Source organism: Castanea sativa, chromosome 5 (genome assembly GCF_040712315.1).
Source record: "Castanea sativa cultivar Marrone di Chiusa Pesio chromosome 5, ASM4071231v1".
In the NCBI taxonomy this organism is placed as follows: domain Eukaryota; kingdom Viridiplantae; phylum Streptophyta; class Magnoliopsida; order Fagales; family Fagaceae; genus Castanea; species Castanea sativa.
Window position 1 is genome coordinate 8,947,788 of NC_134017.1, and position 121,896 is coordinate 9,069,683.

General features: G+C 35.8%; 4 protein-coding genes and 3 pseudogenes across 4 annotated transcripts; 6 read left to right on the forward strand and 1 right to left on the reverse strand.

Annotated features, from left to right (window-relative positions):
• The first annotated feature begins 4,602 nt into the window (after positions 1-4,602).
• On the forward strand, positions 4,603-5,317 carry LOC142634679 (secreted RxLR effector protein 161-like). The gene is made up of 2 exons (XM_075808965.1): positions 4,603-4,688; positions 4,756-5,317. Exons 1-2 carry the CDS (start codon positions 4,603-4,605, stop codon positions 5,315-5,317), a joined length of 648 nt encoding a protein of 215 aa, XP_075665080.1.
• Positions 5,318-30,764: 25,447 nt separating this feature from the next.
• On the forward strand, positions 30,765-33,666 carry LOC142634680 (uncharacterized; annotated as a pseudogene).
• Positions 33,667-45,637: 11,971 nt separating this feature from the next.
• Positions 45,638-47,011, forward strand: LOC142634682 (uncharacterized). Its single transcript, XM_075808966.1, has 3 exons — positions 45,638-45,838; positions 45,977-46,069; positions 46,148-47,011. Exons 1-3 carry the CDS (start codon positions 45,638-45,640, stop codon positions 47,009-47,011), a joined length of 1,158 nt encoding a protein of 385 aa, XP_075665081.1.
• Positions 47,012-58,149: 11,138 nt separating this feature from the next.
• Positions 58,150-59,478, reverse strand: LOC142634683 (uncharacterized). The gene is made up of 2 exons (XM_075808967.1): positions 59,077-59,478; positions 58,150-58,257 (listed from the first exon to the last, which is right to left on the reverse strand). Exons 1-2 carry the CDS (start codon positions 59,476-59,478, stop codon positions 58,150-58,152), a joined length of 510 nt encoding a protein of 169 aa, XP_075665082.1.
• Positions 59,479-76,673: 17,195 nt separating this feature from the next.
• Positions 76,674-92,126, forward strand: LOC142634684 (uncharacterized; annotated as a pseudogene).
• A 21,566-nt stretch (positions 92,127-113,692) lies between these two features.
• On the forward strand, positions 113,693-114,262 carry LOC142634685 (uncharacterized). The gene has a single exon (XM_075808969.1). It carries the CDS (start codon positions 113,693-113,695, stop codon positions 114,260-114,262), a length of 570 nt encoding a protein of 189 aa, XP_075665084.1.
• Positions 114,263-115,450: 1,188 nt separating this feature from the next.
• Positions 115,451-121,555, forward strand: LOC142634686 (uncharacterized; annotated as a pseudogene).
• Positions 121,556-121,896: the final 341 nt, after the last annotated feature.

The following is a 121,896-nucleotide window of genomic DNA, read 5'->3' on the forward strand; positions in this document are numbered from 1 at the left end:
TTATTGGTCGAGGGAGATCTTTGATTGGTAGAAACAGTTAAAAATTTCAAAACTTTAAAATCTAGAAATTTTATGCAAAAAAACAACTTGAAACCAATTTTTATGACTTAATGCAGATGAACATGATCCAGAAAAGTTTTAAAAAAATGATGCCTCTTAAATGGAAATATCAAAACCAATCAAGAAGTTAAAATCACATAATTTAAACTTCTAAACAATTTTAAAAAAAAAATTCCCAACCAAAACAAAAATTTGCATTTACACATCAGTTCATATGCAATTAAAGATGATCAAATTAGTCGACACACAATCATATGTATAGAATTTAATAGAGATTTGCTTGTGGTGTATGCAACTAGTAAGTGTATGAGATACTCACAAGGTGATATGTAAACAGAAAATAAGCACACTTTCTACATTGTCCATCACATAAGTTTGAAAGTGATTATCACATAAATAATTATATCATATAACTCCCACATCTCCAAGAAAACACGCTTGCAACCATGCAAAAATTTTGTTTATTTATTTTATTTGAAGCATTTTTTTTCTTTGTTTTTCATTTTGCTTTTTTACTTCTTTTAACTAATGTACAATAACACCTTAAGTATTTTTCTGTGCAAGTGCTACACCTTATCGAGCACGGCTTTTATGATTTGCACACAGGTATTCATGATTAGCGAATAACAGTGGTGAGATGGTTATTTATGCCTTTCTCCTAGGATTTTTTAATCCTTACAATCAAAAGAATGTGACTTCAAAATCAAGAGCATGTGTTTAAATACCATAAAAAACTCACACAATACAAGCACTACATAGCACAAACTAGCAAAGTGCAGAAAAATAAACCTCATCAAAGCTAATCAAGGTACACAGTCATGAATTGTAAATTTCATAGGCCAACCTCAATTACACATCTTGAAGTTGTATAATACAAAAAAATATTTTTGTATTTTCAAAAACTTTTTTTGACCAAAAACAAAAGGCACACATTATGCTAAATGAATAATAAATAAAAAAAAGCAACAACAATGCATGATAGTGCTCAACTAAGATATAGAGGGTACACAAACAAGAAATATTAATTTCTTAACTAACCCATGTGTACATGTACAAAATAGTACATACTTATACAAAATAGTATTTATTTCAAAATAGTCATGCACTTAGTTATGCAATACACACTTTCTATGTTTCTCCACAATATCAAGCATGTTTTAAATTAAGAGAGAGATATCATAATTCATGTAATCCTCAAGAAAAATAAAACAAAGCACAAAATAAAATATTTTTGTCTTGTTGAAAATTTTCAATGTTTTTGGATTTTTTAAATTTTTTTAACCAAAACAACCTAAAACAAAAATAAAAACATGTCCACAAATAATTGAAAGAATTATATCAAGGACATATAAACAACACTTACCTTAGCAAGTCTTTACTCACCCATATGGTAGACGTCTTTGGCTTTGTAGGTGAAAAATCATGAGAACCAGAGTGTATTTGAGGGACTACACACTTCTTCTGAGAGAAACTGAAATCCTGTAATTTTATTTCACAAGCCATCAAGCTTAAATCTTTCAAAAGCATATAAAACAATTTATTAGGACTCGTGGTAGGAGATAAATCATCACATATCCTAGACTGAAACAAAGAATGCTTAATTTTCAATTTATGACAGTTAGGACGAATGTGACTGGAGATGTTAGGACATATGTGAATCATGTTAGGAACATATGTCAATATTTTATGTAATTGACTAATCATTTGACAAAACACACTTTACTTGTATTTGAGTAGATCTAGGGTGTGTTTAATGCTTCAAGAAATAAGGTTTCAAGTTCAAGTGTTAAAGTCATGCAAGTCTGTTCAAGAATCAAGTGAAGAAGTATTGTTCATTAAAATTCGACAGCTAATATCTATCGAGGTTTAAGAATATGTTTTAGCCCGAGGCTTGACAGTTGCACAATAGATAGGGTATTTGTCAAGATTTATGAAAAGCAGATTTCAAGTTTTGATTTTCATCCAATCCGTGAATGTATGTTTGGGCTTTCTTATCTCACAACCTTAAACATATATAAGGATTGTTTTAAGGGCCATCACAGGTAGCACGAGAGCACAATTGCACGAGAGTGAAGCAAAGTGTTGTTCATGCAAATTGTGACTGGAAATCTAGTTTGCCCTGGTTCATCTTGAAGAAGCTGTTATGTTTATACACTGTAAGGTTTTGTGACTAAACAACTTCATGATCCTCATCGTGTGATGAACTGAAAAATTTTGCAGCCAACATCCTTCTCAAGTTGGTGATAAAGTCGCGTACTGGGATCCACGTATCTATTGGTTAATCATGTATTGGGAGTCATGCATAAAAAGGAGAGATTTTCAGTACAGAATAAGTTCAATTGGGTACTAGGATAAGGGTTCAACTGTAGATTGGTATAAAGTACTGGGATTCTTTTACTTGTAACCACTTGTTGTGATAATAGTAAATTCTCGAGAGTGGTGACCTTAAAATCACCCGGTGGATTTTTTGCCTTGTAGGTTTTTCCCATTCAAAAATAAATCACCTTGTCAAATATATTTTCTGCTGCATTTTACTTTAGTTGGTGATTTGTTTGTGCTGCCACGTATATTGCATGTTAATTCGATTAATTAATAAACTTGGCTAATTAATCAATTGATTAATCACAAGGGATCAATACATTCTTGGCCTATCAAGTGGTATCAGAGCAGACAAACTCTGATTAGGGATTAATCTTTGCTGTGTGATCCATTGACCCCTGTTGTTAAGGCTGCCATTGGCATGAAAGTATCTCTTATTTCAAATACATCTTGTTTTTTCTAATCTCTATTTTATTGAGTGTCTCAGAAATTTCAAGGCTAAAAATTCCTTGAAAGCTAGTTACAAACATCTCTCAATTGTATCTAAGCATGAATTAGTGGTGGGGAAATAGACAAAAGCTAAACATCTAGGTACTCAAACATCCGCTACATCTAGACCATTGGAGCTACTACATGAGGATCTCATGGGTCCAACTCAACTTAAGTCTCTTGGTGGGAAAAGATACATCATGGTTGTGGTAGATGACTTCACTAGATACTCTTAAATCATTCTTTTAAGATCCAAGTTAGATGCTCCTGAGCACATCAAAGCCTTGTGCACAAGATTGCAAAATGAGAAGAGTTTATAGATTGATCGAATTCGAAGTGATCATGGTAAAGAATTCAAAAACTCATACATGGAGTCCTTTTGCTGAGGACTCATACATGAAGTCCTTGGAAAAGTGTTGTAGTAGAGAGAGAGAACAAGGTTATTTAGGAGATGGCTAGAGCCATGTTGCACAACAAGGATGTGGCTAGAAACTTGTGGGGAGAAGCCGTCAACACTATGTGTCATACGGTCAACAGGGTGTATTTTAGACTTGGTACTAAAAAGACTCCTTATGAGCTATGGAAAGGAAGGAAGCCAAATGCTAAGTATTGCAAAATCTTTGGAAGTACTTGTTTCATTCTCAAGGATAGAAAGAATGTGGGAAAATTTGACTCCTGAAGCGATGAAGGAATATTTTTGGGATACTCCTCTATAAGCAAGGCTTATCAAGTATACAACAAGAGAACCAATAAGGTGATGGAAATTGTAAATGTTGTTATTGATGAAGCTTCAGAGTCCGGTTCTGAGAATATCAATGAGGAAATCCCCAAAGAAATTCTTCCTCCCGAGCCCAAGGATATTCAAGAACCTGTTAATCAAGAGCCTGCCACTCTTAGTACTCCTAGTACTCCAACAGTAGCAGAAGGTTCAACAGACATGTCTCCTTCACTTGATTCTAAATCTCATAAAGGGAAAGGACCTTCCTCCATAATTTAGTTGAATCATCCTCCTGAAATTATTATGGGAAATATGAATGAACTTACATTGAGGAAACACACAGTTGATAAATGTGTTGCTAACTTTGTGTCTTATTCTTGCCATTTATCGCAAGTTGAACCTACCAAGGTTGAGGAAGCTCTTCAAGATGAAAGCTAGGTGGAGGCGATGCACGGTGAACTGCTTTAGTTTCAAAGGAATGATATCTGGACTCTAGTACCTAAACCGGAGGGTGAGCACATCATTGGCACAAAGTGGATTTTCTTCAATAAGACTAATGAGGAGGGCAATGTGATCCACAACAAGGCTCATGTTGTGGCTCAAGGATTCTCACAAATGGGAGGAGTGGACTATGATGAGACATTTGCTCTAGTAGCCCGCATGGAGTCCATTAGGATTCTTCTAGCCTTAGCATGCCATTTGAAGTTCAAGCTTTACCAAATGGATTTCAAGACTGCTTTCTTAAATGGGCTTCTTAAAGAAGATGTCAATGATGCTTAACCAAAAGGATTAATTGATCCCCATTTTCTAGATCATGTGTTGTACCTCAAGAAGACACTTTATGGTTTAAAGCAAGCCTAAAGCTTGGTAGCTCACACAATACTTAGTGTCACATGGGTTCACAAGAGGAAAGGCTGATCAAACTTTCTTCATCAAAAGGGAGGACAGCGAGTTGATAGTTCCTCAAGTCTATGTTGATGATATCATCTTTAGGTCAACAAAGGATGAAATTTCTCATGGTTTCTCCAAACTCAGTTCGAGATGAGCATGATTGGAAAGTTGAATCACTTCCTTGGATTGTAGATTCGTCAGCAAGAGTCAGGTATATTCATATCTCAATCTAAATATGCTAGAAATCTTGTTAAAAAGTTTTGTTTGGAATTTGCTAGTTCTATTAGAACCCCCATGAGTCCAAATGTTAAACTCACTGTTGATGTGTTAAGAAAAAGTGTTGATCCGTCTCTCTATAGAAGCATGATAGGTAGTCTTCTTTACTTCACTGCTTCCAGACCTGACATTAGTTACAATGTGGGAGTGTGTGCTAGATGTCAGGCTAATTCCAAAGAGTCACATATGACTGCTTTGAAAAGAATCATAAAGTATGTCAAAACCACTACCGACTTTGGTGTGTGGTACAGCGAGGACACTAATGATGTCTTAGCCAGGTATTCAGATGCGGATTGGACTGGGAATGCTGATGATAGGAAGAGTTCTTCCGGGGACTGTTTTTATGTGGGTAATAATCTTGTCTCTTGGATGAGCGAAAAGCAGAACTCCGTCTCATTATCCACTACAGAGGCTGAATACATCGTTGCTGGTATCTGTTGCACCCAACTTCTACGGATGCAAAAACTCCTCCATGACTATGGTATTCATCAAGAGCACCTCACTATCTATTGTGACAATACCAGTGCCATCAACATCTCTAAGAATCCGGTTCAACATTCTTGAACCAAACACATAGAGATTCGACATCACTTCATTTGTGAGCTTGTTGAAGATGGTACCCTTACTCTAGAGTTCATTTACACTGATGATCAGAAGGCTGATTTGTTCACCAAACCTCTTAATAGCAAACGATTTGAATTCCTTCGTCAAAAAATCGGTGTTATCTCCATGGAATGATCCTCTCTTCTGCTCCTCATTCCTCATGCATTTACATCTAATTTTTATGCATTGCTTTGTTTAATATGTTTCTGTTTGAGTGTTTTTAGTTTTGCTTTATTTTTTTTTCAAAAAAAAAATTGAAAAATCAAAAAAATACAAAAACAATGTGTGTTTGTGTACATTGGTACTCGTGTACCTTTAATGGCCAATGAAACAAATTTTTCTAAACTTTGTATCTCTTGTAGCATAGATGAGGATCTCCATGCACAATTAAGCAAGTGAGCTTTGTGGCTCGTGTTTGTGATGAGTAAGATTAAGTAATCTCTTATACTTAACACTCGTATCACTCTTTTTGATGAGAAAGACTAAAAAATCCTAAGAGAAATGCATAAATAACCATCTCACCATTATTGCTCGCCAATTATGAAATGACATCTGTATGCTTCGGCATAACAAAAGTGCAATATTAAAAAGCTTAACATCATTGGGTATTTATTTTCTCTCTTTTATGTGCCAATGCATGATATGCTTACTAAAAGAAAAACATGCAAATAAAAATTAAAGCAAAAGAAACAAAAATGCTTTATATATGATTGTAATCATGTATTCTAGGAGATGTGAGAGTTATAGAATGTACCTTGAAGATCCTCATCAAGTAGTTATGATCGTGTGTGAGTTAAATTGATTTACTTATATCTCAAATTGTCATAACATGTAGACACTCATAATCTTGAGATGTTTTTCACACAACACATAATATTCTTTTCTACTTTTGATACATGTGCAGGTACAATGTGATTTGGCCATCACAAGGTTTACATGTATTAATGTATGTTCACTAAACTGTCTTAACTTGTTTTTGAAATATAAAATCGGTTAGACTTGTTTAATGTGTGTGTGTGTGTTTTTGGATCTATGTGCTTAACATTTTTCTTGATTGAGATATGTTTTGAGAGATTAAAACGTTTTTTTGGATCCTTGGTTGAGTAGCATGTTTGATTACATTCATGTCTGTGTTTTTATCTTCTTTGAAAAACTTTTTTTAAGCAATCTCAAGAGCTCCTCGATACCCCTTGACAGCTAGGTTATCTATCGAGCTCTTCAGCTTCTTTTTATCACAATTTCGATAGCTTCTTGATAGCTTCTCGATCCATCAAGAAAGTTTATGTCTCCATGATAGATGCTCGATAGCTTCTTGATCCATCGAACCTCTTTACTATGGAAACCTCTGGATAGCTCCTCGATAGCTATTTTTCACCATTTTAATTCTCGACAGCTCTCAATCCATCGAGAATTATGAGATTCCTATATATAGGGTCAATGCAATTTCTGCTCATTTCTCCCCGATCTTTCTCGACAGAATCTGTCTCCTTACCTACCCAAACTCATTTCTCTCTTTCTAAACCTCTCACCCAAAAGTTCTTCAGCCTTAAGATCATCTTCTTTCATCTAGTATGATCTTTTTCACTCATTCTATCATGCATTTCATGTTTACTGACCTAACTTTTTGTATTTTTGAAACATTTTGGGGTTTTTCAAAATTTATGAAGTTTTTGTGAAATTTTTGGGATGGGTCTTGTTTAAGTGTTGTTAAATCATCATGTATTGCATCACATTTGCATTATAACAATGTTTCATCATTTTAGATGTATGTTTACATTGTTGCAAACTTGTGTGTTGATAGGTTTGGATTGGGCTGAGCCCATGATGCTTTTACTATTGCATGTCACATAATCATGCATTTTCATGCATACATACTTTTTTTTCTCTATATTCTTATATTGATCTGTGTTGGTGCTTTTCTACGTGTCTTTATCTCTCTTTCCTTCTTTCGGTCAGTTGCTCTATGGAACCTAAATGAAAATCTACTCCATCTCGGAACCCTCTTTGTTTCGGGGCATCTTCTTTTGATTCTACCCCCTCCACATACGGTTTCGTGATGACAAAGCCCACAAGGACTTTTTGGAGAACTTTTCTAGACGAGGCATTCATTCGGAACGCCAAGTCATTTTATCGGACTTCTTTAATATTGACCTACCTACTGTCATTCATAGTAGGGGTTGAGAGTTACTGTGTGGCGTCTTGGTCACTTGTCCATCCGTGATCATACAGGAGTTCTACTCCAACATGCACAGATTCGATTATTCAGTACCTCTTTTTGTTACTCACGTTTGAGGTACGCGCATTGTGGTCACATCGGATATTGTATCCGAGGTGCTCCACGTCTCGAGGGTAGTGCATCCTGACTACGCCGGCTGTGATCGTCTTAAAACTATGTCTAAAGACGAGTTGATGTCTTCTTTTTGTAAGTGACCTTCAGATTGGAGTGATCGTCAATACACCCCTTGCTTGGCCTTTGCTAAAGGTCTAAGGTTTCTTAATATGGTGATAACTTTTGTTTTGCATCCTCTGTCTCACTATAACTCCATCACAGAGGTCCGTGCTCGATTTTTGCTATCCCTTTTAGAGGACATTTCTGTTGACTTCCCCTTTCATTTCATTCTATTCCTTATAGATGTCTATAGGGATACGACGACTCATGATAAGCTCATTTTTTTTTCGGCTATCACGAGGATCATTTGCCATTTTTCTATCTCCTATCCTGAGTCGGACCACTTCTTAGTTATGTGTACCATAGATGCTGCTACCATTAAATGGAGTGAGGCACAACTTCGATCGAGGTGGATCGGGACGGCAATTCCTCTAGCTTCTACAGCTCCATCCACCTCTGCTCCTTCTTCTTCTGCGGGTGGGATGACTCTTGAGGACATCATGGCACAACTTGTGCGCATGGATGCTCACCTTGACACTCTCAGTGATGAGTTGTGTCAAGTGAACACCTGTGTTGGTCGTATGCATGACAACAGGCTACTATGGGTGGTTTTGCTACTTACTCTTCTCTGTCTCCACTGGCTTCAGAGGATGAGAGTGATGATGGCTCTGGTAGTGATGGTGCTGATGAGGACAATGGTGCTAGCTCGCCCAGTGATGACGAGATGTCTACTTGATGTACTATCCCTTTGTCAGTCATGACAAAAAGGGAGAGTAATTTTGGATATGAGAGTAGTCATATACATAGGACGAGAGTTAGTACTTAGGAGATTTTTGTTAGGGGGAGTGTCTATACATTGAGGGATGTAGTGAGGACTTTCATATCTTTTTCTTTTCTTTCTATTTTAGATACAATGTTCATGTATCTTTGGTCTTGTGATCACTTTGTGATAGCAAACCTTGTACTTATTGATGATATATATACATTGAGGTTGTTATAACAATTCTTTCACCTATCTTTACATGTGTTGTTTCTTTTCTCTCTTTATACACATGCTTCTTATATATTGTATGTAATCTTTTATTTCTGTTTCAAACTAAGATGCTTTGATGAGTTTTTTTAAAGTATTTTAGAAATACAAGTTCAAAGTCTTCCTTACCATAAACTCTCTTCTTGCAAAATTTTTCAAGAATTTGTATTAGGATAGATTTTATTGTGTTCAACAAGTGAGTACGAGTTGAGTGATTTATGACTTCTCTCATATGTTCATTTGTTTGTTGTGGTTTTGTCATGGATTGCCAAAGGGAGAGATTGTTAGGACATATGTGAATCATGTTAGGAACATACGTCAATATTTTATGTAATTGGCTAATCATTTGACAAAACGCACATTACTTGTATTTAGGTAGATCTAGAACATGTTTAATGCTTCAAGAAACAAGGTTTCAAGTTCAAGTGTTAAAGCCATGCAAGTCTATCCAAGAATCAAGTGAAAAAGTGTTGTTCATTAAAACTCGACAGCTAGTATCTATCGAGGCTTAAAAAGCTGTTTCAACCCAAGGCTCAAAAAGTTGTTTCAACCCGAGGCTCGACAACTACTTGACAGATAGGGTATCTATCGAGATTTATAAAAAACAGATTTTAAGTTATGATTTTCATCCAATCCGTGAATGTATGTTTAGGCTTTCTTTTCTCACAACCCTAAGCATATATAAGGATTGTTTTAAGGGTCGTCACAGGTAGCATGAGAGCAATGTTGCACAAGAGTGAAGCAAAGTGTTGTTCATGCAAATTGTGACCGAAAACCTAGTTTGCCTTAGTTCATCTTGAAGAAGATGCTGTGTTTGTATACCGTAGGGTTTTGTGACCAAGCAACTTCATGATCTTCATCGTGTGATGAATTAAAGAAATTTGCAGCCAACATCCTTTTCAAGTTGGTGATAAAGTCGCGTACTGGGATCCGCGCATCTATTGGTTAGTCACGTACTGGGAGCCATGCATAAAAATGAGAGATTTTCAGTACAGAACAAGTCCAATTGGGTATTGGGGTAAGGGTTTAATTGTAGGTTGGTATAAGGTACTAGGATTCCTTTACTTGTAACTGCTTGTTGTGATAGTAGTGAATTCTCGGGAGTGGTGACCTTAAAATCATCCGGTGGGGTTTTTGCCTTGAAGGTTTCCCCATTCAAAAACAAATCACCTTGTCAAATTTATTATCCGTTGCATTTTACTTTAGTTGGTGATTTGTTTGAGCTACCACGTACATTGCATGTTAATTCGATTAATTAATAAATTTGATTAATTAATCAATTAATTAATTATAAGGGGTCAATACATTCTTGGCCTATCAAGAGACACTAGAAAAGTGACAAACATGAACAAATTTAGGAACATCAGTATTCCTAATAGCAAATCTAGTCTCAGATTTTGGTTTTTGTCTTAACAAAGAACAGTTTGGTCTAATATGACCAACAACACCACAAAAGTGACAGGTTAGCACAAAGACAAATTTCTTTTGTACTCTAGCAGTAGGTTTAGACACAGGTTTAAAAACTTCAGCGTCTACATCAGAACTTTTACCTTTGTCTAACCTAGAAAAATAAGTTTTTTCTTTATAATTCCTCTTAAAAGGAGGGATATAAAGTTTTTCAGCTTTAGGCATAAGAGAAACAAAAACACATCTGTCATCAACAACAGCAAGTTTGGTACAAGACAATTTTTTCAATTCAGATTTAGACTTAGCTAACTCATGTTCCAAACTTTTCATCTTTTCATCTTGAGAGAAAAATTGATTTCTTAAAAATTCATTCTTTTTATTACAATCATCTAATCTCACAATCAATTTCTCTTTTTCAAGATTAACCAATTTTAACTCTTCCTTCAATTTCTTAGCAATTTTCATAGATTTAGTTAATTCCCTGATAATAGTTTAATTTTGCATATTTATATTGTTATTAGAAAGAATTATCATACTTATTTTGAATTAGTTTATGCATTTTATAGTTGGTTTTGAAATAATGCTAAATAATCAATTTTGTGCTTAACTGAATTTTAATGGGTGAATTTGTTATTTTGTAGGATGATGAAATTAAATAAATAGATTTGTGCAAAGAAGAAATCTAATAGACTTTAATTTTACAAGGGAAATGATAAATTCAAAGAAGGTCAACCCAATTAAATTCAAGTCCAATTAGAGTAAGGAATCAAAGGAAATTTGCACCAAATCCAAGTCCAATTTGGATTAGGATTCTAGCTTGCTTACTAGTTAGTATTTGGAGCATAAATTTTGGCTTAGATATCCAACTGAGATGATTCAAGTTGGGCTGGAAAGCTACCTTAAAAGGCTACAACTTTGTAGTTTACCAAAAGTCCTAAGTTTGAAGTTAAAGTGGGCCAAAAACATCGATTAAGTGAAGCCTAAAAACTTGAGATTTTCTCCAAATGGGAATTCAGCTTGTAATAGGATTCATTGACCTATTTAAAGGCTCTTTAGGGGCAAAATTTAGAGGAGAGCTGCCGTAGAACATAATTTAGGATTTATTAAAGTTTCTTTACTGTTTTTAGAGTTTTATTTGTGTTATGGTTGGCTAGAAGCCTTGCTAAGGCAAGGGGTGAAACCCAACTATTTATTGGTATATTCTTAACAATTATTTATTGGTTTTAATGCTTATGCTTTTATGTTTTTTTATTATTGTTTTACTCATCTAGAAAAGTGTTTAGTTTTGTATAATCCTTTGATTTATCATAGACTCCGGGCACGTTAAATGCTTAGTATTCCCTGTGAACTAATTCACTATTTTTAATTTACCTAAAATCAATCAATTTCATGAAACTACCTGAGACAATTAATTCCTGAGTTTTTATTTTTAAATCACCCAACTAAGATCATCCTTCGTATAAATTTTAGTTGAGTTATAAAATAAATACTGTTAAGGTTATCAATAGATGTGTTGTGTGTGGATCCCTAAACCTTACCGCCTTAATATATTATTATTTTCTCTCAATTTAAATTAACTTTACTAAACCATCAAAAATCTCTTCAGTTAAACTTTATTATTTTAGTTTTATTCTTTTGTGGTTTGCTAATCAATTCTTTTTTCACTATGGATTCGATCTCGAACTTATCAAGTTATTACTTCATGGCAATCCTGCACTTGGGAGCATTATTTATATCGCAACATTCTCTACAGAAAGTTTCACAGGCATCAACAAGATCAACAAAAACAATAGTGTTCTTTTTATTCAAATCATCACAAATATGAGCAGACAAACACTTAAAATTATCCATGATAGCAGGGATCAATGATCAACTCTAGGTATAAAAACCTAAAAACAAGAGCTAACCCGCTCTGATACCAATTGTTTGTTCATTTAGACTCCTTAAACAGATTGTTTAATCTAATATATTAACCAAGTGATTACTTAGATTAGTTTTTAGATCTAGGTTAAATAAAAAAAAATCATATCATGCAAAGATGCAGAAAAGTAAATAACGCCACGATATGATAACCTAGGAAAACCGATGAAACGAACCGTTTCAAGGTAAAAATCTGGGAAAGATTTTATCTAACTATCCTCAAGGTAAAGTAAATCCACAATAAGAGAATTGAAGTTTTTACAATTAGATTTAACCCTAAATCCATTACTACCTCATGTAGTAACTTACTGACATGATCATGTGCAAGCTCCGAATCCACGGACTCCTTCTCTTCTTGGATTTGCAGCAACACAAGCCACCTTGCTTGTGACTTTGAGATCCCACTCAAAGGTTAAGCAATACAAACTCTCTAGTTTGTGACTCTAAGACCACCCTTGAAGGTTTAAATCATTAACTATTGTTGATCTTGTTGCAGCAATTTTAGATCTACCGGATCTAATGATATGAGAATGATTTCCGGTAGTGACTTTGAAAGAGGAAGGCACAATATCTTTTAGATCTTACAAGAACACCTCCAGAGTCTCTCAAAAAACTCTGAAAATGTAGTTAGAGTTTTCCTTTATATACTAGAAGTGTTTCACTTGAAACCGAAAACGTTTAAGTAGAGTTTAGGATGAAATAGAATTCTATAGAAATTTCATGTCTGTGATTTTTGATCGGTTGGATCTAATTTTCAATCGGTCAAATTTCACTGAATTTGAATTCTTTGATTCTGCAACTTGCATGTTCTTATATTTTGACTTGTAATACTCTGAGCATTGTCTAATAAACTCTATAGACTCTAAGATCTATACCTAGACATGTTTGTTTGTGCTCACGATTTGCCAATTGTTTCAAACTTTTAGAACCAAACGAAATCAAAAGTTCACTTGATCACCACATTATGTAATAGTAGTATGTAATTCGTGCTTATACATTGGAATGATAAATTTTAATGGTATTATTGATGTTAGTTTGGGTTATAAAACATATAGAATATTACTTAGATCAGGACATTTGGAGGTATTTGATAGGCCAAGAATGTATTGACCCATTCTAATGAATTAATTGATTAATTAGCTAAGTTTATTAATTAATCAAATTGTAATGCAAACACGTAGTAGCACAAAAAAATCACTAATTAACTAAAGTATGTAGTGGAAAATAAATTGACATGGTGATTTATTTACGAATAAGGAAAACCTCCAAGGCAAAAACCCCAATGGGTGATTTTAAGGTCACCACTCCCAAGAATTCACTATTATTACAACAAGTGGTCACAAGTAAAAGAATTCCAGTACCTTATACCAACCTACAGTTGAACCCTTACCCCAATATTCAATTGGACTTGTTCTGTAGTGACAATCTCTCCTTTTAATGCATGACTCCCAGTACGTGACTAACCAATTGCGCTGGTCCCAGTACGCGACTTCAATCACCAACTAGAGAAGATTGTTGGTTACAAAGTTCTTCAGTTCATCACACGATGAAAATGACAAAGTTGCTTGCTCACAAAACCCTATGGTGTACAAACACAGCAGCTTTTTCAAGAACTAGGCCAAACTAAGTTTCTGGTCACACTTGAGGAATTATGCTCTTGAGCAATTGTGCTCTTGGTTGTGCAACTTGATACGGCCCTTAAAATAATCCTTTTATATGTCTAGGGTTGTGAGGAAAGAAAGCCTAAACATACAAACACGGATTGGATGAAAAATAAAACTGAAAATCTGAATTTCATAACCCTCAATAGATACCCTATCTGTCGAGCTGCTGTCAAGCCACGGGCTGGAACAGCTCTTCAAGTCTCGATAGATGCGAGCTATCGAAACTTTAATGAACAACACTTTTCACACTTGAATCTTGGACAGACTTGCATGGCTTTAACACTTGAACTTAAACTCTTGTTCATTGAAGTATTAAACACATCCTAAATCTACCAAATTACAAGTAAAGTGTGTTTTGTCAAAGACTTAGCCAATTATATAAAATAGTGACATATGTTCCTAACATTGAATCACATATATCCTAACAGTACTAAAATAGTTTTTTCTTACAATTTTCATGATATTTGCTGCACCAAATTTCTCATTATAGTGTTATTATGTATATAACTTTGAAAATCATTATTTGATACTATATAAATAATATTAATTCACAATCACTATTCATGAAATTTTACTAAATACAACACAAAAATAAAAAAAATAAATTCATTTAATAGTATCTCTTAAATTGAATGGGAATAGATGTATGGGATCGTTCAACTCAATTATAATTTGTTCTGTTCAAGATCCTGGCGTACAAAATATCTAAATAGAAATGGTATAAAAAAATATGCTTATTAGTTAAGAGAAAAAATAACAGTAAAAGCATTAATTTAATTTGTATGGAAAGTTAATAAAAACAAAATTCAATTTTGAATCTAATTAAAGTTTCTCTAAGTTTTTTATATGTGTATTTATATATATATATATATATATGTATATATATTAGTTTATTTATATCGAACTCCTCGTTTTCTATACTAAATTAATTTAATTGGTAAAAAAATTAAAAAAAAAAAAAAAACTTACACTAGATGAGATATGTAGCGCAAAATAAACTCTACACACACACACACATATATATATATATATTATACCAAAATGTATCCTTTGAGACACTTCTCCCGAATTTGACCAAGTTTACCCGCAAAGTTTATCTGGGATCTAATAAAAAAATCCAATTCTTCGATTGGAAAAAATTCATGCTTATAATGAAAACATTGAAATTCCCTTTTAGATGAAAGCTTAGGGCTCATATAAGAGTTAAGATGAGCCAGATATCGAGATTCAAAGGACCGCGGTTGGGTATAAATGAAAAGTCATTGGATCTCATGACAAATGTCAATTTGAAAAGCCGGGATTACAAAGATTCCATTAAAAAAAAAAAATTTAAGAAAATACGAAATTGAAAATTCTGGGACATAAATTTGAGTTCGGTACTAATTTCCGTAGCTACATTTCATCATGCCATGCACGAACTCCCAGGCTTTTTGCACCTTTGCATTCTAACTCAGGATCGCCCCAGCAGAATTCATACACAGTTGAAGTGATCACTCATTTCTGGAAGAGATTAACTTTTGTTGGAATAATCCCCAGACATGCCCCCAAAAAAAAAAAAAAAATTTGACTTTCATTTGGAGACTTCAGAGATCAGAATACGTTCCAAAAAGCATGGGAAAAGTGAGTTGAATAAGATAAGCATTGAACTGTTTTCTTTTTTATCCTGTTGCAGACTGTAGTGATTCATAAATTATAAGCACTCCTCATGGTGAAAGTGCCTTTCTTTGTACAGGTCCAGATAACTACAAAAGGGTTTCCTCCATGTACAGGTCCAGATAACTACAAAAGGGTTTCCTCCATCTTACGATCACTAAGAGGAATAGAGTTAATTATATCTGCAACTAACGGCCAAAACACAGCATCAGTTAAATCTAAGCACCATCTTCTCAAAAAACAAAAAGCAACAACAACAACAACAACAACAGCAATAATAATAATAATAATAAATCCAAGCACCACATAAGGTCCTTCGAGTAAGCAACGCTACACCAAGCATAAGAGAGGAAAATACCCTTCTGCACTCATGAGTAGTGGTTTCAGGAAATTTTTTTTTTAGAGTGGATACTAGGAAAATTAAATTATACAAAATCTAATAAAAAGAAAACTTTATATATAGACAAAAAAAAAAAAAAAACAAATACATAAAGTCTTACAATTTCCTTTTACAAATTTTCTTAATTTAAAATTATTATATGATAGTCTCATTAATAAAATGTCATAAACTACATATCATTCAAAATTTTAGTTAAATAAATTTTTCTTCGACTTTTTCTTTTTGTATGTAAGGACCTAATATATTACTGAAAAGAATAAAAATTAAAGACAAAATTTGGTTACAACTCTCAATAAACAAATTAACATGACTACATATTTTGAAAATTTATCTGTTTAATTTATCTGGAATCTAATAAAAAAATCCAACTATTCGATTGGGAAAAATTTATGCTTATTGATGGGACTGACGCCTTCAGCTCACATGGACGATGTCATCGTTACCAACGAAGTCATCGCCTAGGACAAGCCAACCAAACGTCTACAACAAGTGACAAAGATATCCGACCATTCAATACAAGCAATAATATCTCGGGTAGTTACAAATAAAGCTGTACAGACCGTTGGACACCTATTAAAGTCTGTATTATAGGACACAAGGTGGTACCCCAACAAAGGCATTATAGCTACAATAACTGCTACAACGGCTAGATGCTGTGGAAAACATATAAAAGACCCTCACAAGCACCAGCATGAGGTATGAACATCATCCCAAATAATACTTGTCATAATCCTAGAATACTATTTCACTTTGAAGGTTTCCTTATACTGACTTTGGCATCAGAGACGTTGTGGTAGGCACCACACCAGTGACCACTCTAAGGGAGCAGTCTCATCCTCTTCATAACCACAGCAACGAGAATTTGGCTTCATCTGAATGCACTCACCGTGACTAACAAATTTCCACTTCATCAGTTTGGCGCCGTTTGTGGGAACGACATTTTCGTACCCATATTCGAAAACGTAGTTTCTACGAGGTTCAAATTTTCAGATGGAGTCCAACCTGGATTCAGCGGCCTCAGCTCAGCAAGTCCAAGCTCTTGCAACCACTGTTGAAGAGCTCACCAGACAGAATCAGGAGATGTGGTTACGGCTTCAACAAGAGGAGAGTCGGTCTAAAGTCGGCCAGGAGGATGAAGGAAATAGCCATGGAAGAAGTGACCACCGAAGGCCCACTACGGACGAATAAAACCCTAATCTCCTTTGAGAAATGAGGAAGGAGATGGACAAGCTGAGAAATGCCATTAACTAGAAGACGGATCAGAGCCTGGATAGAATGGTCAGGGCAACAGACTCTCCTTTCATTGCAGCGGTCTTAGAACGCCCAGTGCCGTCGAAATTTTGGTTGCCTCAACTTAAACCGTTCGACTAGCTTAAGGATCCCCAAGATAACCTAAACACCTTCAAGACGACATTAGGCCTTCAATAGCCTCCTAATGAAATAGTGTGTCATTCCTTCCCTACCACTCTTAAAGCAGATGCAAGGGAAGGGTTCACAAAGTTGTCAACTTCGTCGATCGACAACATCCTAAAAGGCCAGTGGACCATCTGCTCACTATTAGATAAGGGGAGAAAGAAACCTTGCGGTTGTATATGAAGCGTTTTACCCGAGAAACCCTAGAGATAGATAACGCTGACAACAAAGTACAGTTGATGACCTTTAAGGTAGGGCTGAAGTCTAGAGAATTTGTGGTTTCACTTGCAAAGAATCCACCTAAGACGATGGCAGAAATGCTCCTGAAGGCACAAAAGTATATGAATACTGAAGATGCGTTAACAACCATAGTGGACAAGGAAAAGTCAGGAAGAGAGGGAAGGAAAAAGGACGATCGTAAGGACAAAAAAGAGAATGTCTAGGTTGATGAAACAGTGACGGAGATAAACGGAAGGATGGAAAGGCTCCTCGAACGGTAAAATTCACCCCTCTAATTATGCCTGTTGACAAAATCTTGACGCATATTAACGATGAACACTATCTTAAGTTGCTAAGACCATTACATTCATCCCCTAATGTCCGAGACAAGAAAAAGTACTACCGATTTCACAAGGATTATGGTCACTACATAGAGGATTGCCAAGATCTAAATAGAGGAGTTGATATGGAAGGGAAAACTGCAAAAGTATGTGAAGAAAGGGGAATCTAGCATATTCAGGGACAGTAACAAAAATAGGCGCGAGTCCTCGCCCAGAGATGAAGATAATACACCCCAACCTCCACAGAATATGATTTGAGAAATAAAGATGATCACAGGAGGACCATTTATAGGAGGGTCATTCAGATCTCTCAAAAAAGTATGTCAGAGGCAGGTGAACAGCGTCCACATGAAATCCCCATTCAAGCAGAGACGGACGTACCAAGACATGTTTTTCAATGAGGAAGATGCAAGGGGAGTGAAGCAGCCCCATAACGATCCCTTAGTCATAGCGCTCACAATAGAGGGATTCAACACCAAAAGGATCCTTGTAGACAATGGTAGCTCAGCGGATATCATTTACCTTCCCACCTTTCAGCAGCTAAGGTTAGATCCAAGAAGGTTATGTCTATCTGACTCCCTTCTTGTCAGTTCAGTGGAGATAGGGTATATTGCAAAGGCGTAGTGATCTTGACAGCAACAGTAGGGACCTACCTACGGTAGTTAACATGCCAGTTGGACTTCTTAGTGGTAGATTTCCCCTCGTCTCACAATGTGATCGTTGGGAGGCCTACACTTAACCAGTGGAAGGCAACCATGTCCACCTATTGCCTAAAGGTAAAATTCTTAACTAAGATTGGCGTTGGCGAAGTGAAAGGAGATCAGGTCCTAGCCAGGGAATGCTATCAGGCCGTGTTGGCTGCAAAGGAGAACCATACGTGGACGATTAAGGAATGAGAAGAGGATAAAGTAGAAGCCTTGGAAACAGTGGAGCTGGTTGAAGGAGAAGTAACTAAGACGACAAGAGTAGGGATGACCCTAAGTCCTGAGATGAGGACAAAGCTCGTTCAGTTCCTTAGAGAAAACCTAGATGTATTCGCATGGAGTCACGAGGACATGCCCGATATATCCACGAGAGTCATCCAGCATAAGCTAAACGTAGATCCTAAGAAGAGGCCTATCCAGCAAAGATGACAAGTCTTTGCCCCTGAACGAAACCAGGCAATTACAGACGAGGTCAATAAATTGTTACTAGCAGGCTTTATTCAAGAGGTATACTATCCTGATTGGCTTGCCAAAGTCGTACTGGTGAAAAAAGCAAATGGGAAATAGAGAATGTGCGTGGATTTCATAGACCTGAACAAAACTTGCCCGAAGGACAGTTTCCCATTGCCAAGAATAGACCAGCTAGTAGACTCTGCAGCAGGGCATAAATTACTGACGTTCATGGATGCTTTCTCAGGGTACAACTAGATAAGAATGGTTGAAGAAGTAAGAAAAAACTGCTTTCGTTACAAGTAAAGGGCTTTATTGCTATAAAGTGATTCCCTTTGGGCTGAAAAATGCAGAAGCAACTTATCAGAGGTTAGTAAACAAGATATTCAGTAAACAAATTGGCAAGAACATGGAGGTGTATGTAGATGACATGCTCGTCAAAAGTAAAGAGGAACTGGCACACCTGGATGACCTGAAAGAGGCATTTGCCACCCTCAAAGAATACCAGATGAAGTTAAATCCTAACAAGTGCATCTTTGGTGTAGCCTCAGGGAAGTTCTTGGGGTTTATGGTGTCCTAAAGGGGAATAGAAGCAAACCCGGAGAAAGTACAGGCTATACTCAACATGACATCTCCCAAAACCATCAAGGAAGTCCAAAAACTCACGGGAAGAATTGCAGCACTCAATAGATTTGTCTCAAAGGCAATGGACAAATGCTTGCCCTTCTTCAAGACGTTGAAGCAAACTTTCACTTGGACTGATGAGTGTGAGGCATCATTTCAGGAACTTAAACGTTACCTGAGCAATCCGCCCCTCTTGAGTCCGTCCAAAGAGGGAGAAGACTTGTACTTATATCTGGTAGTGTCAGCCACGACCATAAGCGTGACCCTGATTCGAGAAGAGAACAAGAAGCAGCTCCCGGTCTACTATGTCAGTCAAGCTTTCCAAGGTGCGGAGGCCAAGTACCCAAAGATCGAGAAGATCGCGTTCGCGTTGATAGTAGCCTCGCGTAAATTGCAACCATACTTTCAAGCAAACCCCATCCTGGTAATGACAGACCAACCCATCAAGAAGTCCATGAACAGGCCTAAAGCAACAGGAAGAATGGTCCAGTAGGCAAACGAACTCAGTTAGTTTGACATTAGATACCAGCCCATGACAGCCATTAAGGCACAAGCCTTGGCGGACTTCATCGCCGAGTTCACCCTCCTAGATGAGGACAAATTCAATGAAGAGGCGGAACGATGGGCAGTACATACTGAAGGTTCATTAGCCCAAAAAAGGGAAGGAGTAGGGGTCGTCATACGCACCCCTGACAAAGAAGTACTTAAATATAGAGTTCAACTGAAATTCTTGGCCACTAATAATGAGGCAGAATACGAAGGGATACTGACGGGATTGAGGCTTGGAAAAGCACTTGGAGCTAAGAACCTACTAGTCTAGAGTAATTCAAAATTGGTGATTGGACAGATCAAGGAAGACTATGAAGCAAAGGAAGAAAGAATGCAAAAATACCTCAGGCTAACGAAGCATCTAATTAAGGAATTTGATAAAGTTGAGTTTGTACAGATCTCTAGAAGCCAAAACGTCCCAGAGGACGAAGTCGCAAAGATGGCATTGTCGGAAGACAGAGGCGGTGGGTGTAAACATGATGTTGAAATCCAGAAACACCCCAGCATTGAATAGATCCCTACATTTGCAATCTAGAGCATAGGTAGCTGGATGACACCGATCACATCCTTTCTCCAGGATGGACGCCTCCCTCAAGACATTGTGGAGGTCAGGAAGGTCAGAAAAAGGGCAGTCAGGTTCACGATACTGAACGATGCACTATACAAGAGAGGTTTTTCCATGCCTTACCTAACGTGTGTGGACGAAGAAGAGGAAAAATATATTTTAAAGGAGATCCATGAAGGAATTTGTGGAGACCATGTAGGCCCCAGGTTCCTGGTAAGTAAAGTTATTAGAACAGGTTATTTCTAGCCTACAATGCAGGTAGACGTAAAGGAGCTCATCAAGAGGTGCGACAAATGTCAAAGGTTCGAGAATGTCCAATGCCTTCCAGTAGAGAAGCTGACGACGATATCCTCCCCTGGCCGTTTTCACAATGGGGAATCGACATCGTCGGTCCGCTACCTCAAGGTAAAGGACAGGTAAGATTCCTGCTAGTCACCATTGATTATTTCACAAAGTGAGTCGAAGCAGAGACTTTAGCAACCATCACTAAGGCCAGAATCTAGAATTTCATATGGAAGAACATAATATGTCGGTTCGGGATTTCACGGACAATCATATCAAATAATGGGCGGCAGTTCGACAGCCAAAACTTTAAAGAATCCTGTTCAGGACTAGGAATCAAGAACCAGTTCTCATCCCTGGGACATCCATAGGCAAACGGACAGGCAAAGGTGACAAATTGGTCACTACTCAAGATCATCAAGGCTAAGCTGGACGACGTGAAAGACACTTGGCCTGAAGAATTGCCCAACGTACTGTGGGCTTACAGGACCGTAACAAGAGCCCCAATAGGATAGACCCCTTTCAAACTCACATATGGCACCGCGGCAGTTATCTCGGTCAAGATGGGAATAACCAGCATGAGGTGTGAAATGTTCCACGAAGAGAGTAATGACGACCAACTATGAGTCAACCTGGATTGTCTAGATGAAGTAAGAGAGAAAGCCTCTAGGAGGATGACGAAGTACTAGCAGAAGATGGCCGAATACTATAACAAGAGAGTGAAGCTCAGAAGACTCGACATAAGAGACCTCATCTTACACAAAGTCACCCCAGCGACCAAAGATTTCGCCCAAGGAAAGCTCAGACACACGTGGGACGGTCCCTACAAGGTAGCTACCATCTGGAGACCCTAGACGGACAGAGACTCTGGCGGCCGTTGAAGATTGAGCACATGAAGAAATACCACCAAAAGATGGAACAGACGATTGTACTCATTCTCGAAAGCAATAAAAATAATTATTCAGTTAATTTTTTTCATGAATGCAGGTTTTGTAATGTGGAAATCACCCAAAAATGGCTAAGTAACAAGATTTCGCTTAGACGAATGTAAGTTACTGACGAAGCCAAATGGTGACAAGATCCCTAGAAGGGCGTAAGTCACAACAAAATCTAAAAAATGGCTAAGTAATAAGATTTCGCTAAGTAACAAGATTCCGCTTAGATGGATGTAAGTTACTGACGAAGCCAAATGGTGACAAGATCCCTAGAAGGGCGTAAGTCACAACAAAATCCAAAAAATGGCTAAGTAACAAGATTTCGCTTAGATGGATGTAAGTTACTGATGAAGCCAAATGGTGACAAGATCCCTAGAAGGGCGTAAGTCACAACAAAATCCAAAAAATGGCTAAGTAACAAGATTCCACTTAGACGGATGTAAGTTACCAATGAAGTCAAAAGAAGTGACAAAGACTCCACCTAGACGGAAGTAAGTTACTCAAAAAGGGTAAGATCCCGTCCAGACTAATGTGAGTCATTGAGAGACCAATATACGGTAAGGTACTGACTCGAGAAGAAAAGGAACAAAAGGTACAACGAGAAAACTTGGCAAACAGAGATTTATGCAAGTAAGTATGCAGTCATGAATGAAATTAAGAGCCAAAAAAAAAAAAAAAAAAGGTCAATACCATTACTTTAACATTAAAATTAGAAGCCCATAAACGTTGGGCTAGCGGAACTATTTTTAAACTAGAGATATTGTTTTGAAAATATAACTAAAAGCCCAAAATACACCGGGCAAAAAAAAAAAAAAGAAAAGAAAAAGAAAAAAACAAACAAACAAACAACAATTGAACTTGGAGCAGGGTCAAATGTTCGCAGCTGTATCTTCACCATATGGAGGGGGCATAGGAGTATCCCTAGGAACATCTTCAGAAGCTGTAGATTGAGTAGCCTTGTCTACCGCCATAGGTTGACCACTTCTATATCGAGGCTCTCAAGGTCTACTCCAGTAGGGTGCTTCATCATGTACCGACGGAGAAGCTCAAAACCCTTAAAGTACCATCTGAAGAGCACAGAGTTGTACTCCTCAGTCTGTTGGAAGCCTTTGACGGCTTTGGCAGCAATAACCTTCAGCTTCTCCCGAGCAGTAGATAGTTGTTCATCCTTCTCTAAAATGAGCTGCCTCTCCACCCTGAGATCGTCTTCAAGAGTTTTAACCTTCTCCTTGGCAGAGTTGGCTTCATCCATAGAGGAGATTAAATCCTTCTTCAACTTAGAATTCTCCACCTCCAGGGCCTCTATCGTAGAAGCTGACAAAGTAACCTTCACATCTTGAGCGAGGTACTCAGAGGTGATGTGAAGACTCTCCCTGAGCACCTGAACATAAGCCTATGTCAGGAAACAACACAAAAGGATGAAAGACATAAAGTCATACAAATACAGTACCTGAACAAGCTTGTGGAGATGATGACCCACATCTTCGTTAGCCAATATTCCTGAAAACACCTTCATATCGTCAGTAGTAAAAATGTCTTGCACCCGAGCCTGAGCCACCTCGGCATCGTCCCAAACTCTAGAAGACCGGGAGTCGACTTTCTCCTTCTACTTATCCCCGGTCCTCTGCCTTTTAGTCCGTTAGGAAGGAATCTCCTCAACTGAAACATCTGGGGAAGTTGTCCTCATCGATTCGGAAGCAAGAGTTGACGGCGTGGTTGTAATGACGAGGGTCCCTTTTTCCATTACCCGTACACCCCTGGTCCCAAGCTTGGACAAAGGCTCATTCTTTTTAGCCCTCATCTGGGCATACATTCCCTGTTTGAATTTTGTAGTCATTCCTACAAAAGGAAAACACTAAAAAAAAAAAAAGAGGAAGAAAAAGATAGCAACAAGATTAATATGGACGAGCCTAATACTTACTCTTTTTCTCTTCTATTTCCAAATTTCGTAGAACGTTAGTAGGTGGCTCGGGACCAAGACAATAAAAGCCAAGAGTCCGAGGGTCCACCAAGTTGTCAAAATCCTCGATCATTTTGGCGTATTTGATCGCTTTCTCAACCCGATCCTTGTACCTACTTTTTAGCTTAGGTTTTCTCTTAATTGCACAAAACAACAGGCATAAGCGTTAAGTGACGGTAAGTAAACAGAAAGCTAAGAGGTTGGGAAGAATAATGACGCATCTAAATTCGAGGTACTCCACTGACGGAACAGTCTTGGGAGATCACCCCAAGCCTCGTTAGAGGGAGTCTCCCAATTGTCCCCGGACACGAAAAAGAACCGGGACTTCCAATATCTGAGTGACGAGGGCAAATCTCGGACGATCCTAGTCCTTCTCTCCCATGGCAACAGTTCATAATACCCATGTTCTTTAGACACTTTCAAACGGTACAAGTAAACGAGCTCGTCCACCAAATCATGTCTCTGTTTGTAACGGCCAGCCATATCCCCATACAGCTGACCACTATCCTCCACGAATTAGGCATAAGTTGCCCTTGAGTGATACCAAAATAGCCCAACAATTCCATAATAAAAGGATAGACGGGGAACCTAAGCCCACAAAGAAAGGTAGCCTCAGAGAAGCATATCTCCCCAGGGAAGAAGTGGCAAGCTCGATCCTCTTCACCGGGCAGATGAACCCTAACCCTAGCTGGGAATTGAAATCTATCCTTGAGCCTAGAAAGTGTATCACCATCTAGGCTACACACACTCTCGAGAGCATGGAAAGCCCTAACCTCCCGAGGAGTAGATACAGCAGTATCTCCTTCTACGTGTTTGTCGCTAGACGATAACCTAGTCTCTAATTCACTCGACCTCACCTCTAACATCACTCCCCTTTCCTTTACCAAATCCTCAAACCAACTAATTGGTTCACGTAACAACGGTAGCAGATCACCCAATGCTACACTCAACCCGCTGCCCTCTAATACAAATTTCTCAAGGTGAGGGAAAACTCCTAAAGACCCCCTTAAACGGGCAAAAAGGAAAGAAATAGAGGGACAAAGGGTCCAAACCTCAGAGCTGCTAAGCATAGGACTCAAGAAAAGAAAAAGTGGGAATCCTAAAAAGACCAGAAATCACCAGAAAGCCAAAGATAAATCAGAAGTTGCTACAAAAAATATACTCTAAAAGAAAGAAAAGTAACAAGAGTAGAGCCATACCTCAAGGAATAACGAATGGAGGATGCAAAACACAAAACGTTCACGGTGACAATGGCAGCACAAGGTCAGTGGTGGCAACTCGGAAAACTCAGAGCAAAAAAGAATTTAAAAAAAAAAAAAGAGTAAAGAAGAAGTAAGGAAGTTTAAAAAGCTAGACACCAAAAACTGAAAAATTAGCGGGAAAACCAAGAGTCACAATGGAAGCATTAAAATCGCTTTGTCGAGACATGCCACATGGCCACAACACATGAAACACCACCACTACACCTTAAATGAGGAACAAAATCCCAAAAGCCACAGAAAAATTTTAGACTTCCAATGGTCGTCTTGACACACTACGACAACCACGAAACTCGAGGGGGAAATTGGTGGGACTAACGCCTTCAGCTCATATGGACAATGTCATCGTTACCAATGGAGTCATCCCTTGGGACGAGCCAACCAAATGTCTACAACAAGTGACGAAGATATCTGACCATTCAATACAGACAATAATATCTCGAGCAGTTACAAATACAACTGTACAAACCGTTTGACGCCTATTAAAGTCCGTATTATAGGACACAAGACGTTACCAACAGAGGCATTATAGCTACAATAACTGCTACAACGGCTAGATACTGTGGAAAACATATAAAAAGCCCTCACAAGAACCAGCACGAGGTATGAACATCATCCGGAATAATACTTGTCATAATCCTAGAATACTATTTCACTTTGAAGGTTTCCTTATACTAACTTTGGCATCGGAAATGTTGTGGCAAGCACTACACCGGTGACCTCTCTAAGGGAGCAGTCTCATCCTCTTCATAACCACAGCAACGAGAATTTGGCTTCATCTGAACACATTCACCATGATTGACGAATTCGCACTTCATCACTTATAATGAAAACATTAAATTTCCCTTTTAGATGAAGGCTTATGGGCTCATATCAGAGTTAAGATGAGCTAGATATCGAGAATCAAATGACCGGGGTTGGGTATAACTAAAAAGTCATTGGATTTCATGACCAGTGTCAATTTGAAAAGCCGGGATTACAAAGATTCCATTCAAACAAAAGGAATTTAAGAAAATACGAAATTGATCCAATGAGCGTAAGAGTATCATTGGCTTCATTTCTCTAAGAGGAATGAAGGAGAACCTGTGAATCCCATTGGAAAGTACTTCAGTTTACACACAGCTGTTTAGAGAGTTATGGTTAGTCAAGAGACTGCATCCTTGTTTAGCCGACAATGCAAGGATGTGAAAGCCCAGGGATCCCAAAAACAGACCCCACCTTCATATCTTTGTCTGAAAAGCTTATCTCAACTCATTCAATGGATTTTTTTTGTTCTTGGCTTTGTAGAACCCATTAATATGTGCTAACCAAAAAATTCGATTCTAAGCACAAAGAGTTAAAAAAAATAAAAAAAAATAAAAAAATTTGAAGTAGCTCATTAATATTGAGCATAGGAATGGCTTGGACTATTACTTCGATTAAAACATATATCATCCCTCTCGGCCTTAGATGGTAATTTCCTTTTCTACCGTTGAACTTTTTTGTTAACATGAAATTTAATATTTTAAAAGCATGCTTCTTCCCCCTCCAAATCGTTGACCCAAATATTTTCATAACAGTTTCAGTTGATCCACCCATCAGAGATTTGATTCAGCATAGGCATCAAGGTGGTCTAGCTAAAGAAATGATTTTCTTTTTCTTTTTCACAATTCAACTTCTTTCCTGAAACAACCTCATACTGACCAAGGATATTCTTTAGCCTGACAATCATTCTGAGTAGCTCAACAAAAGAGAAGACAATCATCAACAACAAATGTGAAATTTGATGAGCTCCTCTACAGATTGATACCCCTCTAAGTAAATTTTTTTTGTCACAGACCCTGAGCACATAGAAGAAATAGCTAAAAGATATAATGGGTCTCTCCCTATGTTCCTAATCCCCCCCTAGCTAGTAGGCTGGAATAAAGAAGTAGGCATATTGTTGAGTAAATAAAATAATTGATTGAGGGTATGCAAGCCCTCATTATTTCCACCCATCCATCTCCAAAACCAAACTTTTGCATAATGTGGCTCAAATATATCCCCATTACGGGATCATAGGTTTTGCTCATATCTTGTTAAAAAATGTGTGTAGTATTCTCTTATCTTTGTCTACATATTAGTGAAGTGATTCAAAAGAAAAACGGATATACAACATTTTAAACCAATATTTTAGGGGGTCTAAAATATTAAACCCTATAGTTACAAACATGAAAATTAAACATCATGGTGTAATTTGTTGCCGTAAGTTTAATTTGTTACAAACTCTTAAATTATAGGGTTTCAAATGTAATTTCCCTAAAAAGACAGGAATGTGTATATGATTAAAGCATATAATTTATAGGGAACATTATAATTTAAACCCAATGTTTAGGGTATAAAAAATTAAACTCTTTAATTTCATAACTAATTAATTCTCAGGGACAAAAAAAAAATTTAACCTCAGGATATAATTTATTACTTTTAGAATTATAGAATTAAATTTAATATTTTTTTGAAAATTTTGGGTTTAATTTATTATTTTTAAATTTTGATAATTTTTTAATTATTGAGTTTAAATATAATTTTCTCTAATTAATATAAATTTTTCTTGTTCATGTCTATCCCAATTAATGTAAAAATAGTATTATTTCTGGTTTCCATTGTTAACTATGATTTCCATAAAGCCCATTATATACAATCACATTAAAGTCAACAAGGGTATCTTGCATGAGGCACGCTATTCTTTTAATAATATAATTCGACATTCCTTGATTTATTTTATACATAGAATTTGTTGATAGGTAGAAAAATCGCTTGAAATTCTATTATGAATTATTTAACTATTTGGGGTTATGTTTCTTTGAAGAAGGAAAATTAATTTTACTACTTTTGGATTTTTATGGTGATGGAAAAAAAAAGACTATTATTTGCTGTGGAAGCACAAACATATTCCTTGCTAAAAACTAATAATAAATCCTTATCAAAGAAGTAATATATTCATTTTCTATTAAGGAATAAAATAAGAATTCCTATTAATAGATATTTTTGTAAAATTTTGATAGATTTGGCCAGGTCTTCCATATGGAGAGAGGAGGAGAATCATAAAATATATGTTCGGTAAAGAAAGACAAGTTTTGGACCTCTACAAGGTTAGGTAATGCGTATAAATCAAGAAAAAATTCTAAGGTTTGACTTAATGCAAAGAAGTTAAAATATATGTCCTGCATGCATGTGAGAGGACGAAAATAAGGAGAGTTTTTTCAGTTATGAGACACAGAAGGGAAGAAAAATAAGGATTTCTCTAGGAGAAGTTTTTGATTGTTGCGGACATGGAGAGTTGAAGATTTCAGGTTAATTGTACCAATTATGAGAGAAATGTTGTGTTTGTACATATGGACCGCTAATCTTTTGTCAAACTAGAAGAATTTGATAAGTAAGCCCGGTGCCCTATTTTTTTCGAATTTCGAGAACGTAAGTCAGGTCTTCTTGTTAGTGTGTCAGAGAAGAAATTAGAAAACGTCACTCCAAAAAAACTGCACGTTGCATGCAAGAAATTAAAGTCCGCTGGGTTTATTTTATGTTAGCTACATGCAAACGTTTTGGCATTAGTGGAATTGGTCAACAAGGAAGAATAAGTTAGTGAGTGCTTTGAAAATACGTAATAATTTTTTCTCAGAGAGAGGGAAGTGTGCGTGAAGTAAAGATACAGGTAAATTAGGTAATCTATTTTGAATTTTATTGAAATGACAGTCTTAGAAACGTTGTGTTAGTCTAATAATTGAATTATTAATTTAATTCTCCTATGAAGTAGATGTCATTTTTAGTGCGTGTTTCTTGAATGCTTGTAATTCATTAGGTATAGGATACAGTCCTACGGTTTGTCTAAGGAGGATAAATGGTATGTTTAGTTTAGCTTTTTCAAATTGGGTTTTTTGAAAAAGTTGGGTTTTCAAAAAGTGAAGTATGGAAAAGTGTTTTTTGAAAAAACTTAGGGTTTGTTTGGTCTCTAAGTTCAAACTCACATTTTTACATTTTAAACAACATTACACACATTTTCAGACATTTTTTTACCTACACTTATTTCAAAAAACTACAAAAATCTCATCTCAAACTACTCTACAAAAATTATACACTGAGTGTTTGATAAAAGCTATTAAAAAGTGTTTTTTGAAAAAATTGAGTATTTAGCTAGTACTTATAAAAGTGGTGGTTTGAGTTGTAAATTACCAAAAGGACAATGTAAATATAAAGGAGTTTGTTTCATACTTAAATCAACTACTTCATAATATTTAAATCAATTTTTCTCTTTCTAAAAAAATTATTTTTTTCTCACTAATATTAGCTAATAATAACCTACCACTTAAAATTTATTGTAAAAATATTGTGATAATTGATACTAATTTTAATTTGAACGTACTATTACAATTTTTTTTTCTCTTTCTAAAAAAATTATTTTTTTTTCACCAATATTAGCTAATAATAACCTACCACTTAAGATTTATTGTGAAAATATTGTAATAATCGATATTGATTTTAATTTGAACGTACTATTAAAATTATTTTTTTCTCTTTCTAATTATTTTTTTCTCACCAATATTAACTAATAATAACCTACTCTTAAGATTTATTGTGAAAGTATTGTAAAAATATTGTGATAGTATTTCCTTCTTTTTTTCCCTCTTTTTTTCTCCTCCACGTACCATATTTCCTTCTTCTTCTTCTTCTTTTTTTCCTCTTTATTTCTCCTCCACACAAGTACAGTCTTTTTTTTTTCCTCTTTTTTTCCTTGCCACTTCCTCCAATCTCCAAAACGTTCCATAGAGCTCTTCCTCTTTTTTTTTTTTTTTTCCCTTTTCTCTTTGTACGTCGTCTGTAACACCCACCTCTTCCTCTTTCTTTCTTCCTTTCTCCCTTTTCTCTTAGCACTTCGTTTGTAACACCCACACACTTCTTCACCTTGATCTTCTTTATTCTTTTTTTTTTCTCTAAATTCAACCACTCACAAATGGGATGATTCAAATCGGGAAGATTCAAATCAGGAAGATTCACCTAAGGTAATTTCTCTTTTAATTTCACCAAAAATCTTCAATACCTCTCTCTCTTCGTAGCCCCAAAAATCTTCAGGGTAAAGGGCAGAGCAGAGAGATGAGATGAGAGGAATGAGGAATCTGGCGTAAGAACTGAGAACATCTTTTGATTTATTGAAGGGTAATTTGGTAATTGCCCACAAAGTCCAACGGATATATAAATCAACGCGCACGGGCTTTTCCAAAATGCACCTCAGAGCTCCATTCTGTGAATGAGCCTTCTCTTCACAAACCCAAAATGCAACTTTTTCCAAATAGTTGCTTTTTTTACCTAACCAAACGGGTCTTTTTTTAATTTGTAGTTTCAAAACGGGCTTTTTGGGTTGGGAAAGCTAAAACAAACGAGCACATAGTCTTTTGGCTTGTGAAAATCTTCTGAGTTTGTCTAGCTAGGAAATGGTCATCAAAAGCAGGTAAACAATCCATCAATTTAGTCTCTCCCATATTTTGAGCAAAGACTTTATGTAAAATATGATCAAATTTAAAAATCTTCCAAACTCCGCTGGTTTGTCAACTACATTCATCTATTTATATGCCTCTATTTTAGAATATCCGATGCAACACATACAAAACAATCCCCACACCACATAGAGAGAATGGAAATAAGGCCTGAAGGAGATGATATGATAGAACTCTACAATGCAGCAGGAACTGGGTGTATGATCACACTGTCTAGGTTGAAAGAGAAAGACCCACACTTCCTTTATAAAATTTCACTGAACACTTTTGACGAAACTCCATTACACATATCAGCTTCAATTGGCCACCTTGAATTTAGTAAAACTCTTCTACTTCTAAAACCCCAACTCGCTTACGAGCGGGACTTCCACAGACGCTACCCGCTTCACTTGGCTTCTGCTGAGGGTCACATAGAGATCGTTAAAGAACTGTTACATGCAAATTAGGATGCATGCACAATTCATGATCGAGATAGGAAAATTCCTCTCCATTATGCAGCCATGAGAGGACGTGTTGAGGTTGTGAGGGAGTTAATAATTGCATTCCCAAACTCAACTCAGGTTATGCTCGATGGGAGAGAGTCAGTTTTGCACTTATGTATTAAATACAACCAATTGGAGACTTTGAAGCTGTTGGTGGAATTTGTGAGTGACAAAGGGGATTTTCTCAATTCCAAAGACCATTATAACGGCAACACCATCTTGCATTTAGCTGTGATGCTAAAGCAAATTGAGGTATCTTTTAGTTTATGGCTTCATGCCTTGAATTACCTATATAAAATATATTTTGTGTCAAGAAGCTCAAATTGTAAGTCGATTATTTTGCCCCATATATGCACTATTTTTTGTTTATGATTTTTTTTTTAATGATATTACAAAATTCATATGGCTGGTTATGATATTGGAATATGCATGTGAATTGTTAATTGGACATGTTAGGTGGCAATGAGTAAGGACAGGAGTGAGTGATTGACATGAAATAAGATACACACCTATTAATTCAAAACTTTTGGATTAAACATGGTGTCTCAACATTTTGTACCAAGTCTAGATGTAAACTGTGGAGTCCTAAAAATCAAGATCCCAATAATTAAGTAAGAAATGGAAATTCAAATACTTAAAAGTAAATAAGAAGAAAAAAAAGGTGAAAGTATTCTCCTTCTACAAAAGAAAGGCCCTTGTCCACTAATAGAATTAGCATTAACAAAAACTAGTGTGTAGCCTCATGCATATGCATGGATTTAATTAAAAATAATCACAATTATACAATTCAAATTATACATGGTATTAGCTTACATTTTTTTTTTTGAAGCATTCATTTCTAAAATATGAAATGGTTTTTCATTATATATACATATACATATATATGGGTTGGGTTCAAGTTACACCTAGTATAACTTTAAGCAATACTACACCACCTAATAACTTCTTATAGGATTCATGTTTTGAAAATCTTACCTTTGAATTATATGTTCTTAACATTTATGACAATTTTCATATCAATTGGATGCTATTTACCATTCAAACCATAAACTCATCTTTTATACATTATTTTAAATTACAAAAACTTGAATTTAAACAATTAATTGATGACATGGCTATTAATTTTTTATCACCTTGAAATTTTGCAAGTATAGAAAATTTATGACGATTATGCAAGCTAACGATAGATTTGTCAAATTTTGCTTTCAACTAAAAAATATTGAGAGGTGTAACATTGTTTAAAGTTATATCAGGTATAATTTAATTGGATTTCTCTTAGGTTTGCTATTAATATATATATATATATATATATATATATATATATATATATATATATATATATATATAGATTTGTGCTTTTTACACAAAATGTTTTACACAATTTTATTTGGAAACAATGACTTTAAATCAAGATTTCTTTTTTTTTTTTTTTTTTTTTTTTGAGATGTGTGTAAAACTGTTTCAGTGCAATAAGTTATTTTCCAACTTTCTCTTGAAGAGGTGAACAACAATGACTTTCTAGTTTGGAAGAAGAAAAAAATACATGCTAATAGAATATAGCTTTTTAAAATCTAATTTTTGTGCCTGATGCATATCTCATGACATTTACTTTTTCATTGACTACATATGAGTGTTATGAGTTAATACACATAGGGGAAATTCTTTGTTTGTGTTGCATTTTAGTTATTGCTTGTTAGAAATAAATTATTCAATATCATAATGCACAAAATTTTTGCAGACAGTAAAATATTTGCTCTCAGTGTCTTCAGTGAAAGAAGGAGCATATGCCTTGAACCGAGCGGGTTTTACAGCTTCAGAATCCTTAGAGCACAATCCAAGAGACTTCAAAAGCTTCACTATCCAAAGCATTTTAATCGATGCTGGTCTTGGAAGAGGAAATGAACAAAATAATCTTTCACCAACATTAGACGTTGTCGTTGGTCACCATGAATTACCAAAACCAGTACTACCAAGCAAAAAAAAGAGAAAATGGTTAGAGTACTTAAGATACCAAGGTAATTGGATAGAAGAGACACGCGGTTCATTAATGGTGGTGGCTACGGTAATCACAACTATCACTTTCCAACCTGCAGTCAGCCCCCCAGGCGGAGTTTGGCAAACAAATGTAACTGAAGTTAGTAAAGGTTTTGGATGCGGCCCCTCTAATGTATGTTTGGCTGGAACCTCAGTGGAAGGCTCTCGGAATTCTAATTTCTTCTACCACTTTTTTATGTTTTGCAACACCCTTTCTTTCACTGCATCTCTATTTGTCATCTTTTTGTCTATTAGTGGATTCTCTCTCAAGAATAAGTTTGGCATGGGGTTCTTGACATTTGCCATATGGACCACTATCACATCCTTAGCCCTTGCCTATATGAGTGCAGTGATCCTAGTGTTACCATCGAAATCTTCTAGAGCATTACGACTATATGAAGTTTTTATGACAGTTTGGAGTTTGATTATCATGATGGTTGTGGTTCTTTTAATTCACATAATTCGCTTTCTCTCTTGCCTTGTAAAGAAGATACGAAAGTTAATCATTCAAAAGCAAAGGTGATAACAAGTTGGACAAATAGGGTTAGAACAAGTCGTATATCTGGAGATGGGGGACGACAAATTTCGGCGGTTGAGATTTCAATTTTCTTTCAAAGGAAAGTAGTTGGCAGGTTGTGTGGTCTTCAATTACTAATCAGTACCAGATTGTAATCCTAATGTATTGGCTACTCTTCATGACCAAGTCTTTTCTTCTTTTTCCACTTATTTCTTTCCAGTGTGCTTCTTGTTCAAATAGAAATTGAAATAATGATATATGTATCTTTTATATTTTGTAATATAATGAAGTGGTATCCCAACCTTATGATTAGACCATTTCACTATCTTTGCCCATTAAATGCCTTAAAATCCCAAAAACAATAGTGGTCAATGGAATTTGAGACATTCGGATTTACAGTTCTTAAAGTTTGTTGAGTCCACCACCCAAATGTCCCCAAAAAGATATGATCACATGTTTTAATTATATTTTAGAAATTTTAGGGTTTGATTGGTAAGAGTATTTTAATAGAGTTTTTTATTTTGCAATCCATAAAATTGTGGGTCCTATACTTAAATTTATTGTTTGGCTAATATTTTTTAAATACAGTTTTCAAAAAATTGTATCATATTTTCTTGTTTTAGAAATTTTTTTTGAAAACGGCTAAGGAAGTGTTTTCAAGATAAAAAAAATGTTTTTAAAGACATAGTGTGTGTGTATATGTGTATATATATATATATATATATATATATATATAACCAAAGTTTTTACTTTTGGTTGACCTCTCCACAATTTTTCACATTAGCTTTTTTTATTTATAATTTTTAAATTTGATTTATTTGACTTTTGGTTGACTTTTAATTGCAGGCACCACAATTTTCCCCGTCACTTTTCTTTTCTTTAAATTCTTTTTAACGTTTTATTATATTAGAATTTATCAATTTAGAACCCTAATACAAGTATACTGCTCCCCCTTCAGACTTCACATTAAAGCCAAAGTGCTAAACCCCACAACCTCTCTGTTTTCTAATATACGCCAACGCCCCACAACCTCTATTTTCTAATATATGCAGTTCATAGCTTCTTCTTATTCTTTTTTAATTTTTTTTTTCTCTGGGGTTTTGATTTGGGGTTCTCTCTCACTCTTCGAGTTTTCAGTTTTGGTAGATATATTAGATTCCAATTGTTTCTCAATTTTTCCGCTCCTACTTAGAGATTTGATTTTAAGTTTTTGAATTTCTTGATAACATCTGTAAGCATCCACCTTTGTCAAAAATACAAGATTGGTATACCCAAAGTCTAAGCATTGGTGATTTGGAGCTCCTCGGGCATGTTGCTAAGTAGTTTTCAAGTACTTTAATTCAGGGCAGCAAAATGTCATAAGGACTGAACCGTTGAAAAATTGTGCTTTGTATTCTCAAATTAGTTGAGTAAGTCCATCTCTTCCTACTAAAATGCGCTGGGCAATTTATGTGTTTGTTGCAATTTGAGCTATTTTATGTTTTAGAGACTATATATGTCTTTACTTCGAATATTTTAAAATAATGGATTTGATAAATAATTCAATAAGGTGATTTGCATTATGATAGAAATTAAAGGCGCATTTCCATGTTAAATATAGTTTTCCTTATGTTCTTTATATTTTCCTTATTTACATGTATTCTGGTTTGCTTCCAACAATTTTATTTTCTGATTGTAAATCATTAGAAAGCAAGGTAATTGTGTTTCATTTATTTTCTCTTTTGTGTATATTATTCACATATTCCAATTAGGTAGTCAAAAGTAATTTGGTTGGTTAAAGGTATTGTTCTTTAGTGCCAAATATTTTTTTGAATTGGAAGCCTTAAGGAACAATTTTCATGAACAAGGAACCCTTATTTTTTTGGTATATTTTATGTTCATTTAGCCCTTGGTGTTACTATCAATTACATATGATTTGATGCTAATGAAAGATTTTTTTTCAAGGCAAAGTAACTGGTGTTTCTGTACTATTGTTTAGCTCTAAGTTGAGGACTTCTTTCATTGTAATTCTGGATGGTTCTTGCTTCATGTTGAACAAAAATTCTTGAATTTGCTGCAAACCTTGATAGGTATTGCTTAATGAAAAGTTATTTGTCTCATATATGTGATCAACTGCAACTATCACGGCCATTGCTCTTGCACATGGAGGGGTAAGTCCATATGACTTCAATTTTTTTTTTTTCCATGCATCTTTCATAGCAAAGTTAGCAATCTGACACTAACTCAAAAATAATTGAAATAAATATGACTCAAGGCTTACTTTGTCTTGAAGATTTTCAGTTTTTTTTTTTTTTTTTTTTTTTTTTTAATGTATACTATATATTCTTACATTAATGATTTTTTTATATAGCAGATAATCTGTCTGTGTCTTTTTAAGAAATTCAATGAGTAATATAATATTTTTGTCTTAGTTTGTCTCAAATTATAATTTATAGGTTTTGATTTTCTGTTTTCAGTTGGGTTGTAACTGTTGCTTTGCAGATAGTTTTTGCTTGCAGCAAATATTTTTTGAAATTCATTAATATATTTTTGTTTTGGTTGGAATTACTTAGATTTTTCAAGTTAGAATGAGTTTTGAGAAGGAAAATGATGTGTAAACTCAAGAAGCAATGTGGGAAAGGCAACAGGAACTTGAGACTAAGAAGACATATGCTAGGTACACAAAACTTTTTCTCCTTTTGATTTCAATTGGGTATTTATTTTTGTTCTCCTTATTTTGAATTATGGAGGGGTAATTGATGTTTTTCATGTTTCATTTATTATTGTTGTTTTTTTAGTGTCTAGAGTTTTGCTGCCTAGAATTGTGAAGTTTTAGATCTCTATAAACTAGATTGTTTAACCTAATTAATTAACCAAGAGAATACTTATGTTTATTATTCAGATCTAGGTTAAAACAAAACAATCACAAATAATAAAGCAGCGGAAAATAAAGAACACAAAGATCTGATGACCTAGGAAAACCTAACCAGTAAAAAACCCGGGGAGGATTTAACCTAACTATCCTCAAGGTAAAACAGATCCACTATGAAAGAATTGAAGTTTGTACAGTAGAACTTAGGCCACTAACATTCTATTGCTACCTCAAGTAGAAAACTTACTACCACGACCCCATGACTACTTCGAGTCCACGGACTACTTCTTTCTTTGATCAACAGCAACCACAAGTTCTCCTATTTATGAATCTTTAAGCTCTTGAAATAGCAACCGAAGAGATCACCAAGTTTTTGACATCAATCTTGATCTTGATAACCCTAAATGTGTATGAAGGTAAACACCTCTAGATCTCATAAAAGATTCACACACACAGCATATCAACAACCTCTAAAACGTGGTTAGGGTTTTTCTATTTATATGAGATATAAAATATAAAACCCTACACGTCAAACAGGCTTGAGCTGAGTTGGAAATTCTGCAGAAAAAAACAATCTACACAAGGTTCGATTGATTGCGTCTAATTTTTGATCAATCGAGCTTTGTAGATTTAGTCCAATAAATCCTGCAATCACTCGATTCCAACTTTACACATAAACACACTTTAAGCAGCCTAAATCAAGACTTTAAGTTTTGATCATGGTTTGCCAACACATTATACATTGAAGTTCTAATACATTAGTCCCTAAGGTCTTAGAACCTAACAATCTCCTCCTTTGGCAATCCGTGACAAAACACATAACAAAATTGAAATGCTCAAAGTTACAAACAGCCCATTTAAAAATCAAGATGCCCAAAGACAAATCAACCTAATTACTATATATCAGTTGCCAGTATAGACAGCAGCAAGATTGAATAAATTTGTAACTTGTATCTTCCTGAAACATTCAACAAACACATAAATGTATGTGTGGAAAATACAAGTAAAACAAAATAAAATTCTTGATTTCATAAAACAAAAAATTAAGACGTATACCATGAATAACCTCATAATATAAATCAATAATCAATGTAGCACATGTGAAACAAGAAACAAAGCGTCTTCCCCTAACATATACAACCCATAAAAGTAAATACATCAGGACCAAAACAAATACATCATGAAAGTCCTAGATACAATCGAACAAAACTCCCCCTATCTCCATCAATAAAACTCCCCCTTTTTGTGATGAATTTCCAAAAGGCAATCAAGGCTCATCATCAAAAGAAGGTGGTGGAGAAGACCGCCGAGCACTCGCCAAATCTACACGCAATACCTGACGCTTCGTGAGCACATCCACCAAAAGCTGTCCATGTGCCGCCTAAACGGTCATAACAGTATCCAATATACTCTGAATGGATGAATCACCCGAAGATGAAGGTGGAGGATCAATAGCAATAGTGGGATCGACAAACTCTTCAGTTGTGGGGTCACTTGAAAAAGGAGGATGAGATGCAGCACCTATGGAAGACTCTACATAAGGGAGTTTAGAGCTAGCTTTCATCTGAGCTGCTCTTTGCCTAAGGAAGGTGGCACCTATGGGAGCGATGGTATGGATAGGCTCAGATGCAAGAAACTCCTCTAATCCTAAATGTAACAAAATCCTATGAATAAAAACAGGGGAAAAAAGACCATGTGACTTAGAACTACTCCTATGAACCTCAACTAAAGAACGAATGAAAAGAGATGAAAAACACATAGGAGCATCAGTCACAAGAACATACAAAAAAACACGTCTCCCAATTAGAATGGTGTGCAAATGAGAGATAGGCCAAATCGAATGACAAGAAGTTCGGAAAAACAAGTAATTGAGCTTAGTAAGCTCATGGGAGGTGATACAAGTATCAGTACCCCAACTAATGGAAGTACCGGTGAGATATGACATAATGTCATCGAGTAGAAGGGTCTAAGAATAAGGATACACAGGTTATCGTACCAAAGGTACCCCAAGAGCATAGGCCACTACTAAAGGAGTAATGGCATACTCTTCACCCCTTATCCAGCTCATCATATAGTGAGTGTTGGAATCATTGGAGTGGACAGAGAGGTTCAAATAGAACTCTCTTATTAAGATAGTCGGAAGAGGGTACTTTATATCCATAAGAGGTAACCAGCCCCTACGCTCAAAGTTCCACCTAATCTCCCCATCAAGCTCATCTAAAATCACCTTCTGCTCAGCCCAAACAGACCTAAATATATTAAGCTTCTCATAGGTCTCTTGGTTTTTCTCAACCCTAAATCTCTCACAATCGAAAGCCAGGGTAGAGGGTGTGGTGGAGGTTTTCTTGTTGGCTCTAGTCTTCCTAATTATGATGCTAAGGATTGAAAAGGAAAGATAAAAACAAGAAAAAAAAATAGAGAAAACCCAAGGCAGACTGCATTAGAGAGTGTTAGACAAAACAAATATAGAAAATAACAATCTATATGATCCATGACATGAATGCACACATGATGCATGCCCTAATTCATTGAAATTTGTTCAATTCTATATTATAAACCAACAATTGATTTGAACAAAGAGTTTTAGAACAAAAACCCCAAATTTGGAAAAACTACTTTCAAAAAATACCAACAAATTTATCAATTTATCATTGCACTAGTTAGATAACATCATATAATGACATAATCAATCAAAAACACAAGTCAGTTTCATCAATTTTAGCTCAATTGAACAAAATCTCCAATTTCTTAAACTTTCAAGCCCTAGAATTTCAAAATTTTCCCAAATCACAAAATGAATCAAATTAATGCATGGGAATCATGTTAATAACATCTAGAGACAAAAACCCGATGATCAAATGTGAAAGAAAACAAATTAAAAAAAAAAATTCAAATACCCCAAATTTTACGAGTTTGAAAATTTCAACTAAAATGCATGAAAAATGTGAATAAAATGAAAAAGAAAGGGTAAAAGTGACTTACAAGCACAAGAAGACAAAAACCCTGAGAAATTCTAGGAAGAAAATGACAAATTTGGCTTGGATTAGATCGGTCAAAGAGGAACAGTCAAAAAGCTTTTGAAAAGAATTGAAAAGTATGAAGAACACGTGAAAGAAAACGCTTTTTAAAAAACTCACAGTACGAATTTCGATCGGTCGAAAATTAGATTTGATCAATTGAAAACCAATTTCGATCAGTCCAACATCAATCAAGCCAGGCAGATTCAAACCTTAATTTTTATCGCATTTTCAATTTGTCGAGCAACAGGTTCGATCAATTGAAAATTTGAAAAACTCTTCTTCTTTTTTTTTTTTTTTGGAAAAACAGAGCATTTTAATGCAGAAACTCCTCAAAGCACATTATTTATGGATGAAATGAATGAGTATAAGATGAAAAGTTTTTCAAAAACACTTGAATTCAACCCAGATCTCCCAAAAACAAGTTTTTCAATCCATTTGTCCTCAAAAAAATTAACCATGAAACATATTTTACATTAGAATCTGGGCACATTTAATCTTGGATTGCCACAACAAGATCACACACAATATTATGTACTAAGTTTAGCAAAAACTAACTTGTGTAGTGTGTGTAACTAGCAATAGCTTAAGATACATGTAAGGTGATATGTAAATAGTAATCAATCACAATTTCTACAAAATTTATGACATAAATTTGAAAGAGACTATCACTTAAAGAGTTACATCATATAACTCTCACATCTCCTAGAAAACAAGCTTGCAATCTTGTAAGTTTCTTGTTTTGCCTTATAATGTACACACCAATTTTATTTGATTGTGAATTGATTATAGCCCAATAATGTACACACCAATTTTAGCATTAAATCCGAGACTACACCTTATGTTTTTTTTGTGCATGTGTTACACTTTCTCTAGCAACAAATCTTATGATATGCACTAAGGTGTTCATGATTGACTAGTAAACAGTAGTGAGATGGTTATTTATGCCTTTCTCGTTAAGTTCAAGTCCAAATAATCAAAAGCATGTGACTTCAAGATCAACCTCAAGTGATCAAAAGCTATAAACAACTCTCACACAACATACACTACAAAGCTAAAACTAGCAAAGTGTAGTAAAATAAGCTCATCCAAGCTAAATAAGGTACATAAACATGTTATGTAAAGATAATATGACTAACTTTGATTATAAGTCCAAGAAAAATAATGCAAAACACATTTTTCCTTCCTTTTCCTTTCCTTTTTTTTTAATTTTATTTTTATTTTAAAATTTTGGAGAAGAATGACAAACACAACCTATCATGAAATGCATGAATGTTATGCAATACAAATCCTAAAAGAAACAAAAACAACGAAAGAAGAATGGTCACAAAGAATAGAGAGATGAAGCACAAGGACCATGTTAGAAAGACTCAATTAGATTAAGCCTTTTGCATCCAAAACCTTTTAGTTGCAACTCTAGCATTGGAGCTATTATTCTTATTAGAATAATGAGTAACTTTAGGATTGGAATAAAGGTTTAATGTCTTTACCAACTCACCAATAAGTACCATAGGATCTTGTGCCTGAGGCACAGATACTTTTGGCTTATTTGCTCGCTTCGCAGCTTGCAACTTGAAATAGTTTGGACAAATATCCAGTCTTTCCACAAAAATGACAAACCCATAAAGGTCTCTCGTGCTCCTTAGCCTTAGAGAGAGTAGGATTCTTAGGCTTAGACTCTTTAAGGTCAACCCTAATCTTCCTAAGAGGTGTAACTTCTACTAGTTTGACAATCTCACTCACGGGAGGCTCAAAAGAAGGAACAAAATTTGTGGAATGAGTTTCAGACATTGAGATGCTTTCTACAAAACCTAGACCAGTTTCGTCTAAAGGAGACTTCTGAACACTCAACATGTAATCAAGTTTAGAACTAGCAGACCTATTAGTTTGTTCTCTAGCAACAAATAATTCTAGTTCCAATTTCTTAATCTTTTTAATCAACATCATGTTCTCAGTCTTCACTTTATCAATTAAAGTGCTAGCATCAAGCAATTTCAACAACAAATTTTATTTATCAAGTTCAAGAGAAGCAATTTTCTTTAAACCTTTATCAATATTCATTACATCTTTTGCAACAACTTTACATAGCTTATTGTAAGCATCTTGCAAATCACCACATTCAAAGAGTTCCCCATCAGAAGGGTTCACTTCAACCACAACACTTTCATCAACTACAACTGTAGCTGTAAAAGCAACGAAGTTTCCATCTTCATCACTACTAGATTCGTGATTAGAAGCTTCATCGCCACTAAGGGCTACAGCCATAGCCTTACCCTTTAATCTAAAAAATGTAGGACATTCTGATTTCACATGAACATACCCTTGACAACCAAAACATTGTTGTCCTAAAGAATTATTAGAGGTTTGACCTACTTTCTCTTTATTTTTATCAGTATTGTTCACTTTAGTGGGTTCATTCCTCTAAAAATTCCTAGGTTCAGCATTCTTTTTACCCCTTGCCCTTTTGTTATTGTTTCTAAGAAAGTTTTTAAAGTTCTTGGCAAGATATGCAATCTTTGTAGAAGAGAGTTCATCATCAAATCTATTTCTATCAACATCATCAACTGACTTAAGAGCAATTGATTTGGATTTGTTTGTCTTAGGTAGGTCTAGCTCATAAGGCTAGAGAGATCCTACATGCTCATCAATAGGGATGGAGTCCACATCCTTGCTATCAGTAATGACAGTCACTTTGGCTTTAAAATCCTCAGCCAAGGATCTAAGAATCTTCCTAACTATCTTAGGTTGATCATAAATTTCACTCAAATTATAGGCAGAATTAACAATATCATTAAGCTTAGCATAGAATTCAACAAAACAATCATCATCAAACATCCTAACGCTTTCAAATCTAGTTGTTAACTACTGCAACTTATTGATCTTAACTGCCTTTGTGCCTTTATGCACAGTTTGGAGAATATTTCATTCAGTATGAGCAACCTCAACATTTGAGATCCTTTCGAATTCCTCCATAGAAATAACATTAAAAATAGTATTCATGGCTTTGCTATTAAAAGCGGCTGCTTCTTTATGAGAAGTTTGCCACTTACAAGAGTAGTCGGTTTCTCCCATCCGTATTCAACAGAATTCCAAACTCTCTCATCAATTGATTTCAAGAATACTTTCATCCTTACTTTTCAGTAGGCATAGTTGGTCCCATCAAAGTGAGGTGGAATCACAAGAGAGTGACTGTATTCCATGACAATAGGGATCAAGGATCAACTCTTAAATCAAAGGATCTAAAATACTAGAGCTAACTTGCTCTGATACCACTTGTAAATTTTTAGATCCATGTAAACTAGATTGTTTAACCTAATTAATCAACCAAGTGAATACTTAGGTTTATTATTCAAATCTAGGTTAAAACAAAACAATCACAAATAGTAATGCAACGGAAAATAAAGAACACAAAGATCTGATGACCTAGGAAAACTTAATCGGTAAAAAACTAGGAAATGATTTAACCTAGCTATATTCAAGGTAAAACAGATCCACTATGAAAGAATTGAAGATTGTACAATAGAACTTAGACCACTAAGATTTTATTGTTACCTCGAGTAGAAAACTTACTACCACGACCCTATGATAGCTCCGAGTCCACAGATTACTTCTTTCTTTGATCTACAGCAACCACAAGTTCTCATACTTGTGAATCTTTAAGTTCTTGAAACAACAACTGAAGAGATCACTAAGTTCTTGACATCAATCTTGATCTTGATAACCCTAAGTGTGTATGAAGGTAAACACCTCTAGATTTCATAGAAGATTCACACACACAACATATCAATAACCTCTAAAACGTGGCTAGGGTTTTTCTATTTATATAAGACATAAAATATAAAACCCTACATGACAAACAGGCTTGGGCTGAGTTGGAAATTCTGCAGAAAAAACAATCTGCATGAGGTTTGATCGATCGAGTCTAATTTTCGATCGGTCAAGCCTTGCAAATTTAGTCCAATAAATTCTAGAATCACTCGATTCCAACTTTACACATAAACACACTTTGAGCAACCTAAATCTACACTCTAAGTTTTGATCATGGTTTGCCAACACATTACACATTAAAGTTCTAGTACATTAGTCCCTAAGGTCTTAGAACCTAACAAGAATGTTACTTATATGTTGATGAAATATCTTAAAGTGCATATTGGATTTTCAATATTGGATATTTGGTTGCACTTATTACTGCAATGCTGAATGGTTTCCTCCATGACTAGTGGTCACACAATGTAAACCAACTTTGAACTTATAAATCCATTCCTATTCAAGAATTATAGGAGCATAAGTATAATGATGATGTTATTTTTGTTTCAAATGGTAATTCATTAATCTCGAACATTTTTTGCAGGGACTAAGGCTTCACAATGTTGGAATTGTGAATTTGAAAGAAGCAGACAAGAAGAATTTATTAAATCATAAGAAGCTATACGTGGTTCTTGATTTTGATCATACTCGGCTAAATTTTAATGAGTTTACAGATATGACATCAAAATAAAATATTTAAAGAAACAAATAGATATTTACAAGGTATTATTGTTAATTACCTTTATATTTTATTACTTTAGTAGTGTGCTTAGCATTTTGTATATCATCTTTTTTTTAGGTATCATGGTGACATTGCTTCTTTTTTTGCTATTGTAACATCGTCATTTTGTAGAACTTTTAGAAGTCAACACGAATGATTGTTGTTAGGTTCTGAATCAATAGTTCTGAATCTGTAGATGAAAGTTTTATTTAAGTGCTTTCGGATTGTCAATGGAATGTTTTTTAAGTTAAAAAAAAAAAATTAATGTAGGATAGTCTATCATCCTAATATGATGTTACTCAATTTTATTTGGTAGTTTAGACTTTAGAGCTCACTCATGATAAATTTCTTTCTAATTATGACTGAGATTATGCATCAACAAGTTTCCAATTATTTGAAGTATGTAGTAGTTTCATTCTCAAAGGTTCTTGCTGCATCATATTGAACTCGAACTGTTTGTATTTTGAAGTTAACTTGAACTCTTATTAAAAACATGGTTTTGGATCTACTCTATGTGAAACACTATACAGAAGTAAACTTTGACTTTTTAGTTTTAAATTATAATTTTTAACTTCTATAGTCAAACTAAGAAGGGTGAAGGAAAATGTTTTTTTTTTTTTAAAGGGAAAAAGGCTTATGGATTTTATGAGATGGAGGGCACTTGTGATGAAATGTGTTACTTCAGTCACTTACTTAGTGAGAATTTATGGAAAGCCTAGAGGTCATATGGTACCTAGTAGAGGACTCTGGCAAGGGGATCCTTTATCGCCCTATTTATTTCTTTTATGTGCTGAAGGTCTCTTTGCCTTGATAAAATCTGCAGTTAACAGTGGTGATAGGGGGGGTATTGAAGTGTGTAGAGGTGGTCCTAAATTATCTCATCTATTTTTTGCAGATGATAGTCTAATTTTTTGCAAGGCTTCCATTGAGGAGTGTTTGGCTTTATAACGAATTTTACAGGTTTATGAGAAAGCTTTAGGGCAACAGTTGAATCATGTGAAGACTTCCTTGTTTTTTAGCAGTAATACTCCGGGTGATATTATGGAGGAGATAAAAAATATGTTTAGAGCTCAGGTGATCAGACAACATAAGAAGTATTTAGGCTTAACTTCTTTAGTGGGGCGACGCAAGCATAATACTTTTAGTGAGATAAAAGAAAAATTGGGTAAGAAGTTGGCACGTTGGAAGGAGAAGATGTTATCCAAGGCTGGAAAGGAAGTTCTAATCAAGGCAGTGGCATAGGCTATTCCCACTTATACCATGAGTTGTTTTGAAATTCCAGATTCACTATGTGATGAACTTACAACAATGATTAGGAATTTTTGGTGGGGGCAGAAGCGAGATGAAAAAATGATGGCTTGGTTGAGTTGGGATAAATTATGTAAATCTAAGGAGGAAGGTGGTATGGGGTTTAAGCAATTACGAGAATTAAATTTAGCACTTTTGGTGAAACAAGGTTGGCGGCTTCAGATGAAACAAGACTCTTTGGTGTATCGAGTCCTAAAGGCAAAGTACTTTCCCAAGTGTGATTTTATTGATGTTACTATTGGCCATAATCCTTCTTTTACCTAGTGGAGTATAATGGCGGCACAGGGGCTGGTGAGGTATGGAATAAGGTGGAGAATTGGGAATGGGGAGCAAGTCCGTGTCTGGGGTGATAAGTGGTTGCCTTCTCCTAGCACATATCAAGTGTCTTCACCGAAGCTTTTTTTGAGTGCTGATACTCAAGTGTGTGAGTTTATAAATAAGGAGGAGGCCACGTGGAAGATTGATGTGCTGAAGGTTTTATTCTTGCCTCATGAAGTTGATTTAATTAGTAGTATTCCTCTTAGTTCTCGGATGCCAACTAATAAGCAGATTTGGGCTCTCACTTCCCATAGTTTATTTAGTGTTCGCAGTGCCTATTATGGTGCTCTATAGTTATACAAGGCTGAAACTAGTGCTACTTGTTCAGATGACAGCGTTAATAGGAGATTTTGGAAGCAAATTTGGCAGCTATCTATTCCGCATAAGGTTAGACATTTTGTGTGAAGGGCTTGCCGTGACATTTTGCCTACAAAAAGGAACTTGTTGCGGAGGAACATATTGCAGGATAGTCGGAGCGAGGGCTGTAATCAGGAGGACGAGACAGCAGGCCATTTGTTTTGGACGTGTCCAAGAGCTCGTGAAATGTGGCAGAATTCGAAGTGGGTTTTCCCAGTGCAATCAGAGCATTGTAGTTCATTTAAAGAGCTTATGTGGTGCTTGTTGATGGTTGATCAACCCAGGTTTGAGCTTGTTGCTAAGGTGGGAACGTGCGCATGGGCGTTGTGGTACAATAGGAATGAAGTTCGGCTTGGGGGTGTAAGGAAGGCTGGTCACGTTCTGTTGCGGGGGGCCGTGCAATATGTGGAAGAATATTATGCAGTTTATGAACTCTCTCCCACACCCTTAATCCCAGCTGCGCATAGAAAAACATGGTCTCCTCTGTTGGATCATTCTTACAAGGTTAATGTTGATGGTGCCACATTTTCAGACCTTGGAGCTGTTGGTATTGGGGTGATAGTTCGGGATGTGTCTGGGCAAGTTGTAGCAGCTTTAAGCAGTAAACTCATGGCTCCTTTAGGGGCCATTGAGACGGAAGCAAAGGCTTTAGAGGCTGGGTTGCAGTTTGATAGGGATGTTGGGATTCAGGATTTCATTTTGGAGAGTGATTCTTTGTTGCTTATTTGTTCATTAGCAGGTCTGTCTTCCCCTCCATCTTCTATGGCTTCGGTGGTGCAAGGGTTGTTGGAGATTAGTGGGGAGTTTCGTAAGGTGGCCTTTTCTCATGTATGTCGCCAAGGGAATAGACCGGCTCATCTTTTAGCTAAACATGCCAAGGGCATTGTTGATTTTTCTACTTGGTTGGAAGAGAAGCCTTGTTTCTTAGAACAAGCACTTCTCCATGATGTACTTTCTTTTGCAGATTCTTAATAAAGTTGTTGGTTTCACATAAAAAAAAAAAAAAAAAAAATATATATATATATATATATATATATATATATATATATATATATCATCTATCCTAATGTTGGAATATCTAGATGAAGAATTTGCACTTGATCCATTAAGACCAAATTCGAACATGCAAGTGACTCTGCTGATAATAGCATAATTTTGCATATTTATAGCATTATTATACTTATTTTGAGTTAATTCATGCATTTTATATTTGGTTTTGGAATAATGTTGAATAATTAATTTTGAGCTTAATTGGATTTTTAATGCAAAAATTTGTCTTTTGTAGGAGAATGGAATTAAATAAGTGGATTTGTGTAAAGAAGAAAGCTAATGGACTTTATTTTTACAAGGGCCATAATGAAGTAAAAGTAGGTCAATCCAATGAAATTTGAGTCTAATTGGAGCAAGGAATCAAAGGAAATTTGCACCAAATCCAAGTCCAATTCAGATTAGGATTCCAACCAGCGCACCAGTTAGTATTTTGGGCATAACTCAGCTCAGATGTCCAATAGAGATGATTCAAGTTGAGCTGGAAATCTAACTTAAATGGCTACAAATTTTTAGTTTACCATAAGTCCGAATTCTGAAGTTAAATGGGCCAAAAGTATCGGTTAAATGAAGCCAAAAATCCTGGGATTTTCTCCAAACGTGAATTCAACTTGTAATAGGATTCTTTGACCTATTTAAAGGCTTTTGAGGGCAAAATTCAGAAGAGAACTACTGTAGAACATAATTTAGGTTTTTGTAAAGTCTATTTAGGGTTTTATTTGTGTTATGGCTTGGTAGGAGCCTTGCTAAGGCAAGGGTGAAACCCAACCGTTTATTGGTATGTTCTTAACAAATATTTATTGGTCTTAATGCTTATGTTCTTATGTTTTTGATTGATTTACTCATCTACAAAAGTGTTTAGTTTTGTATAATTCTTTGATTTATTGTAGACTTTGGGCACGTTAAATGCTTAGTATTCCCTGCGAACTAAATCACTAGTTTTGTTTTGTGTAAAATCAATCAATTTCATGAAACTACTTTAGATAATTAATTCTTGAGTTTTTATTGTTAAATCATCCAACTAAGATCATCATTCATATGAATTTTGGTTGAGTTATAAAATAAATATTGTTAAGACTACCAATAGATGTGTTGTGTGTAAAACCTTAGCAACTTAATATATTGTAATTTTCTCTCAATTTAAATTACCTTTACTAAACTATCAAAATCTCTATAATTAAACTATTCTTTTAGTTTTATTTTCTTTTGGTTTGCTAATCAATTCCCTTTTCCTTGTGGATTCGACCTCGGATTTACCGAGTTATTACTTCACGATAATCCTGCACTTGGAAGCATTATTTAAGTCACAGCAAGTTTTTGGTCCAATAAAAAGCTAGAAAGTTCGTAACATGTAATTGATTCTTTTACGCAATTTTGTAGTCTAACTTGCAAATGATTCTAATTGTCAAGCTTGACAATTTGTAACTAGCTTTGGATCCATTATATATATATATATATATATATATATATATATATATATATATATTGATGAGGACATTTTTGACCCAAAAAACCAAGGTCTAATCGACTGACAATCAGTGCAAGTTGCCCAACGAGGCCCATTAGGCTCGTACTTGTGACCAACGACCATTGGGGACTACTTGGCCTAGGACTCAACAAGCATGAGACATGTTGACGATTCCACCCATCTAGACAAGTCTTCACTCGTCCGGCCTACGAGTCGCCCATGGTACCACGTGGCATTTGTGTGGAGATCATTGATGCCTCCCTACATGGAAATAACTTGCACCCCACGCCCAAAGACCCTACCACACGATCAGATCTTCCATATATGGGAAGAGAAGCTCTAGCATCTTAGGGCCAATAATTCCATATCCTCTCCATAAGGAAACTCCGTTGAATCATGGGATTTGGGTCAACTCTCTACCACTATATAAGCACCCATTCATGACCTATCCATGTACGCGAATGCTCCCTTGCTCTTGCATTCTTGATTTTGTGGAGATTCATTGATCATTTACTTAACCTTTAGAGGGTCTTTAGCTAGCATCTTACCAGTGCTCTCTGTAGGTTTCTCTTTGTTTGTGTTCCTCAGGTACATCCATTGGCACGTGTAAGGATGATCAGCTCACTGACGATTTTGTGCATCATCCATGTATATATATATTTCTTTCTTTCTTTCTTTTTCTTTTTTTTTGAGTTGAACTCATTTTTAGCAGTTTTTTTGTGCATCGTATGTGTTAGCAACTAGTTGTAAATAAATTGAAATAGTGGACCCCACATATTTGTTCAAGCTCTTTTATCTCTTAAATTAAGGAGCTTACTTTTATCACAAAAATGATTCACAAACTTCAAATTTGAAACTTATAATAAAAAAATTTAAAAAAAAAAGTATATGATGAGCTCTATTCCCTTATCATTATCCACAAAAAAGGGTAATCTATAGATTCTACACGTTATCTTTTGTAAATATTTTTCTTTTAAAAAAATATCAAAAAATAGAAATGGTCTCCCAAACAATTTTTTTTTTTTAGTATTTTGAAAATTGTTCTTAAAAGTGGGTGCCAAACACGTAGAATATGCAAATTATTATCTGAAAACTATTTTTAAGTTCAATTTTTTGAAAATTATTTTTATACTGTTCTGAAAATAAAAACAAAAATCCTGCTACCAATCAGGCCCTTATAGTGATGAACCTCGAGAATACCCTTGTCCAAAGAAGCCTTTGGACGATGATACGAACCATAAATGCGTCTTCAAGGCATTATCTGTTACTAAACCTAGGAATAAAGATGAGCATGACCCTTGGGCAAACGTTGAAGGCACAACATTAAACCACCCACCAAAGGTGTTATTATATCCTTAATACCCTCATTAAAGGCTCCCAATGGCTAGAAAAGAAAGCAACTCTATATATATCATATCAGAACACCAATCAAAGATACAATATCTACACTGAAAACTTGAATTCTCCTTTTGTCTTGTCTCTTAGTGTCTAGCTTTGCCATTAGAGGTTCATCGGCTGGCGCCACGTTGATAACCTTTCTGAGACAAACATTTGTTTCTACTCTAGTGCAGGTTTTTGCAAGTCCTTGATCACATTCCATCTGGACAAACCTATCAACTGACGTTAGGTTCAAGTTACACTTAGTGTAACTCTAACTCTAAACAATGTTATACCGCTCAATATTTTTTAATTGAATGCAAATTTTGACAAATATACTGTTAAATTACATTATCTTCGTATACTTTCCATACTTGCAAAATTTCAAGATGATCAAAGATTAATAGTCATGTCATCAATCAATTGTTTAAATTCAAGTTTTTGTAATTTAAAATAATGCAAAAAGATGTGTTTACAGATTGAATGGTAAATAACATCCAATTGACATGAAAATTTGCATGAATGTTAAAAACATATAGAACATTTTATTCAACAGTGAGATTTTCAAAATATGAATTATATAATAAGTTATTGGATGGTGTAACATTTTTTAGAGTTATACTGGGTGTAACTTGAATTCAACCCATATAAATATTTCATTAGCAATGTTTTATCTGAATATTGAATTCATTGGCAGTGGACCAATTCTTTTCAATGAGAAAGGGGAGGTCATACCATTTTTAACAAAGGTCCTTAATGTGGATCAATGTCGCATAGGATGTTTTGGCAAAACTTATCATGGATTAACTTCGTTTGCAATACCTGTTACGTTCACAGGTGGGTTCAATTGGGTAATGCGCGCGGCTCCAGTCTTTTTCCTTATTAAGGCATGTTTTGTCCTTTCTGTAGACGACTAAATTTCTTAGTTCGAAATAAATCAAACAAGTAAAATAGTTTCACAAATACGAATTTGCATTGACAAATGTGTGGTACAATTCTCTGTAATTACAAAAGAGTGATCCTCTGATTCGATCTCCTTGAAAGATTTATTGATTGGAATTGTGGTAATGTGATTTTGATTTGAACATAAGATATTCTTCAATTTGGCTGAGGAATGGATCGAAGATCTTTGAAACGGAATTACAATGAATCTCTGGCTATGAGCTTGTTAGAAATTCTTTGTTCTTCGTGTTCTTTGTGTGTTCTTCGTGTTCTTCGTGTATTCTTCGTGTGTTCTTCATGTTTGAAGGTTTGTGGTGGAAGTTCTTCGGTGCTTTAGAGGCTTGATTCCGTAGAACTTCGTTGATTTATGGTTTGTTGAGGTTTCTGGAGGCTTTTGAGCTTGATTCCAGTGAACTTTGAGATCTGGACGAGTAGTTTGGATGATTTTGCTTCGAATGTTGTTTGTATTCGAGGTTGAAGTTCTTGAATTTCTTGGAGGCTTTGAGGTTTGATCCTGGCAGAGCTTCTGGGTTTCTGAACTCAAGATATCTTCTTCCTTCTCTCTGTTCTGTGTTTGTGTCCTCCTAAATGTCTTAGGAAGGCTTCTATTTATAGGAGTTTAGGAGTAGGTGAGCGACACGTGGCGGAGTATGATTGGTGACACTTGTCACAGCTTGATTGGTCCGCTTATGTCATCGCTTACACGTGCAGGGCTGCTTGTGTCATCGCTTACACATGCTGATGCAGTTTCATGCCTTTATTTCAATGACACTTGGCAAATTTCTATTGGAATTCGAATAGTGATGGAAAAACCTAGCAGCAGTACGTGGCGCCTTGTAATTAGCTGTATTTTGTGGACTTGGTAGTATGATGTGTCAGCTTGTGATAGGTCGAGAATTTTCCCTCTCTACAAATGCCCCCTCGAGACTCGTTCATGCACACAGTTTTTAGAGTGTGGTGAATGAATGAGTCTTGAAAGAAAGTGGAATTTTTTTTTTTTTTTTTTTTTTTTTATACTTGACTCTTCTAGTGAAATAGTTGAAGGTGGTGGAGCTTTTAACAGGATGAAGTAATTGCAAAAGAGTAGACCCACCCATATGAAAGGTTTTGATGAGACCGAGAAGGGGTCTGCCAGTATTTGAATGTGCTCGTGTGACCGAGCTTTCTGAGCAAAGGTTAAGTCAAAGTAATTTCATAAGAGTATTTTGGATCGTTGGTGGCGATCACAGGGTGTTGAAGATGGAGAAGAGGTGAGAATGTTGGCTGGGTACAGCATGCAGAGCTCTGGAGCTAGGCTCTTATTTTTAAGGACTTCTGGTGAAGTTATATCTGAAGGGTATACTTCGGGTCACAGAGAGAACATGTGGGAGTGTGGTCGAATGTGCTTGTGTTATCGCATCACTCTGGTTAAGTTGAGGTAATTTCAGAAGGGATTTTGGGCATGTTGTTGTTGATGGTGAAAGAAGATGGTGATGAAGCAAAGTGAATGGGTGAGACATACGACACCATGGCCCTGACCCTGCATGTTGGAGACTCTCTGGCGTAGATGTCTTTGGGAAGTACACCTTCAGATGTGGGACTGGCTGCATGTTGAATGAAGTCCGACGGCAAGTCATTGAATGCGCATGTGTGACTGGACCATACTGACGGACATTAAGTTGAAGTAATTTCAGAAGTATATTTTCTGAAATTCTTCAAGCTGATCTTAAGTTGGAGTAATTCCAGAAAGTGTGCTTTGTGGTACCAGCAATGATGACCTTTGGACCCCATGCTGGTGGAAACATGGAATGAGGCTTCGGTGACCCTTTACCGACACCAAAGGCTGATTTCTGATGAGCTGGTACCTTGGAGGTCATCACAAGTGTTGGATGGGAGACAATTTGTAGGATACCCCAACACTTTTTACCATCTTCGCCTGATGCAACTTTGTTGGGAAAGCACAACAAATGAAAGATGGAGCTAACTTGTGATCCTGGTTTTAGAGACCAGCCAAGCTGCTATTTGTTCCGAACCACTACTTCTAATGGGAGACCAAACAGTTGAAGAGAGACTACAGGTGTCTCTGCTGGACTTGGATTTCCTGGCCAACCAATTCCACGGAGGCATGGAAGGTCGATGCAGACCTTGTTATGAATAACTCTATGAACAAACATGGTGATTATGTGAGGAAACAAAATTTGTTTGAATCCTAAAACAGTGATGATGTTGTGAGAAGGGTTACTACTGAACCATGAAGGGGTTGATTTCAAACTGATCATGAAGCGATCTTGGTTGCTAGGTATTGAGAATGACGAGGCCATAGTGAGAACTGGCTGTGAGAATGAGGATTTGAAAATTTGAAAGAAGCAAATCTTCATTTCATGACTCAGTGTATGTGTTTTTTTTTCTTGATGGATTTAGCGGATCCGGCCTTCCTATTTATAGTGAAGAGATGAAGAGTGGTAGTTGGGTAGTTAAGAATGGCGGATGAGACTTTTCGGTGGGAACGGTGGATGAGAATGGTAGACGCCGAATGGGAACGGTGGATGAGAATGGTAGGCGCCGAATGGGAACATTAGGTTGGAGACTGGTAGGCACCGACGAAAATAATAGGTTGAAGTAGTGACCCAATGTAATTTCAATTTTAGGACATACTTGTGAGAGTTCGTCTGTTTTTGAAAGGGGAGCCTTGATCAAGTCTAGAGGATAATTTTGAGGAAATCTAGACCAAATGGTTGGATCTCAAATTATGATCTTGAGAGCTTAAATTTTGGACACCGCTAGTACTTTGGAGAAACGGGTGTAGTTTTTAAGTCCAAAACAAATACCTGGATTTCAAAATCAAAATCTTTGCGAAAACCTGATAGGACAAGTTTTGCTTGAATATCTTGATCTTCGGTCAAAGTTTACACCAAAGCCAATAGTTGTAGACTCACACTATTTGAGCAATTTTGGATTCTCAAATGAATAAATAGACCCCAAAATTGAAAAGTACGCGAAAAATTGAGCAAGACAGGTCAATCTTAAAAATTTTGACTTTTGGTCAAAATTTGTGCAAAAGTCAATTTTTTTAGAAATTGGACTGTTGTGCAATTTTCGAGCCTCGATTGAAGAAACAGACCCCAAAATTGGAAAGTACGCGAAAAATTGAGCAAGACAGGTCAATCTTAAAAATTTTGACTTTTGGTCAAAATTTGTGCAAAAGTCAATTTTTTTAGAAATTGGACTGTTGTGCAATTTTCGAGCCTCAATTGAAGAAACAGACCCCAAAATTGGAAAGTACGCAAAAAATTGAGTGGGACAGGTCCGTTTTGAAAATTTTGACTTTTTGGTCAAAGTCAAAATTAAAGTCTTAATTTGCCAAAGTTTTTTTTTTTTTTTTTTTTCAGGCGGTCCGGATCCGGGTCGGGTCGAACCGGGTCGAACCGGGTCGGATAGGATGACGTCATCCGTGACGTCATCGGATTGACCTGGCACGTGTGCCACGGTGGCGCGTGTGGCGCGTGGAAACGAAGGTCCGGCGGGTATAGGGGCGTGGAGGATGATGGTGGCGCGTGGGAGCGCGTGTGCATTCGTCGGAGCTTCCGGTGGCACGTGGTGGCGCGTGGCTTGGCCTCTGAACCTAAAATTTTTAGGTTTTGTAGATCTAAGGCCGTTGAAGAGCCCTGTGTGGTTAGTTTTGTGAAATTGTGCACAGATTTGCACAGTTTTGAATGAGAAACCCGCGGGTCACTGAGAATTTGTGGCCGTGTGTGGCGGCGCGTGGCCGGGTATCTGGGCCTGGAATTTTCAGGTTTGGCGGATCGAAGGCTATAGAAGACTCCTGTGGTGTCAGATTTGTGAAATAAGGTCTGGATTTTCACAAATTTGGATGAGAAAGTCGCGGGTCTTTGTTGAACTTATGGCTTCTTTTTTTTTTTCTTTTTCTGGTCTAATTTTGTGGTGGCCGCCCTGACAGGATGCAGAAATTCTGGTGGCCGCCCTGACAGGATGAAGAAATTATGGTGGCCGCTGAATGTTGATTCTTTAGGTCATCTTTGTCATGTGGGTAATGAGCCATTATCTTCTGTCTCCATGGCTGAATATGTTCTTCCATTTCAACATTCAGTGCAGACTTCTCTGACTTTAAGTGCATTTGAGTTTGCAAAATCTGATTTTGAGTTCTAATTGTTTTCACATTTCTGAAATGTGAATACAAGTTTTTTTCGTTGGTCGGTTGGTAGAACTATTTTTTGCTGACTTTCTTCATTTTTTTTTGTCTGCTAGTTTAGCAGGAATTCTCTATATAAGATGTGAGATTGGCTTCGTTTATTTGAGCATTCCTAGCCTTCAGTCTTCTTCTCCAGCTTTTAAGATTTTTTTTTTCTTTTTCTTTTGTCCTTTGTTTAGACATGCAATGAGATTTTCTTCTGACATTTTTTTTTTGTTGTTGGTTGTTTTTGTTTTGCAGCTCAATTTCCCTGATCTTTGGGTTTTGACATCAAACTTCACGCTGACGTTCTCATTGAAGTGTTTGCCTTCATTTGGTGACTTTGTATTTCATTGATAGCAACGTTGCAAGAACGTATGCCTTCATGTTGTTACATTATTTTCTTGCATCAACAATCTTTTAGTGATATTTGTCTTTGCAACGACGTTTCCATAAGGATATTCAGCTAGGCAATAATGCTATCGCCCATAAAGCTACGTCAACACTTCATTTGCATCGAAGCTGGGCCAATAGTTCATCTATATTGAAGTCGTGCCGACATCCATCTTTGCCATAAAGCTACGTCAACATTTCATTCGCATCGAAGCTGGGCCAATATTTATCTTTGCCATGAAGCTACGTCAACACTTCATTTGCACAAAAGCCATGCCAACATTCATCTTTGCCATAAACCTAGGTCAACACTTCATTTGCACAGAAGCCATGCCAACATTCATCTTTGCCATGAAGCTACGTCAACACTTCATTTGCACAGAAGCCATGGCCAACATTCATCTTTGGCACAAAGCTACGTCAACACTTCATTTGCACAGAAGCCATGCCAACATTCATCTTTGGCACAAAGCTACGTTAACACTTCATTTGCACAGAAATCATGCCAACATTCATCTTTGCCATGAAGCTACGTCAACACTTCATTCGCATCGAAGCTGGGCCAATATTGATCTTTGCCATGAAGCTACGTCAACACTTCATTTGCACAAAAGCCATGCCAACATTCATCTTTGCCATAAACCTAGGTCAACACTTCATTTGCACAGAAGCCATGCCAACATTCATCTTTGCCATGAAGCTACGTCAACACTTCATTTGCACAGAAGCCATGGCCAACATTCATCTTTGGCACAAAGCTACGTCAACACTTCATTTGCACAGAAGCCATGCCAACATTCATCTTTGGCACAAAGCTACGTTAACACTTCATTTGCACAGAAGCCATGCCAACATTCATCTTTGCCATGAAGCTACGTCAACACTTCATTTGCACAAAAGCCATGCCAACATTCATCTTTGCCATGAAGCTACGTCAACACTTCATTTGCACAAAAGCCATGCCAACATTCATCTTTGCCATCAGCTATGTCAACACTTCATTTGCACAGAAGCCATGCCAACATTCATCTTTGCCATGAAGCTACGTCAACACTTCATTTGCACAGAAGCCATGCCAACATTCATCTTTGGCACAAAGCTACGTCAACACTTCATTTGCACAGAAGCCATGCCAACATTCATCTTTGCCATGAAGCTACGTCAACACTTCATTTGCACAGAAGCCATGCCAACATTTATCTTCGCCATGAAGCTACGTCAACACTTCATTTGCATAGAAGCTATGCCGACATTCATTTTTGCCCTGAAGCTATGTCAACACTTCATTCGCATCGAAGTTACACTAATATTGGCTTTTATAATGAAGCTTGAAGTTTCAAGAAGCTCCCATCAAGACTTTGAGGATGCAAAGAGATGCCAATAAAACCTTGAAGATGTGAGAAGAATGCCGCCATGATTTTGACATTGCACGAACATGCCCTTAGAGGAGAGATGATGCAACATCAACTTCAGATGTTGGAGAAAGGTGACGTTGTCCAGATTTTAGAGACATGATGTGAAACAACACCACTCAGAAGGGAGGTGATGTGGTCCAAATTTCAGAGTTGTGAAGTGGCATAACTTAGAAGAGAGACAATATAGCCTAGACTTGAAAGGTACAAAAAAAAGATGCCCCCAGGAGATAAGTGATGCAAAGTATACTTCAGAGACGTGGGAATATGTCCACAAAAGATGAGCAATGCCATGCAGACTCCATTCCTTGCAACAGAGGTTGAAGATTTTATTTTACTCCACAACCGAGAATCAACTTATCATTATTTCAAGGAAAGCTAAGTAACACCAATTCTTTGCAGCTATCACTTTCTACCACAATGATCTTTGAACATCATATAGTGAGCAATTGATTAATCTTAAGCGACGCCTTGCCAATCAAAGGGTTCTTGAAAGCATGTTGACGACCTTTAGACAAACTCTTCAAGCTAGACTGACAGTCCTTCTTCTTTTTATGTGACTGAACTTAGTGAAAAGTACTAAGCTGCCTACGTACCCCAGAGAGGGATCAAGTCATTACATAGTTCAACCAAAAAAAATTTTTGATGATTTTTTTTTTTTCATGGTTTTGATGATCTTTTTTTTTTTTTTTCTTTTGTTTTGTTTTGTTTTGTTTTTTGTTTTTCATGATTTTTTTTTTGTTATTTCTTTTTACAAAAAGGGAGGACTCACGTGTGTAATCCTCGCCCCACGCCCCACGGCATTTCATGGGTACCAATTGTGCAATAGTGGGTATCACCTCTAATCGAACCCGAGACCTTGGCCTCAAGGGTGACATGGGCATCCAACCACTATGCCACACTCACAAATGGTGACATAGATTGGGATTAATTTCTCCTTATTTGTGCACTTTCAAAGGTAATGGGAAAACATCATGTACCCTTGTAGTGCTGCAGTGGGTAGTTTAAGCTCTTACCGAGGAGCAATTCTTGATTTTCAAGCATAGAAGCGTTTGAGGAACTTCCCATTGATGGGGCTGATCCTTACACCCTCCTGGTCAATCAACTTGTAAGCTCCATTAGTGTAGACTTCTTGTACAACATAAGGTCCATCCCATTTCGAGGTGAACTTACCGCCTGTACGATGAGTCATGATGATAGGTCTTCGAACAGCGAGGACTAAGTCACCAACTTGGAATGATCGTGGTTTAACTTTTTTATTGAATGCGCTTAACAAACGAGCTTGATAGCACTCAAGGCGTTGTTAGGCCTCGAGCCTTTTCTCATCCAGTGCCTCCAACTCTTGTAACCTAAGCTTGACATTTTCCTCTTCAGTTAATCCTTCTTGAATGGCAATCCGTAGTGATGGGATCTGGCGTTCCAAGGGAAGGATAGCTTCTACTCCATAAACGAGAGAATACGGGGTCGCTTGAGTAGGCATTCGAAATGTTGTTCGATATGCCCATAATGCTTCTCCAATTCTTTCATGCCAGTCTCGCTTAGTTTTGGATACCACTTTCTTTAACAAACTGCCAAGAGTTTTGTTAAAGGCTTCGGCTAATCCATTTGCTGGGGCATTGTACATGGAAGAATTGTACTGTTTAAATGCAAATTTCTCGTACAACTCTGTCATCAACCTATTCTGAAATGGTTTGCCATTATCGGTTATGATATATCGAGGGACACCATACCGATAGATCAAGTGAGTTCGGATAAAATTGACCACCGTCTCTTTCTTTACTTCCCTGAGAGGCACAGCTTCTGCCCATTTCGAGAAGTAATCAGTTGCAGCCAAGATGTACAAATGGCCACCAGATGATTTTGGTTACGGTCCTATTGCGTCAAGCCCCCATGCATCAAAAGGCCAAGAAGCTACAGTTGGGTGTAGAGGTTCTGGTGGCTGATGGATGAAGTTTGCATGGTATTGACAAGCTTCGCATTTCTTAGCATACTCCATGGAATCTTGCACCATCGTAGGCCAATAGTAACCCATTCGCTTGATCCTGTAGTGTAACTTAGGACCTGATTGGTGTGCACCACATATTCCAGAATGAGCTTCTTTTAAGGCTTGTTTAGCCTCTTCCTCTCCTAAGCAACGGAGAAACAAACCATCAAATGAATGGCGGAAGAGAGTTTCTTTATAGTAAATGAATCGAGCAGCCCTTCGCCGAACTTCGATCTTGTGGCGTACATCATCTGGGAGTCTTCCATGTTGAAGGTACTCAATGATTGTTTGTCGCCAATCTTCCTTTTCGACAAGGCATACAGAGATGACATTGGCCTGCTTTTCTTCTTTTTCTTCTTCAATCACGGAAGGCACCACCCACCTTTGGGAAACAGCAACTTTGGCGGTCTCTTCTTGGGATAATGCTAAGGTGGTAGCCAAATTAGCTAAAGCATCAGCCTGTTTATTCTCCTTCCTCGGTATATGCTCCAATGTAATTGCCTCAAAATTTGTGAGCAACTTCTTCGCATATTTGCAATAAGGGACAAGGTCCTCTTTCTTGACATCATACTGCTCCAAGATTTGGTTGATAATTAATTTGGAATCCCCAAAGATCTCGAGTTTCGATATGCCGATTTCAATGGCCATTTGTAGACCAATGATCAATGCTTGATATTCGGCTACATTGTTAGAGCAAAGTTCACTTAATGAGAACGAATATAGAAGTATTTGTCGTTGTGGAGAAACAAACACTACACCTGCCCCCGCTCCTTCTTGACGTGCAGCCCCATCGAAAAACATCATCCATGGTGGCATTACTTCAATGTAAAACACATCTTCGTCTGGGAAATCATCAGAGAATTCCCAATCAGATGGAACTGGGTGATCAACTAAGAAATCTGCCAATACTTGTCCTTTGATGGCTTTTTGTGGAACATATGTAAGGTCGTATTGTTGCAGCAAGACTGCCCATCGAGCTAAGCGACCCGAAACCACTGGCCTGGAGAGGACATATTTAACCGAATCCACCTTTGCTATCAAACGGACCGTATGTGCTTGCATGTAATGTTCCAGTTTGTCTATGGCCAAGAAAAGAGCGAGGCAAATCTTTTCAATAGGAGAATAATTTAATTCAGCTCCATTGAGAGTCCGACTCAAATAATAAAGGGCTCTTTCTTTCCCTTCTTTATTTTCTTGTGCCATAAGAGCACCTAGAGACCTTTCTTATGCCGCGATGTACAACACCAAAGGCTTTCCCGGGATAGGAGCACCTAAAACTGGAGGATTAAGCAAGTATCTTTTGATGCGCGCAAAAGCATTGCCGCAAGCCTCATCCCATTGAAAGTGTGCATCCTTCTTCATTAATCTATTGAAAGGTTGACATCGACCTGCCAAGTTTGAAATGAATCGTCGTATGTAAGCTAGTTTTCCTTGCAAGCCTCTAAGTTCTCGCAGGTTCTTAGGCTCTGGCATTTTTTGGATAGCTTCAATTTTGGACTGGTCAATTTCAATACCGCGGTGCCTCACAATGAAACCAAGAAATTTCCCAGATGTTACGCCGAAAGCGCATTTGCGAGGGTTCATTTTAAGCTGATACTTTCTTAAGCGGTTGAACACGGATCGCAAGTCTACCAGATGGTCTTCCCTCCTTTTTTTTTTAACCACCAAATCATCGACATAACACTCCACGTACTTATGAAGTACATTATCAAAGATCTTTTGCATGGCTCGTTGGTAAGTGGCACCAGCGTTCTTTAATCCAAAAGGCATCACTTTGTAACAGTAAATACCTTTAGGGGTACGAAAAGCTGTGAACTCTTCATCCTTAGGATTCATTCGAATTTGGTTGTAACCAGAAGAGCCATCCATGAAAGATAAGGCTTCATGACCAGTAGTGGCGTCAACCATGATCTCAGTGATAGGCAACGGAAAATCATCCTTGGGACATGCATTGTTCAGATCACGGAAGTCAACGCACACCCGGATTTGTCCATTCTTCTTTTTGACAGGGACGATATTAGCGATCCACTCCAGATACTGTACTTCACGGATGAAGCCTGCCTCAATTAGCTTATTGACCTCAGTTTCTATTTGAGGGATAAGCTCCGGCCGAAAGCGTCTTTGAGCTTGTTTTACTGGGTGCACGCCCTTCTTTACTGCCAAATGGTGTAAAGAAATACTTGGATTGAGCCCAGGCATGTCTTTGTAAGTCCAAGCAAACACATCTTTATATTCTACCAGGAGCTAGAGGTATCCTTCTTCTTCTGCAGGAGTGAGAAGGGCACTGATGAAAGTTGGTCGAGGTTCTTCAGTAGTTCCTAAATTGATCTCTTTAAGTTCATCAACTGTAGCCTGTACTCCATCTTCCAAGGCTAGGGGAGCTTCATCGACCTCATTCTTTGCGGCTTCATCATTTGACAGTGTATCTTCTTCTACTGTAATGTGAAACGAGGATGATACTTCTTCATTTTGCTCATTGTGGACGAGTGACTGACTTGTGTGTACAATCGTTCGCCTTTTGACTTTGAGAGCTCCTTCAATGCTGATATCCAAGATAAAGTTACGCTTCATGCGTGAAGGAATACTACTACGTATCTCATCATTAGTTTTCTCCTCCTTTTGGTCTTCAGAGTTTATTAAACTTTCAGAGCAAGTATCAATAGGCCTTTTTGTTGCCCCTAATCGATTAAAGACTGATCCACACGCAAAAGTGTCTCGACTTTGCGTTAAACAAGCCGTATTCAACCTGTCGAACACTGTAATTCGTGACGATGAAGCCTTAATGCGATCGAATACTGAGATGCGTGATGAAGAGTGATCTTTTCTTTGATTCGGACTTTCATCAACCTCTACTGTTATGTATTGGGAACTTGAAGAATTGCTTCTTTTATTGATCCATATTTGAGCTGGTGGTTCTGGAGTATAACCTATTCCAGTCTTTGGGATAGGAATTTCATGCCCTTTAAGTCGCATTTTCCCTTGCGTTTTACTAAGACCATGCATCTTTTCTCTGGTGGCTTCTGGAATTAGTTTCCCTAGGCCGCTTTGTTTTGAGAAATCATAGCCTGCTTTGGCTAATAGCCTATATGCCTTTAGGTTAAACCATTCTTTCGTCCGTTTACTTGGTAGAATACCATGCTCTGTCAGACTTTGTGAAGACTTCACGAATCCATTTAGTGGCTTTGATGGCAAAGGATTTGTGGATGAAGTTAAAGGCATTACATGATTTTCTTTCAACATGGCTACATCCTTCATTGTGAGCTTTGTAGGAGGTCTTCGCATATCCATTGTAGATTGAAGGCATTCCGTGAATGGTGATTGTCCGTTTTTGCGGCGTGACAATGGTACATAACGGAGGAATGGAGGGTTATTGGAAGGCGTAGAACTTTCATCCGCTCTCTCTAAATTGCTAGTAGACTCACTAGACGGGTTATTCCCATATCGTGGATCTTCCTTTGGGGAAGGAATATCCTTTCTAGTGATGAATTTAACATGCTTCTTTTCACCCTGGTTGCTTTTCATGGACAGGACTTCAACTGGGAGAACTTCATTAGGGATATCATCTTCGACATAAAACTTCGCGTCAGCAAAGCGAGCTTCAGTTTCAGAAAAAGGCTTCAAGTCGGCATCTACTTTCTTTATTCCACTTTGAAGATACTTGAAACATTGTTGCAAAGTTGACGGCACTATTCCGTTCCCATGGATCCATGGACGTCCTAACAACATGTTGTAGGTTGTCTTGGCATCAATGACATGGAACAAAACATTGCTTGTCAATTCTCCAATAATTAACTCCAAGTGTATCATGCCGATGGCGCGTTGTCCTCCTTGGTTAAAACCTTGTATGACCAAGCGACTGTGTGATAATTCCTCCATAGTAAGACCAAGTTGTCTTATTGTCATTTTCGGTAGTATATTAATAACTGAACCTCCATCAATGAGAATGCGATCAATCATTTGTTCACGAGCATAACCAGAGACATAAAGCGGGCGATTGTGAGGCTTAGGGCCTAACAATAGATCCTCGTCAGTGAAAGTCACGTCTAGAGAGCATGCGAAACATTCCTGTGTTTGTTGAAGTGTATTGGCACAAGGAGTGTAAATCTTTGGCTCTTCAAGAGCTTGGGTGATCCCTTCTTTCGGTGAGGAGGAGCATTGCAAGGATTCAACTTTATCAACCTGAGATTTGAGTTGTTCTAAAGACGACAAAGTCTCATTTGAACTACCATGGTCAACACCTTTTTGTTTTTCATCGACTTCACAATGAGAGACCGTGTGAACAGCCTCCGTTGACTTGTTTTGAAAGAATTTTATGGGGAAAAATTCTTCCAATGTGACAAGACTTCGAAATTTTTGGGTTTGTGCCGAATCATCGCACATTTCCGTTCTTAGTCTTTCTTTCCTTTTATCATTCTTTCTTCTTGACCACGGCTGAATTTGGTTTTGTGCTCTTCTGGACTCTTGGGTGATCAAATGAAGAGGGAATACTCGTCTCTTCTTCCATCTCTTACGAGTAACCAACGTCCAACCCTCTTCCTCATCCATTGTTGACTTTTTATCATCATTTGAATTATAATCAGATGCTTTTTGTGAGAGTTAAACTTGAACAGGTTCCAAAGAACCAAATCGGATGAACGTGGTATTCACCCTCTGCTTAGTAGTTGGAGACATGCAACTAGGCGACCCGCAAGCAAATGTTACAAGGTTTGACTGAGCAACATCACCAACATCTAAGTTGATTTTCCTTTCCTTGGCTAGCTTCATGATGAGTTCTTTAAGAACAAAGCATTTTTGGATCGGATGACTTATGATGCGATGATACTTACAATAGTTCGGGTCATCAACCTTTCCTGCTTCTTCCGGTCGTTTGCATTCTGGCAATTCAATTAATTTCAAGTTGAGCAGTTGTTCTAGCATTTCGGGTATATCAGCGTCAAGGAAAGGATACACCTTTTGTTCCCATTCCTTGAGCGATGAGCGACGCGTCTCGCGTCGTTGGCCTCCCTCAGGCCTCTTCTTGTTAGCCTTTACATTTCCTGTTGAAATTTTGACTGGGGCAGGGTTGACATTCATGGAGTGTTTGACATTACTTTTTGTATTCCTATCATTTCTCCTTATTTCTCGCCTTTCTTTCTTTTCTTCAGGTACGGGAGGTTTCATATTTTCATGGCAAGAGATACTCAATTCCATGTCATGCGCACGAGTTGCCAATTCTTCGAATGTTCGGGGCTTTACCCCTTGTAGGATGTACAGAAGTCCCCAATGCATGCCTTGGATGCACATTTCTACAGCAAATATTTCAGACAGTCTATCCTTACAATCTAAACTCAAAGAACGCCACCGACTGATGTAGTCAACAACGGGTTCGTCTTTCCACTGCTTAGTATTGGTAAGCTCCATCATGCTTACCGTGCGGCACGTGCTGTAAAACCGGTTAAGGAACTCCCTTTCCAACAGATCTCAACTATCAATTGACTCAGGTTCCAAATCTGTATACCAATCAAAGGCATTCCCTTTCAGAGAACGAACAAACTGCTTTACAAAGAGGCCTCCTTGAGTCCCTGCGTTCTCACAGGTTTCTACAAAGTGCGCAACGTGTTGCTTAGGGTTTCCTTTGCCATCGAATTGCAAGAACTTGGGGGGTTGATACCCATTTGGCATTCTCATATTGTCAATGCGCTTCGTATAAGGTTTTGAATATATGAGAGAATGTGTAGAAGAACCTCCATATTGTGCTCGTATGGTGTTTGTTATCATGTCCTGCAGTTGTTGGACAGATATCGAGGCCATTGAGGTGGAATGTCCTTGTTGAGAAATGCCTTCACCTCTTTTTCCCTTATCACCCCTAGCGTTTTCTCCCTTCAAGGTAAAGCCAGGAGGATGCTCAAGGTCTGGATTTGATTCACCCGAATCTTGGACTTCCAGTTTGTTCATCAGGGTTGCAATTTGGACGTCCTTATCTTCAAGTGCTTTTGTGAGAAAGGTGACCCTTTGTTCCATTTCAGCCATTTTTTCTTCCACAGTAGAGGTGTTGGTCATCATTACTGGCATGACCTCTAGATATGATGGAGAAAACGATGAGACAGGATGAGTCAAAGGCATTTTGTTCCTTAGGTTTCTCATCACGGGTGAAGAGTTGATAGAAAAGGTCTTTGTTGAGGATGATTCATCATTGATCTCAAGATCCGTCGAGACAGATGAATTCTTAGCGGTGGCTTTCCTTTTTGCAAGAAAGTCTAGAGAGATGATATTATGAAGCTTGCTTTCTTTGGTTGATTGGGGTTGCGGTTGATCAAGAGCTTTGGATCGACTACGAGTGATTGGGCCGACATAATCATCCGCAACGGAAGCATCCATCACCGATTTTTGAGCATTCTTGTTAGAAGCCATCGAAGCTAGTAGCAGATCGAATTTCTTTTCTTTTGAAGGAGAAAGAGATGAGAGGCAGAGATGTCCCACCGGGCGTGCCAGAATTTGTAGACGACTAAATTTCTTAGTTCGAAATAAATCAAACAAGTTAAATAGTTTCACAAATACGAATTTGCATTGATAAATGTGTGGTACAATTCTCTGTAATTACAAAAGAGTGATCCTCTGATTCGATCTCCTTGAAAGATTTATTGATTGGAATTGTGGTAATGTGATTTTGATTTGAACATAAGATATTCTTCAATTTGGCTGAGGAATGGATAGAAGATCTTTGAAACGGAATTACAATGAATCTCTGGCTATGAGCTTGTTAGAAATTCTTTGTTCTTCGTGTTCTTCGTGTTCTTCATGTGTTCTTCGTGTTTGAAGGTTTGTGGTGGAAGTTCTTCGGTGCTTTAGAGGCTTGATTCCGTAGAGCTTCGTTGATTTATGGTTTGTTGAGGTTTCTGGAGGCTTTTGAGCTTGATTCCAGTGAACTTTGAGATCTGGACGAGTAGTTTGGATGATTTTGCTTCAAATGTTGTTTGTATTCGAGGTTGAAGTTCTTGAATTTCTTGGAGGCTTTGAGGTTTGATCCTGGCAGAGCTTCTGGGTTTCTGAACTCAAGATATCTTTTTCCTTCTCTCTGTTCTGTGTTTTTGTCCTCCTAAATGTCTTAGGAAGGCTTCTATTTATAGGAGTTTAGGAGTAGGTGAGCGACACGTGGCAGAGTCTGATTGGTGACACTTGTCACAACTTGATTGGTCCGCTTATGTCATCGCTTACACGTGCAGGGCTGCTTGTGTCATCGCTTACACGTGCTGATGCAGTTTCATGCCTTTATTTCAATGACACTTGGCAAATTTCTATTGGAATCCGAATAGTGATGGCAAAACCTAGCAGCATTACGTGGCGCCTTGTAATTGGCTGTATTTTGTGGACTTGGTAGTATGATGTGTCAGTTTGTGATAGGTTGGGAATTTTCCCTCTCTACACTTTCCATCGATGGTTTTCCATAAAGGTTGCTATTAGTGATATTTGGAAACATTGTAGCAGAAAATTTATTATATACTAATCTTACCGGATCACATTAATAACTTTGAAAATAAAATCAAAAGATATATTCCCTCACTCCTCTTAGTAAATCAACAAGGTATCTCCTAACCACAGGCTCCATTCTTATAGGGTGGACTAGTAAACAAACAATGCCATAAACACAAAGAATTTCATAACATTTTTTTACAACAATAAATTGGTAAACTTTTACTGGTTATTATTTGAACTCACTATTGACATTACCTTTATCTACCCATTACAATCTCCACAACAATTCTTAAAAATAAATAAACAAACAAACAACAGTCTTCCACATCAATAAGTGTGAAATTTTTTGTGTCTACAAATTTTTCTTCTAGCATACACCTCTTCATATCCAAAGCCCATTTTTGGGTCAATTCCCAAACTAGTCAAATGTGATTTCTAACACAGAAGCTCTAGGACAAGTCCTAGTCAGGGGCGGAGGGAGGTCGACGGGGACACTTGCCCCCAAGCCTTCTCAAAAAATTTCAAGCAGTAGTGCTGTAAAATGCAGTAAAAGTCCCCACTTGATAGTTGACATAAAGAAAAATCTACTTTTTCTTGTTATTTATATTTATTAGCTTGTCAATAAGAAGATAATTTTACATTCACACAGCAACACTTTTATTACACAATGGGTCCCACCTAATAGTACTTTTTTTTTTTGCACACTACTTTGCCAACTACGACTAGAAAAAAAAGGTATATTGAATTGGACTTTGAAAGAAAAAACCTATGTTTATGTGTAATGTGCCTAGTTTAGCGGCTCACCAGTTGGTTTCCTACTTAAAATTTTTTCTCTAGTTATCAACATTTTCAATGTCAAACTTGAATTTTTGGTATAAACTCAAATTTTAAAGACTTAATAAAGTAAAAATTTCTACATTAAATTTTAGAAGCAGTCATGGCATTGAGTCGCATGTAGCCGAATAGAACTTTATAATTATATAGCTATATTCTTAATATTTTTACATTACTTTATTTTTCCAATTTATTTTAATGATTCAAATTATAGTTTAAATTGTGAGTATTTAGTATCGATTAATATATCTTAGATTAATTTTACCTTCAATCTTGTTTTTTAATCTTTCCCCCCTGACTTGAAACTCTAGCTCCGTCACTGATCCTAGTTCCTGTCTTTTTTTTTTTAATTTTATTTATTTTTTAATTTTATGTTTTTGTGTAGATGAGCAGCAAATTTTTATTACGAAAAAAATCTCCAAACAGAGAAAACATAGCAAATTATTCTTTAGTTTCTGTCTTCTGTCCTCGAATATTTTTCTTCTTTGTATTCTTACTTAAGGAAAAAGCAAAGAAACTACATAGATGCCTCCTAGTTAACTGAAAGCTCGAATTTGTGTTAAAAATACAAGAGCTGTTTATGTATGTTTTTAGACCCTTTAACACAGTAGTTATTTAACCTAGTTATTTAGCCAAGTGATTACTTAGGTAAATTATTCGAAACTAGGTTAACACAAGTAAATCACATCAAGTAAACAATGCGGAAAATAAAGAACACAACGATATGATAACCCAAGAAAACCAAACCGGTAAAAAGCCTGGGGAGGATTTAACCTAGCTATCCTCAAGGTAAAACAAGATCCACTATGATAGAATTGAAGTTTTACAATAACGACTTAGGCCACTAACATCCTATTGCTACCTCGAGTAGAAAACTAACTACCTCGACCACGTAATAGCTCTGAGTCCATGGACTACTTCTTTCTCAGATCCACAGCATCCACAAGTACACCCACTTGTGTTATTCTTTAAACTCTTGAAACGGCAACTGAAGCGATCACCAAGCTCGCAACATCAATCTTGATCTTGATAACTCTAATTGTGTATGAAGGTAAACATCTCTAGATCTCACAAGAGATTCACACACACAGCATATCAACAACAACTAAAATGTGGCTAGGGTTTTTATATTTATATGAGACATAAAACATAAAACCCTACACGTCAAACAAGCTTAGATTGAGTTGGAAAATTCTGTAGAAAAAAAATCTGCACGAGCTTCGATCGATCGAGTCTAATTTTCAATCGATTGAGCCTTGTAGAAATTGAATAGTAATTTCCTACAATTACTCGATTCCAACTTTACACATAAACACACTTTGAGCAGCCTATATCTAGACTCTAAGTTTTGATCATTGTTTGCCAAAATTACACATTGAAGTTCTAATACATTTAGGTCCTAAAGTCTTAGAACCTAACAAAGTCCTCCTTTGAAATGATCAAAGTTATAAAACAGCCCAATAAACAATAAACATGCCCAATAAACAATTCAACCTAACTACTATCCATTAGTTGCCAATGTAGACAGCAACATGACTAAATAAACCTGTATATACCTGAAACACTCAACAAACACATAAACGCATATGTGAAAAATACAAGTAAAACCAAAATAAATTCTTGATTTCACAAAATAGAAAAATAAAAAACATATATCATGAATAACCTCATAATATAAATCAATAGCCAATGTAGCACATGTGAAACAAGAAACAATAATAGAAATAAACACATAATCTCCATCTAACATATACATCCCACAAAAAATAAATACATCATGAGCCAAAAAAATACATCAAGAAGCACCTAGATATAATCTAAAGAAGCTCCAAAGCTCAAAAACATCACAATCAAATTGGCAAAGGACAATCAAGGCTCATGATCATCAAAAGAAGGTGGTGGAGTAGATCGCCGAATACTCGCCAAATTCGCACACAAAGCCTGTAGCTCTGTGAGCACATCCACCAAAAGTTGTCCATGCGCCACTTGAACGGTCACGATAGTATCCAACATTCTCCGAATGGATGAATCATCCGAAGTAGAAGGTAGAGGATTAACAGCGGCAGTGGGATCGACATAAGCCTTAGTAGAAGGGTCACCAGAAGAAGGAGTCTAAGCTGCAGCACCTTTGGAAGACTCTACTCTAGGGCATTTAGAGCTAGCTTTCATTTGGGCTACTTTCTACTGAAGGAAGGTGGCACCTATGGGAGCTATAATATGTACCGGCTTAAATGCGGGAAACTCCTTTAAACCTAAGTCTTAAAGAATCCTATGAATAAAAACAGGGAAGAAAAGACCATGGGAAGTAGAAGCACTCCTATGAACCTCAACCAAGGATTGAATGAAAAGAGACGGAAAATACATAAGAGCATTAGTCACAAGGGCATACAAAAATGCACATCTCTCAAGAGGAATGGGATGCAAATGAAATTGGCCAGATAGAATGACAAGAAATCCATAAAAACAAATAATGAATCTCAGTAAGCTCATGGGAAGTGATACGAGGATTAGTACCCCACTAAATGGAAGTACCGGTGAGATATGATATAATGTCATTAAGAGAAGGGGTCTCATCATAAGAGTAGACTAGTTGTTGTACCACAGGTACCCCAAGAGCAGAGGCCACTTCTGAAGGAGTAATGATATACTCTTCACCCCTTATCCAACTACTCACATATTGAGTGTTGGAAGCATCAGAGTGAACAAAGAGGTTCGAATAGAACTCTCTTATCAAGGCAGCCGGAGGAGGATGACAAATATCCAACAAAGGCAACCAACCCCTACGCTCAAAGTTTCTCCTAATTTCTTCATCAAGCTTATCTAGGATCACTTTCCTCTCAGTCCAAACAGACCTATAGACATTCAACTTCTCATAGGTTTCTTAGTTTTTCTCAGTGCGGAATCTCTCACTATCCAAAGCGGGGGTAGAGGTGGAGGCGGTTTTCTTATTGGATCTAGTCTTCCTAACCATGATGCTAAGGGAAGAAAAGGAAAGACCAAAATAAAAACCAAAGAAAGAAAATAAAGAAAACCAAGGGCAGATTGCATCAAACAGGGTTAAAGAGAAAACAACAATAGAAAATATCTATCTATATGATGTATGAATAGAATAAACAAATGATGCATGCTCTAATGCATTGAAAAATGTTCAATTATACTTTAGAAATCAATTATTGACTTGAACATAGAGTTTTACTACAAAAACCCCAAATTTTGAAAAATCCAAGTTCACAAATTTAACCAAATTGAGTAATTAATCATTACACTAGATAGAAATCATCATATAATGACTTAACCAATCAATTACACAAGCCAATTTTACCAATTACAGCCCAATTGAACAAAATCCCCAATTTTATATAGTTTCAAGCCCTAGAATTTCAAATTGTTCTCAAATCACTAAATCAATCTAATTAATGCATGGGAAACATGTTTGTAACATCTAAGAACAAAAACCCAACGATTAATTTTGAATGAAACCAACTCAAAAATAAAAAAAACCCCAAAATCCAATAGGTTCGAAAATGTCACCTAAAATGCATGAAAAATGTAAATAAAATGAAAAAAAAGGGGTAATAAGGTCTTACTGGCACTTGAAGAAAAAAACCTTTGAGAAAAATTAGGAAGAAAGCGACAAAAATAGACTTGAGGTGGATCGGTCGAAGTAAGAAAGCAAAAAGCTTTTTGAAAAGTTTGAATAAAGTGAAGAACACGTGACAAAAGCTTTTTTTAAAAAACTTTCAGACCGATTTTGAATCGATCGAAAATTACATTCAATCGGTTGAAAATAAATTTCGATCGATCTAGCACCAATCGAGCACCGATCGAGCCAGGTAGATTGTGACCAAAATTTTTATCGCATTTTCGATTGGTTGAGCAACAGGTTCGATCGATCGAAAATCTGGAAAAAGCAGATTTTTGAAAAATAGAGCATTTTAATGCAGAAACTCCTCAAAGCACATTGTTTTTTGAATGAAATGTATGAGCATGAGATGAAAAGTTTTTCAAAAACACTTATGTTCAACCCAGATCTCCCAAATACAAGATTTTCAATCAATTTGTCCTCAAAACTTAACCATTAAACATATTTTGCATCAAAATCAAGGAGATTTTAATTTTGGATGGCCACAATAAGATCACACACAATATCATGTGCTAAGTTTAGTAGAGAAAAACTTGTGTAGTATGTGCAACTAACAATACCTTAAGATACATGTGAGGTGATATGTAGATAAAAATCAATCACAATTTCTACAAAATTCATCACATAAGTTTGAATGAGACTATCACCTAAAGAGTTACATCATATAACTCTCACATCTCCTAGAAAACAAGCTTGCAATCATGTAAGTTTCTTATGTTGCCTCATAATGTACACACCAATTTTATTTGATTTGGAAATTATTAGAATAGCCAAGATTGAATTAATTATAGCCCAATAATGTACACACCAATTTTAGCATTAATACGAGGCTACACTAAAATTGGTGTAGCCTCGTATTAATGCTTGTGAGATGGTTATTTATGCCTTTCTCATTAAGCTCAAGTCCAACAATCAAAAGCATGTGACTTCAAGATCAAGATCATGTGAACAAAACTATACACAACTCCCACACAACATGCACAACAAAGCTAAAACTAGCAAAATACAGTAAAATAAGCTCATCCAAGCTAAACAAAGTACATAAACATGTTATGTAAAGATAATATGGCCAACCTTGATTTCAAGTCCAAGAAAAATAATGCAAAACACATTTCTCCTTCCTTTTCCTTTTTTTTTTTTTTTTTTTAAAAAAAAACAAAAACAAAAAAAACCTAACATGAAACGCATGAATGTTATGCAATGAAAATCCTAAAAGCAAAAAGAAACCAAAACAACAAAAGAAGAATGGTCACAAAGAATAGAGAGATGTAGCACAAGGACCATGCCAAAAATACTTAATTAGATTGAGCATTTTGTATCCAAAACCTTTTAGATGCAACTCTAACATTGGAGTTATTATTCTGATTAGAATAATGAGCAATTCCAGGATTTGAATAAAGGTTTAATGCCTTTACCAACTAACCAATAAGTATCATAGGATCTTGTGCTTGAGGCACATGTACTTTTAACTTATTTGCTCGCTTTACAGCTTGCAACTTGAAACAGTTTGGACGAATATGTCTAGTCTTTCCACAAAAATGACAAACCCATAAATGTCTCTCATGCTCCTTATCCTTAGGAGGATTTGGCTTCTTAGAAACAGATTCTTTAAGATCAACCCTACTCTTCCTTGGAGGTGTAACTTCTATTGGTTTGACAATCTCACTCACGAGAGGCTTAGAAGAAGGAACAAAATTTGTGGAATGAGTTTTAGACAAAGAGATGCTTTCTACAAAGCCTAGACTAGTTTTGTCTAAAGGAGACTTTTGAACACTCAACATATAATCAAGTTTAGAACTAGCAGACCTATTAGTTTGTTCTCTAGCAACAGATAATTCTAGTTTCAATTTCTTAATTATGTTAGTCAACATCATGTTCTTAGTCTTCACTTTATCAATTAAAGTGCTAGCATCAAGCAATTTCAACAACAAATCTTTCTTATCAAGTTTAAGAGAAGTAATTTTCTTTAAACCTTTTTCAACATTCATTGCATCTTTTGCAGCAACTTTGCATAGCTTATTGTAAGTTTATTGCAAATTAGCACATTCAAAGAGTTTCCCATCAGAAGGGTTCTCATCAACAACAACACTTTCATCAGCTACAGCAGTAGCTGTGAAAGCAATGAAGTTTCCATCTTCATCACTACCAGACTCATGATCAGAAACTTTATCATCACTAAGGGTTACAGCCATAGCTTTACCCTTTGATCTCAAGAATGTAGGACATTCTAATTTCACATAACCATACCCTTGACAACCAAAACATTGTTGACCTAAAGAATTATTAGAGGTTTGACCAACTTTCTCTTTAGATTTATCAGTATTGTTCACTTTAATGGGTTCATTCCTCTTAAAATTCCTAGGTTCAGCATTGTTTTTGCCTCTTGCCCTTCTGTTATTGTTCCGAAGAAAGTTTCTAAAGTTCTTGGCAAGATAAGTAATCTCTGTAGAACAGAGTTCATCATTAAAATCATTCCTATTAACATCATCAACTGACTTAAGAGTCATTGATTTGGATTTATTTATCTTGGGTAGGTCTAGCTCATAAGCTCATCAACAGGGATGGAGTCAACATCCTTATTTTCAGTAATGACAGTTACTTTGGGTCTAAAATCCTCAATCAAGGATCTAAAGATCTTCCTAATAATTTTAGGTTAATCATAAATTTCACCCAAATTATAAATAGAATTAACAATGTCATTAAGTTTAGCATAGAATTCATCAAAACTTTCATCATCAGACATCCTAATACTTTCAAATCTAGTAGTTAACTGCTGCAACTTATTGATCTTAACTACCTTTGTGCCTTCATGCACAATTTGGAGAATATTTCATGCAGTATGAGCAATCTCAACATTTGAGATCCTTTTGACTTCCTCCATAGAAAGAGCATTGAATATAGCATTCATGACTTTGCTATTAAAGGCGGCTACTTATAGGAGTAGTTGGCTTTTCCCATCCGTATTCAACGGAATTCCAAACCCTTTCATTAATGGATTTCAGGAATGCTTTCATTCTTACTTTCTAGTAAGCATATTTGTTCCCATCAAAGTGAGGTGGGATCATAAGAAAGTGACAGTGTTCCATGACAACGGGGGTCAAGGATCAACTTTTAGATCAAAAGATCTAAACACTAGAGCTAACCCGCTTTGATACCACTTGTACGTTTTTAGACCCCTTAACACAATAGTTATACAACCTAGTTATTTAGCCAAATAATTACTTAAGTAAAATTTTCAAATCTAGGTTAACACATGTAAATCATATCAAGTAAACAATACAGAAAATAAAGAACACAACGATATGATAACCCAAAAAAACCAAACTGATAAAAAACCCAAGGAGGATTTAACTTAGTTATCCTTAAGATAAAACAAGATCCACTATGAAAGAATTGAAGTTTTACAATAACAACTTAGACCACTAACATCCTATTGCTACCTCAAGTAGAAAACTTACTACCATGACCACGTTACTGCTCTAAGTCCACAGACTACTTCTTTCTCAGATCCACAGCATCCATAAGTACACCCACTTGTATTATTCTTTAAGCTCTTGAAACAGCAACTGAAACGATCACCAAGCTCTCGACATCAATCTTGATCTTAATAACTCTAACTGTGTATAAAGGTAAACATCTCTAGATCTCACAGGAGATTCACACACACAACATATCAACAACAACTAAAATGTGGTTAGGGTTTTTCTATTTATATGAGCCATAAAACATTAAACCCTACACATCAAACGGGCTGAGGCTGAGTTGGAAAATTCTGCAGAAAACAATCTGCACGAGCTTCAATCATTGAGTCTAATTTTCGATCGATCGAACCTTGTAGAAATTGAATAGTAATTTCCTACAATTACTCGATTTCACCTTTACATATAAACACACTTTGAGCAGCCTTTACGTAGACTTGAAGTTTTGATCATGGTTTGCCCACATTACACATTGAAATTCTAAAACATTTAGATCTTAAAGTCTTAGAACCTAACAGTTTAGACTCCAAATTAAAACATTACAGCTCAGTTGATTTTACGCTAACTTAAACTAAGTGCGGAATAGAGTAAATGTGAGCAAACAAGCTATAAAACTACTCTAAGTCATATTCAACAAATCACAGCAATAAAATGAAAGCTAAAAGAGTAGGGAAGAAAAAGATGCAAACACAAGATAACACACTGATCTGTTATCGAAGAGAAAACTGAAGAACTCGAAGAAAAACCTCTCCGTCGCCCTCCAAGCGGTAAGTCGATCCACTAGACAATAAGTTGGGATATAGGAATAGCAAGAGACCCTCAAAGCCTAAACTACCCAATGCACCTAAGCCCTCCAAGCTCCTACTCCAACAAAGCTTCTCGGAATCGTGTTTTGTCTAGCTTTCTGGATCCTGCATTGCACCCGATTGCATTCGCCAAGTCTCACCGGCTTCTTTTGGCAAATCTTCCAAGCTCCAAAACACTCACTACACTCTGAAAAGGTGTAGGTTGTATTTGGGTACAAATCTCCTTTCAATGTATTATAATGGGAGAGGGAAAGAGAAGATGCTAGAATGATTTCTCATTAATAATGAGTAGCTCACTCTCTAAAAAATGGGTGTGTTGTGTTGTAGAAAACCTATTTAGAGTTTTTCTCTCTGAATGACCTCCTCTACTTTTGTGGGTAATGAGGGTATATATAGTATGGGTGAAGGGTAAGAAAGTCACACTTAAAAATCCTCCAGGCAGAGAGTTTCGCGGGTATCTCGCGGGAAGGCCTTACCCGCGAGACACTTGCGAAATTGATAGCTTGACACGACTCTTTAGCTTCCAACATGTGCTTCTCACGTGTCCTTTTTGCGGGATACTCTTCTCTCGAGTTAGTCGCGAAACTGCACTGATTCTTCATTTCATGCTCGATTCTTTACCAACTTAATACTAAACCCAATACAATAAAATCCCACAAAATACAAGGAACAAATTAAAGTAAATACAACACTTTTTATTATGGAATAAAGCCAATAAAAAATAAAGTTGTAAATCGCAACTTTACATTAACGAAGCAATGATTTTAATACGAACGCATTGATTTTTATTTTTCATTAAAAGAAAATAAGCTATAATTTTTATGATTATATATATTTTTGGACATTTTTTTAATTTATCACCCATATACAACGAATAGCTTTTTTTTTTTTTTTTTAATTTCTGCTAACATAAATGAATGTGTTATTTATTATTTATTCTATGTAAAATTAATTGAAATTAATCATTATGTCATTGTTATATGTAATATAAATGACTTAATAACACTTAACCCAATTAACAAAGATACTTGTCATCTTTCAATTAGTATTTGAAGTCCAAGGCTCTCCAAATATGTTTGGAGCCAAACCTTTTTTTTAGTTTCTACTATATATTAATTTCTTTTTTCAATCTGATGCTAATTTCATCTCTTCAAAAACGTTTCTTTAAAAAAACAAAGAAATAAATCACATCAGAGAATATTATATTATAAGTTATTAGTCACTGGAAATAAAAGTCAAAGCTAGCTGGCAACACAAAACTGGCCTTCATGACCTTCCAACCCGAATTACTAAGCACAAAAACTAATACAATAATATCCATGATATTTCCAACTCACCTACAGCAAATCAAATTTTACTTCAAGAATATTATCAAAAAAAAAAAAAGATTTTACTTCAAGAAATACGTGCGTGACAACTTTTACAGCAAAGAAACTTAGTAAAAAACTCCATTAATGTCGTCAATTATATTGCTTGTATGATATAGAATTGTCATAGTGTATTGCTCAAGTAATTGATTATGGTGTGTGGACTACCTGCATTAGAGAGAGTGTGAGAGAGAGCATATGGACAACATGCACGCCTATTTATATACTTTTATTCAAGAATCATATTCACAAGAGAGACAGTATGGAAATAAGGGTTGAAGAAGATGCTATAACAGAACTCTACAATGCATCAGTGAATGGATACACAAACACATTGTACAACTATATTGTATTCGTTGATCCATAAAGACCCACAGCTCCTTAATAAAATTTCACTAACTTCTTGGAGCGAAACTCCATTACACATATCAGTTTTAGCCGGCCATCTTGATTTTAGCAGCTCTTCTATTCCTAAAACCCCAACTCGCTGTCGAGTTGGACTCCCATGGACGTTGTCCCCTTCACTTAGCTTCCGCTGAGGGCCACATAGAGATCGTCCAAACACTGTTACAAGCAAACAACAACGCGTGCTTATTCGTGATCAGGATGGGAGAATTCCTCTCCACTATGCAGCTCAAAGAGGACGAGTTGATGTTGTGAGGGAGTTGATCACTGCTTGGCCAGACTCAGCTCGAGTTGTGCTCAATGGAGGCGAGTCTATTCTGCACGTATGTGTTAAATACAACCAATTAGAGGCTTCAAAATTGTTGGTGGAATCTATGAGTGATGAAGCCAATTTTCTCAATTCCAAAGACCCTGAAAAGGTGGCAACACTTTCCTACATTTAGCTGTGATGCTAAAGAAAACAGAGGTATTTTTTTCCCTTCTTCCATCTATGTATATATAGTTGCTTAGAAACAAATTGTTAGAAACTATTGAATGTTAAAAAAGTGTGTAAAACACCTATGAACGTTTAAACCCTCAAATTACAAATTACTAACACAATGTATGTGCGGAATATGAAAATAAGCTAAAATAGAATATGTAAAATAATCTAAACTGAAATTAATCACAACCACAATAGTAATTAAAGGGTAAAGATTAAGGGAAGAGAGATGCAAACAGAAAGACAACACAACAATGTGTTATCGAAGAGGAAACCGAAGTTCTTGGCGAAAAACCTCTCCGCCTCCCTCCAAGCGGTCAATAATCCACTAAAGAATAAAGTTGGGATACATGAATAGCAAAAAACCCTCTAAGACTAATCTACTCAGTGCACCTAAGCCCTCCAAGCTTCTTGCTCCAACAAAGTCACGCCGAACGTTGTCTTCTTTAGCTTATTGGATCCCGCAATAAGCTCATTGCATCAACCAAAATTAATTGGTCCCTTTAGAACTGCTTCCCAAGTATCAAAATGTCTCCTCACAGATATGGGTATGGTGAGATAATGATTTGACTAATGTACCTCTCAAGGATGTAACAATGGAGAGGGTGAGAGTAGAGGAATTTGGAGAATCAAAGGATGAAGATTGTGGATGAGTCAATCTTGTTTTTTTTCTAGAATTTCTCTCTCAAAATTCTCTCTGGAAGCTCTCTACATTTCGTGGGTATAAGGGTATTTATAGTAGGTTGTGTATGGAATGCAAAAAGTCAGTTACAGCCAAATAGGACATTTTGGCGACTTGAGCTCGCGACTGGAACGAGTCACGATTTTGAGTCGCGAGCTAATTGCCTAGCCAGCTGGAGGTTTTGTCTTGTAGTGCAACAGCTGGCGTAACCGTTCAGCTTCCCTTGCATGCTTCACACATGTGCCATCTTTGGCGACTCGCCAGTCGAGAGTCAGTCGCGAAATCCAGTTGTGAGGCTCTTCTTGAATGCACACTTTTGAGCTTTTCTTCACACTCTCTCACACATTATCCTTACATGATTCCTACCTAAATACAGGGTTTCTAAATGCTGAATTACAAGAAAATTTAGCACGGAATAAAGCCAACAAAATGATTGAATAAATTCAACCTTACAATCTCCCCTTTTGGCTATTCTTTAACAAAACCCTAAAACAAACTCTAGACTTAACATGTGAGTTGGGAATAGTTGAACAAAACTCACTCACACCTAACTCTAGAATCTGTGAAGCTCTTGAACCATACAAACAAGTATATCCTAAAAATAACAACACAATACGATCATTGTAAGCAGAAAACTTGAAATGCATATGGAGCAAGCACAATGCAATCAAGCAATAAAGAATACCAGCAATAAAGCATGGCTTGACCAAAAATGAGCAATCACTAGAAATAGTGACCACAATGATCATTCGGATATGCAAGCTTATAAGCTTAATGCAAAGTATCATTTACATGTCCAACACTCAACGGATACAACAACACAAGGTAATTACATCAAGGATATAAAATCCAACAATGGCACAAAAGTGATGTACTAAAAGAAATGCATAACATTAACTAAAAGTACTAAGCTACAAAGCTTAGGTACAAAACAAAGCAACATAATCTAAAAACACAACAAAAACATATGCCTTCAACATCAATACTCCCCCTTTGATTGAGCTCTTACTCCCCCTATCATCATCATCTCCCCTTTTTTGTCATGAATGGCCAAAGGCTACTGCTGGGTAGTGAAGCTGTCAAACTTTGTTGAAAGAAGATTTATCTGCTCTTGGATTGTAGCCAGTCTGTTAGATTGCTCATTCTGGACTTCACAAAGATGATGAAGCTCAGCTTCATTTGCCACGCCCTCTTGAGCTTGAGGATTGTTCTTCAGCTTCTATCTCAATTTCCATAGGTTCTCCTTGATCTTGATCACCCTCCTCTTCATCACTCGGAAGACGAACTTTGATCCGTGTAATGGCTAGAGCATTGATAGCTGAAGGAGTAGACATGAGGCTGGTATCTTCAGGAATTTCCACACCCTTTGCTCAAAAAAGCTGCATGAGTAGACTAGGGAAAATCAGCTTTGCCCTTGAAGAGATTCTTGTTTCATCAGCAATAATGCAGAAGATATAAGCACTAATATCAATATAAGTGTTCTCCTGAAGCTCTATGAGAAAAATGGCTCTTGCATTATTGCTAGTGGTCAGCTTCTTTACCAGGTATAGGTTGAACATCATAATGTATGTGAGACATCTAAGGTTCTGTGGAAAAGCAGTAGTATTGAGACATTTTCCTTCTCTGACTCCACCAATGTAATATTGAACAATTTCAATGGAGAGCATTTTGTCTTTGTAATGTGTGAAATCATGGTCTATATTGAATTCATGGCCTCTTATCCAAAAGTTGATTTTATCCTCTCTTAAGACTGCATTGGCATAGAATTCTCTGATCAATGGTTCACATACCTTGGGCAGATTACTAAGGAGCTTGTCCCATCCTCTATCCGGAAAACAACTTGGAATGAAGTAGTCCTTCAAATTAGCCAAATTCACAAATCTCTCTTGGATGATAGGAGCCTTCGAATAAAACTTATTATATCTCTCAAAATGTTTGGTAGACCTAAACTTTGTATTGCCCATTTTCTTTCTCTTGTCAGCCTTTTGTGCAGTGGTCTTCTTCTTTGGAGTCATCTGCACAAACATAACAGCAAGGACCACAAAACAGAGCTAAACATATGGTAACACCAAAAATTAGTAATAAATTAGTATTACTAACAAGGACAAAGAAGTAGACCAAAGATTTAGTCTATAGCACACATCTTGACATGAGAGAACACACAGCAACAAAACATAGTAGAGCTTAAAAAAAACTTCAAACAGAGCACACTGTGAGTGTGTGCTCAAAACTTTCAAGAACAACCTAGGGCAAAATGCAGCCCACACAACTAGTGACGCAAAACACAATCAGTGTATACCAAAGACACCCACAAACATTATATTCCACAAAAACACTAAAAACACAAGAAAATGTCTACGGGACATTTACTATGGATATGATATGCACAACACAACTCAGATCAAGAAACATACTCAAAAATGAAAAGCAAGCATGAGAGCATGTATATCAAGCATCATATTATCAATAACAACAAAACCCATTCAACAAACTCAACAAGAATTACCCAAACCATATTCGAAACACAAGTATTCAAAACTCATCAAAAACCCAAAATCCAAGAAATTAAGGGGCATAAACATGAAATACTTTGAGAAAAATGGAAAACCCATACCTTTTCTTGAAGCTTGAAGTTTGAAGATGATGAAAATGGTGGATTTTCTAGTGAAACACGGTGAGTTTGTGAGAGGGAGACAATGAACAGTCACAATGTGCGAGGGAAAAATGAAAAGTTTTTGAAAACTGCTCCGAAAATAACCCTCATTGTGCAAAACACGCGATTTTCGCGACTAGATTGAGTTGTGAACAAGTCGCCAAAGCAAGCCGCCAAAAACCCTTGTGACAAAATTTGGAAATATTTGTCTAAGTGTTTTTCGCGACTGGAAGTTCCACCCGCGAGTAAGTCGTGACAGGAGTCACCAAACTTTCTGAGTAAACTCGCGACTAGAGATTTCACTCACGAGCAAGTCACCAAACTGATTCGAGAGAATTTTAAAAACCAGGTTTTCGAAATTTTTTCTAAGTTCTTTTTGCAACTGGGCCATGACCCGCTAGAGAGTCGCCAGGAGCTTCTATGTAAGCTCACGGCTAGGGTCTCTCAACTAGCTTGATTCGTGAGGCAAGTCGCCAAAACAAGGTTGCACAGTTTTTGATATTTTTGAAAATTTTCAAAACAAAAATACTTTCCAAAAACAAATAAAACACTTAAAAATCTTTTTGTGTTTGATTAATATATAATTGAGCATGTACAACATATTTAATCATGTATAATCACACAAATGAATAAGGCATTCCTTGAACACAGACATGTGTAATGTGTGTAGGTACCAAAAATGAGATGGTCATTAGCCTAATGTGAAGCTTCAATGATCAATTCAACCATGATATACACAATTAGCACGAGGAAAAGTGACCAATCTCCATTATAGAAATATGCATATATGACCTCCAACAAAACTTAATTACATAATTCTGAAGCTTTTCATTTTGCTTCATACACATCATATCATTTGATCTTTTATAATCAATACATCTCATTTTGAGATCGATACTTGAAATTTTTTATATTTCAATTTAATGAGCAAGCCTTTGGCTCTTTGAGCATCATACACTTTTCATAAAAGCCACTTTCCCTTTTTCCTAGTCAAATACTAGTATATGCGACGACTTTTGTAGCTTATTATCTCTATTTATTTTGAAATTTACACTCGTTGAGCTCTTTAAACAAAAAATAAAATAAAAGAGTGGGAAGATATATAGGCACAAATCTATGCAAGTTTCAAGATCAACAAAACCATTGACTAATCATTCATGACAAGTTTGAAGATCTATTTACAAAAGTCACATAGATTTCAAGATATTTTCCACAATGATAAGAGTACATAAAGAATAAGCTACGCTCGTAAATGCATAAAGCCATTAGTACAAAGGTATAAGGCAAAACATGGTTGAGACAATACATAATAATGTTGATCAAACTTTTTGGATTTTCTGCTTTTTATGTGTTTTTGGATTTTTGACACAAAAACAAGTAAAGATTGACAAAAAAAAAATTGTAAAAACATTCAAAGCAAAAAGCAAACAAACATAATTTTCAACACATGTTGGAATGATAACAAAAAGCACACAACCAAACAAAGTCACAAAACATAGGAAGTATTAATGTATGGACATGTTGTAATACTTATGCATGAGTACCCTTCTTCACCCACACGACACTTGCGTTTGAGGTGATATCCTTAGAGGATTGGGTACCATTGTTCTGACTTTTAAACCTTCTGGTGAAGCTTGTCAAATAGGTGGTGAAAGCATTAATCATCTTCATCAAATCCCTCATTCTGGGATTACTTTCTTGACATTTTGGTTGCTCAGTAGTCCAATTCCCTTTGCCATGTCTTGGTCCTCTCGACCTTTGAGCACTTGAATTCTTCAATGCTTGAAGCTTATGACAATTTGATCTGTTGTGTCCTGGAATTCCACAATGATGGCAGAAATGTTGAGTTCTAGAACCTCTTTGTGACTTTGGGAGAGATTTCCCTTTACCCTTAGGTTTGACCACTGATTGGTTAGGAGGCTTAGTCAAAACTCGTTGGTCAGTCACATTCCGCTTCTTTTTCGGCTTCACTTTCTCAACAATTGAAGTTTCTACCACTAGTTCCTTAGCTTTCACAAACTTTATTTCCTTGAGTATATTGGTAGCCGAACTGCTCTCTCCAGTGTATCCCAATCTGCTTTTGTCGGAAAAAGGTTTTTGGTGGGCAAGCATTTCATCAAGCTTCTTAGAGGAGACCCGCTCTACTTTAGCATTAGCTTGAACCACCTCATGCTCAAGAAATTTTATCTTTGAGTAGGCTTCGGTTAGGTCTCCACTCAATGTCTCGACTTCACACTTAGTCTCCTTGTATCAGACTAAAAGACACTTGTAGTCTTGCTCTGCTCTCTTCATTTTCTTAATGGCTGCGTTAGCCACTTTTGCATATTCACCGGTCTTCTCAAGGAGGGAGTTGTAGGTCTCTTGCAGTCCCTCTATTCTTTCATCTTCCTCATCATCGGATTCTTCTGCTACTCCCACTGACTCCAATTCAGTGTACTCACCAAGCTCTTTCACCAACACACTTAAATCATTTGAAGATTCCAAAGGAGCAATGGTCATGAATGCAGAGAAGTTTTCCTCTCCATCACAGCTTTCATTTGAATTTGAATCAGAGGAGTCGGAATCAATAAGAGTGGTGGCATACACCTTGCCCTTCCCTCTCAAATAATTAGGACACTCTTTCTTGAGATGTCCATGCCCATGGCATTCGAAGCATGTGATTCCTTGAGAGGATTGAGACTCCTTCCCATCTTTCCTCTTGAATTCCTTTTTATATTTTCCGAAACTTGGGAATTTTCCCTTCTCAGTAAATTTTCCATTCTTCTTGAATTTCAAGAACTTTTGGAAATTCTTTACAAGATATGCCACATCTTTCTCGATCTCATCCTCATCCGATGAGTCGTGAGTTTCCACCCTCTCATTGATCGTCTTTAGAACAAGGGATTTGCTCTTCCTTTATGAGAGCAATGACAGCTCATAAGTTTGAAGTGAGCCAATTAGTTCTTGAACTTTGATATCATCAAGATCCTTGATTTCTTCAATTGCTGTAACCTTTGCATGGAAGCTCTCCGGCAATGATCGAAGGATTTTCCTCACTATCTTTAAGTCCTTCGTCTTTTCACCCAAGTTGAACTCGCTTATAACCACCTCATTCAGCTTGCCATAGAATGAGTCGAATGAATTGTCATCACTCATTTTCAGCTCTTCAAATCGAGTGGCTAGCATCTATAACTTAGTGTCCTTGACCTTTTTTGTGCCTTCATAGGTGGTCTCCAATATTTGCCATGCCTCCTTAACAATTGTTACGTGAGAAATCCTGTGAAACTCATCTAGAGAAACACCATAAAAGATAGCATTCAGTGTCTTGCTATTTGCATGGGCTGCCGCAAGAGCCACCTTATCCTATGTGGATTTAGTGGCCTCCAGCCTAGTCCATCCTACATCTACTACATCTCAAACAGTCTCATCAATTGAACATAAGAATGCCCTAATGCAAAATTTCCAAAATGCATAGTTGCTTCCATCAAAATATGGTGAAGCAATGAGAGATTGGGATCGATCCTTCTCAAATGGGGTCAAGGATCGCACTTAGGTAATTAAACCACACCAAGTGTACCTGCTTTGATACCAATTGAATGTTAAAAAAGTGTGTAAAACACCTATGAACGTTTAGATCTCCAAATTACAAATTACTAACACAAGCTTATTATCAAACAATGTATGTACGGAATATGAAAATAAGCTAAAACAGAATAGATAAAATAATCTAAACTGAAATTAATCACAACCATAACAGTAATTAAAGGGTAAAGATTAAGAGAAGAGAGATGCAAACACAAAGACAATACAGCGATGTGTTAACAAAGAGAAAACCGAAGTCCTCAGGGAAAATCTCTCCGCTGCCCTCTAAGCAGTTAACAATCCACTAGAGAATAAAGTTGGGATACATGAATAGCAGAAGACCCTCCAAGCCTAATCTACCCAATGCACCTAAGCCCTCCAAGCTTTTTGCTCCAACAGGGTTACACCAAACCTTATCTTCTCTAACTTACTGAATCCCACAATAAGCCTATTGCATCAACCAAAATTAATTGGTCCCTTCAAAACTACTTCCCAAGTGCCAAAATGCCTCCTAACAGATATGAGTATGGTGAGATAAGGATTCGGCTAATATACCTCTTAAGGATGTAACAATAGAGAGGATGAGAGTAGAGGAATTTGGAGAATCAAAGGATGAAAATTGTGGATGAGTCAATCTTGTTTTTATCTAAGGTTTCTCTCTCAAAATTCTCTTTGGAAGCTCTCTAGATTTCATGGGCATAAGGGTATTTATAGTAGGGTATGTATAGAATGTGAAAAGTCAGTTACAGCCAAACAAGGCATTCTGGCGACTCGAGCTCGCGACTAGAACGAGTCGCGAGTTTGAGTCGTGAGCTAACTGTCTGGTCAGCTGAAGGTTTTGTCCTATAATGCAATAGCTAGCGTAAACCTTCAGCTCCCCTTGCATGCTTCACACGTGTGCCATTTTTGGCGACTCGCTAGTTGCGAGATCCAGTCACGAGGCTCTTCTTGAATGTACATTTTTGAGCTTTTCTTCACACTCAACACACTACCCTTACATGATTCCCACCTAAATACAGGGTTTTTAAATGCTGAATCACAAGCAAATTTGGCACAGAATAAAGCCAACAAAATGATTGAATAAATTCAACCTTACAACTATAATGCAATGGGCTTTAATTTGCAGATAGTGAAATTCTTGATTTCAGTGTCTAAAGTGAAAGAAGGAGCAGATTCTTTGAACAAAATGGGTTTTACAGCCCTAGAAATCCTAGATCACTATCCAAAAGAGTGGAAGAATGTCGCAATTCGAAATATTTTAATGGGTGCTGGGTTTGAAAGGGCAAATAACAAAACTAATCTTCCACCACAATCAACAGTTGTTGTTGGTCACCATGAACAAGCAAAACCAGCGCAACCAAGCAAGAACCGGTGGACAAAATGGTTAAAATATTTGAGCTACCAGGGTGATTGGTTAGAAGAGATGCGTGGTGCATTAATGGTTGTGGCTACTGTTATCACAGCAATCACTTTCTAACCTATTCTCAATCCCCCAGGTGGTGTTTCGCAAGCAGATATAACCTTTAGCATTATTGGGAGTGATGGATATACACACAATATTACGTGTGCAGCTGGAACCTCACTCTTAGCCTGTAAGGATGAATACCCCACGTACTTAGTTTTCTTGATTTGCAATAGTGTCTCTTTCACTGCATCGTTGTATGTCATTTTTTTGCTTATTAGTGGATTTCCTGTTAGGAATAAGCTTTGCATGGGACTTTTGACACTTTCCATGTGTATCACTCTCACTTTCCTAGCCTTTACCTATATAATTGTATTCAGCATGCTGTTACCAGATCGTTTCTATGATAAGTTTTCGAATGAGGCGACAAATTTCATCATACCAGCTTCGGTTGAGGTTAGCTTGAATGCTGTGATTGGTTTGGTTCTCCTAATTCACACAATTCGCTTTCTTGCCTGGTTGGTACTAAAGATATGACAGTTCACCTCATACATGCAACGGCGCAAGTAATTTATTTGGACAATTAAGATTGGACCGACTTGAATCTAAGATCGGAGACTGCAATTTCTGTTACTACTTGGAATTTCAATCGTCTTTTGGATTGTAATGTCATGGCAAGTTTTTTTTTTTTTTTTTTTTTTTACAAGATAGAATTTCTACTCTAATCTAATCTAAGTGTATATGTGTGTGAAGCTCCCTCCTAGAGACTTGAAATTCGGCCTTTACCCCCCACATCCTACAAGCACTTATACTTGTGGAGTGACTAACACACCAAGAGTGTGCGATGGTGTGACAAGTTATATAGTGTTCAACTCAATCAACACCATATTGATATCATAATGTATTGGCTACTTTTCAAATAGAGAAGGTATTTTCTTCTTCTTTATTTATTTCATGCCTTGAAATAAAGTTATGTATTGTTTTCCATTAAAAAAATGCTTTAACAACATCTAAATTCCTACCATATTAGTTAATATGATATCATCTGAAAATGTAATAGTGTTATTTAATTACAAATATTTAAAATAATAATTATATGTAAAGCTTCAAGGTCCAACTCAGGGCCATACACAACCCATTCATTTATCTTCAACTCAGTTGGGCTCGAGACCCACACTTGAATTACCATCTAGAAACCGAGGTCCATTTGATGAGTCCGTAGGTCGGATACCCAATAGACCATACCCACACTAGGGATGCTGGCCGGACTCTGGGCCCTCCCCTTTTGTTCCAATCCCATTGATACACTGAGCCTGCACGTCTGATTGAAAGTTGAAAAGGTCAACTTCCACAAGTTCCTCTCCATATTTAATTAAAATTTTCCAATTTATTATATGAAAATTTTATGAAATTAATATTTTCTTTGTGAGTTTGCTAGTTGGATTAGAATACTTTGAAAGTATTGGTAATCTTGATATTTTCAAAGAAGATATCCAAGTTCAAATTCCCTCCACAACTATTGAATTATAGAATAAAATAATTCTGACATATATGCCTTTGCATTTTTTGTTTTCTGTTTTTGTCATGATAAAAAAAAAAGCTGGCAACATTGTATAAGGGTTTTTTCATCTTTCACATAATAATTGACATCTGCCAAAATATTAACCCTGAAAACAAAAACGAAATCAAACTCTAATGACGCAAAGAAAAGTCGCAATAGACAAATGATCCATGTGAAATGTGGTTAGAAGAAATGAAAAGATGAGAAATGCTAGATCAACAACATTTTTATTTGTGGTAAAAAATTATTACTGATTCTAATATAGGCGTACTGCTAAAATTATTATTATTGTCTACTAGTAACCACCAATAACAAATTACTACTTGAAATTTATTTTAAAATTGTTGTTAAAATGTTATGAATATATTTAGTCTTATTAATGAGAAGATAGCTAGATAAACTCAAAAATATTAAGATGCTACACTAGCATATAAATTTCTTTGTTTTTTAATTTTTTAGGAGTGGGTTTTAGACTTTTAGTCCGTTTGGTATCAGTTTTGTGCTTATTTATTTATTTTTATGCGTGATTTATATAACTAGAGAGATTTTCCTTTAAAAATTCTGGTGTTCGTTGAAAATGGTAGCTTCAACGACTCAAATCATGAGTCAGGTGGTAGAGTATTTTGGGCTGTGATGGTTTTTCAGCTAGTGGGTAAAGAGGAGAAAGCACGAGGAGTGAGAGATGTAAGGCTTCGGGTGAGGGAAGTAACAGAGAGGGAATTAAAACATGATAATGAAAAGGGAAGTAGTACGCGTTTGATCTATAGCTAATACAATAGTTAAGTAGGTATTACTAATTTACCATTTCATTTGAGGTTAAATATGAGGATGAGTCCATCATCCACATTCCCCAGGTTTCGGTTGGTTTGTTGAAGATAACTACACAATATGTTAATTTTTTTGGAGTAAAAATTTTTAATTTTATTACTAACCCTTTTAGATTGATGTTGCAAATAAATTGAAAGTAGATGAGAAGAAATTTTATGTTACACTTCATGAAGAATTCAAGTTTCAAAACCAGATCAAGTTATTAAAGTATTCAAAGTATTTGTTTATTTGGAGTGGAAGATTTCAGATTTTCACCATCAACTCGAGAACGGGTTCGTTTCAAGTGGAGGTGTTTGATGTAGGACATCGTTTAATATTTAATTTTTGTAATTATTTAATTTTAGTATTTTTTATGAAATTTTATGTTATTTTAGGTTTAGGTGATTTATTTCCTTGTTTAGGTGTTATTAATGTTGTTTACTCAAATTAGGGTTTTATGTGTTTTTGTAGCCATCTTAAGGTTTCTAGCCAACCTTGGTTTTCTTTTTACTATTTAAATGCATTATAACCTCTAAAGGCAATTCAATTTTCAGATTAATAAAAATACAGACTTTTTCCCAAATTCTTTCTCTGGTAGATTCCAGTTTATCATCTTGTAGATTCAAGGAACCCCTTGTGGATTTGAGGTTCATTACCAGAAGTTAATAGTTTAGTTTCTGTTCCATCTAGAGAGTATCTTGTGTGCTTTTTTCAGGCTTCCGCAACATCAATTTGAAAGTGTGATGGTCCTTTTTGAATGAGGATTATATTGTTCTTTGCCCTTTTCGTTTCTCACAGCCAAACAACCATGAAATTGGATCATCTCCATTTCATTCGATAGCGAGATGATCAATTTTTAACAATAATTGTACGGTGCTTGCCTTTTCGTTGATTAGTGTTGGTTGAAAAATATACCTTGAATACACTTTGATTTAAATAGCTATGCATGACATACAAGTATTACGGGGTGTAAAAATGATGCATTAGTCATTTTATATAAATGTTGTACAATTTTTTTTTTTTTTAAAATAAGAGTCCCTTAGTTAAATTTTATACATAAATTTATAAATTTTTATATAAAAATATATTAAGAGGAAGAATTTTAAAAAGCTAAGGTCTATGACCTCCTATCGCACATTAAATGTATTTGAATTGGTAAACATAAGATCTCAATCATTTATCCTTATCTCTTGGTGAAAAATCCTTATCTCTTGGTAAAAAATTGGAATAGATTAGGAGATTCTTTTTCCACGTCGTTTCTATGGTAAATGGACCCTTCGCATTTTGTAATATTTCCTTATCTCACCTAAGTTTAAAGTCCACATCCTTTTAAGACATAAATCATCTCATGAATTTTTTAAAGTAAAAAGGGAGGGATCTTGAAAGGTAAAAGTTTCAGTGAACATGAGCGAATCATTATAACAAGCAAGCAATATAAAATAAACAAAAAAAAAATAGCAACATAACTATAAAACTATATATTTATCTACATATCCCTCATTGGGTACTCGGGTGGTTGGCTCATAGGTCTGAATCGGTTTTAGGTGCTTTTAATGTTATTTAGTCAAATTAGGGCTTTATGTGCTTTCGTAGCCGTTTTAGGGTTTCTAGCCAACCTAGGTTTTCTTTTTACTATTTAAACGCATTATACCCTCTAAAGGCAATTCAGTTTTTAGAGTAATAAAAATACACACTTTTTTGGCAAATTCTTTCTCTGGTAGATTCTAGTTTATTACCTTGTAGATTCAAGGAACCCCTCGTAGATTTGAGGTTCATTACCAGAAGTAAATAGTTTAGTTTGTGTTCCATCTAGAGAGTATCGTGCGTGCTTTCTTCAGGCTCCCACTACATCAATTTGAAAGTGTGATGATCCTTTTTGAATGAGGATTATATTTGTTAGGTTCTAAGACTTTAGGAACTAATTATGTATTAGAACTTTACTTTGTATATGTTAGCAAACCATGATCAAAACATTTAGTCTAGGTTTAGACTTGCTCAAATATTGGTTTTATGTAAGGTTTGAATCGAGTAATTGCAGGAATTTAATGGTCAAAAATTAGATTCGATCTATCGAATCTCGCAGAACAAGATTTTCTGCAATATTATCAAAACAGCCAAGCCCATATGACCTGTAGGGTTAAGTGTTTCACTCCAAGTATAAAAAGAAAAACCCTAAAGGTTGAGTTGTGTGTTGAATCTTTTTGTGAGATCTAAAGGTTTTTACCTTCACACACATACATTGAGCTATTAAGATCAAGATCCATGTCAAGAACTTGATGGTTGTTTCAATTGCTGCATTAGGAACTTTAAAGAAGATCTTAAACCTTTAAGTGGAGTCTCAAAGTCACAAGTAGGTGAACTTGTGGTTGTTACAGATCAAGGAAAGAAGTACTCCGTGGACTTAGAGCTATCACTTGGTCATGATAGTAAGTTCTCTACACGAGGTAGTAATAGGATGTCAGTGGTCTAAGTCTTATTGTACAAACTTCAATTCTTTCATAGTGGATCTGTTTTTACCTTGAGGATAGCTAGGTTAAATCCTCCCCAAATTTTTTATCTTTTAGATTTTCCTGTGTCATCATCTTTGTGTTCTTTACTTTCTACATTATATTTGTTCTACACATATTTGTTTAACCTAGACTTAATTAACGAACTTGTTAATCAACTTGGCTTAATATTAGGTTAAACATATTGTGATAAGGGCCTAAAACTTAACAAGTGGTATCAGAGCGGGTTAGCTCTTGTGTTAGATCTCTTGATCTACAAGTTGATCCTTGACGCCTATTGTCATGGAACACGATCACTCTCTTGTGATCCCTCCACACTTTGATGGGAATAATTATGCCTATTGGAAGGTTAGGATGAAAGCCTTCTTGAAATCTATAGATGAGAGAGTGGAACTCTATTGAATATGGATGGGAGAAACCGACTACTCCTGTTAGTGAATGGTCTATTTCCCAAAAAGAAGCAACCGCTTTCAATAGCAAAACCATGAATGCTATTTTTAATGTTGTTTCTATGGAGGAGTTTAGGAGAATCTCAAATGTTAAGATTGCTCATACTGCTTGGAAAACTCTCCAAACTATGCATGCCACACTTTGATGGGAATAATTATGCCTATTGGAAGGTTAGGATGAAAGCCTTCTTGAAATCTATAGATGAGAAAGTGGAACTCTATTGAATATGGATGGGAGAAACCGACTACTCCTGTTAGTGAGTGGTCTATTTCCCAAAAAGAAGCAACCGCTTTCAATAGCAAAACCATGAATGCTATTTTTAATGCTGTTTCTATGGAAGAGTTTAGGAGAATCTCAAATGTTGAGATTGCTCATACTGCTTGGAAAACTCTCCAAACTATGCATGAAGGCACAAATGCGGTTAAAATTAACCAGTTGTAACAGTTAACAATTAGATTTGAAAGCATTAGGATGTCTAAAGATGAAAGTTTTGATGAATTCTATGCTAAACTTAATGATATTGTTAATTCTGCATTTAATTTGGGTGAAATTTATGATCAACCTAAGATTGTTAGGAAGATTCTTAGATCCTTAACTGAAGACTTTAGACCCAAGGTAACTTCTATTAATAAAAGCAAAGATGTGGACTCCATCCCTATTGGTGAACTTGTAGAATCTCTTCAGTCCTATGAGTTAGACCTACCTAAAACCAACAAATCCAAATCAATGGCTCTTAAGTTAGTTGATGATGTTAATGATAATGGATTTGATGATGAACTCTCTTCTACAGAGATTGCATACATTGCCAAAAACTTTAGAAACTTTTTTAGTAATAACAACAAAATGGAAAGAGGTAAAAACAATGCTGAACCTAAGAACTTTAAGAAAAATAAACCAACTAAATTCAATAATTAAGAAAAATTAAAAGAAAAAGTTGGTCAATCTTTTGGTAATCCACTAAGTCAATAATGTTTTGATTGTTAAGGGTATGGTCATATGAAATCTGAATGTCCAACATTCTTGAGATCAAAGGGTAAAAGTATGGCTATAACCCTTAGTGATGATGAAGTTTCTAATCACGAGACTGGAAGTGATGAAGATGGAAACTTCTTTGCTTTCACAGCTATTACTGTAGTTAATGAAAGCAATCTGATTGAAGAGAACCCTTTTGATGGGAAACTCTCTGACAGTGTTGACTTGCAATAAGTTTATAACAAGTTGTGCAAGGTTGCTACAATGGATGCAATGAGTGTTGATTTAGGGCTTAAGAAGATAGCCACTCTAGAAAAAGAAAAAGAAAAACTTGTTGCTAAATTTGCTTGATGCTAATGAACTAATTAATAAGGTGAAGACTGAAAATTGTATGCTGCTTGATATTTAAGAATCTAGAACTAGAATTATCTGTTGCTAAAGAAAAAAAAAATAGGTCTACTAGTTCTAAACTAGATTACATGCTGAGTATTCAGAAGTCTCCCTTAGATAAATCAGGTTTAGGTTTTGTTGATAGCATCTCTGTGTCTAAAACTCATTCAACAAACTTTGTTCCTTCTTCTAAACCATCTAAAGTTGAAAATGTTAAGCCAAAAGAAAAAGTTTATGCTCCTAGGAAGATTAGGGTAGATCTTAAAGAGTTTAAGCCTAGGAATCCTAACTTACCTAAGGGTAAGAAGCATGATAGACTTTTGTGAGTTATTCATTTTTGTGGAAAAGCTGGGCATACTCACCCAAATTGTTTCAAGTTGTAAGCTATTAAGCAAGCAAATAAGCAAAAAGTATTTGTGCCCTAAGCACAAGGTCCTATGGTACTTATTGGTGAATTGGTAAAGGCTTTAAGCCTTTATTCCAATGCTGGAGTTACTCATTATTATAATCTGAATCATAACTCCAAAGCCAAAGTTGTATCTAAATAGCTTTGGATGCAAAAGACTTAATTTAATTGAGTCTTTTTGACATGGTTCTTGTGCTTCTTTTCAAAATCCTTTGTGACCACTTTCTTGATTCTTTTTTTTTTTTTTTAAGGATTTGCATTGCATTACATTCATGCATTTCATATTAGGTTGTTTTTGTTTGTTTTTCATAAAAAAAAAAACAAAAACAAAAAAAAAAACAAAAACAAAAAAACAAAAAAACAAAACAAAACAAAACAAAACAAAACAAAAAAAGGAAAAGAGGAATGTGGAAGAATGTATTTTTTATTACATATCATGGATGTGTACTTGAGGTTGGCCATTTTATCTTTGCATTTCATGCCTGTGTACATTGGTTAGTTTAGATGAGCTTATTTTTCTGCACTTTGCTAGTATGAGCTATGTAGTGCATGTTGTGTGTGAGTTGTTTTATAGTTTTTGATCATATGATCTTGATTTTGAAGTCACATGTCTTTGATTATAGGGACTAAAAACCATCTTACCATTGTAGCCAATCATGAACACCTTAGTGCATCTAAAAAGATTTTGTGCGAGAGAGAGTGTAGCACTTGCACATAAAAAATCATAAGGTGTTGCCTTTAAAAGAAAAGAAAAAGTTGAAAAAGAAAATATGCTTAAAAAATAAAACAAAATATGATAAGGCAAAAAAAAAATGCATGGTTGCAAGCTTGTTTTCTAGGAAATGTGGGAGTTATATGATGTAATTCTTTAGGTGATAGTCACTTTCAAATTTATGTGATGAATAATGTAGAAATTGTGATTGATTACTATCTACTTCTCACCTCACATGTAGCTCATGCTGTTACTAGTTGCACACACTTCACAAGTTATTCTTTGCTAAACTTAGTACATGAAGTTGTGTGTGAATTTGGTTTGGCCATCCAAGATTATATATTCTATGTTTTTAATACAAAATATGTTCAACGGTTGAAATTTTGGGGTAAAAAGGATTGAAAACCTTGTTTTTTAAGTTCTGGGTTGAAAACAAATGCTTTTGAAAAACTTTTAAACTCATTCTCATGCATTTTATTCATGAAATTATTTGACTTGAGTGTATTCTGCATAAACTTCTGTTGTTTTTAACAAATTCCATTTTTCTAGAATTTTGATCGATCGAATGTGTTTCTCGACTGATCAAAAATCCCTTGAGTTTTTAAAATTGGTTCTACCTAGTTCGATTGGTGCTCGATCAGTCGAAACTGTTTTTTGATTAATCGAATACTAATTTTGACCGAGCGAAAAAAAATTAAATTTTTTAAAGCTTACCTTCTATCTAGCTTGATTGGTACCCGATCGTTGCTCGACCGATCGAGTCTCGAAAGAAAAGAACAAAAAGTTTTTTCCCTCACGTGTTCATCACTTTTCAAAAAGTTTTTCTACCTTTTTCTCCTTTCTCCTTCACGACCGATCCAATCCAAGCTCCCTTGTCATTTTCTTTCTCAAATTTTTCAAAGGTTTTTGTCCTCAAGCATTGGTAAGACCTAAATACCCTTTCATTTTCATTTTAATTACATTTTTCATGCATTTTCTTTAAGATATTCGAACTAAATTTTTTTTGGGGATTTTGATGTTTGGGTTTTTTTATTCATTTTTGATCAATGGGTTTTTGTTCCTAGTTCATATACATGTGATTCTCATGCATTAATTTGATCAATGTTGTGTTTGAGAAAAATTTGAAATTCTAAGGCTTGAAACTTTGAGAAAAAGGGGTTTTTGTTCAATTGGGCTAAAATTGATGAAATTGACTTGTGCAATTGATAGATTAATTCATTATATGATGTTTTCTAACTAGTGTGATGATTAATTGCTCAATTTGATTTGGTTTTGAGAAATGGGTTTTTTTCAAAAATTTGTGGTTTTTTATTAAACCACTTGGTTCAAGTCAATTGTGGATAAATGTTGAAAAATTGAACATGTTAGGACATATGTGTTTCACTTGTTTAGAACATATGTTATTCATTATTTTTGTAATTAGCTAATCCTTTGTCAAAACACACTTTACTTGTAATTGGGTAGATTTAGGATGTGGTTAATGCTTCAAGAAACAAGGTTTCAAAATCAAGTGTTAAAGCCATGCAAGTCTGTCCAAGAAACAAGTTGAGAAGTGCTCTTCATTAAAGCTCGACAGCTGGCTCGACAGCTACATTTATTGAGCTTTAAGAAGCTGTTCTAGCCCCGAGGCTTGACAGTTGCTCAACAGCACCTCGACACCTATAGCTGTCGAGATTTAAGAAAAACAGACTCCTAGTTCTATTTTGATTCTAATCCGTGGATGTGTCTTTGGGCCTTCTTTTCTCCTAACCCTAGACATATAAAAGGATTATTCTAAGGGCCGTCGAAGTATGGTAAGTTGTACAAGTATTGAGAAATCCTTGTTCATACAAATTGTAACTTGAGACGAAGTTCTTGCCCTAGTTCATCTCTTTTGTGAAGAAGTTACTGTGCCTTTGCACCGTAGGGTTTTGTAACCAATCATCTTCTTGATCTTCATCGTGTGGATGAATTGAAGAACTTTGCAGCCAACAATCTTCTCTAGTTGGTGATTGAAGTCGCGTACTGGGTTCCGCGCATTTGGTTAGTCACGTACTTGGGAGCCATGCATTGAAAGGAGAAACTGTCACTATAGAACAAGTCCAATTAGGTATTGGGGTAAGGGTTCAATTGTAGGTTGGTAAGGTACTTGGGATTCCTTTACTTGTAACCGCTTGTTGTGATAATAGTGGAGTTTTGGAAGTGGTGACCTTAAAATCACCTGGTGGGGTTTTTGCCGTGTACGTTTTCCCTATTCATAAACAAATCACCGTGTCATTTATTTTTCGCTGCATACTTAGTTTAATTGGTGATTTGTTTGTGCTACCACGCTTTGCATGTTAAATTGGTTAATTAATTGAACTTGGCTAATTAATTAATTAATCCATCACAAAGAGTCAATACGTTTTTGGCCTATCAAGTGGTATCAGAGTGGGCACACTCTGATTAGGGTTTAATCTTTGTGTGTGATCCATTGACCCCTGTTTGTCGTGGATAGAGGTCAGTCTCTTATCATGCTTCCATTGTTTAATGGTATTACCTATGCATACTGGAAAGTACGCATGAGAGCTTTCTTGCAGTCTCTAGATGAAAAGGTGTGGCAAGCTGTGGAGATAGGCTGGACCAAGCCTAAAGAAGCGCCAGCCGATTGGGATGAAGCTAAGATCAAGGCGGCAAACTTCAACAGCAGAGCATTGAATGTCTTATTCAGTGCGGTCACTAATGAGGAGTTCAAGAAGATATCCTCCACTGAAACTGCTAAGGAAGCATGGACGATCCTCTAGACAACCTAAGAGGGAACAAAGGCTGTCAAAGATTCGAAACTACAAAGGCTCACTACAAGCTTCGAAGAAATTAAGATGGAGGAGGATGAGTCATTTGATGAGTTCTATGCCAAGCTCAAGGACATAGTGAACTCAGCCTTCAATCATGGGGAAACCATTCCTAAATCCAAGATTATGAGGAAAGTGCTTAGATCTCTACCCGAGAGATTCCATGCCAAGATCACAGCGATAGAGGAATCAAAGGATATTGACAAGATTCCTCTGACTAAGTTGGTTCGTAATCTGCAAACCTATGAGCTAGAATTGATAAGAATTGGTAAGTCAAGAAAAGGCAAGAGCATGGCACTAAAGGCCAAGAGCAGTGAGAAAGACGAGTCATCAGATCATGAAGACTCTAAGATGAAGTCCTACATCACCAGGCAATTCAAGAAATTCATAAAAAATGCCAATGGAAAAGGCTTCGACAAGGACTGTAGGCAATCTAGTTCTTCTTATTTCAAGAGCCAAGATAAAGGGAAGAAGGATGCAAGGGATGACGGTCAGTACACTGTTCCTGCAGGACCCAAGTGCTTTGGATGTCAAGGTTTCGATCACATGAAGTTGGAATGTCCTACATATCTCAAGAGCATTGGGAAGAGCAAGGCACTAGCTGCTACTTTCAGTGACACTGAGCCTGAGGATGATTCTGACAATGAGGATGACGGAATCTTGAATGCCTTCACTGCCCCTATCAATCCTACTGAAGGGGTTGTTGAAGATGTGGATGAAGAAGAGGAATTGGTGGAATCTAAGTTTGAAAAGATGGATGATCAAAATGATATCCATACAGCCTATGAGAAACTATACAAGCTTTCTGAGAAGCATGAGAAGCTCCATAGGCTAGCCACCAAGAAGCTCAATGATGTGGAACTTAACCGTGAGGAACTTTCCACAAAGTTTGATGAGGCTAATCAAACTATTCGGGCACTGAGATTCGAGAACAATTTCTTGGTTGAGAAGATCAAAAACCTTGAAGCAGAGCTGTTTCAAGTCAGAGCTCAATTGGAGAGGATATCAAGTACAAAGCTGGATGAGATGCTCAGCATTCAAAAATCTTCTTCTGATCGAACAAGACTGGGGTATGAATTCTCTTCTTCTAATATTACTTCTGCTAGTACTACTGTTTTTGTTCCTTCTGCTAATAATATTAAAATTGAAAACAATGATGTTAAAACTGAATTAGCTAGTGAGAACCTAGACAAGGGTAAATCTATCTTAGGAGCACCCCTAAGCTTGAGAAGAAGGACACTAAAAACCCTAGGACTAAGAAGGCTAACTTTCAAAAGCCTAAATAGAAGAAGCAGCATCTTTGTCATCATTGTGGTATTGCCGGTCATACTTGACCAAATTGCTATAAGTGGTTAGCCACTCAACAGAGCAATAGCATGATAGCATCTGGGAACCAGAATCAGCTTCAAACCTCTCTTGCTCCTCTTAGAGATCTTCTTAAAGCTCTAATGTTCCTTTCGAACTTGAACGGTTTCAATCCTTCCCCCTCATTACCAGTTCAAGGGTTCGCTAAGAGGAAAGGTTCTTCCAAGGTATGGAAGGAAAAGGGTTCCAAGTGATTTATTCACTTTTTCTCTCTCTCCCTTTCTTGTTTTTGTTTTGCATTCCCTATGTGTTTTGCTTTCTGTTTTTGAGTCAGTCTAGTTTTAGGCATTGTTTTATCTTGCTTAACATGTTTTTGTTTATGTGTTTTCAGTTTTATTTTAATTTTTGTTTTTTAAAAAAAATTAAAAAATCAGAAAAATACAAAAACAGTGTGTGTTTTGTGTACATTGGTTCTTGTGAACCTTAAAATGGCCATTGAAATAGAGCTTTCTAAATTTTGTATCTCTTGTAGCTAAGATGAGCATTCTTATGCACAACTAAGCAAGTGAGCTTTGTAGCTCTTTGTTTGTGATGAGTAAAGTTAAGGGATCTCTTGAACTTAACACTCATATCACTCTTTTTGACGGGTAGGACTAGAAAATCCTAAGAGAAAAGCATAAATAACCATCTCACCACTGTTACTCGCCAATCATGATACGACATCTGTATGCTTCAGCATAGCAAAAGTGCAATGTTAATGACATCTGTATGCTTCGGCATAGCAAAAGTGCAATGTCAAAAGGCTTAACATAATTGGGTATTTATTTTCTCTCCTTTGTATACCCATGCATGATTTGCTTAATAAAAATAAAATATGCAAAGAAAATAAAGGCAAAAAGATCAAAAAATGCTTTAAATATGATTGCAAGCGTGTTTTCTAGGAGATGTGGGAGTTATAGGATGTACCTCAAAGGTGATAGTCCCCATCAAACAGTTATGATTGTGTGTGAGTTAAAGTGATTTTCTCATATCTCAAATAGTCATAACATAGAGACACTTATGCAATCTTGCGATATTTTCACACACAACACGCAATATTCTTTGCTACTCTTGATACATGTGCAGGTACAATGTGATTTGGCCATCACAAGGTTTACATGTGTTGATGTATGCTCACTAAACTGTCTTGACTTGTTTTTGAAATATGAAATCGATTAGAGTTGTTTAGTGCGTGAGTGTGTATTTTGAGATCCCTGTGCTTAAAATTGTTGTTGAGAGATGTTTGTGAGAGTCCAATATGTTGTTTGGATCATTGGTTGAGGTGCATGCATGATTGCATTCATGTTTGTGTTTTTCCCTTCTCGAAAAACTGTTTCAAAAAGTTGGCTCGACACCTCCTCGATACCTCCTCGACACCTGGCTGTCTGTCGAGTTTTTCAGATTTTTCTTATTGCAATCTTGATAGCTTCTCGACACCTTCTGGATCGATCAAGAAACCTTCTGTCCTCCCGATAGATTCTCGACAACTGGTGGATTGATCGAGCATCTATTCTCGTGTCTTGTCTTTTTTTCTCGACACCATCTCGATAGCTGGATCTGTCGATGGTGTATTTCTCGCCACCTACCTCGATAGATGTCTCGACACTTCTCAATACTTGTATCTGTCGGGATTTACTAAGGTTCTATTTAAAGGTTCTATGTGATCGTGTTCTTATTTCTCTCCATCTCTCTCTCAACAGATTTGTCTTTTCACCTTCCCAACATCTCTCTCTCACTCCAAATCCTTTTCTCAAGGTTTCCTCAAGCTTTTTCATGTTTTTCTTCACTTGGTAAGCTTCTTAGCCCTCATTCTACATGCATTTCATGTTTTTGAAACCTAGGATTTGGGGTTTTTGAAAAGTTTTGGGGTTTTTCAAAATTGATGGGTTTTGGTTGAAATTTTTGGGATGGGTTTTTTAGTTTTGATCTTAAAAACTCCATAAATTGCATCACATTCGCATTCTAACAGTATTCTCATTCATTTAGATGTGTGAAATATGTTTGTGTGCTGGTAGGATTGGATTGAGCTGAGCCCATGATGTTTTTCATATTGCATGTCACATGTTCATGCATTCCCCATGCATACATTCTATCTTTTCAATATTCTTGTTATATTTGAATTATGTTGGAACTTTTCTGTGTGTTTCTTTCTCCCCCCTTTAATTCTGTTTGCGTTAGTAGTGTCTATGGCACCAAAACGTAAGTCTATTCCGACCCAGAACCCTCTTCGTTCTAGGGCCTCTTCATCTTTTGATTCCACTCCTATCTCTGTTCGGTTTCGTAATGAGAAAGCCCATCAGGACTTCTTAGAGACCTTCTCTAAACAAGGTGTTCATTCGGAATGCCACATTGTTCTAGCAGACTTTGCCGACACTGACCTTCCCGATGTCTTTCACAAACGGGAATGGGAGTCACTGTGTAATGTCCCGGTCACTTGTCCTTCCATGCTGATTCAGTAATTTTACTCCAACATGCATGGTTTCGATTATTTAGTACCTCTCTTTCTCACTCACGTTCGAGGTACGCGCATAGTTGTCACATCGGAGTTGGTGTCCGATGTGCTCCATGTTCCGAGGGTTGCGCATCCTGACTACCCTAGTTGGCAGCGTCTAAGGACTATGTCCAAATACGAGATGATTTCTGCTTTCTGTGAGCGTCCTTCTGATTAGGGTTAGCGCCAGATTATGTCATGTTGAACTTTTGCTAAAGGTCCTCGTTTCTTAAACATGGTAATGACTTTTTTCTTGCATCCTCTCTCTCACTACAACTCTATCATAGAGCCTCATGCTCGTTTTCAGTTGTCTCTTATTGAGGATCTTACCATTGACTTTCTTTCACATTTCATCTTTTCCATCTTAGATGTGTATAGGGATACGACTACCTGTGATAAGCTCATCTTTTCTTCTGCTATCACGAGGATTTTACACCATTTTTCTATCCCTTTTCCTATCTCCGACCCTTTTTCTGTCATGGTTTCCATAGATGCCGCTACCGTAAAACATAGTGAGGCACAGTTTTGGTCGCGTCAGACAGGTTCGGCAGCTCCTTCCTCCCATTTTGCTCCATCCAGATCTGCTTGTGCTTTATCCGCTCCCTCCTCTTCTACGAGCGATGTGTCACTAGGAGATATCATGGCGCAGCTTCAGCGCATGGATGCTCACTTGGATACGCTCTCTACAGAGTTCTATCAGGTGAATGTTCGTGTTGGTCGCATTGCTAGGTGACAGGCGACCATGGGCGACTTTGCTCCTGAGGTTTCTCCTCCACCACCTCTTGTGGCTTCCATGTCTGGGATGATGATGGTGATGACGATGATGCTTCGGATGATGATGATGATGGAGATGCTAGCTCTACCGATGAGATGTCTACTTGACACTCTACCCTTTGTCACTCGTGACAAAAAGGGGGAGTAGTTTTTGGTAATAAGAGTAGTCATACTTAGGGGTAGAGCTTGTATAGGGACATTTTGATAGGGGGAGTGTTGAGTGCTGAGGGATGTAGTGAGGATTACTTGTATCTTTTTCTTTTCTCTACTTTAGATACATTTTCTTTTTGTACCTAGGTCTTGTGACCATTATTACATACATTGTGCTCATTTTTGTTATATATATATATATATATATATATATATATATATATATGATGTTGTATGTTTCTTTCACCTATCTTTATATGTGTTGTCTCTTTTCTCCCTTTATACATATGTTTCTTTATTTTGTTTGCAATCTATTATTTCTGTTTCACACTAAGATGCCTTGATGAGTTTTGTTTAAAGTGTTTCAGAAATACAGGTTGTCAAAGTCTACTTGTCATAAACTCTCTTCTTGCAAAGTTTTTCAAGAGTTTGTGTTAGGATAGATTTTATTATATTCAACAAGTGAGTATGAGTTAAATGATTTATGACTTCTCTCATATGTTCATTTGTTTGTTGTGGTTTTGTCACGGATTGCCAAAAGGAGAGATTGTTAGGACATATGTGTTTCACTTGTTTAGAACATATGTCATTCATTATTTATATAATTGGCTAATCCTTTATCAAAACGCACTTTACTTGTAATTGGGTAGATTTAGGGTGTGGTTAATGCTTCAAGAAACAAGGTTTTAAGATCAAGTGTTAAAGTCATGCAAGTCTGTCCAAGAAACAAGTTGAAAAGTGCTCTTCATTAAAGCTCGACAGTTGTATCTATTGAGCTTTAAGAAGATGTTCTAGCCTTGAGGCTCGACAGCTGCTCGACAGCACCTCGACACCTGTAGCTGTCGAAATTTAAGAAAAACAGATTCCTAGTTCTGTTTTGATTCTAATCCATGGATGTGTCTTTGAGCCTTCTTTTTTCCTAATCCTAGATATATAAAAGGATTATTCTAAGGGCCGTCGAAGTGTGGCGAGTTGCACAAGCATTGAGAAATCCTTGTTCATGAAAATTATAACTTAAGACGAAGTTCTTGCCCTAGCTCATCTCTGTTGTGAATAAGTTGCTGTGTTTTTGCACCGTAGGGTTTTGTAACCAAGCATATTCTTGAACTTCATAGTGTGGATGAATTGAATAACTTTGCAGCCAACAATCTTCTCTAGTTGGTGATTGAAGTCGTGTACTGGGATCCGCGCATTTGGTTAGTCACGTACTTGGGAGCCGTGCATTAAAAGGAGAAACTATCACTACAGAACAAGTCCAATTGGGTATTGGGGTAAGGGTTCAACTGTAGGTTGGTAAGGTACTTGGGATTCCTTTACTTGTAACCGTTTGTTGTGATAATAGTGGAGTTTCAGGAGTGGTGACCTTAAAATCATCCAGTGGGATTTTTGACGTGTAGGTTTTTCCCATTCATAAACAAATCACCGTGTTATTTATTTTTCGCTGCATACTTAGTTTAATTGGTGATTTGTTTGTGCTACCATGCTTTGCATGTTAAATTGGTTAATTAATTGAGCTTGGCTAATTAATTAATTAATTAATCCATCACAAGGGGTCAATACATTTTTGGCCTCTCAGAACATTTTTTTTTTTTTGGCATTAGAGCATGCATCATATGTGCATTCATTACATGCATCATATAGATTGTTATTAGTTATATTTTGTGCTCTAACCCTTTCTGATGTAGGCTGCCCTTGGTTATTATTATTATTTTTTTGGTCTTGTTTTTCCTTCCTATTGTTAGAGTCATGGTTAGGAAAACTAGAGCTAAGAAAAACTTTGCACCCTTTTCCTCTTCTAACTTTGAGGACACTAGATTTCAGTTTAAATGTAATCAAGAAACCTATGAGAAGTTGAATATCTTTAGGTCCGTTTGGGCTGAGTGGAAAGTTATCCTAGATGTGGTTAATCCTGAGATACGTAGGAACTTTGAGAGTTGAGCTTGGTTACCTCTTCCGAATGTTGAGCATCCCCCTCTGGTTGCTTTGATTAGAGAGTTTTATTCAAACCTTTCTATCTACTCCGATGATTCCAACATTCATTATGTGAAGACTTGGATAAGGGGTGAAGAGTTTGTCATTACCTGTGAGGTAGTGGCTTTTGCTCTTGGTGTACCTTTGGTACAGAAGCTTGTGTATCCTTACATAAAGTTTCCTCCTCTTGATGATATTATGTCTCTTCTTACTGATACTACCATTAGTTGGGTTACTAATCATAGGTTTACCACACATGAGCTTATTGAGCTCAATTACATGTTCTTTAGGATTTCTTGTCATAGCATTTGGCCTATTTCTCACATTCATACCATTCCCATTGAGAGATGTACATTTTTGTACACTCTCATCACTGATGCTCCTATCAAGTTTCCTACTTTTTACATTCGTTCTCCTGTTGAGGTTCATAGAAGTAGTGCAAAATCTCATGGTTTGTTTTTCCAGGTTTTTATCCATAAGATTCTTTTGGATTTAGGTTTAGAGGTCTTTCCCTCTTCCGAGCTTGTTAATATCATCGCTCCCATAGGTGCCACCTTTCTTAGGCAACGGGCTGCTCAGTTAAAGACTAGCTCTAAATGCCCTCAAGTTGAGTCATCTACAGGTGATGCATTTAGAGATCCTTCTATTGGCGATTCTCCAGCTGAGGAGTTTGTTGATCCCACTGCTGTCATGGATCATTATATACAATTAATCTATATCATATTTTGAGTTGATAATTTTTTACTATAATTTTTTTCGCAGCCTAGTTAAAATTATTTATTGAATTTTATTAATTCAAATAAAACTAGATTATTGCCCCACAAATTTATGATTCGTAACTCTTTTCGATTCTCCAGAGAAGTTTGCTCTTATAAGGAAAAAGATTAAGGGTTAGGGGTTAAAAACACTATAAATTAGTACATAATTCACTTCCTATTCAAATTTGGATATCTGCATGACAAAGATTAATGCTGTGTTTGGATGTTAGGAGATGGAGAAAGAGTAGAATAGAGGCAAGGAGAGTAATTAAATTATCTTATTTGGATGTTTGAACTACTCTGCTCCCCTCTACTATCCTCACACTCCAAACTTCCAAACATAGGGTAAGGTTTGCTTCCGAGTTCACAACGGCATGTCGGCATGTCAAGTTCACTCTCTTACGAGGTTACGGAAACATGGAAAAGTAGCATAAGAATGTGAGACGCTAAAATATATGTTTTGTTTCTTCTTCTTAATATTCAGATTATATTGGTTGCATAGGATTTTTAAGAGAATTTTATAGTTTGTAAAATTTATCATGATTTTATCTAAAATACATGATGCCATCCTTTATAAATTTCAAGTCATCTCTTCAAATGCTTCCCCCCCTCCCCCCCCCCAAACGAGTATACTACACTATGGACACACCCAATATCATTATAAACGGCACAAACTATTTGAAGATACTATCATAAGGTTAAGTACTAAATTTACCCATTTGAAACAGTACAGACTATTTTGACATTTAAGGTAAACATCACAGAAAATGAAGAGCACATGTTCTGACTTTTTCATGTTCTTACAAAAAAAAAAAAAAAAAAAAAAAAATTTAAATATTTTTTTTAAAAAAAATAAGAAGGTTAGAGTTTGTTTTAATATTTTATCTGATGTGGCTTTTTTTAAAAAGATAAAATAAAATAAATTGTTGATGTGGCCATTTTTTAAAAGCCAAATAATTTTTTTAATATTATTGTAATGGACACATCAACATTTACCGTGCTAACAGTGTACTCCGTTTATCACGTAGGATATTTCTGTTAAATGAGTAATGATAGGGACCAAAATAGAACACTTTTTTCATTAAGGGACTAAAAGCGGTAAAATAAAAAATTAGGGACCAAAATGGGAATAGGGTAAAAATGTAAGAACGAAAATGGTATTTTTGTCAAAACATAATTGTGTGTTTGGTATGTGCACATATATATATATATATATATATATATATATATATATTTTAAATTATTGAAAGAATGCTATTTTATTTAAGGAGAGAGAAAAAAAATAAGAGAGAGACAAAATGGTAGGCCCGTAGGAGAAAAAGAAAGAAAAAAGAAGTTTAGTCTTGTCAATGGATCCCATAATTTACAACTTATTTACAAAAAGACCACTTAGCGATGCTACATGAAAACTAAAAATTGGTATAGTGAGTTTTCAAAATGCATGTTTTAAACACCCTTAATTGAACACGGTAACTCAAACACTCTTGATTAAAAAAAAAAAAAAAACTTTTACCAAACACAGTTTTCTTTTGTGGCCCATAGTTTTCAGTGCTTAAACACTGAAAACTGTTATTTGAGCTTGCATTATACAGGGATGAAACCATAACTTAAAGTTAGGAGGGGAGACTTTGCAGATTGTGTGTAGTGATTTCGGCATCTGACAGCCGTTGAAGGTTTTTTTTTTTTTTTTTCTTTGATGTGTGCACTGATGGGTACAAAAAAATTACTAAATTTTACCCATTTGAAACATTATATACTATTTTCACATACAAGACAAACATTAAGAACTAAAATAGCAATAAATAAAAAATCAATTGAAGAGTGAAAAAAAGGATTGAGGCCAAGGATGTCTTAGTTTCTTAGGTAGTGTTTGTTAGGGGTCAGAACCAGGTGAAAGTAAAAAGTACGGAGAATGGTAACATTTTCCCTTGTTTGGTAAGAGAAGAAAATAATAAGAAAGTTTAGAGATTATGTGGTGTTTTTCACTTGAGCCATCAAAACCCAATGAGAAAATAAGGCTTTGAAATAGAATGACGCTAGTGTCCTTTATAATGTTAGACACCAACCACTCGTGTGTCTTTTTCTCCTTATCTTCCCTTCTTATAAGAATATAAAAGTAAGTTTACAAAAACTACATTTTTTAAATCTGTTCTCTTTTCTTTTCAACCAAACAAAGAAAATTTCCTTAAAAAAATAGAAAGAAAGAAAATTTAAATTTGTTTTTTACTGTACTAACTAAACATGATTTTAATCTTATACCCTTCTACTTCTTTTTCCCAAAAGTCCCAACTAAACATAGTGGCAAACGTGAGTCTATACCTATCCCTGTCTCTCTCTTAAAGGGTTCCCACTTCCTTGGTACCGATTGTGGGTCCATTCCAAACTCTCTTTTGCAAAGGTGAGGCAAAGCCAAATAGCAAAAGTAAAACGGGCACTTTTGGTGACATTCCATGTGAAATGAGCAATTAGTTTACAGAAAAAATTACCTTAAAATTTGGATAAGGCAGTGGAGATATTTCATTGCCTTTCATCAGTGTACTATGGCATGACCACGTGAATACTTATAACAAGGGAAAACTAATGAGAGAGAGAGAGAGAGGAGCAATGCACTGTAATTTAGCTAGTAAAGAAGAAGATGCAAGTCACCACACACAAGCTCATAGGAGACTTTAATTTTTCCAACAAAGAAGTTGCAACTGACAACACTAGCTCACACTATCCAGTTCTTTATCCACATTATACTAAGTTATCTAGTTAAATTTAGGGAAAATTTTCTTATACCTAGAATGGTACAATGTAAATTACATTGTAAGTAAAATGAAAACATATAAGGGTCTTTTGAAACTAGAATTTTAGTTGGACTAGGATTTAATTTATTGTAACTTACATAATAGAGTTATACTTAAACTAATGATGCACCATATTTCTAGTAAATAAAAGTGATTTTTTAAATTAAAAAAAAAAGAGAGAGAGAGAGATTGATCATGTGGTTGAGAAGGTTTTTTTTTTTTTTTTTTAATTATTATGAAAATATATTATATATTATGCTATATAAAAAATAAGTTTGATCTTGTATCAAAAAAAAAAAGTTTGGTCTAGATGTTGTGGTTGTGGTTGTGCTGAGTGATTATTTTCTCCCTCCAACAAATTGTTAAATTCTCATTAATTATAATAGTTCACTTAAGTTAAAAGCTTATTAACTAAATTTTCAAAAATTTAAAATTCTACTCCGACTATAACTCACTTTCAGCAAAAATATGTTTGCTAAATTTTAAAAAATTTATTCCAATTAAAGTTCTATTTTAAAAAATTCAAGAAATTTATAATTTATATTAAATATTTCGATAATCTATCATAATTTTGTATTTATATATATATACACACACACTTCTCATCATCTTAGATGAAACTCTGTTAAAATTTCATGTAGCGAACTAAAGGTCCAATAATATTTTTAAAATATATTTATTTTAATATATAATTTTAATTTGGGTTATTCATGAGATAATATATTCTTGAAGTAGTAGTGGTGTGATCCATGCATTACTCAAGAAGATCTATTTTAATCCCTTTCCTCAGTTCTCCTCTCCTCTCCTCTCCACTTTTTTCGCTAAATCTACATATAAGGAAGCTCGTATATGATAATTCAATTAGAACTGGTGAACAATTATTTTGCAAACTTCTCGAAATTAAAATGATTCTATTTAAGGGAAATCGTCTCTTTACATTTGGAGGAATTGGTAGGACCTATGCTTTGTAAAGTTGATAATATGACACTCCTAACTGCAGAAAGAAAATGATTTATCGAAGCCTAACAACATTAAATAATTTAAATTTGGATGTTGTCCTTTTTATTTGAAAGTGAGAGATGATCTATTTTGAACGAAGACGGTATTATATATTTGTCATTTTTCGTTCATTGCTTATGGTGCTACTATAGGTAATAAGCATCATGCACTTAAATGTCAGGGAAAGTGCATACATATATGCCTTTTATTATTTACCTGCTCCTATCATCATTCAATCATACACCTTATCATAATCAAAAAAATCGTACACCTTATCCTCTCACACGTTGTACTATTGTGTTGGCAATTCTAAATCATTACATTGTAGGTGACAAATTTTGTGTAATTATAATCTTAAGATGGCAGCACCACGAAAGAGACCATAATGCGTTCCAAAAAGCATGGGGATGAGTACATGCAATTAATCTATATCTTATCTTTTGGTTATTATGTGTAAATAAAATTTTATTATAGTAAATTTATTTGGAGTTGGCCGTGTGGATTTTCCGTTCAGGAAGAAAGGAAATTTCAACATAAATCTTTACCATTATATACAATTAATCTATATCATATTTTGAGTTGATAATTTTTTATTATAATTTTTTTTTTTTTTTTTTTTTGCAGACTAGTTAAAATTATTGATTGAATTTTATCAATTCGAATAAAACTAGATTATGGCCAAACAAATTTATGATCTGTAACTCTTTCCGATTCTCCAGATAAGGTTTGCTCTTATAAGGAAAAAGATTAAGGGTTAGGGGTTAAAATCACTATAAATTAATACATAGTTCACTTCCTACTCAAATTTGGATGTCTGCGTGTCAAAAAGTAATGTTGTGTTTGGATGTTGGGAGAAGGAGAAAGAGTAGAATAGAGGGAAGGAGAGTAATTAAATTACCCTATTTGGATGTTTTTTTAGAAAGGGTGAGGAGAGATTTGTAGGGATTTGGAGGGGTTTGAACTACTCTTCTCCCCTCTACTCTTCTCACACTCCAAACTTTCAAACATAGGGTAGGGTTTGCTTCCTAGATCACAACGGCATGTCAAGGTCACTCTCTTGCGGGGTTACCAAAATATGGAAAGGTAGCATAAGAGAGTGAGAGGCTAAAATATATGTTTTGTTTTTTCTTCTTAATATTCAGAGATTATATTGGTTGCATAGGATTTTTAAGAGAATTTGATAGTTTGTAAAATTTATCATGATGTTATCTAAAATACATGATGCCATCCTTAATAAATTTCAAGTCATCTCTTCAAATGCTCCCCCCCCCCCCCCCCCCCAACAACGAGTATACTACACTATGGACACACCCAATATCATTAAAAGGCACAAACTATATTGAAGATACTATCATAAGGTTAAGTGTTCATCGAAAAAATATCATAAGGTTAAGTAGTAAATTTACCCATTTGAAACATTAAAGACTATTTTGACATATAAGGTAAACATCACAGAAAATGAAGAGCACATGTTCTGACTTTTTTATGTTCTTCCATAAAAAAAGAAAAAAAAATTAATTTAACTATTTTTTATTCTTTTATTTTTTCTTTTTTTTAAATTAGAAGGTTAGAGTTTGTTTTATTATTTTTATCTAATGTGGCTATTTTTTTTTAAAAATGAAATAAATTGCTGATGTGGCCATTTTTTAAATGCTAAATAATTTTTTTAATATTATTGTAATGGACACATCAACATTTACAGTACCAACAGTGCACTCCGTTTGTCACATAGAATATTTCTGTTAAATGAGTAATGGTAGGGACCAAAATAGAACACTTTTTTCATTTAGAGACTAAAAGCGGTAAAATAAAAAAGTAGGGACCAAAATGGGAATAGGCTCAAAATGTAAGAACGAAAATGGTATTTTCGCCAAAACATAATTGTGTGTTTGGTATGTGCATATATATATATATATATTTTTTTTTTTTAAATTATTAAAAGAATGCTATTTTATTTAGGAAGAGAAAAAAAAAAAGAGATAGACAAAGTGGTAAGCCCGTAGGAGAAAAAGAAAGAAAAAAGAAGTTCAGTCTTATCCCATAATTTTCAACTTATTTACAAAAATGGCCACTTAGCAACACTACTTGAAAACTAAAAATTGGTATGGTAAGTTTTCAAAATACATGTTTTAAACACCCTTAGTTGAAAACCGTAAGTCAAACACTCTTGATAAAAAAAGAAACTCCTACCAAACACTCTTTTCTTTTTGTGGCCCATAGTTTTCAGTATTTAAACACTGACAACTGTTATTTGAGCTTGCATTATACAGGGATGGAACCAGAACTTAAAGTTAGTTTAGGCAACTTTGTTGCTTGGGTGCAGTGATTTCGGCCTCTAATAGGTCTTGAAGGTTTTTTTTTTTTTTTTTAATGTGTGCACTGATGGGTAAAAAAATTACTAAATTTTACCCATTTGAAACATTATATACTATTTTCACATATAAGACAAACATTAAGAACTAAAATGGTAATTAAAAAAAATCAGTTGAAGAGTGAAAAAAAGGTTTGAGGCCAAGGGATGCCTTAGTTTCTTAGGTATTGTTTGTTAGGGGTTAGAACTAGGTGAAAGGAAAAAGTACAGAGAATGGTAACATTTTCCCTTGTTTGGTAAGAGAAGAAAACAATAAGAAAGTTTAGGGATTATGTGGTGCTTTTCACTTGAGCCCATCAAAACCCAATGAGAAAATAAGGCTTTGAAATAAAATGATGCTAGTGTCCTGTATAATATTAGACACCGACCACTTGTGTGGATTTTTCTCCTTATCTTGCCTTCTTATAAAAATATAAAAGTTTAAAAAAAATAAATTTTTTAAATTTTTTCTCTTTTCTTTTCAACCAAAAGAAGAAAATTTCCTAAAAAAAAAAAGAAGGAAAATTTAAATTTGTTTTTGATTTTCCCAACTGAACATGATTTTAGTCTTATACCCTTCTACTTCTTCTTCCCAAAAGTCCCAACTAAACATAGTGGCAAATGTGAGTTCATGCCTATCCCTGTCTCTCTTTTAAAGGGTTCCCACTTCCTTGGTACCAATTGTGGGTCCATTCCAAACTCTCTTTTGCAAAGGTGAGGCAAAGCCAAATATCAAAAGTAAAACGGGCACTTTTGGTGACATTCCATGTGAAATGAGCAATTATTATCACTTTATGGAAAAATTACCTTAAAATTTAGATGAGGCAGTGGAGATATTTCATAGCCTTTCATCAGTGTACTATGACATGACCACGAGAATACTTAAAACAAGGGAAAACTAATGAGAGAGAGGCTAAAATATATGTTTTGTTTCTTCTTCTTAATATTCAGATTATATTGTTTGCATAGGATTTTTAAGAGAATTTTATCTTTTGTAAAATTTATCATGATTTTATCTAACATACATGATTTCAAGTCATCTCTTCAAATGTTCCCCCCCCCCCCCCCCCCCCCCCCCAACGAGTATACTACACTATGGACACACCAATATCATTAAAAGGCACAAACTATTTGAAGATACTATCACAAGGTTAAGTGTTCATAAAAAAAAAATCACATGGTTAAGTAGTAAATTTGCCCATTTGAAACATTACAGACTATTTTGACATATAAGGTAAACATAATAGAAAATGAAGAGCACATGTTCTGACTTTTTCAAGTTCTTCCAAAAAAAAGAAAAGAAAAAAAATTAATTTAACTATTTTCTTTTCTTTTTTTTTCTTTTTTTTAAATAAGAAGGTTAGAGTTTGTTTTTGTTATTTTTATCTGATGTTGCTTTTTTAAAAACAAACATAAAATTAATTGCTAATGTGGCCGCTTTTTAAAAGCCAAATAATTTTTTTAATATTATTGTAATGGACGCATCAACATTTACCGTGCCAACAGTGCACCCCGTTTGTCACATAAGATATTTTTGTTAAATGAGTAATGGTAGGGACCAAAATTAGAATATTTTTTTTCCTTTAGGGACTAAAAGCGGTAAAATAAAAAAGTAGGGACCAAAATGGGAATAGGGTTAAGATATAAGAACAAAAATTGTATTTTCGCCAAAACATAATTGTGTGTTTGGTATGTGCATATATATATATATATATATATATATATATAATTATTAAAAGTATGCTATTTTATTTAAGGAGAGAGAAAAAAAAAAGAGAAAGACAAAGTGGTAGGCCCGTAGGAGAAAAATAAAGAAAAAAGAAGTTTAGTCTTGCCAATGGATCCCATAATTTTCAACTTATTTACAAAAAGAACACTTAGCAACACTACTTGAAAACTAAAAATTGGTATGTGAATTTTGAAAATACATGTTTTAAACACTCTTAATTGAAAACGGTAACTCAAACACTCTTGATAAAAAAAACTCCTACCAAACACAATTTTCTTTTTGTGGCCCATAGTTTTCAAGGTTTAAACACTGACAACTGTTATTTGAGCTTGCATTATACAGGGATGGAACCAGAACTTAAAGTAAGGAGGGGTGACTTTGCTGCTTGTGTGAAGTGATTTCGGCCTTCGACAGCCGTTGAAGGTTTTTTTTTTTTTTTTTTTCCCCTTTGATGGGTGCACTAATGGGTAAAAAAGATTACTAAATTTAACCCATTTGAAACATTATATACTATTTTCACATATAAGACAAACATTAAGAACTAAAATGGTACTTAAAAAAAATCAATTGAAGAGTGAAAAAAAGGATTGAGGCCAAGGGATGCCTTAGTTTCTTAGGTAGTGTTTGTTTGGGGTTAGAACTAGGTGAAAGGAAAAAGTACAGAGAATGGTAACATTTTCCCTTGTTTGGTAAGAGAAGAAAATAATAAGAAAGTTTAGTGATTATGTGGTGTTTTTCATTTGAGCCCATTAAAAACCCAATGAGGAAATAAGGCTTTGAAATAAAATGATGTTGGTGTCCTGTATAATATTAGACACCAACCACTTGTGTGGCCTTTTCTCCTTATCTTGCCTTCTTATAAGAATATAAAAGTAAGTTTACAAAAACTACATTTTTTAAATCTGTTCTCTTTTCTTTTCAACCAAACAAAGAAAATTTCCTAGAAAAAAAAAGAAAGAAAATTTAAATTTGTTTTTAATTTTCCCAACTAAACATGATTTTAGTCTTATACCCTTTTATTTCTTCTTCCCGAACGTGAGTCTATACTTATCACTGTCTCTCTTTTGAAGGGTTCCCACTTCCTTGGTACCGATTGTGGGTCCATTCCAAACTCTCTTTTGCAAAGGTGAGGCAAAGCCAAATATCAAAAGTAAAACGGACACTTTTGGTGACATTCCATGTGAAATGAGAAATTATTATCACTTTATGGAAAAAATTATCTTAAAATTTAGATAAGGCAGTGGAGATATTTCATAGCCTTTCATCAGTGTACTATGGCATGACCACATGAATACTTATAACAAAGGAAAACTAATCAGAGAGAGAGAGAGAGAGAGAGCAATTATTCATGAGAGAGGGGAAGAGCAATGCCCTATAATTTAGCTAGTAAAGAAGAAGATGCAATGCAAGTCACCACACACAAGCTCACAAGAGACTGTAATTTTTCCGATAAAAAAGTTGCAACTGTCAACACTAGCTCACACTATCCAGTTCTTTATCCACATTATACTAAATTATCCAATTAAATTTAGGGAAAATTTTCTTTTACATTGAATTGTACAATTTAAATTACATTGTAAGTAAAATGAAAACATATAAGGGTCTTTTGAAACTAGAATTTTAGTTGGACTAGGATTTAATTTATTGTAACTTAGATAATAGATTTATACTTAAACTAATGATGCACCATAATGTCGCCGGCCAAGGAGGGAGCTTTATAATCAAACACCCCATAATGTCGTCGGTCCTCAAGCAGTGAACTCGGTGTTCAAAGAGCTGATATATCAAGTGCTAGAGAAGATTAAGCACGAGCCCTATTTCAAATGGCTAAATAAGATGGGAGGAGACCCAACTAAAAGAAACCAGAATTTGTATTGTCAATACCATCAGGACCGAGGTTATACAACCGAGGAATGTAGAACTTTGCAAGCCTTCCTTGATCAGTTGATTAAAGTTGGTAAGTTGAAGCAAATTTTGCAGTAGTCAGATAGTCAAGGAAATCAGCTCGCAACAAGACCACGGAGAAGTGGAGCACCTTGGTCATCCTTGGGAACGATAAATGTCATTTTCGCAACACCGAGAAGAGAATCTCATCTAGTTAGTGGGTTAATATTAGTGTCGCCACAAATGGCTGGATCCGAAGAAGAGGCACCATGTAAGAAGGCCAAAGTTTCAGAGCAGCCAATCATAGGATTTTCCGAGGAAGACAAGTTAGGTATGATTCAATCACACGATGATTCCCTGGTGGTAACCTTGCGGATAGTAGGGTTTGATGTCAAGAGGGTAATGGTTGATCAAGTTAATGAGATAGAGATTATGTACCTCGACTTGTTTAAAGGTCTAGGACTCAAACTTGAGGATTTGGACCAATATGATGCTCCATTGATCAAGTTCAATGGAAACACTACTATTCCGAAGGGGATAATTCGATTGCCTGTACAGATTGGGGATAAGGTGGTGAGTGTAAATTTCATAGTGGTAGATACTTTTTCACCATATACTGTCATACTAGCCAAATCATGGCTACATGTCATGGGGGTGGTCTCATCTACGTTGCATGTCAAGGTAAAATATCCTACTAATGAGGGGGTGGCTGAGCTGGTAGGATGCCAATCAGTGACTAGGCAATGTATGGTAGCGGTGGTTGATCATTGTGTTGTTGAAATTGTCTCTTCGGAAGTGGCGCTGACATTGTAGCAACAACAGCCCGGGCTGCCTACCTCCTTCGATAGTCTAGTATCATGTGAGGAGTTGGAAAGGGTCATCATTGGCGAGGATATGGATAAATAATTTCAACTTGGGATTCAACTCCCAATAAAGGATAAAAAGCAGCTGGTAGACTTTTTGAAGGATAATTTGGATGTTTTTGTGTGGAGTGCATACGAAGCACCCGAGGTTGATCCTAAGTTGATCTGTCACCACTTGAATGTTAACCCCGAGGCTACCCCAAAGAAATAACTACCTTGGCATTCGTCTAAAGAACATGTCGAGGCTGTAAAATACGAGGCCTGTAAGCTTAAATAGATTGGGGCAATCAAAGAGGCTTTCTACCCTAAATGGTTGGCTAACACTATGGTGGTAAGGAAGAAATCAGGGAAATGGTGAGTGTATAGGGATTTTTCAGATCTTAACAAAGCCTGTAAATTTAACAATTATAACTTTTTAGAAATTCTTGATGATATGTTTTTTTAACAAATCTCGTAAAGCACTTGTAACAATGATATAGTAACTAGTAAGATGGTCCAATTTTAATTTTTATATCACATTATTTTTTATGTTAGTATTTTTTATAATTTGAAATTTATCAATTGCACGTGGTCATGGACAAGTCTGTTAAAAATTTTGTATATATGAAATTTAACTTAGAAATTTTTTTTTCTCTTTATTTTTGACTGAAAATGTAGAATCTTTATTTTATTTTTGAAAAATGTTATGTTTATAACATTTTCAGAACAAATAAGTTATTAATGGTTTTAATTTCAACGCATCACTTATTACTTTTTTACTTATATATAACAATTAATAATAATCTACCACTTGAAATTTATTTTTGAAAAATGTTGTAAAACTATTATAAACATAATATTTCTCTTCATTTTTTATTTTTACCCATAAATTTCATTTTTAGAATCATCTCTATTTTCTTTTCCTTTTTCTTTTTTTCCCTTTTGTTTTTCTCCATAATACGTCGTCAATAGCTTGTGTATATTTGACGCAGAATTATCATACACGTGAATTGGTCAAGCAAAGAACAGAACATTACAATACAACTTGTGGTGAACTACATGCATCTATTTATATCCAGTTCTAGTTTCTAATCACATAGAACACGCATCTACGCCCCCACCCCACATTGAGAGAGAGAGAGAGAGAGAATGGAAATGGCTCAAATGAGACGTGAAGATGATGATATGATAGAACCGTCTAAGGCAGCAAGAAGTGGATATAGAAGTGATACAATAATGGAAATAATGAATGATGGAGGAGATGATATTGTTGATCTTTACAACGCATCAGCGAGTGGTTGTACAACCACATTGAAGAACCTGATCAATAAAGATCCACACATCCTTCATAAAATTTCTTTGACCCCTTTCAGTGAAACCCCATTACACATATCAGCTTTGCTTGGCCACCTTGATTTCACTAAAACTCTTAGCTCAAAATCCTCGCCTTGCTTCTGAGTTGGACTACCACAAACGTTCCCCCCTTCACTTGGCTTCTGCTGAGGGCCACATTGAGATTGTCCAAGCACTATTACATGCATATGAAGATGCATGCTTGATTCTTGATCAAGATGGGAAAATTCCTCTCCACTATGCAGCAATGAGAGGACGAGTTGATGTCATGAAGAAGTTGATTGTTGTGCGGCCTGACTCAACGTTAACTCAGGTTGTGCTTAGGGGAAAAGAAACTGTTTTGCACCTGTGTGTTAAGTACAACCAATTGGAGCCTCTAAAACTATTAGTGGAATCCACGAGTGAAGATGGGCATTTTCTCAACTCCAAAAATTCTGAAGGCGGCAACACCATCTTGCATTTAGCTGTGACATTAAAGCAAATTGAGGTAACTTTTCATTTATTTCTTGAATATACATGGAAACTAAATTATGTAAAATTCATTTTACCAATACACCCATGAGCATCTATAGGTCAATAACTGAATGATGTAAATTTGTATATTGTGGATTATAGTTTTTTGAATATTTTTAGTATCTTAATTATTTAATTTTAATTTGTTAAACGTTTTGGGTATGTATAATATTAATAAAAATTCTGAAAACATTTAAAATTTACACTATTGGATTTTTTTCATTGAAAAATATATTCAAGAGTTGCAAGGATTTGGACTTTAAATTAGCTATAGTTAATTAATTTATGATGATATTAGCTTCCAGTAATTTTATATAACTAATTAAATTAGAGCATAAAAATTTGTATGACTGTAATTATATTAATATTAGTTTTATAATTGAGATTTGGTTTTTAGGTACTTTTTAAAAAATAATTGACCTCCTTAGTTTTTCTACTTTGGTTTTTCAAAAGATATTTCGCTTACGTTTGATTTCAAAGGAGATATAACAACTGGAAATTAAGAGTTCATTAATATATATTTGTTTCCAATATATTGAATTGGTAAGCTCTAATTGTAATAACATCATATTTATATGAATCAGCCATTATTATTTTTTGATTTTGCCCCAATTTACAACAGACCACCTCGTCAATTAAAACTTTTGAATCACTACACGTAATGAAAAAAATAAAACAAATTAGAACATTACAATCACGCTCTTTTTCGAAGTACTTGATCACGTGACTTTGGAAGCTTGAGTACATTAAACAGGGAAAAAAAGAATACGAATTTTAAGTACAAAACGTCCCTGGGTAATAGTTTATAGTTCACTTTCCTATTTGGTAACACATGATTCTTCTAAATTTTATATTTTTGAGATACAACCTAAAAAATAAAAAATAAAAATAGCCATTTCAAAATGATTGGGCATTAATAGGTTTATTAATTACAAAAGAGAGAGTACGTTATAAAATTAACTTTATAACAAAACCCCAATTTTGCCAAAATATATGCACAAAAGTTCTATTTTTCATAGGGAAATTATTGTTTCACACTTCTTAATATACACCCCATACACAATATTCACACTTTCATATTGGATTTTCAGGCTTTTTAAGAATATCCATATTTGATAAATGATGACACATGATGTTTACGTACTATATTCAAAGGGAGTCTAAGACAGATTGAGATCTAGGCGCTATTGAACCAGATGCAACAGTTCTCAATGGTTGTGATTGAGAGTTAAAAATATAACTTTCAATCACAACCATTGAGTAAAAAAAAGTGAGAACCAGTAAAAAGGTGAAAGTGGTAAAAAGTTTATGTGAGTAGAAAGGGAGTAATTGCATTGGATGGATATTACACACGATCATCATCTGTCTAAGATAATCAAAACTCTTCTTTGTGTTTGTGAGTTAAAATTGTTTTAGAATCACAATTTCTTTTTATATAATTTTTTAAACAATTTTAATGTGACAGATTCCGAATGGCTATTGATCATTCTCATAATCATCCACTTCTTTTCTCCATTACTCATAGTGCTGTTCATGGGTCAGGCTTGTGCCCAACCCAAAATTGACCCAACAATTTTTGACCACCAAGATCTAGACCTGCCACCGACCGATAAAAGGAGTTAGTTTGGGTGAGTCGGTCCTCAACATGAGTCAGGGAAGAGAGATTTGGTCAAAACTCGCTCAATCTGATCGAAATATGACCAAATCTGGACGAGATCTAGGTGGATCTCAACAGATCTAACAACAAATTACCAAAGAACCACTCATACCTACAAAAAATGGCGAGATTTTGATGTATAGATTGGTCAAGTTGGTTGGAATTGAGTTTTCATGAGAAGACCCATCAACCAACTTGTTGATCTCAGTTGTTGTAGGGGGAGACCAGTTGCCAACTGTCACCGGCGTCGGGTCAGCCTGGACAATTGTGTTGGGTGGGTCTGTTTTAGTGTTCTTATGGACAGCCTTAACTACTCACAACTTGCCACATTAGAGTTGTCATAAAAGTTGTGACAAAATGTCATATCCATAAATTTTCTCCGATAATCAATATGGGAAGTTTGTAATTAGATGAAGAGATAAGAAGGGAACTGTAATCAAATAAAATAACAAGAAAAAAATTGTATCAGAAAGTTTAGAATCCCACTGTTTTTGGTGTAATCATGAATTTAAGAGTAATTCTAGTATTATATAATAGACCACAACTTTTTTCATAACTATCCTATGCGAAAAATTATGATTGATTGTCACAACTTTCTCCACCGCTACAGTGTACCACAAGAATAGTTGTAGTAAAATTTATGATTTTTTATTTGTTCTAGGGATTTCGGAAATTCAAAGCTCCACATTGACTTTTATTTAGAAGTTGGACTACTTAGTAATAATACTGCTTCCATATTAATAAAAAAAACTTTCAGTTTGTTGTATATCTCACCTATTGTTTTGCTAATGAAGAAATTCTCTATCTATGTAGCATGGGTTGCCTTATGCGTCTCAAAAACAAATAGCTTTAACCCATTAAGTTATTGCAGACAGTAAAATACTTGCTATCAGTGGATAAAGTGAAAGAAGAAGTAAATTCCTTGAACAAGAAGGATTCTACAGCCTTAAAAATGTTGGAGGACTGTCCAAAAGATTTCAATAGCTTCGCCATTCGAAACATGTTGTTGGATGCCGGTGCTAGGGTTGAAAAAGTGAATAATGCAAGTGAATTGATAGAAATAACACAGCCAAGGAATAAATGGTGGAAGAAATGGTGGAAACACTTGAAATACCAAGGTGATTGGGTAGAAGAGAATCGCGGTTCAATAATGATTGTGGCTACTGTGATTTCAAATCTCACTTTCCAACAGACAGTCAACCCCCCAGGCGGCGTTTGGCAAACAGGTGGAAATGTTCCTATTTCTAAATATCTTAACAGTACAGTTTTTGCTGGAACATCAGTGATAGGTTCTTATGATGAGGAGTCCTACGTCCTTTTCATGATTTTCAATGCGATCTCTTTCATTGCATCTGTCATTGTCACCTTCTTACTTATTAGTGGATTCCCGATAAAGAATAAGTTTTGTATGGGCCTCTTGACAATAGCTCTATGTACCACTCTCGCATTTTTGGTCATTACCTATTTAGCTGCATTCTACATGGTGACCCCATCCTCAGCGTACGAAGTTAACTATGAAGAGTTATACTTGATGCAAAAAGGGGTTCTGGGTAGTTTGGCTGCTGTGATCTTTTTGGTTTTTCTGATTCGCTTAATCCGCTTTCTCATTTGGGTGGGAAGGAAGATAAAAAAGTCTATCTCTACATGAGTAAAGGGCATTCCCCAACTCGATTGTTGAGAGTCTTGAGACTATAGCATTGTTGTTTCTAATAATAATTGATATTTGAAGTATATTCCAAAAGAAAGTGACATAGTACTACTATAATATACTGGCTTCTTCGGCCTCAAATTTTTTTTTCCCATTATTTTGAATATTTTCTTCTTCTTCTTTTAACTTGTACTCTTTTCTCTTTTTTCTGTGGGCGCACTTTTCTTTCTAGAGTAAAAATTCAAATATCATCATATGTGTTTAGTTGTAGTTTACAACGGGTATACGTAATGAATTAAAGATATTAATTTGTGCGTTCCTTAAAAAAAATTATTATTTTGTGTTAATTGCTTAATGCTTGATAGCATTCCACCTCGCTACAAAAAAGTACTATTGCGGAAGGCCAAAACCGTCACAAAAGCCCAAAAAACTGCCGCTAAAGGTCCATTTTAATGCGGCGGGAGCTATTGCGGCAGTCCTACCCACTACTGTTGCGGTGCCGCTATAGATCTATTGCGGTGGTAACAAAAAGCACCGCAATAAATCTGCCATTTAGCAGCGCTTTTGGTCTATTGCGGCAGGCTGAAAACCGCCACCATATGAGGTTACCATTTGGGTCAAGTGATCTTTTAGCAGCGGGATATGCATGCCACTATAGGTGACAACCTTTAGCGGTGGGAAATAACCCCTGCTATAGGGCTTATCAAACAATAGACCCTCTACACCTTTTAGCGGCGGTTGTGTGAAGCTTTAGCAGCGAGCTATAAACACCGCTATAGAGCTTCAATTAGAACACAATTTTAGACCTTTAGCAGCACTTTTTGTTCGCCGCTATAGGTTAAAATTTTTTTTCCTTGGGTTTTAAAACCACAGTCCTATTACAAACAACCTGTAATAATTTTAGTTACATTGAAACAATACCACAATACTTGGCAATTTTAGTTCCCCTGGGTTGCATTTGGCTTTTAAAACCACTATTTGCCAATAACCTATTCAAAGACCTGTTTCAAAGAATCTATAATAATTTTGGCTCAATTAACACAATACCACAAACATAACTAATTAACAACACCACAAACATAATATTAATATAGAAATATATTATCAAATACATAATATTGTCTATTATCATCATCATAAGATTAACAAAAAAAGATGTGGTTTTTTGAATAAAACAACCACTCAATATAAGCTAATAACATAATCAAAATTCCAAAGTGTTTAAAAATATCTTCCAACACTTGCAAAAAATGCGATTGTAGTAATGAAGTTCTTTGTACACAAAAGAGTCCTCGAATACCAAGATAAAATCTATAAGCTTCTTTGGTAATGGGATGCAGCTGATGATTTTTGGATAGGTGAAGATTGTTGGATCGAAGGAACATCCTACATATAAATTATGATTATTCAATAAGTGCATATAAATGTAATAGAATGACAAGAAAATGTTACCAAGGCAAAATGGTTAAAATATTTGAGCTACCAGGGTGATTGGTTAGAAGAGATGCGTGGTGCATTAATGGTTGTGGCTACTGTTATCACAACAATCACTTTCCAACCTATTCTCAATCTCCCAGAGGGTGTTTCGCCAGCAGATGAAACCTTTAGTATTATTGAGAGTGATGGATAAACACACAATATTACATGTGCAGCTGGAACCTCAGTCTTAGCCTGTAAGGATGAGTACCCCATGACGTACTCAATTTTCTTAATTTGCAATAGTGTCTCTTTCACTGCATCATTGTGTGTCATTTTTTTGCTTATTAGTGGATTTCCTGTTAGGAATAAGCTTTTCATGGGACTTTTGACACTTTCCATGTGTATCACTCACTTTCCTAGCCTTTACCTATATAATTGCATTCAGCATGCTGTTACCAGATCGTTTCTGTGATAAGTTTTCGAATGAGGCGACAAATTTCATCATACCAGCTTCGGTTGAGGTTAGCTTGAATGCTGTGATTGGTTTGGTTTTTCTGAATCACACAATTCGCTTTCTTGCCTGGTTGGTACTAAAGATGAGACAGTTCACCTCATACATGCACGGCGCAAGTAATTTATTTGGACAATTAAGATTGGACCGACTTGAATCTTAGATCGGAGACTGCAATTTCTGTTACTACTTGGAATTTTAATCGTCTTTTGGATTGTAATGTCACGGCAAGTTATATAGTGTTCAACTCAATCAACACCATATTGATATCATAATGTATTGGCTACTTTTCAAGTAGAGAAGGTCTTTTCTTCTTCTTTATTTATTTCATGCCTTGAAATAAAGTTATGCATTGTTTTCCATTAAAAAAATGCTTTAACCACCTCTAATTATAAATTCCTACCACATTAGTTAATATGATGTCATCTGAAAATGTAATAGTGTTATTTAATTACAAATATTTAAAATAATAATTATATGTAAAGCTTCAAGGTCCAAGTCAGG

Coding starts and splice junctions, on each gene's coding strand:
- LOC142634679 (XM_075808965.1), top strand. CDS start 4,603: ATGGTTTCTCCAAACTCAGTTCGAGATGAGCATGATTGGAAAGTTGAA. Junction 4,689..4,755: donor GATTCGTCAGCAAGAGTCAG/GTATATTCATAT, acceptor GGAATTTGCTAG/TTCTATTAGAACCCCCATGA.
- LOC142634682 (XM_075808966.1), top strand. CDS start 45,638: ATGGCGGCACAGGGGCTGGTGAGGTATGGAATAAGGTGGAGAATTGGG. Junction 45,839..45,976: donor GGAAGATTGATGTGCTGAAG/GTTTTATTCTTG, acceptor GGTGCTCTATAG/TTATACAAGGCTGAAACTAG. Junction 46,070..46,147: donor AGCTATCTATTCCGCATAAG/GTTAGACATTTT, acceptor AACATATTGCAG/GATAGTCGGAGCGAGGGCTG.
- LOC142634683 (XM_075808967.1), bottom strand. CDS start 59,478: ATGGCCATTGAAATCGGCATATCGAAACTCGAGATCTTTGGGGATTCC. Junction 58,258..59,076: donor ATGGAAGACTCCCAGATGAT/GTACGCCACAAG, acceptor TTGGAACGCCAG/ATCCCATCACTACGGATTGC.
- LOC142634685 (XM_075808969.1), top strand. CDS start 113,693: ATGGCTGGATCCGAAGAAGAGGCACCATGTAAGAAGGCCAAAGTTTCA.